At 49.9% G+C, this 143,037-nt stretch overlaps 1 protein-coding gene across 3 annotated transcripts; it reads right to left on the bottom strand.

Annotated features, from left to right (window-relative positions):
* Positions 1 to 53,686: 53,686 nt before the first annotated feature.
* On the bottom strand, positions 53,687 to 123,825 carry LRFN5 (leucine rich repeat and fibronectin type III domain containing 5). 3 transcript variants are annotated; one of them, XM_028728828.2, is made up of 4 exons: positions 123,355 to 123,825; positions 75,542 to 76,961; positions 59,338 to 60,353; positions 53,687 to 54,177 (listed from the first exon to the last, which is right to left on the bottom strand). In XM_028728828.2, the coding sequence occupies exons 2-3, from the start codon at positions 76,939 to 76,941 to the stop codon at positions 59,348 to 59,350; spliced, it is 2,406 nt and encodes an 801-aa protein (XP_028584661.2). In that variant the 5' UTR covers positions 76,942 to 76,961; positions 123,355 to 123,825; the 3' UTR covers positions 53,687 to 54,177; positions 59,338 to 59,347. The 3 variants fall into 3 exon arrangements, with proteins under 3 accessions (XP_028584661.2, XP_028585526.2, XP_028583963.2); XM_028729693.2 differs by having other exon boundaries at positions 59,578 to 60,353; XM_028728130.2 differs by lacking the exon at positions 53,687 to 54,177 and having other exon boundaries at positions 58,731 to 60,353.
* Positions 123,826 to 143,037: the final 19,212 nt, after the last annotated feature.

Genomic DNA, 143,037 nt, shown 5'->3' with positions numbered 1-143,037 from the left:
AAATTTGTGACAGTCAGAGCTACTCAAAAATGGAACAGTCTCCCTCAGGAGGTGGTGGACTCTCCTTCCTTGGAGGCTTTGAGCAGAGGTTGAATAGTCATCAGTCAGGGATGCTTGAGCTGAGATTCCTTCCTTGCTGGGGGTTGGACTAGATGACCATCGGGTTCCCTTCCAGTACTACAATTCTATGATTCTATAACAGCCCTTCTGCCAACCTAGCAGTTCGAAAGCAGGTCATAGTGCAAGTAGATAAATAGGAAGAAGAAGAAGAAGAAGAAGAAGAAGAAGAAGAAGAGGAGGAGGAGGAGGAGGAGGAGGAGGAGGAGGAGGAGGAGGAGGAGTTTGGATTTGATATCCCGCTTTATCACTACCCGAAGGAGTCTCCTGCTGCTGCTGCTGCTGCTGCTCTGCTGAGTGTTTGGTGGGCCGCTCCCTTTTCTGCCAACTCCATCTGGCCTAGGGGGCGGAGCCTGCACTCATCTCCGCAGCTTGAGGGCCTCCATCAAGGCCTCTGGGACACTGCTGCTGTTGCTGCCTGCGTGAGTGTTGGGTGGACCGCTCCCTCTCCTGCTAACTCCATCTGGCCTAGGGGGCGGGGCCTGCACTCACCACTACAGTTTAGAGGCCTGAGCAGCTACCTGCAGCAAGTGACAAAATGGTTTTAAATGCTTTAACTGCTTTTAATTTGCTGCACCTTAAATGGTGGTGGTTGTTTTTTATAATGTTTTATAATTTTATAATTTTATAATTTTATAATTTTATTTCTGTTTGCGGTTGGTTAAGTATTTAGTTAGGGTGGGGAACAGTTTAATTTTAGCACTATTGTTTTTTGCTGTGCTTCTATTTTTATTATTCTGTTAAGTTATTATATAGTTTGTATTTTGCCTTTTAAGGGGAAGGGTCAGGGCTGCCTGGGAGTGGGCCTCAGCCAATAGAATGGCTGGGGCAGGTTCCACAGGAGGGAATGTATTGGGACACCCGATCTCAGTGATCACGGGCCGGAGGAGGAGTTACGCTAAGACCAGACCATGTCATTACCGAGGAGGCAGGTTTAGTCGTTGGTTGAGGACTATCCCTGCCTCCAGGTCTGGTCCTGACCGGAAGGATACTGGAATCAGCAAGGGAAACCCACATGACCTGAAAGTGTTGCTGTGCAATGCCAGGTCAATGATGAATAAAACCACTGCCATCCACGACCTGATTGTGGATGGAGGATTTGACCTGGCATGTGTGACAGAGACCTGGTTGGATGAGGCAGATGGGCCTGTCCTTGCCGCTGCTTGCCCACCAGGTTTCTCTTACGCACAGCAACCCAGGTCATGTGGGCGGGGAGGGGGGGTTGCAGTGATTTTTAGGAAGTCATTAGTCTGCACCAGGCGTCCTATTGGGAAGACCCAATTTTCTGAGTGCATGTTCTGGAAGTTGGGCAATAGGGGCAGTACAGGATTCCTATTGGTGTACCGACCTCCCCGCTGCACCAAGGATTCCCTGCCCGAGCTGCTTCAGGTCATGGCGGATATGCTCCTGGAGACACCTAGCTTGGTTGTCCTGGGGGATTTTAACATCCATGCCGACACGACCTTACAAGGGGCTGCTCGGGACTTCGTGGAAAGCATGGCCTCCATGGGGCTGTCCCTGAATAAGTTTGGCCCAACTCATAGCCATGGACATGCCTTAGACTTGGTGTTTACCTCTACAGACGTTGGTGATCTGACATTATCTAAAAGCGAAACAAAAGAAGTGCCATGGTCAGATCACTTCCTGGTGCAACTGGACTTCTCCGCGACCCTTCCCCTCTGCAGGGAGGTGGGACCGATTCGGATGGTCCGCCCCCGCCACTTAATGGATCCAATTGGCTTCCAGAGAGTGGTAGGGGATGTTTTATCCCAAGTTGATGGCCTTTCAGCTGATTTCCTGGTGGCCCGCTGGAATGCGGAGTTAACCAGGGCTATTGACTGTCTGGCTCCGAAGCGCCCTCTCCGATTGCATGGAGCCCGGACAGCCCCGTGGTTTTCCCCGGAGCTGAGGGTGATGAAACAATCGTTGAGACGGCTAGAGCGCCGGTGGCGGAAAACTCATTCTGAATCAGACCGGACACGGGCTAGAGCTCAACGTCGAGCCTACCAAGTGGCAATGGCGACGGCGAAGAGGGCCTTCTTCACCGCCTCCATTGCATCTGCAGAAAACAGCAGCAGGAGACTTTTTCAGGTAGTTCGCAATCTATCGGAACCACCTGCACCACCGGGGCCTGGTAGGGACCCCAAGATCTCCTGCAATGCTTTTGCAAAGTTTTTTGCAGATAAAGTCGCTCAGATTCAGAAGGAGGTAGACTCCACCGTGGGAGCAGGGCCAGGGTGGGAGAGTGCTAGAGTTCTGTCTGGTCCTGTTACATGGGATCAATTCCAATCTGTTACCTCCGAGGATGTGGACAGGCTGCTTGGACAAGTGAAACCGACCACCTGTCTCCTGGATCCTTGCCCATCCTGGCTGATAAAAGCGAGCCGGGAAGGGCTGGGCGATGGGCTCTGTGGGTTGGTGAATGCTTCTCTCTGTGAGGGAGCCTTCCCAGACCCGCTGAAAGAGGCGGTCATTAAACCGCTTCTTAAAAAAACATCTTTAGACCCAGCCAATTTGGCCAACTATCGCCCAGTCTCAAATTTACCATTCTTGGGCAAGGTGATTGAGCGGGTGGTTGCCAGACAACTCCAAGCACGCCTGGAGGATGCGGACCATTTGGATCCCTTCCAATCGGGATTCAGGCCTCACCATGGGACTGAAACTGCCTTGGTCGCGCTGGTTGATGATCTCCGGCGGGCTAGGGACAAAGGTGAGAGCTGTTTCCTAGTTCTGCTGGATCTCTCAGCGGCCTTTGACACCATCGACCATAACATCCTTCTGGACCGTCTAGAGGGGCTGGGAGCTGGGGGCACTGTTATACGGTGGTTCCGCTCCTTTCTCCTGGGCCGTGTCCAGAAAGTGGTGGTGGGGGATGAGTGTTCAGACCCCTGGGCTCTCACTTGTGGGGTGCCTCAGGGTTCCGTCCTCTCCCCCATGCTTTTTAATATCTATATGAAGCCGCTGGGAGAGATCATCAGGGGGTTTGGGCTGGGTGTTCATCAGTATGCAGATGACACCCAGCTCTACCTCTCCTTTAAATCAGAACCAGTGAAGGCGGTGAAGGTCCTGTGTGAGTGCCTGGAGGCTGTTGGAGGATGGATGGCGGCTAACAGATTGAGGCTGAATCCTGACAAGACAGAAGTACTGTTTTTGGGGGACAGGGGGCGGGCGGGTGTGGGGGATTCCCTGGTCTTGAATGGGGTAACTGTGCCCCTGAAGGACCAGGTGCGCAGCCTGGGAGTCATTTTGGACTCACAGCTGTCCATGGAGGCACAGGTTAATTCTGTGTCCAGGGCAGCTGTCTACCAGCTCCACCTGGTACGCAGGCTAAGACCCTACCTGCCCGCAGACTGTCTTGCCAGAGTGGTGCATGCTCTAGTTATCTCCCGCTTGGACTACTGCAACGCGCTCTACGTGGGGCTACCTTTGAAGGTGACCCGGAAACTGCAATTAATCCAGAATGCGGCCGCTAGACTGGTGACTGGGAGTGGCCGCCGGGACCACATAACACCAGTTCTGAGAGATCTGCATTGGCTCCCAGTACGTTTCCGAGCACAATTCAAAGTGTTGGTGCTGACCTTTAAAGCCCTAAACGGCCTCGGTCCAGTATATCTGAAGGAGCGTCTCCACCCCCATCGTTCAGCCCGGACACTGAGATCCAGCGCCGAGGGCCTTCTGGCGGTTCCCTCATTGCGAGAAGTAAGGTTACAGGGAACCAGGCAGAGGGCCTTCTCGATAGTGGCTCCTGCCCTGTGGAACGCCCTCCCAGCAGATGTCAAAGCAATAAACAACTATTTTACTTTTAAAAGTCATCTGAAGGCAGCCCTCTTTAGGGAAGTTTTTAATGTTTGATGCTGTACTGTTTTTAATATTCAGTTGGAAGCCGCCCAGAGTGGCTGGGGAAACCCAGCCAGATGGGCGGGGTATAAATAATAAATTATTATTATTATTATCTCCAAGTGGTTAACAATCTCCTTTCCCTGTGAGGTGAGTGAGGCTGAGAGACTTCAGAGAAGTGTGACTGGCCCAAGGTCACCCAGTAGCTGCATGTGGAGGAGCAGGGAAGCGAACCCGGTTCACCAGATTACGAGTCCACCGCTCTTAACCACTGCACCACACTGGCTCTCTGCTGTACCGCTCCGGCAGGAAGGTAAATGGCATTTCCGCATGCTGCTCTGGTTTCGCCAGAAGCGGTTTAGTCCTGCTGGCCACATGACCCGGAAAAACTGTCTGCGGACAAACGCCGGCTCCCTCGGCCAGTAAAGTGAGATGAGCGCCGCAACCCCAGAGTCGTCCGCGACTGGACCTAACGGTCAGGGGTCCCTTTACCTTTTTTACAGCAGCCCCAAGAGGCAGATCTTGAGCATTTCCTCTTTGCAGAGGGGAAGCTGAGGCTGGGAGATCAGCTAGAACATTTGAAGCCCCAGCAAAGCCATTTACACCAGAATATGGACGGTTGCAGCTCTCTCTAAAAAGCAACACGTGGAACCAGCCCAGCAGATATGAAGATGTTTTGGATTTGGATGCAAGACGCCGCGAAGATGGAGGAAGCCAACTTCCTTTCACAATAAATTGATAAATAGGAGCAAGGTGAGGTATCGGTTAATAACCGGGAGAAAACAAATGTTAGGCAGATGAGAGGTGCTAAAGCTTCATTTGATGATGATGTGAGGCGCCTGACACACGCCAGCTTCCCAGAGAGGCATCAAGGAACAGATGGTCTTTGCAAGGGAGTCGGGCACGGCATTGATCTTCATTTAAGTGCTCAGGTTTAACAACCAGTTCTGCAAAGTCCATTAAAATACCATCTTTTCCAGAAGCCCCCCTCCCTCCCTCTCCACTTCACAGCACTATAATTAAACCTAATTCTCTATTAAGTCGGCAAAGAAATTGTTGATAAAGTATTTGAGGTACAGTTCTTGGTGAGATCTGCAGAGCTGTCTCCCAGTGGATGTTTGGGGCTGGGCATCCTGGTTCAAGGCCCGCCGGTTGCCTTACGTGGCCTTGGAAAATGCAGAAAGCACTCTTTGCATGCTCAAAAGAACATTTGGACTGTTTACACATGCGGAATGTGTGCAGAGGAGGTCAAGTTCAAGGCCCAGGAACCAAGCCTCATGAGCAAGAGTTGAGGGAGTTGGGGATGCTTAGCCTGGGAAGGAGGAGACTGAGATATGAGAGCCATCTTCAAATATCTCAAGGGCTGTCCTGTAGAAGAGGGAAGAAGGTTTGGTTTCTCCTGCTCTGGAGGTTAGGACTCGAGCCCATGGCTACCAGTAACAAGAAAGGAGATTCCAGCTAAACATCAGGAAGAACTTCGTGACAGTAAAAGCCACTCAAGAGTGGAACGGAATCCTTTGGAAGCTAAGAGACTCTCCTTCCTAGGAGGTTTTTCTGCAGACTTTGGATGGCTCTCTGTCAGGGATCCTGCAGCTGAGATCCCTCTTTTGCAGGGGGTTGGACTAGATGACCCTTGGGATCCATTCCATAACTACAGTTCTATGATTCTAAGTGGTTGAGCCAAGTCCAGTCCCTGGAAATGAATCGGAAGGCTCTGCACACATTCTCATTCCCCCTGCTTTCTACAAAACCTTTGTCTCCTTTGCCTGATTTTTAGGGTTTTTATTTCTGGCCCTGCAATCAAGACTCAAGGCCCTGGCTAAGCAGCTCAGAGACCTGGGAAAGTGGCCTGACATGGCAATTAGAACTTCCTTGCCTTGGAGGGCTGGGGCTGAGCTCAGTTTGGCAAGAGGCTCCGAGGGGAAGAGGCAGAGAGGAGCTTTCCAAGAACTCTGAAGGAGAGGGAAGCTGCCCAGAAGGCACTGGCTTCCTCCGGCAGAGACATCAGGACATCAGAAGAGCCTGCTGGATGAGGCCAGTGGTCCATCTGGTCCTGCCTCCTGTTCTCACCAGGGCCAGCCAGATGCCCCCATGGGGACCCAGCAAGCAGAAGAGGAGCACCAGAGCAACTCTCCCTTCCTGGGCCTTCCAGAGCCTTTTCCTCCTCCAAGAATTCCCTTTTCTCTAGTTCTCTTCTCAAGCCACCCAAGCTGGTGGCCCTCATGGCCTCCTGTGGCAGGGAGTTCCACAGCCTAACTCCACACCGCATGGAGGACTTTATCGGTCCTGCATCTTCCAACCTTCCGCCTCCTTGGATGTTCTCAGGTTCTAGTTTTGTGAGAGACAGAAGGGAACTTCTCTCTATCTCCTTTCTCTGCGCCAAGCATGATTTTACAGACTCCTGTCCTGCTCCCTCTGGCTTCCTTTCCTCTCACGAAGCAGCCCCAAATGCTGTCACCTTTCCTCATAGGGGATTCACTTCATCCCCTCAACCATTCTAGAGGCCCATTCTGAACCTTTTCCCACATACCTACAGGACCGCCTCTCCTGGTCTGCCCCACAGAGGACCTTAAGGGCCACAAATGACAACACTTTGGAGGTCGCAAGGTGGTTAGACTGGTCTCAACTAAGGCCAGGGCCTTTTCAGTACTGGCCCCGACTTGGTGGAACGCTCTGTCCCAAGAGACCAGGGCCCTGCGGGACTTGACATCTTTCCGCAGGGCCTGCAAGACAGAGCTGTTCCGCCTGGCCTTTGGTTTGGACTCGGTCTGACCCTTATGTTTCCCTCCCCTTACGGTTTTGATCTATGGGCTAGTTTTAAAATGAGGCTGCATTTTAAATTGCATTTTCACCTGTATTTTAAATTGGTTTCTTTTCCTATTATGTTTTTACTGTGATTTTACTGGTGTTAGCTGCCCTGAGCCCAGTTCTGGCCGGGGAGGGCGGAGTATAAATTTGTTGTTGTTGTTGTTGTTGTTGTTGTTCTGACTCTACAATATCCTTTTTGAGGTGAGTCGACCCAAACCGCACCCGGTATTCTAAACGTGGTCACGCCATCACTTTGTATAATGGCATTGCGATACCGGCAAACTTATTTTCACTTCATTTCCCATTGATCCCTGGCGTGGAGTTGGCCTTTTCCGCCCCACACGGCGGGGTGGGTCTGGTGGGCTGGAGACCCGCGTTGGAGGCTGAAGAGGCCGTGGAGTGACAAGGCCGAGCCCAAGACCGCAGGCCACCCTCTCAGCTTCACAGGTTGTCATTCCAAATAGTGTCTCTGGTGGAGAGATTTGACAGGGACCCTGGAGACGATCTGAATGGATGTCGCAAGTGCAGATTAATACATTTGCTCGGCCGAATCCACCTGGGGATCTGAAACAGCTGCTCCAAGAGGCTTCGGTGAGTTGGCACTTTCCTGGAACAACTGGGGATGTGGCGTCTCTCTCCGCAGAAATGAAAGAGCAAGTCTGCAGCTGTCACAATGATGGAGAAAACCCCCCAAAGGCTGAGCAGAAGCCGGGAGTTCAGCTGGAAGATGCGGAGAGGGGGGAGCACGGTGGAGAAGGGGAGGGAAGCTCACCCCCCCCTTCATCTTGGGGTCATCATTGGAAAGAGGATCCATTCTTAGCTGCATCTCAAAGTGGGGAGGCGTCAGGGGAAAGCTGTGGCCCCACATAGTCCATCAAGGAGGCTCCAGGACCCGACTAGCCAGCCTCTCTCCTGCATGCAAATGAAATTTGTTGGGAGGGAAGAGTCTGGGGGAATCTCTCTGGGCTGCAGTGAAGATTCCTCACCAAGGAAGAACCGGCATCTTCCTGGGGTGAATCTGGAGGAGAGAAGGGGCAGAAAGGGATGCGGATCTGGAGACTGGACCACACACTTTAGACCTCTCGGCTTATTGAGTGCTGTGTGGCTTGGACACCAGATTATAAACGGACATCAAGCACTCAGATGGTCACCAACTAGGGTGGCTTTTAAAAGGGAGTAGACATATAGGAGGATAAGGCCATTGCTGACACCCAGCCAGGATGGCTCTGCTCTGGTCTCCACAGATGGAGACAGAAGTTCTTCAGAGTCCCAGCTGCTGGAAACTGTAGGAGGGGAGAGTTGCTGCTGGGCTCAGATCCTGCCTGCAGGTTTGTCATCATGGGCATCTGGTTGGCCACTGTGAGAACAGGATGCTGAGCAAAATAGGCCATGGGCCGGATTCAGGAGGCTGTTCCTCTGTTCTACAGCCATGAATTCAGCCACACAAGCTCTCAAGGACCACCATCGCTTATGCCCTCTTCCCTTGCAATGCTCTTCCTGCTCTGGGCCTCCTCCTCCTCCCTGCCTCCCTCACCTGCAACTGCACAAAGTCCTTTCCCGTGAGCTCCAGCGCTTCATCTCTCTCTCTCTCTCTCTCTCTCTCTCTCTCTCTCTCTCTCTCTCATTTGAGGAGAAGTGGCATCATGATGGACCCCCTGCGGTGGCTGCTATTTGTGTTCTTCACGCTACACCTGTGGCTCATTTGTCAAGGTGTTTTGCAAATGAAATTTCCGAGGGCAAGAGCTGTTCGGCAGAGGAACAGGTAACCTCCGAAGGCGGTCGGCTCTCCTTCCTTGGAGGTTTTCAACGGGGATCAAACCTGTGACCATGGGCATAGCCAAGTTGGCACATGGAGGGGCAGCTGCCCCCCCTCATCAATAAAAATCAATACAAATACATAGCAAACTGAGATTCTGCCACCCCCCCAACAAAGATCCTGGCTATGCCTATGCCTGTGACCTTGGCATTATCAGCATCATACTCTAACCAACCAAGTTGTCTATGAGAGGAGAGACACTTTCTCTCTCTCTCTCTCTCTCTCTCTCTCTCTCTCTCTCTCTCTCTCCCTCACACACACACACACACACACACACACACACACACACCTCCATCAAGCCATTTCTCCAGTCCTCTTAGAAGGGGTACTCTTCCTTTCCACTTGCATACAGAAGCAACAATAGTGAGGTACTTTTTCCTCCTGGAAGCACAAACCACGAAAGCAAATATTAAGACTGTTCCCAGGCTCACTCCCTGACAAGGTGGCCAAGCAAGGAGCTCCGCTGATCATCTGACAGCCCTGCGACTTTCTTCTCAGCTGACACATCAACTGTCTCCAATACTTCCTCCTCCTCCTCTTCTTCCTCTTCTTCCTCACAGAGCAATAAGCTATCATTGACAGCGAGACGTGGATGCTTTGCATTTAAAAGTCTTGCCAGCCAGCTGTTTCAATTCTTCCAGCAATTAAACGGATTACAGTGGGAAATTAGATGTAATATTTGTTCGAGGCAAAATAAGCCAGAAATTGGCAGGCTGTGCATTTCTGTGAAGCTGAAGTTGGCAGCGCAGAAGGACAGGACGATGAAAGAAGGAAGAGTTCTTTCTGTGGAGAGGGAGAAAAGCGCCAGACTTGGCTTTTCCTTAAGCAGCCCACGAGCAGGACAGACCTTACTTAAGGCAAGTCCTCCTAGGCACATCAGAAGAGCATCTGCTGGATCCGGCCACTGGCCCACCTAGTCTAGCATCCTGTTCTCACAGTGGCCAGCCTGTGAGAAACCCACAACCGTGGGCTGGCGGATGACACTATTGGGAATTGGGGTGAGGGATTGCAGAGAAAGCAGCATGGCCTCCGTGCCTCTTGTGCTGGACTCTGGCAGGTTAAGGCTCTTTGTAAGCGATTGCGCCAGGCCATTTAAGCATCATAAATCCTGTTTATCTGGAGGTCGTCGTCCTGGTGTCGTTTTGGTGTCGAAGCAGCCGGCTCTGTTTCCGCGGGAGAGTGAGCTGCATACTGATGGGAAGAACATCAAACAGGGAGGCAGGCAGGCACGGAGCATCGCTCGTCTGCAGTGGATGTTTAATGGTTTGCTGACAAGAATTAAATATGGAAATTGTAATTAGTCACTTAGCCAAACAGAGCGGGGGCCAGGCTCTCCTCCCCAATATGCCAGGAGGGCAGGAGGGCAGGCCGACGGAAGCTGGTGGGGGATGGATTAGTCAGGAGAGAACCCAAAAAACCTCAGCATGGCTGCCTCCAACTGTGGTGCCAGGGCAGAGCCATCGTGCCTGGGAGCCATCAGTAGCTCTGTCCTCCTCCAGGAATTTGTGCTTCATGTTTAATGTGTCTCCAATTAAAGACGTACCGTCTCAAGTGTTCAGGTGAAGTGTGAGGTTATCAGAAAGGCTATACTGTATGTCTGCACTTTAGTTAGAAAGTATGGAGAGGGACTCAGCTGAAGAAGCGCTCCCCTCCTTAGAGAACATGTCTGCGCATGTGCCATCAAGCCACGAGGCTGTGCCAAGGCCAGGGGAACTTAGTGAAATGTGCCTGCTTCCACAGTGTTGTGTTTTCAAGAGAAACCTGACATTATAGTGAAAGATAGGCTGGCACCGGAATATACGTATAGCTACAAAAATGAATAATTACGTTTGGCATTTTAAGATGGAATATTTCAACGCTGCAATTGGGCTTACAGCTTGCTGCTCAAGGAAGAAACTAGCCCTAACTGTTTCTCTATAAAAAAATTTGCTGCACGCCACCGAAAGAGCTTCTTGGTGCCATTCTGACTACTTTTAATGGTGTATCTTAACGTTTTCCAAACCCTGCTGCTCCCCTTCCTGAGGTTTTGGGGCAGAAATTCAAATGAAACGCTCCTCCTGGCCTCCCTGAGTGCTGCTGGCGTGGACTTTCTAGGCCAGGGGTCAGCAAACTTTTTCAGCAGGGGGCCGGTCCACTGTCCCTCAGACCATGGGGGGGGGGGCTATATATTTTTTTGGGGGGGAAATATGAACGAATTCCTATGCCCCACAAATAACCCTGAGATGCATTTTAAATAAAAACACACATGTAAAAACACGCTGATTCCTGGACCGTCCGCAGGCCAGATTGAGAAGGCAATTGGGCCGGATCCTGCCCCTTAGCCTTAGTTTGCAAACCCATGTTCTAGGCTCAGGACAGGCGCCTTTTGCAAACCTCCCACCTTCTGGGAGCAGAGATGATGTTTCGTCTCCGCTTCTTCCAGCCCCTTGGAGGGGATTCTCCACACCATTTTGGCTTCTGCTGCTCCCTTTGTGGTAACTGCTCTGCTGTCACCTATAAACCATCATTGCTCTGGGTGTGCAATTCACCTCCCCCTTCACTTTCTCAGAGAGAGAGAGAGATGGAAAAGGGTTCAATTAGTTCCTCCTGGCAATCGCTCTCTCGCTGGCTCCTTCTTCCTTAAGTGCTCTGCTCCCACTTTGCTTCCGTAATGGCACTTCAGATTCTCCACCAGCCTTTAGTCTTTCTAATGTATTTTCAAAATAAATTCTTGTTATTGGCTCTCATTGCTTTAGCTTCTCACTCCTCGCATTCTCTCTCAGGCAGCTGCCTTATTGCATTTCACTCGCTGGAATTTATACTCTGGGATTGACTTTCTGCTATTTGGATCACCTTTCTAATTTTTCCTCTTTCGTTTTAATAGCTTTTCAAATCACTGCGCTTTAGTTTAGCACAATCCCTGGAAGATTCCTCTCCCTTCATCTTTCTCTGCTGGTGGGTTCACTAGAGAGTTCATTTGAATTTTCATAACATGCTTCTGCAAACCCCTTATACACCCCACCACACCCCAAAAACCTGTGGTGGTTTATCGCGTCATGGATATGGGGGGAAGAGAAGAGACCTGTCTGGTGCAGTATCTCAGCCCTTCTAACAAAGTGACAGGCAAGTGAGTTAGACCATTGTTTCCCAACCCTGGGTCTCCGGCAATTTTTGGACTACAAATCCCATCACCCCTGACCACTGGTCCTTCTAGCTAGGGATGATGGGAGTTGTAGTCCAACAACAGCTGGAGACCCAAGTCTGGGTAACACTGAGTTAGACAGCTGGGTGAGTTTGGCAGCAGGATGGAGAGGCCAGAGCAGGCAAAACCCTTCTCTTTGTGACCTATAGACAAGGATAACAAGTATCTAGGTAGAGAGTCAGTCAGGGTTGGAGGGTCTGTCCAGTGTACTGTTGGGAGTTGGGGGGGTCAGTCTGTATAACTTCCTAAGTCTCTTTCAATTACTGGATTCCTGTACTTGTGGGGGTAGAAGGTACTAGAGGAAGCCTGCTCAACCAGCCCCTTTCTTTCTCGTGGCAAAGGTTGGGGCTGGCTAGTCAAGCACCATGATTAGCAAGATGAAAGAAGTTGGGAGAGGCAGAGGCAGAGGGAGAAAGGAAGGAAGGAAGGAAGGAGCTGAGCTGGAAACAGGCTGGGAGTTGGAGCTGCAGAGACCTTGCTCTGTTCTGTATCCAAAGCTGTGTCTAATGGAGAAGCAAGATCTGTTGGGGGTGTTGATGCTGTGAGCCCCTCCATCTCTTGCTCAGGTTATACATATGTATAATAATAATAATAATAATAATAATAATAATAATAATAATAATAATAATAATAATATACCCCACCCTCCCTGCCCAGAGCCAGGCTCAGGGCAGCCAACTACAGTAAAATTACAGTAAAAACATAATAGGGGAGGGGAAAACCAATTTAAAATACATGTCAAAATGCAATTTAAAATGCAGCCTCATCAAAACCATAAGGGGAGGGAAACATAAGGGTCAGAATGAGTCCAAACCGAAGGCCAGGTGGAACAGCTCTGTCTTGCAGGCCCTGCAGAAAGATGTCAAGTCCCGCAGGGCCCTGGTCTCTTGGGACAGAGCGTCTCACCAAGTCGGGGCCAGTCCTGAAAAGGCCCTGGCCCTAGTTGAGACCAACCTAACCACCTTGTGACCTGGGACCTCCAAAATGTTGTCATTTGTGAACCTTAAGGTCCTCTGCGGGGCATACCAGGAGAGGAATGTTTTTTCCTGGCACATTTTTGAAGCTTTTCCAACTCTACTGATTGAAGCTTTTTTGAAGCTTTTCCAACTCTACTGATTGTCCTTTTTGAGGTGAAGCGACCAGCAGGGGTACAGTGCTGCTCATTGGTGCCGTGGGGGTGCGCAGCACATTTGCCCTCGCCAACATCGCTGGGCAGGCGCTCACACACCGGGCGGGGGCAGGGAGAGGAGGGTACTCTTCACCCTCTGCTCTCACCAAGGCCAGGCTGGGGGGGGGGGGCTGGAGGGACCTGGTTCAAACCCACCCACCCAAGATTCTGCACCCAGAGACACAGCTCCCTTGCCCCCCATGCTAAGCCGCTAGTCACCAGAACTGTACACCCTACTCCAAATGCTGCCACACCATAGATTTGTGCCATGGCATTATGATACCAGAAGTTTCATTTTCAATCGCTTTCTGGATGGCCCTTAGAATGCATTTTGCCTTTTCCGCAGCAGCCGAACGCTGGGCTGACATCTTCATTGAGCTATCCAAAACCCTGAGGTCTTGCTCCTGGTCAGTCACATCCAGTTCACCAGAATCAGGATGGAATCATACTTCCGGTGCTTAATTATTATCATTTTTTAAAGGGTGTGGGTAGAAGAGTTTTTTAATGCATTGCAAGGGGGAAGCTGAGAGGAGCTGCGTCTGCCTTGGGATCGGTGCCCCCTCCTCCAAAGGAGGAAAGAATCTGTCATGTTAGAAGTCACATTCAGTCTGAAACACTTTAAAGCTTCAACTTTCACAATGTTGCGTTTAATGACAGGGAAGAAAAAAAGAGGCGAAAGAGGTTGTCTGTCAATGGCTTAAAATTTGTGAAGAGCAATAAAAAGAAAATGAAGAGTTAGCCTTCTCTGGCCAGAACAAGCGAGGCTGAGAGAGAGAGAGAGAGAGAGAGAGATGGGGGGGAGGGGTTGTTTCTTGGGAATTTGAAAAACAGTAATAGTATTCTTTTCCTCTGCGGCTGCAGACATTTTGCTCAGTTAGGGTTATTTCTCCCATCATGCTGGTTATTTAAAAAAACAAACCCATGCATATAAATAAATCGGTGGAATGGACAGGACTTTCCACCGCATGAACATCTGGGCTTCATCTGAAGAGCTTCCGCATCAGAGGCATGTCATTAAAACTGTTTTCACATTTAAAAATCAGCATAATTTTTTGGGTACAATCCAGCCAATGCAAAACACTTTGAAAAGAGTTGAGGGATTTGGGTATGTTTAGCAAGGAGAAAAGAAGACTGAAAAGAGACATGGTAGCCACCTTCCAACATCGGAAGGGCTGCCACATGGAGGATGGAGCAAGCTTGGTTTCTCCTGCTCCAGAGGGCAGGATCCAAACCCGTGGAGTCAAGTTACAAGGAGATTCCAATTACTGTATTTTTTGCACCATAACACTCACTTTTTTCCTCCTAGAAAGTAAGGGGAAATGTCTGTGCGTGTTATGGAGTGAATGCCTACGGATGGCGGGGGGATCTGCTGCAGTCGTGAGCAGAGGATCCATGCCCCCCCCCCTTCCTTCCCTCCTCCGTGGCTTGCTTTGAAACAGCAAAGCGGGAGAAGAGCCGCTGAGTGGGGAGGAGAGAGGGACAGAGAGCCTGCTTGCTTTAAAGGAGCAAAGTGGGAGAGGAGAGGAGCCTTCTCCTCTTATACCCCTCTTCTGCATTATTAACAGCATCCTTCTCCACACACCCCACGCGTGTTCCTTGTCCTTTGAGTGCTTTTCCTTCCCTCCCCACTTAAAACATGGTTACAAAGCACGGATCCACATGGATCCTCAGGATTTTTGCACTGGGTCACCCCAAATTCACCATCAGATCACATAGCATGTCTTTTTTTTTTAAAAAAAAAATTTTATTAGTTTTACAAAATTTTAAGAACAAACAGACACTTAAAAAGACATACAAACACGTATAATTTCATAATGTTTTTCATAAACCTCTTTTCTGAGACTCCCCCATACCCCCCCCCTTTCTGCATCTCAATGTCCATAGTTTTATAGCAACTCCCAATTGTTACTTTCCAACCTAAACTTTCCAGCAAACTAATAACTCCCAATTGTTACTTTCCAACCTAAACTTTCCAGCAAACTAAATATGACATAATAGGCATCACTGAAACCTGGTGGGATAAGTCCCACGATTGGAATGTAATAATGGAGGGATACAATCTATTTCAGAGAAACAGACCAGACAAGAAAGGAGGAGGAGTGGCATTATATGTCAGGGATGTGTATACCTGTGAAGAGATCCAAGATTTAGAACCTCAAAGCCAAAGTGAGAGCATTTGGGGCAAAATTAAGGGAGAGAAGAATAACAGAGACCTCATTGTGGGAGTTTACTATAGATCCCCAAGCCAAACGGAGGACATAGATGATGCCTTCCTGGAACAGATGGCCAAGCATGCAAAAGGAAGGGAGATAGTAGTAATGGGGGACTTCAATTACCCGGATATTTGTTGGATGTCAAACTCAGCCAAGAGCATAAGGTCAAACAGATTCCTCACTGGACTTGCAGACAACTTCATTGTCCAGAAAGTGGGAGAAGCAACAAGAGGAACAGCCATTTTAGATCTGGTCCTAACCAATGTTGATGACCTGGTTAGTGGGGTAGAAGTGGAAGGATCATTAGGCGCGAGTGATCATTCTCTTCTGAAGTTTACTATACAGCGGAAAGGAGCAGCCAAGCATACTAGGACTCAATTTCTTGACTTTAAGAAAGCCGACTTCATAAAACTTAGGGAAGTGCTGGGTGAGATCCCATGGACAGTAATACTAAAAGGAAAGGGAGTTCATGATGGCTGGGAGTTTGTTAAGAGGGAGATAGTAAAAGCACAACTTCAGGCAATACCAATGAGACGGAAACATGGAAGGTGCCTAAAGAAGCCAGGGTGGCTATCTAAAGAACTTTTAACTGAGTTAAGATTTAAAAAGGATGTGTACAAAAAATGGAAAAGGGGGGAAACCACCAAAGAGGAATTCAAACAAATAGCCAGCACGTGTAGACACAAAGTCAGAAAAGCTAAAGCACAGAATGAACTCAGGCTTGCTAGAGAGGTTAAAAGCAACAAAAAAGGCTTTTATGGGTATGTTCGTAGCAAAAGGAAGAACAAAGAAACAGTGGGGTCACTCAGAGGAGAAGATGGTGAAATGCAAACAGGGGACACAGAAAGGGCTGAACTCCTCAATGCCTTCTTTGCCTCAGTCTTCTCCGATAAAGAAAACAATGCCCGACCTGAAGAATTTGGAGCAAATGATTCAGCAGAGGAAACACAGCCCAGAATAACTAAGGAGATAGTACAAGAATACTTGGCTAGTCTAGATATATTCAAGTCTCCAGGGCCAGATGAACTGCATCCAAGAGTATTAAAAGAACTGGCAGATGTGATCTCAGAACCACTGGCAGTCATCTTTGAGAATTCCTGGAGAACAGGCGAAGTCCCGGCAGACTGGAGGAGGGCAAATGTTGTACCTATTTTCAAAAAGGGGAAAAGAGAGGACCCAAATAATTACCGCCCAGTCAGTCTGACATCAATACCAGGGAAGATTCTGGAGCAGATCATTAAGCAAACAGTCTGTGAGCACCTAGAAAGGAATGCTGTGATCACCAATAGTCAGCATGGATTTCTGAAAAATAAGTCATGTCAGACTAACCTGATCTCGTTTTTTGACAGAATTACAAGCCTGGTAGATGAAGGGAACGCAGTGGATGTAGCCTACCTTGATTTCAGCAAGGCATTTGATAAGGTGCCCCATGATATTCTTGTAAAGAAGCTGGTAAAATGCGGACTTGACTATGCTACCACTCAGTGGATTTGTAACTGGCTGACTGACCGAACCCAAAGGGTGCTCATCAATGGTTCCTATTCATCCTGGAGAAGAGTGACTAGTGGGGTGCCACAGGGTTCTGTCTTGGGCCCGGTCTTATTCAACATCTTTATCAACGACTTGGATGATGGACTCAAGGGCATCCTGATCAAATTTGCAGATGACACCAAACTGGGAGGGGTGGCTAACACCCCAGAGGACAGGATCACACTTCAAAACGACCTTGACAGATTAGAGAACTGGGCCAAAACAAACAAGATGAATTTTAACAGGGAGAAATGTAAAGTATTGCACTTGGGCAAAAAAAATGAGAGGCACAAATACAAGATGGGTGACACCTGGCTTGAGAGCAGTACATGTGAAAAGGATCTAGGAGTCTTGGTTGACCACAAACTTGACATGAGCCAACAGTGTGACGCGGCAGCTAAAAAAGCCAATGCAATTCTGGGCTGCATCAATAGGAGTATAGCATCTAGATCAAGGGAAGTAATAGTGCCACTGTATTCTGCTCTGGTCAGACCTCACCTGGAGTACTGTGTCCAGTTCTGGGCACCACAGTTCAAGAAGGACACTGACAAACTGGAACGTGTCCAGAGGAGGGCAACCAAAATGGTCAAAGGCCTGGAAACGATGCCTTATGAGGAACGGCTAAGGGAGCTGGGCATGTTTAGACTGGAGAAGAGGAGGTTAAGGGGTGATATGATAGCCATGTTCAAATATATAAAAGGATGTCACATAGAGGAGGGAGAAAGGCTGTTTTCTGCTGCTCCAGAGAAGCGGACACGGAGCAATGGATCCAAACTACAAGAAAGAAGATTCCACCTAAACATTAGGAAGAACTTCCTGACAGTAAGAGCTGTTCGACAGTGGGATTTGCTGCCAAGGAGTGTGGTGGAGTCTCCTTCTTTGGAGGTCTTTAAGCAGAGGCTTGACAACCATATGTCAGGAGTGCTCTGATGGTGTTTCCTGCTTGGCAGGGGGTTGGACTCGATGGCCCTTGTGGTCTCTTCCAACTCTATGATTCTATGATTCTATGATTCTATGAACCTCTGTCCTTAGTTATCTCTGTAATCTGACCTTATATCACTGTATCCCTTTGTTCCTTAAAACCATAACATTCTAACATTCATCAAGTTTATAATAATCCTTAAGATAACTTTTAAATTTTCTCCATTCTTCTTCCACCGTCTCTTTTCCTTGGTCACGGATTCTGCCTGTCATCTCGGCCAGTGTCATATAGTCCATCACTTTCGTCTGCCATTCTTCCAGAGTGGGTAGATCTTGTGTCTTCCAATACTTTGCGATAAGTATTCTTGCTGCGGTTGTAGCATACATAAAAAAAGTTCTATCCCTCTTTGACACCAATTGGCCGACAATGCCCAAGAGAAAGGCCTCTGGTTTTTTAAGGAAAGTACTTTTAAGTACCTTTTTCATTTCATTATAGATCATTTCCCAGAAAGCCTTAATCTTCGGGCATGTCCACCAAAGGTGATAGAAGGTACCTTCAGTCTCTTTACATTTCCAACATTTGTTATCGGGCAAATGATAAATTTTTGCCAGCTTGACTGGGGTCATGTACCACCTATAAACCATTTTCATAATGTTTTCCTTTAAGGCATTACATGCCGTGAATTTTATACCGGTGTTCCATAACCATTCCCAGTCAGCTGACATAATGTTATGGCCCACATCCTGTGCCCACTTAATCATAGCTGATTTGACTGTTTCATCCTGAGTATTCCATTTTAGCAACAAGTTATACATTCTTGATAAATTCTTAGTATTGGATTCTAACAGTTCAGTCTCTAGTTTTGATTTTTCCACCTGGAAGCCAATTTTCCTGTCCTGTTTAAAAAACTCCATTATTTGATGATATTGAAGCCAATTTTGTACTTTATGTTTCAATTTCTCATAACTTTGTAATTTCCACTTATCTCCATCCTGTTCCAAGATTTCCCAATACTTCGGCCATCCGACCTCCATATTGAGTTTCTTCACTGTTTTAGCCTCCACTGGTGACACCCATCTAGGGGTTTTGCTTTCCAACAGATCTTTATATCTTATCCATACATTAAACAATGCTTTTCTAACAATGTGATTTTTAAAGGCACTATGCAGCTTGATTTTGTCATACCATAGATATGCATGCCAACCAAAAACATTGTTAAAACCTTCCAGATCCAAAATGTCTGTGTTCTCGAGGAGCATCCATTCTTTCAGCCAGCAAAAAGCTGCTGCCTCATAGTACAATTTTAAGTCCGGCAGGGCAAAACCCCCTCTTTCTTTAGCGTCTGTCAGTATTTTAAATTTAATTCTGGGCTTTTTGCCCTGCCAGACAAATTTCGAGATATCTTTCTGCCACCTCTTAAAACATTCCATCTTGTCAAGAATCTGCAAGGTCTGAAACAAAAATAACATTCTAGGCAATACATTCATTTTAATCACTGCAATTCGGCCTAACATTGACAATTTCAAATTTGACCATATTTCTAGATCTTTTTTAATCTCTGACCAACATTTTTCATAATTATCCTTATACAAATTCACATTTTTAGATGTCAAATAAACCCCTAGGTATTTCACCTTCTTAACCACTGTCAACCCTGTCTCCTCTTGGAATTTCTCCTTTTCCATATCTGTTAAATTTTTTCCTAAGACTTTGGTTTTTTGTTTATTCAACTTAAATCCAGCTACCTGGCCAAACTGTTGGATTATTTCTAGAACCTTTTTCGTACTAGTGTTTGGCTCTTGCAAAGTCAATACTAGGTCATCTGCAAATGCTCTTAACTTATAATGTTTAGCTCCGACCTGCACTCCTTTAACCTGCTGGTCATTCCTAATCATATTCAGCAACACCTCCAGAACTGAAATGAAAAGCAATGGGGAAATTGGGCACCCCTGTCGTGTCCCTTTTTCTATCTTAAGCTCCTCAGTTATCACATTATTTACAATCAATTTAGCTTTTTGTTCAGAATATATTGCAGCCATACCATTCTCAAAGCCTTGTCCTACCCCCATCCCATGAAGATTCTTTGTCATAAAGCTCCAAGAAATATTGTCAAAGGCTTTCTCCGCATCCACAAAAATCAGTACTGCTTTAGTATTTATATTCACCTCTAGCTTTTCCAAAATATCTATTATATTCCTTACATTGTCAGCTAGGTGTCTTTTTGGGAGAAAGCCTGCTTGATTCTTGTGAATCTTTTCCATCAACACTTTTTTAAATCTTTTTGCCAAAATGTCTGCAAAAATTTTGTAATCCACATTAAGTAGTGATATTGGGCGGTAGTTCTTCAGTTGAGTCTTTTCAGTCTCTGTCTTTGGTATGAGTGAGATGTATGCTTCTTTCCAAGATTCAGGTGCCTTTTTTCCCTCAAGAATCTCATCACAGACTTCTTTTAGTGGTTGAATCAACCATTCCTTCAAGGATTTGTAGTATCTAGAAGTCAATCCATCTGGTCCTGGAGATTTGCCCAATTGCATATTCTGAATGGCATCCTCTATCTCTTGTTCTGTTATTCTCTGGTTCAGATCCATCTTACTTTGATGAGAGATTTTTTGTAATCCGTACTTATCAAGGAATTTGTCTATATCTTCTTCATTTTGCGGACCTTGGGTATAAAGTTTTTTAAAATAACTCAAGAAGCAATTTCTAATTTCATTAGGTTTAGATATGTTCTTTCCATCCACTTCTAGACTGGTAACTGTATTTAATTTCTGCCTTTTCTTCAATTGCCATGCCAGAAGTTTGCCACATTTATTTGCTGATTCAAACGTCTTTTGTTTCATTTGCTTTATCTTCCATTCAATCTCTTGGTTCATCAATTCCATATATTGTGTTTGATATAACTTAATCTCTCTTAAAATCTCCTGGGACTTTGGCTTTACTCTTAATTTTTTCTCTCCTTCCTTTATCTTTTCCAAAATCTTTTCTTTTTTCTCATTTTGTTTTTTCCTCTTTATTGAGTTTTGTTGAATCAAGAAACCTCGCATCACCGCTTTGCTTGCGTCCCAGATCACTCTTTTCTCCACATCAGCCCTCAAATTTATTTCAAAGTAGTCTTTTAAGGTTTTTTGGGCCTTCATAAGAATCTCCTTATCTCGAAAGAGGGTGTCATTCATTCTCCATCTAAATTGACCAGTTATTGTAAATTTCATTTCCATCTTCACAGCGTTATGGTCGGAGCAAGTTTTTGGGCAGATTTCTACCTTCTTAATCTTTGGAGCCATGCCACTAGTAATCCAAATTTGATCAATTCTGGTCCAGGTCATCATTGCTTGGGAGAAAAAAGTTCCCTCTCTCTCCAGAGGGTTCCTTGTTCTCCATATATCTATCAAGTCCATGTTTTCCGTCATTTCAAAGAAGGTCTTAGGGAGTCTCCCTTCCTTGGTAACTGTTAGTCTTTGTGCCTTGTCCATGTTAGTGGAGACCACACCGTTCATATCTCCCATAATTATCATGTTGTAATCCAAATAGTCCGTTAGAGTTTCATGAAGTCTCTTGAAGAAGTCAGATTTACCTTCATTTGGTGCGTAGATTCCAACAACCAAAAATTTTTCTCCTTGTACTTGTATCTCCACTGCCAAATATCTCCCTTGTTCATCTTTAAACATCATTTTTGGGGCCCATTTCTCTTTTACATATATCACAACTCCTCTTTTTTTTACCTTGTCTGATGAAATAAATTCTTGTCCTAATCTTTTATTTGAAAGTAATCTCCTGTGGGCTCTAGTTATGTGGGTTTCTTGTAGGCATATCAAGTCCAATTGTTCTCTGTTCAAAATGTGAAAAACTTGTCTTCTCTTCGAAGGCCCATTGAGCCCATTACAATTCCAACTAAGGAATTGCAGAGCCATTTTGTTATTTCTCTGACACTCCTCCAACAGCTCCAAGTTGTTGCTCTTCCTCTGAAGGTGGTGGTTTGTGTCCACGCGAAAGATTCAGAATGTCTAATGCTCTCCTCTGTTCTGCGATTGGGTCCACAGTCCCCTTCTGCAGGTCCTCTTGATTTCTTCCCAAGAATTTGTCTTTGTCTTGAATAGTCTTTATTTTCACCTTCTTTCCCTTGTAATCAAAGGACAGTCCCTGTGGGAATTCCCACCTGAAGCGAATGGAATTTTTCTTTAACAAAAGAGCCAAATCCTTATAAAAGTTTCTCAAATCCAAGATATATTTTGGAATATCTTTAAAAATCTGTGCAGTTGAGTTTCCAATTTGCAAGGCCTTTTCAAAGTGTAGTCCTAATATTTTGTCTCTTTCTTCCTTAGATCTAAGTGTAATCAGGCAGTCTCTCGGGGTTTTTCTGTCCTGCTTTTTGCCCAGTCTAAAGGCCGTTGTAATTTTAAATTCGTCTTCCTCCAGATCGCAGCAATCAGCAAACTCCTGTGTTAAAAACTCCGCAAGGTTATCACTTTCGTTCTCCGGAATCAATCTCAATTTCAGATTTCTCTCTTTTCTCTGTAATTCCCACAGAGCCAGAGTTGCGTCGTGCTCATGGACCTTCTTGGCAATCGGTTCTAAATTCTCCTGTGTCTCTCCAGCGATAGCTCTCGCTTCTTCAGCAATTTTACGTGTAGTGGAATTTTCCTCAACCAGTTTGTTTATAGATTCTGTATTCTGGTCTAGTCTTGCTGATATTTCTGTTAGTTTTTGTGTATTTTCTGAAGTCTGTTTTGTCAGAGACTCCAGAGATTGATTTATCTTAAGCAGGGCTTCTGTCACGGCTTCCATAGAGACAGCTGTCACTTTTTCTTGTCCTGTTGTTCCTGCAAGTCCGGCAGTTACACCTGTAATTGAGCCTCTTTTCTTTGATTGTTGTTGTTGCTGCAGCTGGTACTGTTGTTGTTGTTTGGTCTTGGCTCTTGTGACTATCTCTTCTTGTGAGCCACTCATGTCAAGGTCGCTTCCCATGGGAGCTGTTCCCCACTGGAAAATTCCACTGTCTTAGGCAGTGCCAACCTTTACCTTACCCTCTAGGGGGAGCAAATCAAAATGGCCAAATATAAAATGTCCAAATACAAAGGCAAGGAGAATATCCAAGTACGTAGGAAAGGGAGAAAGAGAAAAAATAAAGCAAGTATAGCTGGAGGCTTGTAGCTGCAAATTGCCACAATTTCCCAGTAGATACTGTCTCAGCTTACTCTGATGTACTGTATCCAGGCAATGCAGAATTTTGTATCACAATGTAACTTTCACTGGAAAAGTCAATTCAGTGTCCTATTGCCTAAAAGGCAGACCGTTTCATGCTCTTAAACAGCTGAGGCAGCAGAGGATTTTTCTTTTAAATAAATTATGCAGTTGCCAGAGTCACTCTTGCCTCCCCTCTGCCCTGCTAGCTAGAGGGGAGATCTAAAGTCCAAATGTCGGGTTTGATTAAATACAAGCAAAGTCTTTAACGGATGCAGCTTTACAGTTCCGTTGCTTTCACTTTCATGCAGTCGGGGGGAGGCAGACTTCCTTAATTTTAACCTCCCCGCTTTCAACCAAATCTCCAAATTTTAGTTCCAAATAGAGGTTCCGTTTTACTCACGGGTTTTTTTGTCCGTAATTTACAGGAAGGAATCGGCGCTCTCCACTAATAGCGACGCGGCTTCACCCTGCGGGCTGGGTAGCGATTCTCAGCACCGCGCTCCCCCGATGTCGTTCCAAAGCCTTTAAAAAGGCTCTTTCTGCGGTAAAGGGGGGGCGCTTTTGGTGCCCACCGAATCTCCTCGTTCACAGGCTTCCGCGCCTGTGATTTTAGGGGTCCCCCGCTTGCCGTAGCGGGCCAGACCCGAACTCGCAGGGCAGTCCTTCTCCGGAGCTCGGAAAAAGGACCGCCATTAGCGCTGGCGCCGACCGGAAGTCCAGATCACATAGCATGTCCATGGCTACAGCCTGCACCAAAAAAATCACGCATCCACTGTGGCCTGGGGCCACAGTGGTGCAAAAACGTGGTTACAAAGCATGGATCCACATGGATCCTCAGGATTTTTGCATTGGGCTACCCCAAACTCACCGTCAGATCACATGGCTACAGCATGAACCACAAAAATCATACATCCACTGTTTTGTTTAGAATATTTTTTTCCTTGTTTTCCTCCTCTAAAAACTATGTGCATGTTATGGTCGGGTGCATGTTATAGAGCGAAAAATACTGTACTTTCTGGTGGTTTGACAGTGGAACGGTCTCTCTCAGAAGGTGGTGAACTCTCCTTCCTTGGAGGATTTTAAACAGAGCTCAGGGGACCATCTCTCAAGGCTTCTCCAGCTGTAGTTCCTGCATTGCAGGGGCTGGGTGGATTTTGGGGTCCCTCCTAATGCTAAAATTGTATGATTCATTGGAAGCTTTTAAAAAGAGGCTGGATGGCTAACTGTCAGATTCTTTAGCTGCAATTCCTGCATTCCAAAATACGGGACTAGATGACCCTCGATGGTCCCTTCTAGCTCTATAATTCTATCATTCTATGATCTCACAGAAGCTGAGTTTCTGAGCCTTCATGAAATGAAGGGAGTGCATGTGTGGGTGGCAGGGACGGGGGCTGCTTTCTCCCTCCCGGTAGAAAAGGGGCCAGCAAGCATTTGCTTCTTCATTGGCAATTCCAAGAGACGGGGATGCGGAATCACAGTTTGAGTTTCACTTACTAATGCAAGTTTTGTGTTTTTTGGATGTTTTTATTGTTCTGCACAGAGAGGCTGGTGGGTCTCCAGTGTGCTGTTTGAGCAATGTAAAATGTGAACATTTATTAAAGACGACAATAAAAGCAATCCATGCAAGGAGAAGAACAGGCTTAAACAACACGCCAAGAGGACTCGGCTGCAAGTCATGGCAGTCTGCTCAGACAGCTCTACCCTGGGGAGAACCCCCTCCCCCACAAAAAAAACCCCACACCCTGCCCCCCAGAGGAGAGACAAGCAGGACGGCCCTTCCCCCCACCCAGTCACCCAGTGACTGGCACACAGACATATCTTCAAGAGGCCGAGAGCCCTGCCACCAAAATCTTAGAAGCATAGAATGGAAGATTTGGAAGGGACCTTGAGGGTCATCCAGTCCAATCCCCCGCAATGCAGGAATCTCAACTGGAGCACCCATGACAGATGGCCACCCAACCTCTGCTAAAAACCTCCAAGGAAGGAGAGTCCACCATCTCCTGAGGGAACCTGTTCCACCATCGAACAGCTCTTACTGTCAGAAAGCTCTTCCTGGTGTTGAGTCAGAATCTCCTTTCTTGAATCCCAGATTTTCAGATGCTCCTTGGGTGTGAAAACACTGATTCTTATAGGTACAGTGGTACCTCTGGTTATGAACTTAATTCATTCTGGAGGTCCGTTCTTAACCTGAAACCATTCTTAACCTGAGGTACCACTTTAGCTAATGGGGCCTCCCACTGCCGCTGTGCTGCGCCACGATTTCTGTTCTCATCCTGAAGCAAAGTTCTTAACCCGAGGTGTTAACTACTTCCGGGTTAGTGGAGTCTGTAACCCAAAGTGTTTGTAACCCAAGGTACCACTGTACTGGGTAGAGAATACTCCATAGATTGTTGCAAGGGGTCAGCAGTGTGGAATATTTAAAAGGTAAAACGTAAAGGTAAAGGACCGCTGGATGGTTAGGTCCAGTCAAAGGTGACTATGGGGTTGCGGCGCTCATCTCACTTTCAGGCCAAGGGAGCCAGCATTTGTCTGTAGACAGCTTTCCAGGTCATGTGGCCAGCAGGACTAAACTGCTTCTGGTACAACGGGACACCGTGACAGAAACCAGAGCGCATGGAAATGCCATTTACCTTCCCGCCGGAGTGGTACCTATTTATCTACTTGCACTGGTGAGCTTTCAAACTGCTAGGCTGGCAGGAGCTGGGACAGAGCAACGGGAGCTCATTCTGTCGCAGGGATTCGAACTGCCAACCCTCTGACTGGCAAGCCCAAGAGGCTCAGTGGTTGAGACCAAAGCGCCACCCGCATGGAATATTTAAAGTACAGCCAAACCAACAATTCCTGCTTTGCTAGACAGGCACATGATAGGGGCTGAAGCTCACAGAGTTTTCATATAAACTTGCTAGAGAGATTTCTGTGAGAGACACTCCCACTGTGCCTTGACAAGGGGAGGGCAGAGCTATGTCCTCTTCTGCCTGCCTGGGCACATCATGTCTTTTTCGGCACTTTCCACCAAGCCAACAATGTGAGGACATTTGCATCTCTGAGCTCCAGTGCTCAGACACCATTTTAAGCTAGACTTAATATGTCTTTAGTATTGGCATTTTAAGCCTGGCTGAACAAAACTGCTGTATCTGTTACTCTTCAACAAGTATTCTGAGTGAGTAAATATTTCTGTTTTACCTTTTAGAAGACTGTGTGGTTGTTGTTTTAAGGGGGAGAAAAGGCTGACATGCCAGGAGAATCCAGTCTGCCTTAAAGCATCCTGGAGCCAGTGTGGTGTAGTGGTGAAGAGTGGTAGACTCGTAATCTGGTGAACCAGGTTCGCTTCCCCACTCCTCCACCTGCAGCTGCTGGGTGACCTTGGGCCAGTCACACTTCTCAGAAGTCTCTCAGCCCCACTCACCTCACAGAGTGTTTGTTGTGGGGGAGGAAGGGAAAGGAGACTGTGAGCCGCTTTGAGACTCCTTCGGGTTGTGATAAAGCGGGATATCAAATCCAAACTCTTCTTAAAGTCAGCCAACTTTTTCCACAGGGGGCCAGTCTATTGTCCCTCAGACCTTGTGGGGGGGCCAGACTATTTTTTGGGGGAAATCTCCCCCCGACTCTCCCCTCCCTTTACACAGCACCAGATGAGCCCTGGTGGCTGCTCACCTGAGCCTTGTGAGGGGCAGGGGCTGGCGGCGGAGGGGTGATGAGTGACGCGAAAAGGCTGGCTCTGGAGAGGGGCTACTTAAAATGGCGCTCAGCCAACCATGGCTCAACAAAGCCCAGCCCCCTTCCTCCTCTAGGCAGGGCATGGAGAAGCCGGGAGGAGGAGGCACTGCTGTGGTGTGTGAGGAAGGGGGGGAATGGTGCAGCCCAAATGATCAGAATCCCAATGCCGATCCACGTGGTGATTCCCGGATTGTCCACGGGCCGGATCCAGAAAGCAATTGGGTCTGATCTGGCCCCCAGGCCTTACTTTGCCTACCCATGCCTTAAACAAAATAGCTAAAACTAGCCATTCACATTCCACCAAGTACAGCACCCTCGTTCTGGTCCTGCCTGTTGAGTGGCCCTCTTCAGCACCCCTCCAGCATCAGTTCACCTTCGCTGTGGGTCCTTGCTCCTCTGAGACCTCCTTCTTGCTTAGGGCCCTGGGATGGAGAATGGGATGTAAGTACCAGGAGGGAATGAGCCGAGCACCCAGGCAGCGTCACACGGCCCACCAGAAGTCCAGGCGCGCAGGTGGTGACAGACATGACTGGGAGGATGCAAAGAGTGGGACCAGGCCAGAAGAGGAGTGGCCACCTGCGTCATCTCCAGAATCTGAAGCACTTAGGTGTTGTTGCCTTGATCTCAACGGATATCTGGCAATCAAATTCTGTACTTGCATCTCCAAATGGAATAGCTTGCTCTTTGCTGTAACCCTGAACGCTGCTGCAGCTCTGGGTATTTCTGCAGGGAATATCCCTGCTTGCTTGTAGGCCTGTTGCATCACACTCTTGCAAAGTTATTGCATGGCTTTATTCAAAAAGTCTCTTCTATGGACAACTGCCTCACATTTTTGTATCCTTGTTGTGTCTGCTATTACATTAATGTATGCTGGTTTTGGTTTTTTTTGTGAGTCGCATTGGGTTGCCCTGGGAGGGAAAGCATATAACAAACAATAATGGTGGTGGTGTCAAAATTCATGGGATTGTTTTGGGCAGCAAATTAATTGAGCTCTAGAGCTTGTGGACATTCAGTGAAGCTGAATGTTGGAAGATTCAGCCCAGATAAAAAGGAAGTCCGTGCAGCACAGGAGGCAGTGATGTCCACCAAGCAAGATGGCTTTGAAAGAGGGTTGGACAAATTGATGGAGGAGGAGAGGACTATTGATGGCTGCCCTGGGTTTCTCTGCTCTGCTCTGCTCTCCACCGCTGGAGGCAGCCATGCTTCTGAGCACCAGTTACTTGAGACCACAATGGGCTCCTGTTTGGCCCCTGTCAGAAGAAGATGCTGGATTAGCTGGGCCATGGTCCTGATCCAGCCTTGCCTTTGGTCCTCACACCTGCCTGCCCAAGGATGTCTCAACCCCCAAGTCCACAACACCACTTGCTGTCTGCTTGGATCCTGCCCTGACCCTTGCCTGCCAGCACACCCCCTTTTTCCTTTGGCTACTGAACCCTGCCCCCCAGAACTGCCACAGGGCACCGCAAGGAATATCTGTTTTCTGAGGGTGGGTAAAGAGATTGGAGGCGGCAGTGAGGTGGAGGCTACAAATGCATTCATGCAGATTATTCATTTCCCCTTTTACGGTCACTCAGATCTTTGCAGATGATGGACTGGGAACATAGAAGTGATATCATGAAATGCAAATGACTATTAACGGGAGTAAATCAGGCTGGAATTATGCACAGCGCTGGCTTGATAATTTAAACAAGAACCTGTGGTTCTCTTTGAGAAGACAAATGTTTTACATGCACCTCTTCCATGGTGCAATTTGAGGGGAATGGCAGGATCCGGAATGCAAAATATTTACACTTGAAACAAGAACCAAAAGGATGTTCGAAAGTGTTAACATGGCAAAGCCCTGCCTAAGGTGATTAACTTTGCAGTGCCCGCATAATTAACATGGGTCTCCGCTGATTCAAATTTAAATTTATTTCCACAATATATTGAAGTTGTTGGCTCATGTATTAAAATGGAGCTGTCTTTGAGTATCACAGTTTTTGCTATCAATGCTAAAAGAGGCTGGGATGTGTTTGTGTTCTGTGCTATGTGGTGTCACAAATGCTTCCCATGCTCCAAACAGCCGATTATGGATCTGCATGTGCCTCTGCCAAACCTCTCCCCACCCCAAAATAGCATGCCCAGAGAGGGGTGCTCATGTGTGTCATGAACCACCCAAGATGCCTGCAGGGTCACCAAGGCCATTCTGAGAAGACAGGTGTCCATCACAAAATCCCTAACAAAAACAAGTACTCACAGGAATTTGCTGAATGTCACAACTGTCATCTGACACTTCAAGAAGGAATTTATTCAAGAAGGAATAAATTCATTTGCTTGGAAATTGATTTGCACCTGAAAACACAGGTTGCTTCCTATTGGAGCCCAGCCATTTAGACTAGCCCAAACCAAGACCTTGGATTTTGGACATCTTGATCTTCCTAGATGTGCGCCATGCAGGGGTGAGGAACAGCTGTGCCTCCCATCAGATCTTGTGGGACTCAATTCCCAGCAGTCTCAGCAGATGGAGATCAGCCACGGATACTGATGGGGTTTAGAAGCAGCCCAGAAACATCTGAAGGGACACAGATGCTCCCCACCATTGGGGACACTTGGACACCATCTCTGTCCTTCTCTGCCCTTCCTCATTCTGCTCCCCAGGGCAACAGGGATGCCCTCCTGCTTCGCAGTTTGAGGACAAAAATGTAGGTAAGGATGGGAGTTCGTAAAGCAGGAATCACAGCTAAAGAATCCCAATAGACAGTGATCCAGCCTCTATTTAGAAGCCTCCAGTGAAGGAGAGTCCACAACCTCCCAAGGGAGACAATTCCGCTGTCAAATGGCTCTTACTGTCAGAAAGCTCTTCCTGGTGTTTAGTAGGAATCTCCTTTCCTGTCACTGGAAGCCATGAGTTTGGTGTGGGATTGTTGAGGGTGGCAGGAGAGGATATATTGATTATTAATATCCTTCCTAACTTGCACTAGCAAGTTTCTTCACTTAGCAGAGTGTATTCCCCTTCTTACGCAGCAGAAAACTGGTTGCAAACTGGTGTGAGCCTCTTAAAACAATAATCAATTCAATCTGGCTTGTCCAGATTGAGATATGTTCTGATATTCCTAGTAAGGCCCCTTTGATCCCTCCTAAAAGAATAAAGACACCACAGTCTTATTTATACGTAACAAAAAGTAGTTTTAGTCATGATCAGGCAGAGCGCAGTGTGATCCCTGAAGGCAGGCTTAAGGCTTAAAGTTACAAACAGGTTTACCCCATATAGGAGATAACCTGGGGGGCGGCTTGGCTGGCAACCAGCAGCACAGTCTACGTAAATCAGGGTGTTTGCAGGACGAAAAAGAAGATCAAAGAGAGGGAAGTGGCTGCGTGACTTGGCCTTTGACCAGGTCTGGAAAGGTCACACCCACCCACTAGTCACATGCAAGGAAGGATGCTCCAGGCCAGGAGGAACAGGAAGTTTTGACTGGCTGGACCAAACATACCCTCGCATGTCCACTCTAGCAAAACAAGGAATGTTGTACTTGACTGCTCCCAGTGGATTACATCCCACATTTGGGTCATACCCTCCAGAGCAGGAGAAAACAAGTATGTTCCCTCTTCCATGTGACAGCTCTTGAGATTTCTGAAGATGGCTCTCATATCTCCTCTCGCTCTCCTCTTTTCCAGGCTAAACATCTCCAACTCCCTCAACTGCTCCTCACAAGGCTTGCTTTCCAGACCCTTGATCATCTTGGCTGCCCTCCTTGGCACACCTTCCAGCTTCTCCATATCCTCCTCCAAGTGGGGTGCCCAGAACTGGACGTAGGAATCCAGGAGGGGGCTGAGCAAGGCAGCATACTGTGGGGTCTTTTCTCTCACTCTGTGACCTCACAAATCCTGTGCCAGAACTGCATTGCAGGAGGTTGGACTAAATGAAGCTTTGGGTCCCTTCCAACTCTGCAATTCTATGGATGCCTTCCTGGCTGGGGGCCACAGCAGACCCTCCTGTGAAGATGAAGCTGCGGCTTGTGGCAGGCAGGCCACACTCTCTAGCAAGTGTTCCTTCCATCTCCTGCCTTTCCAACTCCAAACCACTCAGAATGCCTGAACAGAATTGTGAGTGACTCTTTTTGAAATCTGAGGTCCCAGCTGAGCTTGGCTTAGAAAATTCAGTGGCCCCCAGCTGTGTGAGAGTGTGTGACAGAGAGGACAGAGAGACAGCTCCTGAAAAACAAAACCAGGAATCAGCACACCCTCAAGGGCTGGCTTACAGTTAATAAGGTGCGAGGATATTGTGAGAAAACAGAAAGGTTTTCATTTTGCAACTCCCAAGTCTGAAAAGTTAAGCGGGATCCGTGCCTCTTTTGGCAGGATATGAAGGGACAAAACTCTTCAAAGCCCCTTTGCCTCCAGGCTGTTTTTCCCTTTGAATAGTGACATTATTTGGCAAGCCAAGAGGATACACAAAGACAACCTTTTCTGGGATGCTTCAGAAACCCACGGCACATTTCCAGCTGCATGCAGTTTTGCGCTCCAAAGAGACTGCGGTGCTTATTAAGTCAAATGGGCCCAGAAACCTGCCTGCCTTGGCGGAAATATGAACTTGGTCTTACTCTAGGAAATGAGCAAGATCCTGATTGCAGAGGTTGCAGAGCCATCTCACTGTCCAAGGATGACGTCTAGCCCACAGGTGGAGTGGGCCTCTCGGTGTCCATTGCTGAGCCAAAGCAGGGCAGAACTTAGAATCATGGAATCATAGCAGAGTTGGAAGGGACCCAGGAGGTCCTCTAGCTGGAGCCCAAACTGTGGCCGGGGTCCCCTCTCCTTTCCCAGCTAGGAGTTTCTCTCCCTTGTCTGGGATGCTGAGGAGGCAGCAATGCTTCTGAATACCCGTTGCTGGAAATTGGAAGAGGGGAGAGGACTCTTGTGCGTGGATCCTGCTTGTGGGTTTCTCGCATGCATCTGGTTGGCCACTGTGAGGACAACATGCTAGACCAGATGGGGCCATTGGCCTGATCCAGCAGGCTCTTCTTGGGTCCACCACTCTTTCAACACACACCCAATCCTGTGTGAATTTGATGTTCTTTTGCCATGGAGCCAGGGCTGGATTTAGGTTTGATGAGGCCCTCAGCTACTGAAGGTAATGGGGCTCTTTATCTGTCCAGCTGTCCTTTGTTAACAACAAATGGTCACTGTTTTTTGTGTTGAATATATGCTATATGGTAATTGATGGACCTCATAGGTATCTCAAGCCATTTGCACATGTTGTCCTACAACCCGTCCATGCAGAATATAGGCACCCTATATATAGAAAGGAGCAAAGCAGTGATATTTTAGGGAGCAGGCTAGCAGGCGGGGGCCATTACTGACATCATAGGAGCCTACACAACACAAAACACTGTTGCTATATGTAGGTTTTATTTTATTCATTTTTATCTTATATTTTGGAAATGTACACTCAGGTGTTTTTTCTTTGAATTTCTTTGGGGGGCCCCAAGAGAGTGGGGTCCTATTTAGCTTATACGTAAATCTGGCACTGCATTGAGCAAAAAATGAGGGTCTTCAAAGAATAGCAAGGAAGTGCCCTCTCCCCTGCCCAGTGACCTCCACCCAACCTATTCCCACTAGGTCCCCAGGGTGCCTCTCACCCCTTCTTCACATCCAAAACTTCCCCAACTCCTCGGGCTGATCTTACTATATAATTTTTTCTTCGCCCACCCTTTCAGGAGCATCACACCTCCGTGCTAGACTTCTATCAGACACTTAAAGGGCAATCTTGTTATTTCAGGCTCTGTAAGGCAAGGAATGATTGCAGTGATGACAACCTCATTTAAAGGTATTTATTTCTTAATGCACCCGCGAAAGGAGTCACGGCCGGGCGGCAACAATGCAAAGGGCTGCAATCAGGGCTCTGGGTGAGGCTTGTGCTGTTTTGCAACCAAATTGTCTCCTGGAACTGGAAAGGTTTTGCACAGGAGGAAAATCTTCCCTGGTGGAAATAAATGCACCTGGGCTGCTCAGGATTCTTCCAGGCCAACACCACAATCCAGAGAGTGGTGCAACTCAGCTCTGCCTCTCCAGTGGCAATTTAGCAGTGAAAATAAAAACAGATGAATCAGGCCAAAGGAGGCCCACCCACTCCAGCCTCCTGCTCTCACCATGGCCGCACAGATGCTCCAAATAGGAGACCCAAAGCAGGACCTGAGAGCAAGAGTGGTTCTCCCCTCCTGTGGTTTCCAGCAACTGGGATACAAAACCACAACAACCTCACCTCAGACCCCTCAACCATCCTGATCTGAGTGGGACAGCCCAGAATTACAGAAGCCATCCTGGCTTCCAGCTGGATCCTGGAATGTCCCGGTTTTTGGACTGGCACTCTGGCGTGAGTTTTCTGGCTCACGCCAGAGCGCCGGACCAGAGCGCTCTTGCACAAGTCAGCTAGCTCCTGCGAGAGCTCAGGACCAAAAAGAAAGTGTCCTGATTTTGATCAGCAGGATGTTGGAGAACACACAGCCTCCAACAGTGGCAGTAGAACGCAGCCATTGTGGCCTGGAGCCTTCTCCTCCACGAATGTGTCTGAATCCCTTTTGAACCCCTCCAAGTTGGTGGTGAAGCGAGGGAGACGGGAAAAGGGAAATGGAGGGGAGGAGGAAGAGAGGGAAAATGTGTGTTGATGAAAGGGGGAGGAATGGAGAGGGAAAGAGGGGAGTGAGGGGAAGCATCACTTGCTTTCCCTCTCCTCCTTCTCCACTTCTTCTCTCTCCTCCGCATTTCATGGTGTCTTCCTTTCCCTTCCTTTCCACACCTCTATCAAACTCCTCGCCCACAGAGTCCTGCTCAAGTTCTGAGCTGTGAGTGCAGCTGGCTCCTGAAGGACAGGTGCCCAGCTTTGCAAGAGAGCAACTGCAGCCTCCAGGCAGTAAGCCCAGGTACTAATAACAATAATAGCAGTAATAGCAGTAATAGCAATAATAATTTATTATTTGTCCCCCCGCCCATCTGGCTGGGTTTCCCCAGCCACTCTGGGCGGCTGCCAACAAAGACCAAAATACACTAAAATATCACGCATTAACTTGTTACCTTCATAAGCCTCTTTCCTGACTTCCTCACATCTCCCTTTTCTGTGTTCTCTTTTACAAAATCATATTCAGCAATATCTTACCCTCTTTTGAATCTTATTATATATTATACATTTCAATTATTATGTCACCAGTTTTTCCCTTCGTATCATTTCATTTAGTTCTGACATAATATTATTCTTACTTTTTTCACCCTTATTTCTTATACAGTACTTTTATGTTTTTCCTTTCTTTTCTTATGTATTTCTATGTATTTTCTTTTGTATTTTCTATGTATGTGAAATCTGTTTAATTGTTTAAAAATTTCAATAAATATCTTTTAAAATAAATAAATAAATAAAATATCACGCATTAAAAACTTCCCTGAAAAGGGCTGCCTTCAGATGTCTTCTGAATGTTAGGTAGTTGGTTATCTCTTTGACATCTGGTGGGAGGGTGTTCCACAGGGAGGGTTCCCTGTAGCTTTGCTTCTTGCAATGAGGGAACCGCCAGAAGGCCCTCGGACCTCAGTGTCCGGGCTGAATGATGGGGGTGGAGACGCTCCTTCAGGTATACAAAGGCGAGAGAGGATGGGTTTGAATGACAAGAAAGGAGATTACAGCGAAACATTAAGAAGAACCTTCTGGGGCTAAGAGGTGTTGGACAATGGAACAGACTGTTTGGAAAGGTGGTGGGCTCTCTCGACTTTGGATGGCCATCTGTCAGGGATGCTTTAGCTGGGAATCCTGCACTGCAGGGGGTTGGACTAGATGACCCTCGGGGTCCCAACTCTACCATTCTATGAGTGCAGCTGAAGAGGAGAGGGAGACTGGAGGGAAAGTGGAGAGCGTTTTGGTGATGAGGCAGGCCCATTTCTCTCAATCTCTTGTCATAACTGAGTTTCCTCGTGTCCTAACAATGCAAAATTAGTTTAGAAGCCCACAAAAGAGATTCAGCCAGATGGAATAATTCCATCTCCTGCCCTTTGTGTGTTTCTGTCTTACCAGCTCACCAGGGGCTTGTTTGCTTCCCCAGATTTGAGCTCCAGCTCATTCATGCAAAAACAAAAATGACCTCGCAAAAACCTGGGCAGGGGGGGTTGTGTTGGGAGGAAGCCAGATCCGCTTCCGGTTGTTACAGTGAAACTGGGAGGCCGGGAGGAGGAATCTGCGGTTGTTGGCAGTGGGTTGCTTGGTCTCTCTTCGCTTGTTTTTCTCAATATCCAAAAGCGGCACTTTTACATAAAATAGCACAAGGCGGTACACAACCTGACAAGACAATACTGTAATAAGAACAATAAAACTGAGGTGATGGGGCTGTGGGGTGTGTGTGTGTGTGTGCCCATCCATCAACACTGGTTGCATATCCAAGGAGAGAGAGGTTTTCCTCCCCCCTCTCTCATGGCCCTGGGACTCCTTGACATCTCAGGAAGCTGAATGCTGGAAGGTTCAGGACAGACAAAGGACATCCTTCTTCAAACCATGGGGTGTGGGATTTGTGTCTGCACAGTTGGTATTCCTCAGGGAACATCTAGGAAGGAACTTGGAAAGCATACATTTGGGGGTCCCCCTCATCTTTCCAGGTAACAACAGGCACACCTGTGGTGTTGAAGGATGCTGAACCTGGACACTGAGGTCCACTTCTGAGGGTCTTCTGGTGGTTCCCTCAATGCAGGCAGCCAAGTTACAGGCAACCAGGCAGAGAGCCCTCTCGGTGGTGGCACCCTCCCTGCGGAACACCCTCCCACCAGATGTCAAGGAGATAAAGAATGTCACAACTTTTAGAAGACATCTGAAGGCAGCCCTGTTCAGGGAAGTCTTTAATATTTAACATTTTATTATTTTTATTTTGCTGGAAGCTTTGCAGAGTGGCTGGAGAAATTCAGATGGGTGGGGTATAAATAATAGTATTATTATTAGTATTATTATTCATCTGAAGTTGATTCCTGCATTGCAGGGGGTTGGAGTAGATGATCCCTGGGTTCCCTTCCAACTCTATGATTCTGTGATTGGTGCCTTCAGTCTCTGAGTGATGAGAGACACCAGGGGTTCCAGCACTTACCCAGGGCAGATAAAATAAAGCCCTTTTTTGCACAGTGCATACTATGGAACTCCCTGCCACAGGAGGCAGTGGTGACCACCAACCTAGACGGCTTTAAAACAGAATTAGACAAATCCCTGGAGGAGGAAAGGGCTATTGAAGGCCACTAGCCCCAAGAGCTATGCTTTGCCTCCATGGTGGTCAGAGGCAGCAGTGTTTCTGAATACTAGCTAGTGGAAACCCTGGGAGGAAAGAGGGCTCTTGTGCTCAAATCCTGATTGCTGTTTCCCATGAGGTGCATTTGGTTGGCCACTGTGGCAACAGGATCCTAGACTAGATGGGTCACTGAGCTTGATCCAGCAGGACTCTTCTTATGCTCTTATTCCCCTGTGCTCAGATCCTGCTCGTGGGCTTCTTCCCATTGGGGCGCCTGGTTGGCAACTGGGAGGAGGCAATAATGGACAGGCCATTGGCCCTGATCCAGCACAGTTCTTCTTATTTCCTGAAGGCAGCGGCCATGCTCAGCCTTGTTCCAGGCCAGGGGGCGCCGGGATACTGGATGGTTCCAGGCTGGAAGGGCGAATGGCCTGACTCAGGTGGGCGGGCACCCGCCTCACCTGCGCTTCTCCCGCTCCTGGAAGACGCCTTCCTTTCCCTCCTGCCGGGAGGAGGATCCACAACAGAGGCAGCCGCACCTGGGAACGTCTCCCAACACAATCACGCCTGACGCACGGAAGTTAAATATTTTCAAAACACTTATTTTTGGAAGCCACAAATGCTTCTGCTCTGCCTTGGAAAGGTTTTATCATAATTAATGAGGGAGGAACATTTGGAAGAATAGGCCAGGTGTACGATGAGCAAACAGGAAATCACGGAGCCCGGCTCATACTGACATTTCGCTCTCGTCTCCTTCTCCGCTTCAATCTGCTCCTAATTGTTGGGTAATTAACGACTCCTTGCGCCGCCGAGAACTTTTCTCTCTCTCCAAGCGAGGCCCTGGTATTCTTGGCAAAGAGCCCTCCGCGTTGGCACACGCCTTTGTGCTTCGCCTTGTTGTAAAGAGCAAGCCTTGCTCCACGCAAAATGGCTCCTTTTCCAAGGGCTCCACGCTCAGCGAGAGGCCTCCTCGGCCGGGAGGCGGCTCTGCGCCAGGCGCCCTTGGAGGAAGCGGGGTGGGTGCGCATGAGAAAGAGAGAGACCTCTTCCTCACTCTGGTTTTCTTACAAATCTACTGGTAGGGAAAGGGATGGAAGGGGGCACGATCCAGCAGAGCTTTCATGGAGAGATGGGGGTACGGGAAGGAAGGAAGGAAGGAAGGAAGGAAGGAAGGAAGGAAGGAAGGAAGGAAGGAAGGAAGGAAGGAAGGAAGGAAGGAAGGAAGGGGCTTTTCTCTATCTTTTGTCCCTGAATGGTTAGTTTTCTGTGTTCAAAGGTGTCATGGGTTTTGAAGACGCTCAAACTCAGAACACAAGGGAGAAACGCGCTAAGAGGAAGGCACGCCTGGAAAACCCTCGCCATGATCAACTCCCGCCCGGAAACCAATGTCCCCACTGTGGAAGGACGTGTGGATCCAGAATTGGCCTCCACAGTCACTTACGGACTCACTGTTAAAACCGTGTTTATGGAAGACAATCTTACTCGGCTATGAGGGATCGCCAAAGAAGAAGAGTTTTCTGTGTGCAAAGAGGAGGTCCCCTTTCTTGCCCTTAAGAACATTAGCTATGGTTTTCCAGTAGTGACGTATGGAAGTGAGAGCTGGACCATCAAGAAGGCTGATCGCCGAAAAATTAATGCTTTTGAATTATGGTGCCGGAGACTTTTGAGAGTCCCATGGACTGCAAGAAGATCCAACATATCCATTCTGAAGGAAATCAGCCTTGAGTGCTCACTGGAAGGACAGATCCTGAAGCTGAGGCTCCAATACTTTGGCCACCTCCTGAGAAGAGAAGACTCCCTGATTTGGGAAAGATGGAGGGCACAAGGAGAAGGGGACGACAGAGGACGAGATGGTGGGACAGTGTTCTCGAAGCTACCAGCATGAGTCTGACCAAACTGCGGGAGGCAGTGGAAGACAGGAGGGCCTGGCGTGCTCTGGTCCATGGGGTCGAGAAGAGTCGGACACGACTAAACGACAACAAAGACCATCACATCACAAGGAGAGCCTGTTGGATCACGGTTGCTAGGAAACACAGGAGGAGACGAGATGGGCCATTCATTGTCCTGGTCCAGGGGGCTCCTCGGATGTCCTTATGGAGACCACAGGAGCAGAGAGTCCTCTTGTCTTCATCTCCTGCTTGTCGGCTTCTCACGAGCCTGTCCACCGTCAGAACAGGATGCTGCGCTAGATGGGCCGCTGAGCCTGATCCATCAACTCTTCTGATGTTCTTATGACTGGCAGGCGCCTGAGGACCCTGAGCGAATCTTCCCGGCTTCTGAGTGTCAGCGAAGCAAAGCCTCTTCTTTTCCCCACCAGCCTCCCTGCAGGAGAGGAGTGCGGAGCTCCTTTTTCTGCATCAGCGCGGCCCCCCCCCCGCCCCTCCGCCTTTCTTCCCTTCCCCCCTCCTCAATTCAGTGTGTGTGGATTCGCTCTCCCTCCGGAACTGCCCCAGTTTAGCTGACAAGGCGAGCAGATGTTGGCCTCTGCATTGCAGCCCCTTCCCCGCCCACTCCCCCCCCCCCGACAGATCCCAGCCTCCAAAATGGCACAGGCAAGCGGGCACTTTGATGCGGGAATCCCCAGGAAAGCCCCCAACCCCCCTCCATGGCCTGCTGAGGGTTAATGTGCAGACGCAGCAGGTTAACCCTTGCAACCCCAGCAGGAAAGGAGCAGAGGCTCTTTCCTCTCTTCCTGGAACTCTAGGCTTCATTTACTGTGCCCCCCCCCGCCCCCGCCAGCATCCCCCAGCGACCCAGATGCTGCAGCCTCTGCTTCTGCTCCCTCTGGCAATCTTCGTCCTCTGCTGTGTGTGTAAAAAGGGGGGGGCAGAGAGGGAGGTGCTGGGAGGGGGAGGGGAACCGAAAGAGAAATCGGCACCGCTTGCTGATTTGCTAGAGGGTCCAGTTTAAGGAGTCACTATTAGTATGTGAAGCCCATAAACACTTGAGACCACTTCGCCTGAACCCACTGTGACCACTTTGATCAGCAGAATCAGCATCCTTTCCCTGTTGAGATCCAGCCAAAAGAAAAAAGTCCCACTCTCTTCTGCCTTGGTCAGACCCCACCTGGAGTCCTGTGTCCAGTTCTGGGCACCACAAATTAAGAAGGATGTGGACAAGCTGGAAGGTGTGCAGAGGAGGGTGACCAAGATGATCCAGGGTCTGGAAATGGTGAGGAATGGTCGAAGGAGCTATGTTTAGTCTGGAAAAGAGACTGAGAGGCAGGCCCCTCTTAAGCATATCTGGCGCCGCCGTGGTGCAAGGATCCCTCTGGTGCCCCCCACCTCCACGTTTCCCTCTGGGCAGGCAGTGGCTGGAGGGCAGCTCCTCTAGCGGCAAGGAGGCTCCGGGCGCAGCGTAGCATGGTGGAGACGGGCAAGGGAGGCGAGCTGATGCCAGGAGGCACCGCGTCCAGCCTCTGCCTCTTCCCTGGCGCCCTCCAGAACTTGGTGCCATGGCGCCTTGCACCACTTGCCTCTATGGGCAAGACGCCCCTGCTCAGAGGAACCACACATCTGGAAGTAGACAGTGCCCCATTTGTACCCTACACTCCAGAGGGGTGTTAGAGGCAGAGTAAGCATCCTACATTGGGGGGGCGGGACTCCACTTCCATAGGTACAACATCATCAGATATCTCAAGGACATGGAAGAGGGAACAAGCTTGATTTCTCTTGCTCTGGAGGGGAGGACCTAAACCAGGGGTCAGCAACCTTTTTCAGCAGGGGGTCAGTCCACTGTCTCTCAGACCTTGTGGGGGGGCAGACTATATTTTTCTGGGGGGGAATGAATGAATTCCCATGCCCCACAAATAACCCAGAGATGCATTTTAAAAGGATGCATTCTACTCATGTAAAAACACACTGATTCCTGGACCATCCGTGGGCCGCATTGAGAAGGCAATTGGGCCGCATCCGGCCCCCGGGCCTTAGGTTGCCTACCCCTGACCTAAACCAATGGCTTCAAGTTTCAAGAAAGGGGATTCCAACTGGATATCAGGAAGAACTTTCCATCTACAATTCCATCATTCTATAAGCAGTCCTTTCCCCTCCTGTGGTTTCCAGCAACTGGCATTTGGAAGCACTGCTGCATCCAGCCATGTCTATGAGCCACCGACAGGCCTCTCTTCCCCCATGAACTTGTCTAACCCTCTTTTAAAGCCATCCAGGTTGGTGGCCACCACAGGCTCCTGTAGCAGTGAGTTCCAAAGCTTAGCTATGCACGGAGAAGGACTTCCTTCCACATCCTCATTCTCATCCCTGACTATTGGCTATTCTGGCTGATGGGAGCTGGAGTCCAGCAACACCCAGAAGCAATTGTGTGTGTGTGTGTGTGTGTGTGTGTGTGTGTGTGTGTGTGTGTGTAGGCTGTCCTATGAACTATCAAATAACTTGAGCGCAGCTTGCATTTTCTCATGCAATGTGAATGCCATCTGGCCTCAGCGGCTCATTATTTTTTCATTTGTCAGCTAAGTTCTGAAATGTCATCCTTTTGTCACCTCCACTTGAGAGGCCCTCTCCAAAAATAACGTTCCAAGCGTGGGTCTCCTTTCAACGTCTTCTTCTTCCATGGCTGAAACCACAATTCGGCTTCCCTGCCGTTCCCCTCAATTATTCCTTCACTTCTCGGCTTTTGCCTTCCTTCTCTAATGGCCCCGCAGACCCTGTGGCTGGTTTCCTTCTCTGGCTGGTTTCAATTAACCTCTATTATTAGCTGTGGCATATCAAGCAACCCCTGGCCAGGGCTCCCATGAGGCTCTCAGAGGCAGCTGCCTCAAGCGACACTCTGGGTTGGGTGGCGGATTTGCATCTGGGTGCAGCACCCCCCCTCCCTGCCTCCTGTGAGCATGGAGACGAGTGTTGCCATATTTCAAAAACTAAAAACCAGGACACCCCAAAAGTTGTTAAGCATTTTAGGAAGTCCCCTATTTTTCCTCCCACCAAAATTGTTGGAATTGTTTTCTTTAGGAAACCACCAAATAAGTGCATTCCCCCCCCCCAACTGACTTGCCCAAGATCCAGGACAAAGTGCCTGGCTGGAAGCCAACAGAGCATCACACACACAGCCCAACAGGACAATGACAATAATCCACCAACAGCATACAAATCAATATGGCTAACCTGATCCAAAACACCCACCCACCTCACTCACACACGAAAACAAAGATCACCACAGCCAATCACAAGCAAACAATCACACCCTAGGCCAACCCCAACCTCTCTCACCACCAAAGGAACACAAGTGAACAACACAAACAACGCTGACACCAAACTCTACACACATTAAACATAATAGAAACACCACCACCCGACCCCACCCCCATCCATCTTCCCTCTCTCCACCCCCCCTTTTCTTCTCTCTTTCTTTTTTCTTCTCCCCCTAAGGCCTCAACAAATGAAATGGATTTGTAAAAATGTTAAAGGGAAAAAACAAACAAAAAACGAGGCACTACACTTCTGTAAAACAAGAAAATCCTTAATAAAATATTAAAAAAAAAAATCTGCTCCAATGACGGAGGGAGTCAAAAAGAGAGAGTGTGCTGAGTGCCTTGTCCTTTTGTTACCTGAACAGGTAAGGGCACGCCCACCTCTAGTCACATGCAAAGGAAGTATGTCCCAGCCAGAAGGAAACAAGAAGTTTTTGACTCGCTGGACCAAACATTCCCCCGCATGCCCACTCTAGGAAAACAAGGAATGTTGTACTTGACTGCTACTTATGTATCACATCCCACAAACACCACCCTCCGGAAATGGGTGTCTGGTGCCCGTGGAATGCGAGGAAGCAGACATCAAGGTGCAGGAAGACCCTGTGCAAAGTGAAAGTCCTTCACACTTTGCATAGTTAAACTATGGAACCCCCTCCCTCAATGGCTTGAAAAGAGAACTCAACGGCTACTGATTACGATGACTATGCTCTGCCTCCACAGGCCAATGCTTCTGAACCCCAGTTGCTGGAAGCTACAGGAGGGGAGAGCTGCTCTTGTGCTCAAATCCTGCCTGAAGATGTCCCACAGGCGTCTGGTGGGCCACTGTGAGAATGCTGGACTCGATGGGCCCGCATTGGCCAGATCCGGCAGGCTCTTCTCGTATTCTTCTTGCTTTTCATCCATTCACTGTGAGCAAGGGAGGGCACTTCAGCGAGGTCACCTGTCCATGTTTCTGCAAAGGGTGCAAAGATGTGCAAAAAGACCTTTTCAGCTCTGTTAGTGAAAACCGTCTCCAGTTTTAGTTCGCCTTTCAACAATCCAGTGTTGGGAGCTGAAAAAGCGAAGCGAAGTGTTCTTGTCCTGCCAAATCTCCTGGCCCCTCCCAGGGCCTCCTCCCCCCACCCAGGAGAAACCTGGTCCACACCTGTGACTGGAAGAAGGATCCCAGGGAGCCCACGCAGGCGCTCGGTCTCTGAGCTCCTCAGGGGTGGCAGAAACACATTTTAGAAGGTTCACAAGACCTTCAATAATGGTCCCCACAAGAGGCCATTAAGGACTCTTAATTCAGATGCTCTGTAATGAAGGGAGCCGAGCGAGTGGAAAGATTAAGCAGGAAGGAAACATTTAGCAGGGCAAGGATGCAATTATGTGCGGAGTTGAAGGACGGCAAGAGGGGCAGGAGGTGTTTGGGTTTTGCCATGGAAAGAGGCTATTAAGGGAAGGAGAATTTGCTAGGAAATGTTAACAAGCTCTGCGGGGGCCAGGCGGTGAAAGAGAGAGCCGGGTTTTCGGTAGGGAACCCAGTTGATTTCCCCCCTCTCACTCACCTCTTGGTTGCCCTGGCAAACCAAGAGGTTTCATTTAAAACTCTAGCGCTGCCAGTTATGACACACAGAAGAATCAATCCTGCGTGTGCATCTCACTCGAGGGAAGGGAGACAAGTCTTTGCTTCTCAACACTGGTGGCTGGAAACCGCAGGAGGGGACCCCTGCTTCCTGGTTCCCTGCAGAAACCTTCCTAAGTGTGAGCAGGAGACACCCTTTAATCCTGGGAGGAAGACATCCTCTGCAGATGAAAGGGTCGTCCAGGGAATCTCCAGCCCTGGGAATTGCCCCCCAAGGCAGTGGGGCATCAGAACACAGACACCCCACTGCTCAGCTGCAGGCAAAAGATGTGTGCTTTCATTTTCAAAAGCTGAATATGGAGGTCTCCTGAGTCCTCCCCCTCCTCCTGCGGCTCTCAGGCTCCTGACACCCCCTCAGGATGCCTGGATAAAGGAGAGGATGAACATAAGAACATCAGAAGCTGGATCAGGCCAGCGGCCCATCTAGTCCAGGATCCTGTTCTCACAGAGGCCAACCAGATGCCCATATGGGGAACCTGCAGGCAGGATCTGAGCCCAAGAGCCCTCTTCCTTCTTTGGGTTTTCAGCCACTGGGGTTTGGAAGCATTGCTGCCCCATCTATAGGCCTCTCCTCCATTAATTTGTCGATTGTCCAAAGCATCTGCAGCTCCCTAAGGAATTTCCCTCCACTGAGTGCCATGCAATCTCCAGGTCCTTCTGAAGGTCACCTGGAACAAGGGCCTCCTCTCCTCCCCGACAGGAAACCAACCTGCCCTTCCTGCCCACTCACATCCAACCGTCTGGATGAAGGCGGCAAGTTCTCCCTCTGCTCTCTCTGCCTTATCAGGAAGGAGAGAATCCGGAAGCACCTCTGCATAGTAAGCAGCAGCGACACACTCTCCCTCCCTCCTCAGACATGTCTCCAAACTGGATCTGGATGAGGGGATCGGGGCCAAGGGGGCAGCTCCCACTGAAGGGGGCAAGGCCCCATCCTGGGGTGGGCAGGATCCCTCTTCTCCCATGCCTTGAGCTGCACTCACAATGCCAGCCCTACTTCCTTGGATGCCAGGGAACTTGCACTGCGTTCTTCTAAAGCCAGTTCTGTCCTCACAGTGGCCAGCTAGATGCCCCAGTGGAAAACCAGCAGAACCAGTTGCTGGAAGCCACATGGGTGGAGAGGAGACTCCTACTCAGTGGCGTAGCATGGGGGGTGCAGGGGGGGCCTGGCCGCACCGGGCGCAACATCGGGGGGGGGGGCGCTTGCACTCGCAGCTCTCTGCCCCTACCTGGCTCACTCACTCTCTCTCACTGCAGTGCTGGCTGTGCGAATCCGATCCGAGCTGCCGGGTCGCCGCCCACTGTGGAGGGGGGGGGTGCCAGGCGTGCTAAAATCCACGGGTTAGGGGGCAAAAATTACTTGCCTTGCCCCGGGTGCTGACAACCCACGCTACGCCACTGCTCCCACTCGAATCCTGCTTGCAGGTTTCCCACAGTGAGACTGGCTGGCAACTGTGATCACTGATCAGTATTTGGGGAGCTCATTCTCCTAGGTTCACGGAGTCACACCCAGCAGCTGCCTCTGTGTGCATGTCTGGTCCTTTAGACATGCAAGGGCAACACACACAGACACACTTTACTCCCGTCTCTCATATCAAATGTGCTGTGTATGTGTGCAGAAGTGAGCAACAGAGAGCCCAGTATCCCTTCTGCCACCCGTTCTCCTGCTAACTGGCAAAATGTTCAAATACCACACGCGAGTGCTGTGAAAATAACGTTGGGGGTATTTATAGTTCCAGAGATAATGAAATGCAAATAGCAGTAGCTGCAAATTGGCAGGGACCGAGCCAGCTTTTCTGCACACACTCCGTGAGCAGGAATGACTTTGCAGTTGTGAATGGCTGGGGATATTCAGGGCTTCACGACAGCCTCCTTCTGGCTGTGTGGTTTGCCAGGCAGAGCTTCTGCTTGGCATGCAGGAGGTCCCAGCTTCAACCTCTTCATGGACCAACAGTGGTCTAACTGGGCACCAGGCACTTCCCTGGGTTCCTGAGCCCTCAAGCCTGGGAGAGTCTCCAGGCCTCTTGGAAAAGATGCTCTTAAGAACACAGGAAGCGCCTGCTGGATCAGGCCAATGGCCCACCCAGCCCAGCATCCTTTTCTCACAGAGGCCAACCAGATGTCCCAGTGGGAAGTCCAAAAGCAGGACCCAAACGCAAGAGCAGCCAGAGCAGAGCCATGGTGACCAGCAGCCACCGATAGCTCGCTCTAGATATCTGCCCATCATCTTATGATATTCAGAAAGTGTTATGAAAGAGGGAGGAAATCTTCCTGCTGCCCACTTTCTCCAGGCCACGCATAATTCTATAAATTTCAAAGATGGCACCTCTTAGCCTCCTTTTCTCTAATCTGAAAAGTCTCAAACACTGCAGCCGTTCTTCAGAGGGGAGTCTCTCCACCCCCTTGATCATTTTGGTGGCCCTTTCCTAAACCTTTTCCAACTCCACTTCTTGATGAGGTGAGGCGCCACCAGAAATGGACACAGTAGATTCCCAAAGCTCCTGGGTGGTTCTTGCCCTGGAGATGTTCTTTTCTATTTCTAGAGAGGTATTTGTGTTCTTCAGAGACACACGAGGAAAGAGGTCAACCTGGAATCCAGAAAACACTTCTGGCAGAAATGGAAGATGAGAAGCATTGCTCTCCCCACCCCACTGGGTATGTTGCTCTTAACCCCATGACCTCCCAGTTGACACCCCCACACATGCACACCCCACAGCTCTACAGATCACCAAGCACCATCTGAGGCCACCAGCTTCCTTCTGACGCTTACTGGTATGATTGGCAGCCTGCCTGCTCAGCTTCTCCCACCGAGGTGTGGAGAAGTTCCAACTGCCTTCACAACACGGATCTTGAATATTTACCAACAGCAGGTGACATCATCCTCTGCGGAGACACATCCCTCTCCTCCCCCTCCCCACCCCATTCCTTGCTAAACCTCTTCCAAGGGCAAAAAGCTGGTTGATAACACGTTTAATTAAACTTGTGAATTTGCCCGAAACCATCTTGTCTTGTTCTTGTGCTTCACTTGTCATTACCATCCTTTCAGAGCGTGGAGAGATCAGCCAGCACCACAGACAGCTCCAGGCCCAACTTCCAGGCTGCCCTCTCAGATCCACAGCACTGGAGTCCCCACTGCACAGAGGTGGGTTACTGGGGGCGGAGGGAGGATAGCTCCTGACTTTTATGTTCCCAGGACTGTTTCAAAGCAGAGGTAGAATCATAGAATTGTAGCGTTAGAAGGGAGCATGAGGGTCTTCTAGTCCAACTCCCCGCAATGCAGGAATCTTTTCCCCCTGCAACGTAGGGCTCAAACCCACAACCTTGAGATTAAGAGTCTCATGCTTTACCCACTGAGCTATCTCAGATTTTGCTACAGCACTGGGATGGCCTTCAAAGACATCCATGGGAAGAGGGTCCTGAGATGGAAAGGTCTTGCTGCAACCTAGGGTAGAATCATTAAATTGTTGAGTTGGAAGGGACCCCAAGTGCCATCTAGTCCAACTCCCAAAGTGCAGAAATCACAGCTAGAGAATCATGGAGAGATGGCCACCCAACCTCTGTTGAAAAACATCCCATGAAGAAGAGTCCATCACCTTCTGAGGAAGTCTATTCCACTGTCCAACACCTCACCATCAGAAAGTTCTTCCAAAGGTTGAGCTGGAAACTCATTTCTTGCCACTTGAATCCATTGGTTCGGGTCCTACCCTGCAGAGCACCAGACAACAAGCTTGTTCCCTGAGAGCCAGTGTGGTGCAGTGGTTAAGAGCAGTGGACTCGTAATCTGGGGAACCGGGTTCGCTTCCCTGCTCCTCCACCTGCAGCTGCTGGGTGACCTTGGGCCAGTCACACTTCTCTGGAGTCTCTCAGCCCCACTCACCTCACAGAGTGTTTGTTGTGGGGGAGGAAGGGAAAGGAGAATGTGAGCCGCTTTGAGACTCCTTAAAGGGAGTGAAAGGCGGGATATAAAATCCAAACTCTTCTCTCTTCCATGTGACAGCCCTGTTGATATTTGAAGATGGCTATCATGCCCCCTCTCAGTCATTGCACAGTGTTGGACTAGATGACCATTGGGTTCCCTTTCACCTCTACAGTTCTATGATTCTCTTTTCCAGGCTAAACATACCTAACTCCTGCAACCATTCCTCATGGCTTGGTTTCCAGACCCTTGATCATCTCAGTCACCCTCCTCTGCCCACCTTCCTGCTTGTCCATACCCTTGAATTGAGGTGCCCAGAAGTGGATACAGGACTCCAAGGCTGAAGAGAGCCTGGCCCTCTGAAGGCTTCAGGTCCCCACTTGGCCACAAAGCTCACCAGTTGACCTTGGGGGCCAGTCACCACCTCTTCTCAGCCCAACCCTACCTCACAGGGTTGTTGTGAAGATGAAACCGGAAAAGGGGAGAACCACGGGTGCCACTCTGAGCTTCTGGGAGAAAAAGGTGGGATATAAATACCCAGCACCCAACAGGGCCGCCCCTCCCCTGCCCCAGTCAAGGTGCCCACAGGGGATCCCTCAAGGCCAGCCAAGTTATTTGGGCATCTGAGCTGGAAAACCCCCAAAGTGCCTCCCCCCCCCCACCCCCAGCAATACAGAAAAGGCTTATTCCATTCATTGTTGCTGTTGCTGTTTTCCAATGCTGTGCGTCTTGTGCATTGTTCTCGTTTGCATTCTTTGCATTTAAATATATTCCTTATTGTAGTGCGGTTTTAGAATTATTTTAAGCCTCCCTAATGCATAGGCACCAGGAGGCGGGAGAGGGGGGGATGCGGGTGGGGGGGGAATGAACCAACATTAATAAACTGAAATCCCGTTTGCTGCCCTTTCTGGAAACAGATGGCTGAGGTGGCTGCCTCCCTCTGCCCCATGGCGGGGCCGGCTCTGGCTCAGGGCAAGCCCCCCCCCCCACAAGCCCACATCAGGAAGCAGAGGGGCAGAGCAGCTTCTCTGCAAAAGAAAAGCCCCTGGTGCTTGCAAACCAGGTCCTGTCCCTGCAGGAACCTCTTTCTTTGAAACACCTCTCTCTCTCTCTCTCTCTCTCTCTCTCTCTCTCTCTCCTCCCCAAGGAGTCACAGAATAGGGCTGCCATACGTCCGGATTTTCCTGGATATCACTAGGATTTCAAAGGTGGATTGCATAGTTCTTGGGGAAGTGTTTTTGTAAATAAAAGTTCAACAACTTTTTTTGGGGGGTCCTATTAAAAAGCTCAAGAATTCTGGGGTGTCCTGGCTTTTCCTTTTTGAAACATGGCAGCCCTACCATAGAAACATAGAATGATAGAGCTGCAATGTTCAGTTGGAATCTCCTTCTTTGGAATTTGGATCCATTGAATCATCATACAATCACAGAGTTATCAGGGGCCCAAAGGGTCATCATCTCCACCCGCTGCAATGTAGGAATCCTTGATCTGGGTCCTCACCTTTGGAGCAGCGAAAACCAAGCTTGCTCCATCTTTCAGGTGACAGTCCTTCAGATATTTGGAGATGTTTATCCTTTCTCTTCTCCGTCTCCTCTTCTGCAGGCTGAGATTGAGAAAAAGGCACCAGATTTCACAGAATTATAGAACCGCCTCCCTCTGCCTCGCAGTAGGGCTAGCTCTGGCTCAGGGCAAGCCTGCCCCACCATCGAAGCATCGGGGTAGAGCAGCTTCTCTGCAAAAATAACATGAAATAAATGGAAGCCCTGCTGCTTGCACATCTTCCTGGGGAGCTTTCTGGCTTGAAATGTCTCTGTGCAATCTCTCCAAGGCTGCCTGGGTGCAACTGGGAGCATATGGCCTGATCTAGGCTCTGGGGACACCCGGTTTGGCAAGGAGACGTCTGCAGGGCAGAGAGAGCTCTGTCTGGCTGCCAAGGTGTTCAGGAGAAGCAGCTGGGCAGGAGAGGAGCATCTCCAGAGGCAAGGCTGGCTTTTGGCTGGCTCCCGTGAGGGGAAAGGCTCTTTCATTTTCACTCATGGTTTGAGGTCTGACCAAATCACCCTTATGGGGCAGGAGGGGCACACCCATCATTGGGGTTGAGGGAAGTCTCGGGAGAGAGTCTGCACACACCTAGTGCTGTCCTGACAGGCCAGCAGGAACCCAGGAAATGCCCCCCCCCCAATTGCAAGCTGTCCCTCTCCCAGGCCATGGTGGGAAGGGGGGCTGGGATGGAGAGGCAGTCAGGAAAATGGGATTGAGTGTCCTTCCTCACAGGGCTATTGGGTTAGGCAGCCAAGGTGATGCAGGAAGATTCAGAAGAGTTGAGGGAGTTGGGTATGTTTAGCTTGGAAAAGAGGAGACTGAGAGGAGAAATGAGAGCCATCTTCAAATATCTCAAGGGCTGTCAGATGCAAGATGGAGCAAGCAAGTTCTCCCCTGTAGCTCCTAGAAGCTGTCAACAGGCAACAGATCAAGAGGAGTATTTGGTTCCACTCTCTTCTGCCTTGGTCAGACCACACTTGGAATACTGTGTCCAATTCCAGGCACCACAATTTAAGAAGGATGTTGACAAGCTGGAACATTTGGAGAAGGGTGACCAAGATGATCCAGGGTCTGGAAACTAAGCCTTATGAAGAATGGTTGAAGGAGCTGGCTACGTTTAACATGGAAAAGAGGAGATATGAGAGCCATCTTCAAATATCTCAAGGGCTGTCCCATGGAAGATGGAGCAAGCTTGTTTTCTCCTGCTCTGGAGGGGAGGATTCCAACCAATAGCTTCAAGTTTCAAGAGGTTCCAACTAAACATTGGGAATAATTTTCTGATGGCAAGAGCTGTCTGACAGCAGAACAGACTCCCTCTGAAGCTGGTGGACTCTCCTTCATCGGAGGGTTTTTAAGCAGAGGTTGGATTCTTTCGCTTTGGTTCTTACATTGCAGGGAGTTGGACTAGATGACCCTTAGGATCCCTCACAACCCTTTGATTCTAATTATAGGTGAAGAACATTTTCTTTGAAAATTAAAAGAGCTCTCAAATGTAGCAGGAGCTTGTATCACTTTTAATTAAGGTTGGGAGGGATAATGCTGCCTTGGCTCACTAATGGAGAAGAGCAAATGAACTGAAGCTCAGTCCAGATAAGATGGAGGCACAGCTAGAGGGTGGTTCCCTAGAGCAGATGGCTGGGAGGTGGCCTGTTCTAGGTGGAGCTACACTCCCTCTGTAGGAGCAGGTACATAGCTTGGGGGTCTTCCTGGATCCTTTGCTGTCATTTGAGGCTCAGGTGGCCTCAGTGGTGGTGAGGATCTTCCATCAGTTTTAACAGGGACAGCCAAACCTCTGTCGTCTATGCTCTGATAACATCCAGGTTAGATTATCGCAACACATTATACAGGGGGCTGCCTCTGAAGACAGTTCAGAAACTTCAGCTGTTGCAGAATATGGCGGCCAAGTTCCTCTCCTGGACAAGATGATTTGGCCGATTAAACAGCCTATGGTCTTCAAAACTGAGCAAGAAGATTTGCCCACTCTGGAAGAATGGCAGATGCAAGTGATAGACTACATGGAATTGGCAGAAATGACTGGCAGAATCCGAGACCTGGGAGAAGAGTCAGTGGAAGAGGACTGGAAGAAGTTTAAAAACTACTTGCAAAAACATTGTAAAATGTTTGAATGTTAAAATGGTTGCAGGATAGAAGGACAATATGGCATTAGTGACATAGTTGAAAGGAATATGTAAAAATGTTTTAAAAGAATAAGGGTGAAAAAGCTAGAATAACATTATGTCAGATTTAAAGAAAACGACATAAAGGGAAAAATTGGAGACATAATAGGTTGAAATGTACAATATAGAACAAGATTTGAAAGAGGGTAAGGCACTGCTGAATATGATTGTGTAAAAGGGAACACAGAAAAGGGAGATGTGAGGAAGTCAGGAAAGAGTGTTATAAAAACAATATGAAAAAAAATGGATTTTTATGCCTTTTTAGGTTTTTTCTTTTTTTCTTCTACCTTTTTATGTTTTTTACTCTATTTTTCTGTTTTGATTTGATTGTGATAATGCTTTTTTCTTTTCTGGTATGATTGTGAAGTTTGTTTTACTGTTTAAAATCTCAATAAATATCTTTTTAAAAAAACAAAACAAAACTGAGCAAGAAGGCTCATTGTTGTGTTTGTTATGATGTTACATTATTGTGCTTTCATGTTGTAAACTGCCCTATGATCTTTGGAGAAAAGTGGTATATAACTTAAATTTTTATCATAACTAATATTAACTGTTCTCTCGCTCAAGGGCAAAAGGGAAAGCTGCTCTTCTTGGGACCTTCTTCAGAGGATGCTACGAAGGCTACTCTGGAAAGGCCAGCCCTGTGGGGAACCAGCAAGCAGATCCAAGCACAAGAGCAGCTCTCCCCTCTGGTGGGTTCCAGCCACTGGGATTCAGAAGAAGCTTTGCTGCCTCCCATTGAGAAGGTGGTGATACAAGGATGAGTGCAATCGACACAAGGCAATATCCCCAAGGCAACTATCTGTAAACAAACAATAAATGTCCATAAAAATGGCAAAAGTAGTTTCTTTCCCAAATAGGTTTTATCTTAAACCATTGCAAACGCAGTAAATAAAGAGATCACTTGTAATATGTCAGTGGTTCAGTGCTCATTGCTTCTCTTTCCAAAATAGATTTTATCTTGAACAATTGCAAACACAATAATAAAGAGCCCGCTTGTGATATTCCAGCGGTTCAGTGCTCGGACATCATTCCAGTTATCTGACGTTTCGTCGCCAAAGATCTTAGTCAACAAGCTGTCAAAATCAACTGTAATAGAATTGCGCTGAATTAACAAGTAGAATAGAATAAGGAAAATTAAAATTAAAAAGACATTGAGAATGCATAATTAAGACATGCCTTTAATTTTCCTTATTCTACTTGTTTCCCATTGAGAAAGGCAGACCATAGCTATCTTGGCCAGCAGCCATGAATGACCTCTGCTCCTGGAATTTGCCTAATCTTCCTTTATAGCCATTCAAGCTAGTTCTCCCCAGCGAGAGTGAGCTCCAGAGTTGGACTATGCAGTGTGTGAAGCACTTTCTTTTCTCTGTCCTGGATCTTCCACTGTTCAGCTTCACTGGCTGCCCATGAGTGTTCCAGTGTTAGGAGAGAGGGAGAAGAACATCTCTCTATCCTCTTGCCCCGGCCTTGTGCTTCCTTCCCTGGTAGCCATGGCTGCTGAGAGGTCCACAAGGTGCCCCAAAGGACTCAGAGAGAGGCCTGCCTGCCTTTAGCCGGATCCTCAAAGGCACCTCCTATTTGGGCAGGATGGAGCAGGTGGCCCCAGCAGCCAATCCATTGGGGAGGGTGCAAGGCACACCCTCTTCCTCTTTACCAAGCCCAAACACACCTTTTGTGCCCCTGCACATCCTTGGCGGAAACCCAGAAGATTGGTCTCCAGCGCCGTCCTCTCTTTGTGACCCGGCATCTAGGAAGGCAGCCCCCCCCCAATGCTGGCAACATCCCAACAGGAGGCCACCCCCGGGCATTGCCAAAGAAGGGCCCCATCCAATTCACGAGGCAGATTGCTGGACTGCACATGCCGAAACAAAAGGCTCCTTGGTCACGCTCTAGTGTGGAGTCTGGCATCCTGATGTCCTTCTTGCCCACTGGGCTGCCTGCCTGCAACTCTCTCTGTTCTGGGTGGAGGCCAGATGCCATTCCAGAGAGCCAGTGTGGGACAGCGGATGTGCTGGACTGTTGTTGTAACTCGGTAAGAGACTGGATCAGAGCCAACAAACTGAGGCTCAATCTGGACAAAACAGAAGCACTCTTAGTGGCCGGTTCCCTTAGACTGGAGTGATGGGGGGGTTGCCTGCTCTACATGGGGTTACACTTCCTCTGAAGGAGCAGGAGCGTAACTCGGGGTTCCTTCTGAATACCTTGCTGTCACTTGAGGCTCAGGTGGCCTCGATGGCACGGAGGACATTCCATCACCTTCGGCTGGTGGCCCAGCTGTGTCCCTATCTGGACAGGGGCAGCCTAATGTCTGTTGTCTATGCTCTGGTAATTTCTGGGTTAGATTGCTACAATGCATTATATGTGGGGCTGCCTCTGAAGACGGTTCGGAAGCTTCAGCTGGTGCAGAATTTGGCGGTCAGGCAAGACGGGCAAGATAGTTTGAGCATCTTACACTGATCCTGGCCCAACTGCACTGGCTGCCTATTCGTTTCCAGGCCCACTTCAAAGTGCTCATTTTGACCTTAAACACCTCAGGACCGCAATACCCCAAGGACTGCCTCTTTCCATATGAACCTACCCAGACCCTGAGATCATCTTCTGAGGTCCTTCTTCGTGTGCCTCCTCCTCGAGAGGTCCGGAGGGTGGCAACACGAGAGCAGGGCCTTCTCCCCATTTGTGGGATGCTCTCCCCAAGGAAGCTCACCTGGCACCTTCATAGTACACCTTTAGGCACCAGGTGAACAAGGCCTTTGGCTGATGGACATCCTTTGTCCTTTTAAGTGTGTTTGTAGAAGGGCGAGGGCTATTGTTCGGTTTCTGTTTCGGTTCTTGTTTTATTATGTATGTTGTCTTTTTACCTTGTATTTTTTATGGTGTGAACCACCCTGAGATCAACAGGTGAAGGGTATACAAATTGAATTAATAATAATAATAATAATAATAATAATAATAATAATAATAATAATAATAATAATTTTTAGCATTGGACTAGAACCTGGGAAAACAGGGTTGAATCTCCCTACTCAGCCATGGAGCTCACTGGCTGCAACTTTGGGGGGGCAATTGGTGCCTCTTAGTCTAACCTACAAGGTTGTCGTGAGGATGAAATGGGGAGGAGGAAGAGTCATGACCCCCCCCCTTGAGCTCCTTTGAGGAAAAGGTGGGATGCGCATGATGGTCACCAGACTTTCCAGACCACTGTGCTCCCTCCCAAAATCTGCCCCACTGACTCAACACGATCTTCCTGGATAGGGTCTCGTGACCTCCTGGCCCTCCAGGCTGCCGGACTCTTTTACTGAACAAGGAAAGAGCTTCCTTTACGGCTGGGAAGGAGCTGGATTCATAAGACGAGACACTTAATTCTGTTCCAGCCTCGGTGAGCAGGGAGCGAGCTGGACCTTCTCCCAGCCCCCCTGGAAGCTGCTCCAAGATGTTGCAGGATGTGTCTCAAAGATGCCCCCCGCCCGCCCGCCAGCCCTCCCCACTCCTGTCAATGAACCAGTGGGGAAACGCTCATATTAAAACATTTATTTCCAGGGGTGGTGTGACATAATGGAGAATCAGTCGTACGGTCTGTGAATTCAACCACCACCAACCAGCAACCACAAAGAGGAAGAGCGGAGGCCACGCTGGGCCCAGATCCCTCTCCCTGTCAATTCTTTGCTGTACAAAAGAAAAATAAAGTCCTGAAGGCCAGAAGAAGACACTTGCAATGCCTGGGCAGGGTTTCCTGGGGGTGGGGTGAAAGGGGGGGGTGGAGGAGGGGAGACAGGGGAGACCATCCATCCCTCCAGCATCTCCAGTCTCCGTGGGTTCCCAGCGCAGGCCTGAGGCACCGGGGGTGTGACGTCCCTGCTGGTGGCGCAGAATTTGGCCCTATTCTCAGTCTCCGGTGAGTTGAAACCGAATGGATTTTTGTCGGGTGCAAACGTGGGCGGCCACGTTTTCAGGAGGAGGAAGAGGAGGAGGAGGGTGGCAAGCACTCTTCAGGCTGCTGCCAGCTTCTGTGTGGTGGAAAGAGAAACAGAAAAAGAGAGAGAGAGAGAGATCTATAATGCCCGGCTTGGCTCAGCTCCTCAACAAAAGCAGAACCAACCTGGAAGGGGAGAACTTCCACCAGCTCCCTCCCTCCTGCCGCCCACCTGCCCATCTAAGCATCTTCCCCTCAGGAAAGACGGAGCCAGGCCTCCACAACGCCCCACCCCCAGGAGGACTCCAGACCCAGGAAAGAAAAGGCTTTGACACACAGTGCCTGGCTGAACTGGGGGACTCACTGCCACCAGAGGCAGAGATGGCCAGAAGCCTATATGGCCTTGCAAGAGGATGAGACAAATTGCTGGGAGAGGAGAGGGCTTTCCATGGGTGCGAGGTGTCTGGCTCTGCTCTGTCTTCACAGCTGGAGGCCAGTTGCTTGAATCTTCCATGAATGTGCCTCAGCGTCTTTTCAAGCCACCTCTGCCTCCTGTGGATCAGGCCAGTGGTCCATCTGGTCCTGCCTCCTGTTCTCACCAGGGCCAGCCAGATGCCCCCATGGGGACCCAGCAAGCAGAAGAGGAGCACCAGAGCAACTCTCCCTTCCTGGGCCTTCCAGAGCCTTTTCCTCCTCCAAAAATTCCCTTTTCTCTAGTTCTCTTCTCAAGCCATCCAAGCGGGTGGCCCTCACGGCCTCCTGTGGCAGGGAGTTCCACAGTCTAACTCCACACCACATGGAGGACTTTATCTGTCCTGCATTTTCCAACCTTCAGCCTCCTTGGATGTCTTCAAGTTCTAGTGTTGTGTGAGAGAGAAGGGAACTTCTCTCTATCTCCTTTCTCTGCACCAAGCATGAGTTTACAAACTCCTGTCCTGCTCCCTCTGGCGTCCTTTCCTCTCACGAAGCAGCCCCAAATGCTGTCACCTTTCCTCATAGAGGATTCACTCATGGGGGGTTTCCCATTGGCACTTGGTTGGCTGCTACAAGAAGATTTCAGTGATGGAGACCGATAAGAACATTCAAAGAGTCCTGCTGGATCAGGCCAATGCTCCATCCGGTCCAGCCTCTGGTTCTCACATAGGCCAGCCAGATGCCTCCATGGGAAACTGGCAAGCAGGATTCAAGTCCCGCCACAACTCTTCCCTCCTTCCTTTCTTGGGGTTCAGAAGGGCCACTGCTCCCAACTGTGGAGGAAAGGCATCAGCCCCTGGGCGAGGAGCCATCGACACAGCCTGATGCTCTTCCATGAATGTGCCTCATCCTCTTTCCAAGCCATCTCTGCCTCCTGTGGCAGGGAGTTCCGCAGTTCATCCTTGCACTGCATGAAGAACTAGATGTCTTTCCAGCTGTGGTGAACTGGAAGCTAAGGCGTTCTATAATTAGCCTTTTAGCTATAGCTGCTAAAAAAAAAACCAGGTCCTGTTATATGTGGTTTTCTATTGATTCTTAAATGTCTTCTCCTTCCCAGGCTGTTTGCACCTAGTTCTGCACCGGCCCATTTCATTCTTGGAAGCTGCCTTGAAGGCAGGCTGGCGAAGAACAGGAAAAGTCAAGCATTAGGACACAAGAAAGGAAGGCTGCTGCTGCTGCTGCTCAACAGAGAGGGCTCCTTTTTGAAGATTTCTTTTATCTATACTATTTTAAATTGAAATTGAGATTAATGTTGTATTTTTAGCTTTAGATTGTATGATTTATGTGGAAATTGTTTTCCATTTGGTTGTGTACCTTTTGATGTGTTTTATTGATTGTTTATGACTTTTGTTATGTTATGTAATTATGTGCCGTATTTTCCGCTCTATAAGACGCACCTAGTTTTTAGAGGAGGAAAATAAGGGAAAAAATTATTCTGAATCAAATGTTGTTGAAGAGGCTTTTTGCGGCTATCGCTGAAGCCAGAACAGCAAGAGGGATCTCTGCGCAGCGAAAGGAGCAATCCCTCTTGCTGTTCTGGCTTCTGGAATAGCTGTGCAGCCTGCATTCGCTCCATAAGACGCACGCACATTTCCCCTTACTTTTTAGGAAGGAAAAAGTGCGTCTTATAAAGCAAAAAATACGGTGAATCTTGTCGTGATGTAAGCCGCCTTGAGCATTGTTTAGGCGGCATAAAAAAATAAAATGATGATGATGATGAATAACCCAGTTTGGTGGTAATGCCAAACCATTGCTTAGCAGAATGAGAGCCAGGCAGCACTGAGTCGGTCCCTGCCTGTCCCTTGTCTCCCAAATGAGTTTGGAAGCATCTGCCTCATGCTTTGAACTAACCACAGTTTATTGTGATGCATGAAAATGACAAGCCACGGTTTGCTGGGAAAGTTCAGCACCAAACCATTGTTTCTGATTCCAACCCGCCAGCCCCAAGCAGGATGGCCCAGAAGGCGGGAGACAAAGGGAAGCTCTCATCTCTGTGGAGAAACTTCCGGCACCTGAGGGGGGGGGATGGAGAGAGCCCACCACGAAATATATGGCCCACGATGTGCTCAGGGCAAACGGTGACCTAAAGAACGTACGTGCATTTTGCAAAGTTGATGCATTTTTAAAAATCTGCCTATTTAGCTTAGAATGTGTGCTTTCAACTGTGAATTTTATTCCTTCTGCTTTTCTCCAAACTTAAGAATTGTGGAGTTGGAAGGGACAGTGGCGGAGGAACCCTCTCCGGCACCCGGGGAGGCGCAGCCCATATGGACTGCGCATGTGTGGCACCACACATGCACACTCTGTACGGAATGTCGCACATGTGCTGTCCGTATGGGCTGCCGCTCGCACGTGGTGGCTGTATGGGCGCTGTGAGCAGCACCCCTATGGACGCCCATATGGACGTTGCAAGAGAGCGGCAGCCCGTACGGACAGCATGTGAGCAGTGCCCATATGGACTGCGTGCGCCCTCTGCCGCTCTACAGCTGGGGGCAGGCAGGGGCCATCTTGTCACCCCTCCCAGAGTGACACCCTGGACAGCCCGCCCTCTCCGCTGCCCCATTCCTACGCCCCTGGGAAGGAACATCTAGTCCAACCCCCAATTGCTTTTAATGTTGCTTTTTTATTCTAAGGTATCTTTTGCATTCTTCTAAAGCATATTTTATGTGCTTTGCAAACTGCTAGAACTTTTGTTTTCAGGGAAGCTGCAAGCACATTTTGTTAAAAATAACAATGGCGCACATTCACACACGTCGTTCTTTGTGCACAGAGTAAGGCAGCCTTTAGTCTAGCAAAACGGGATCAACGTCTCCTCGGGAGAGTTACTTACTATTAGAATTACTTTTCAACTATTGTCTTTGTGACATTTTTAGCTTTCTGCATTCCCTCTGTGTCGTTTAAATTTGCATGTGGGAATAATAATAATAATAATGTTGCAAGCTGCTTTGGATGGACTTGGCCAGAGACGTGACTTTTAAAAATGTCATTCACAGAGCCTTGAGTCCCTATCAGGGGGAATAATAAATATAATGGGGATAAATAAATAAAATATAAAATCAATAGATAAATAAAAGAGAGTTGGGGGGGAGGGGAGGCTTTACAAGCAAAGAGGAGCTGACTCTGGAGGGAGAAAATGCAACAGAGGCTCATCTTCGTTCCCCACCAGATTCACCCTAAGCAAGGGGAGCAGCTCACTGGGGCCCCAAAGTAACCCCAAAGGAAGGACCCAGAAACCAGGCAAGGCCAAGGGAAGCACCCATGGGTGGGGTGTGATTAGTTGGGGGGCATTCATCTCTGAATTGGCACAGGCACACTTTGAGTTTCAGTTGTACTTTTTCTTCTCCCCACACAAGTTCTCAAAACGGACAAGCCAACCAAGCCCATTTTTTCATATGCATTAATTCTATCATGGAAGAAACGAAGAAGGGATCTTAACGCAATTGTGAAATCATGCCCAGATCCCTCTTTGCACCGCGACTGAGCGAATGCAATTCCTTCCCTGGGATCCATCAGCAACCTGGGGCGAAAAGCGTGAGCAGCTTCTAGGATTCGTCCAGGAGAACAAGGGATCGATCCAGCACCGGGGCAACTCCAGAAACAAGATTAAGCCATTTGGAAGCCCAAGAAGGAATTTGCAGGAGCCTTGAGAGATCTCCTGGGCGACCATCGCAGAGGTCTTAGGGCTGCTCTGTTTCGGGGTGTCATAACTGCTTTTTATCGGTTATATGGCATTGCAACAGGCCATCTTTTCTGCCTGGAAAGCTGACTCATAGCCTTGCACAAATAGAAGGAACAAAAGAGTGAAATTGGCACAAATATAAATGCTGCTGACTCAGCCTGGAGAAATCTCCCTGCCGCCAACAAGACCCACGGAAAGCAAGGCTGGCCAGCCTGCAGCCCCGCTGACCCACTTTCTCTGGTGCTAGAGACTCCAGGCTCCTGCTCACAGCTACCAAGAGAGAGATGGACAGGCTCTCTGACCAGAGACACTTCCAGCCCGGCTCTGTCCTGCCTCCTACAGCAGATGACCTCCGCCCATTGGACAGCCTGGCCAGGGGGCAGGGGCAGAGACCTCCTCCTTCCCCCTCTCCCCATCGGCCACCCGGATAGGGCGCCCCCAGCACCCCTGAACCAAGGAGGGTCATTCCAAGGGCATCGCCCGGCCACACCGGCTGAAGGTATTGAAGGAATATTTTATTTTACACAACGTAGCAACACAGAGTTGATGGGTTTTGTACAGCGTTGGCCCAGAAAGGAAGGCAGGCCCAAAGTCACAGGGGGAAAGAGGGCAGAGAAGACACTCGATTTAGAAATGCTCCCTCTCCCTTTTTTGTCTACTGATCCATCAGAAAAGCAGCCTTCCGTTGGCACAGAGGAAAGAGCAACGAGGCCCTTCTACATGCGGCTCTTTCTTCCCCCCAGGCCAAGGCTCCTTCTCTCTCTCCTGGGTCCTCGATCGGCTAGGGTGGGACCCGGGTGCCGATCCTAGCAGAGGCGGAGACCCCGCTCGGCTTTTGTGCTTTCCCCATAAATCTTTGTTTCCTCGCCAATATTTCCCTCCGGTTGTTAGATTAAACGGAAACCCCAAGAGAGAAAAGGTGGTGCGAAGGGGCGCTCCATGGTGGTCCGCGCCCCGCTCTGGGCCGAGAGGCGAGAGGGGCAGGAAAAAGCCAGCCACTGCCCCCACCTGGAGATGAGTTCTCGGACAGTGTTTGGAGGGCGGGGGAACCCTCCGTCCTTTTTCAGGACTGGCAAAATAAAAAAAAGAAAAGCCACACACCCCCAGCGGCTCACACCGTGCTTTCCAATATCCACTCCGAACTGGAGAAAGTTGCTTGACCACTATCCGCCTCGGAGGAGTCTGTCTGCAAGAGCATCCCGTTCATGGACAGGCTCCGCTTAGACCAAAATCCGCCCGGGTTTGGGGAGTTAAGGTAACAGTGGTATTCCATGATCTCTCCGTTCAGGGAGTACCTGCGCTTGGCGCGGGACGGGTCGGCGGGCAAGGTGAGGAACTTACTTGGCTTGCCTGGCGCTCTCTTGTAGGCAGGGGCCACCCCCGGGGAAGAGTCCGCCGGCCGGGCGGCCAGCTGCAGCGCCGTGGAGTTGTTGCGGTTCGTGTTCTGCGACTCAAGGCCGCCGGACGCGGAGGAGCAGGAGGCGCCTTCGCCGGGGACGGCGTCGTGGCTGCCGGACTTTGGCATGGGCTTGCGCTTCAGCTTTTGGGAAGCGGGGGGCCCCGGAGTCCACGTGGGCGGCAGAGCGGAGGTAGCGCCGGCCCCGCCGGAAGCGGAGCAGGAGTCCTGGCCAGGATAGGCATCCGCCGGCCGCGCTGAGCCCTCACCGCCCACCTTGCAGCACTGCAGGCTCTCCTCGCGCCCCATGGCCTGCTTGGAGCCCGACGGCGGCAGGGCAGCGCCGGCGCCGCCGAACCCTGGCTGCTGGGCCTGCTGGGCCCCGTTGGTCTGGGAGTAAACGTTGCTGACCTTGGCGGCCTTGGGGTGCCCGCCGTTGTTGCACACCTTGTAGCGGATCATGAGAATGATGATGAAGACCAGCACGGAGGCCACGATGATGCCCCCGATGATGATGATCATGGTGCCCCCCAGGAACTGGGACTGCATGAAGTGGCAGCGCACGTAGTCCTGCTCCGTCGTGAACTGGATGCAGCCCACCACGCGGGTGGCCGTCAGGGAGGTGATGCCGTCGTCGTAGATGGCCAGGACGCACAGGTCGTAGACTGTCCCCGCCGCCAGGTTGTTGACCAGGAAGGTCTTGCTCGTGGGGGGAATCATTCTGCGAAGGGACAGAAAGAAAAAAGGCATCACTGGGCTGGACTGGGAGGACCAAGCTCACAATCTGAGAAGAGCTATATAAAGGTCAAGGGACCCCTGACCATTAGGTCCATTCGCGGACAACTCTGGGGTTGCACGCTCATCTCGCTCTATAGGTCAAGGGAGCTGGTGTTTGTCCGCAGACAGCTCCTGGGTCATGTGGCCAGCATGACAAAGCCGCTTCTGGCGAACCAGAGCAGTGCACGGAAACGCCATTTACCTTCCCGCCGGAGTGGTACCTATTTATCTACTTGCACTTGATGTGCTTTTGAACTGCTAGGTAGGTAGGAGCTGGGACAGAGCAACAGGAGCGCACCCCGTCGCGGGGATTCGAACCACTGACCTTCTGACTGGCAAGCCCTAGGCTCTGTGGTTTAAACCAGAGCGCCAACCGTGTCCCAGAATAGCTATATAGGGAGGGGTGTGTGTATAGTCCAGTAGCACCTTAGAGACCAACTAAGTTTGTTCTTGGTATAAGCTTTCATGTACATGCACACTTCTTCAGATACATTCAGATGCACATGGAAGCTTATACCAAGAAGAAACTTAGTTGGTCTCTAAGGTGCTACTGGACAATTATTATTATATCTATCTATCTATCTATCTATCTATCTATCTATCTATCTATCTCAAATGTGTCAGACCAACACGGCTAGCTACCTGAATGTATATAGCTGGTATTTAACACCAATTAAACTTGCCAAAATGTATAAGATAAAAAATAAGGAATGATGGAAATATAAAGAAAAGGAAGGAAATTTCTATCATATATGGTGGACTTGCAGTAAAGTCAAAGTCTTCTGGGAAATTATATATAATGAGTTTAAGAAAATGTACAAAAGTACATTTGCTAAAAAACCAGAGGCATCTTTACTGGGCATAGTAGGGAAAGAAATTACAAAGAGACCAAGAATAGTTTATGCATGTAACAACGCCAGCAAGGACACTATTAGCCGCAAAATGGAAACAACTGGAATGAACAACAATTGAAGCCTGGCAGGTGAAGATGATGGAATATGCACAACTGGCGAAGCTGAAAATCCGAAACCGGCGTGATGAAGCTTTCCCAAAAGACTGGAGTAAATTTATACAATATTTGAAGGACGATGATTTATACCTTTTTATATTTATTTAAAATGTAAAAACGGAAATGGATGAAATGCAGGGAGGAAGAGGTACAAATGTGATGAAATAGGTAGGAATTATGGTAACCACAAATCAGGCCATTGGCCCATCTTGCCCAGAACCCTGTTCTCACAGCCAGGTGCCTGTTGTGGGCAGCCCAAAGGCAGGATTCAAACACAAGACCCCTCTCCCCTCCTGAGGTTTACAGTAACTGGGATTCAGAAGCATGGCTGCCTCTGGCTGTGGAGGCAGAGCTGAGCAGGGTAGAGAACAATCAGGATTTTTAAAAAAAAATATGGATATTTTTTAATTTAAATAGTTTTGTAAAAAAATTAAATTGGATTTTTTTTAAAAAATGCTTTTGGAGAGAAAATCTTTCTAAATATTTTCTATTGAAGTTACACTGGAGTCCAAAGGCTATTCATCAGGAAATAAGGATTTGTTTAAGTTTCATGTGTGCTAAAAGGTTTCTTAATAAAAAAAATTGTTGAACCACATCAGTTAACAAACATGGATACATATGCTATAATGTTATTGTTTTATTTAAATAGATGGTTTAAATTGTTATGAAGGAAATGGTTATTTTTCTCCTTCCAATAAAGTACAGCAGAAAAGTTCTCCAAATATCAACAGTTCACTTATTCAACCTCACAGTAATTTCATAATTAACGGTCTTTGTATTTCTGATAGTAGAACCAAATTCATAATTTTTGATAGAACTGTAGAAACTACTCTGAAAATTTATTAGTCCAAAAACGAAACCTTCATCTGGTTGTAAATATTAAGATGATACCAGCAAGAATGAGTCTTTCTGTTAAAAAAATGATTTAAATCAAGTCTCACTGACTAGTCATTTAAATCGTGATTTAAATCAGTTTTGGTCTGAAGTTAAAGAAGAGAAGGCTGAGCTTAAGGCAGAAGCAAAGCCTTCTCTCATCTGTACTGGGCAAGGGCAAGGAAATGGGCGCAATGAAGGCCTGATATTGCAGCCGAGACCCTGAAGGATATTGCCCTATTGGGAAAACTAAGGAAAAGGGACATGAGAAGCTAAGAAGAACCTGCTGGATCAGACCATCTAGTCCGGCCTCCTCTTCTGACGGTGGCCGGAAGATGCCTCTTCTGGGAAGCCAGCAAGCAGATTTCAAGCACAAGAGCAACTCTCCCTCCCTGTGATTTCTGGAAAGTGGAAATCGGAAGAGTTGCTGCCTTTGACCGTGGAGGAAGAGCACTGTCTAGCCATCCTGGCTGGGAGTCATTGATAGCCTTTTATCCCTCACGAATTTGCCCAATCCTCATTAAAAGCCATCTAGGCTGGTGGCCAGGGCCGTCTTTACCTGGGGGTGCAAGGGGTGCGGGGCACCTGGGCACCAAATTCTGGGGGGCGCCAAATGTATACCCAGCGTCAAATATTCCCGACAATTCAAGAAACAAAAGCAGTTATTTCCGCTGCCTTCTTGTTACAGGCAAGTGATTTTCCTCCCCCAAAAAAGCTCAATAACTTTGAGTTCGCCCCCCCTAAAAAAATTGGGGGTGGCTTAACTTGGGGGCGCTGGGCGGATCTTTGCACCCCGGCAAAGCATATGCTAAAGATGGCCCTGTTGGTGGCCATTGCTCCTTCCCTCTTGTGGCAGTGAGTTCCGTAGTTTAACTATGAACTGCATGAAGGAGGATCAAATCTCCCCACATTCATTCATTCATTGGATGTCCACGAGGTCTAGTGTCTCCTCACAATTAAAAAGTCCCAAACACAATCACCTTTCTTCATAGAGAAGCTGCTCCAGCCCCTCAATCATTTCGGGAGCCCTGTTCTCATCCCTTTCATTTTTATCCAAGTAGGACTAATTCAGTCAGCTAGCCCTCGTGATTATCTAATGCTTATTAGATGGATTTCCCCTAAATTGATTTCTGAACTTTGAATTTTATTGTTATTCATGTTTTTATATTTTATTTGGGCCCATCACCTCCTGGCAAATAGAAGGGGAAGAAATGGAGGCAGTGAGAGATTTTACTTTCTTCGGCTCCATGATCACTGCAGATGGTGACAGCAGCCACGAAATCAAGAGATGCCTGCTTCTTGGGAGAAGGGCAATGACAAACCTAGACAGCATCTTAAAAAGCAGAGACATCACCTTGCCAACAAAGGTCCGTCTAGTTAAAGCTGTGGTTTTCCCAGTAGTGATGTATGGAAGTGGGAGCTGGACCATAAAGAAGACTGATCGCCGAAGAATGGATGCTTTTCAATTCTGGTGCTGGAGGAGACTCTTGAGAGTCCCATGGACTGCAAGAAGATCAAACGTATCCATTCTTAAGGAAATCAGCCCTGAGTGCTCACTGGAAGTACAGATCCTGAAGTTGAGGCTCCAAGACTTTGGCCACCTCATGAGAAGAGAAGACTCCCTGGAAAAGACCCTGATGTTGGGAAAGATGGAGGGCACAAGGAGAAGGGGACGACAGAGGACGAGATGATTGGACAGTGTTCTCCAAGCTACCAGCATGAGTTTGACCAAACTGCGGGAGGCAGTGGAAGACACGAGTGCCTGGCATGCTCTGGTCCAGGGGGTCACGAAGAGGCGGACACGACTAAACGACTCAACAACAGCAAAATTTGCAAGAAAGTCACCTTCTCCTCTGGCTTCTGCAATACTGAGAAAGAGGCGGCTGGGTGCCCTAAATGACCTCGGCCCAGTATACCCCCCCCCCATCGCTCAGCCCGGACACCAGGGTCCCTCTCCTGAGGGCCTTTTGGGGGTTCAACTAAACAACAACAACAATATTTTATTTTATGCTGCTTTTACCATTAAGTGTTTTAAATTTGTTGCTAGCCGCCCTGAGCCCGGTTTTTGAACCGGGAAGTGCGGGGTATAAATAAAAATGTATTATTATTATTATTATTATTATTATTATTATTATTATTATTATCATCTTCATTATTATCCTTATTATCCTTATTATTATTATCCAGGTGCAGTTGTGCCATAGATCTGGGCAGAGGCATTAGGATACTGGCAGTTTTGCTTCCCATTTCTTTCTTAATTATCCCTAGCATGGAATTTGCCTTTTCCATGGCTGCTGCACACACGGGGTCAGCAATTTCATTACCTGTTTGGCTTGATTTTATTTCATTTGCAAGCAAGAAGGAGCATGACCTGGAAGCCCCCTCAGTCCAGGAGCGAATAAGGCCAGTACAGTGACTCAGGGCCTGCAAATACTCTCCATTCCTTTCCCTGGCCATCACAGGGCCCACGTTTTGCAACCCTGTCTGGTCTAACCTCAATATCTATGCCAGAAATAGTTCCAGTTGCTACATTTGACGCATCCATGCACCTGTGGTTTATTTCCTTTGGTTTTGTTTCTCGTCTGACCTTGCTCAACAGCGATCCATCATTCTATTTATTTAGTTATTAAAAATATGTATATACCCCTGCATGGTAAAAATCGTAGCAGAGCAGTTTACAGCAATATAAAACCGTGCAGCCAGCGGTTGCACGGGGACTATGCGAATTGTCAGCCGATCCTGTCTGATCAGGCCACGTTTTGCCGTATTTGGTATAACCTTTGCAGAAACAATTCAACAGACGTTATTTAAGAAGAAGCCAAAGGAAAGAAACAAACGCTTCTCGCTGTGCCAAGGAGAGTCAAACAACAGATAAGGAAGACTGGGAAGCAGCACCAGGGACACGGAAAGGGGCGTCCCCAAACTCAGAGCACCGAAATCAGGAAGACGGCAGGAGCTGTGAGCAAAGAGAGATGGCCTGTCCTGCTCCCTGCATAACATGGGATTTGTTCTCTTTTTGAATGTAAGCCGGGAACCTCCAGCATATGCTCCAACACTCCTCAAATGAAAATAGGGACATTTCTCACTTCCCTCCAACCGACCCTCTTCAATCCCCCTTTTTTGCCTGTATCCCCTGTTAGGTTTCTGTTCTGCCACGGTGCAGGGCTTGGAGTCACAAGACTCTGTTTACATTCCAGAGATTCCAGACTGTTGGAGACGGGAGACGGATGTTGATTTCACTGGTTTCCTGTTTCTTTGTACCAGTTGCCTCTCTGCTTTGAAAGAGAGAGGATATATATTTCTTTTCTGTCTGCGTAGTTAGGAATAAAATTCTTAGCAATGTAGCTCATATTTCTCGTCTTCTGCTGTTGCTGTATACTCTGCGTAATCACCGTCGGAGGACTCAACCAGAGGAGTAGCTCGGTCGAACGGAAGTTCCGACATCCCCCACCATCACAGAACATTTCCACCATCACTCCACCAATGGGACGCAGCACTCTTGCCCTCCCTACTCCTGAGAAAAGCCCTGAATCCCAATTTTATTTTATTGCATTCTTTGGTAGATTTACAAAAAGGAAAACGCACACCAATATATACACTTTAGAGAGGGGCGAGATTAGATGCAGGCGCACAATGCATATATATTTTTTAAAAAACCAAGACTCCTCCAACTCCGTTCTGCTCCCCCGTTCTTCCTGCCCAGGGTGGCCCTGCCCTCTGCCTGCCCCCCAGAGCCGGGGGTCACGTGGGGCTGGGCCTGGCCAGCCGCAGCCTCTCCTCGCCCGCTCTCCAGCCGCCGCCAAGAGATGCCCAAGGGATGCTCCTTCTCAGCTGCTGCTCAGGACAAACGCCGGCTCAGCCTCCCCCCTGAGATCAGGGGCAGCAGCACCAGCTGGTGGTGGCCAAAATGACATTTCAGGATCCAATCCAAAGCCAGGAGGGCTTTCATAATTCCTGGAAAATTGGGAGACTTGGAGGGTTTGCTACAGGCAGAGGCTCATAAGACAAGGCCAACGTTCTCAATGCTTCAAGTTACACTGTAAACCAGAGGTTCCCAAATGTTTGGGGGCCATCGCCCTCCCCCCCCCCCATTCCATAAATTCATCCCCAGTTCCCCCTTCCTTATAAAAACCATTATCCAGAAGAGCAGTTTGCAGGACTCACTAAGGAAGATGGTAAAGGTAAAGGTAAAGGGACCCCGGACCATTAGGTCCAGTCGTGACCGACTCTGGGGTTGCGGTGCTCATCTCGCTTTACTGGCCGAGGGAGCCAGCGTACCAGGTCATGTGGCCGGCATGACTAAGCCGCTTCTGGTGAACCAGAGCAGCGCACGGAAACGCCATTTACCTTCCCGCCAGAGCGGTACCTATTTATCTACTTGCACTTTGACGTGCTTTCAAACTGCTAGGTGGGCAGGAGCAGGGACCGAGCAACGGGAGCTCACCCCGTCACAGGGATTCGAACTGCTGACCTTCTGATCAGCAAGTGCTAGGCTCTGTGGTTTAACCCACAGCGCCACCCACATCCCAAGGAAGATGGTACAGCAATGCAATTCAAATCAGCTACCAAATAACTGCACATTTGTTCAAACCCCAATTAAAACTACTCACTTCAATGAAGTCTACAAAGCAGGATGAGAACAGAAATCGTGCTCTGGCGTCGCAGCGGCAGCAGCAGGAGGCCCCATTGGCTAAAGTGGTGCTTCAGGTTAAGAACAGTTTCAGGTTAAGAACGGACCTCCGGAACAAATTAAGTACTTAACCCGAGGTACCACTGTAGTGGTTTATTTCCTTGACATCTGATGGAAGGGTGTTCCACAGGGCGGGCGCCACTACCGAGAAGGCCCTCTGCCTGGTTCCCTGTAACTTCACTTCTCGCAGGGAAGGAACCCCCAAAAGGCCCTCAGGAGAGGGACCCTGGTGTCCGGGCTGAGCGATGGGGGGGGTATACTGGGCCGAGGTCATTTAGGGCACCCAGCCACCTCTTTCTCAGTATTGCAGAAGCCAGAGGAGAAGGTGGCTTTGTTGCAAATACCCCATGGCAAAAAGACAGGCTCCCCAACACACAGGGGGGGGGGTAAAGGAATCAGACCCCCATGTCCTCTTCTGGTGGGGGCTGCTCCTTAGTCTCAAGTCTTCTTCTTTATTTATTGCCTGCATTTATATCCCAGCTTTTTCTCCCCAAGGACCTCAAGGACCCTTACATGGTTCTCACCCCCCCCCCCTCATTTAATCCCCACAACAGTCCTGAGAGAAGGCAGCGACCGGCCCAAGGTCCTCTTTTCACAGATGAGAATGGAGAAGAGACCAAAATTTGGCTTTTCCAGAACAGCATGTGAACTGAAACACACGGCCACCCTTCAGAAACCCGCACTTCTACAGATTTTGCAATGCGGTTCTGCAAAGTGGCTCTTGCAAGGGCAAATGCTCACACCAAGGCAAGAATGGAGGAAAATGGCAAAGAAAGAGGCATCTTCATATGGAATGTTCTTTCACAAAAATATGTCTTTATCAAGCAAAATTGCAAACAGGTGTGTCCATTTGGAGGAAATCACACTAAAATGTTGTGGGGTAACAGCAACAATAATGGTGGCAAACTGCTGTGAAAATGGGGAACCGTGAGCTTAGGACAACTGTGGGGTTGTGGCTCAGTGGTTAGAGCAGGCATCCCCAAACTCGGCCCTCCAGATGTTTTGGGACTACAATTCCCATCATCCCTGACCACTGGTCCTGTTAGCTAGGGATGATGGGAGCTGTAGTCCCAAAACATCTGGAGGGCCAAGTTTGGGGATGCCTGGCTTAGAGCATCTCCCTGCCTGAACCCCTGGAAAGTGTGTCCCAGTCTCTGCAGGTGATACAGATCTAGCTAGACCAGCAGGTCTGACTTCGTATCGAGGCCCACGCTGGCTGCCTAAGGCTGGAGGAAGAAGCAAATAATTTTATTTATGACACTCCCTTCATCTGAAGGTCCCAGGGAAGACGGCAGCAGGAAAGCAACGTCATAAACCACAGTCACGAAAATAGGGTGCGTTGTAAATATAGGGGAAAAGAGAAAGCAAAGGGGAGAGGCAAGCCAGCCAGCTGCCCATCGCAAGTTGGCCTCAATTGGCCTGGACTTGGGGGCAAGGAGTCCAAGGGGCCCAGACACCACCACCACCATCATCATCATCATCATTTATTATTTATACCCCGCCCATCTGGCTGAGTTTCCCCAGCCACTCTGGGCGGCTCCCAATCAAATGCTAAAAACAGTACAGCATTAAATATTAAAAACTTCCCCAAACAGGGCTGCCTTCAGATGTCTTTTAAAGATAGGATAGCTGCTTATTTCCTTCACATCTGAAGGGAGGGTGTCCACAGGGTGGGCACCACCACTGAGAAGGCCCTCTGCCTGGCTCCCTGTAACTTGGCTTCTCACAGCGAGGGAACCGCCAGAAGGCCCTCGGAGCTGGACCTCAGTGTCTGGGCTGAATGATGGGGGTGGAGACACTCCTTCAGGTCTACTGGGCTGAAGCCGTTTAGGGCTTTAAAGGTCAGCACCAACACGTTGAATTGTGCTCGGAAACGTACTGGGAGCCAATGCAGATCTCTCAGGACCGGTGTTATGTGGTCCCGGCGACCACTCCCAGTCACCAGTCTAGCTGCCGCATTCTGGATTAATTGCACTTTCTGGGTCACCTTCAAAGGTAGCCCCACATAGAGCGCATTGCAGGAGCCCAAGAGGGAGATAACTAGAGCATGCACCACTCTGGCAAGACAGTCCACAAGCAGGGAGGGTCTCAGCCTGTGTATCAGATGGAGCTGGTAGACAGCCGCCCTGGGCACAGAATTAACCTGCACCTCCATGGACAGCTGTGAGTCCAAAATGACTCCCAGGCTGCGCACCTGGTCCTTCAGGGGCACAGTGAGCCCATTCAGGACACAACCTGAGATGCCTCCGAAGACCCAGGACTGCCCTGGCTGAGCATCCTCTCTCGGGACAGGCTCCGTCCTTCCGCATCCTCTTCTCCTCAGGTTTCTAGTCCCTGTGAGCAGCCCCACAAGCATAGACACACACAGCCCTCCCCACAGCCCCCAAGGGGAGTCCCCGGCAAACGCTCTCTCGCCCGATGCAGTAACCGCAAGGAAACCTGCCGGCGTCCTGGGAGAGTCTGGGGGCTTCTGGGTGGCTTTGATCTGCAGGATCCTGCTCCCTCCCCAAGGAGGTGGCTTTGAAAAGTGGGGGAGAAAAAGGGAATAATTTATGACAAATCGGTTTGGAAAGGTGTGACTGCTCCATTAGGAGGCTTCAGAGCAAATCCACTTAGCAAATCCAACACCTTGTCCACACGCTCTTCCGTCATTCATCCATGGATATATATAAATAAAAAATAATTTATGGATATCCTTTCCCCCTGTCGTTCCCTCCCCCAAACAGAGGGTGTTAGTGTCTCCTGAGTAGGGCTAACTTTCCAATCCTTGCGCTAATCAGATTACCTCGAAGGATTAAAGGTCAGCCGGGATGAGCCAAAAATAAAGCGCAAATCAAACCTGATGGCTGCAAAAGGCCTTTGCTTGCCTCCTGTCTGGAGGCTGGTTGGTGCTGGTGGAGAAGCAAAGAGCTGCAGAGTTGGAAGGGAACCCCAAAGGTCCTCTAGTCCAGCCCTCTGCAATGCAGGAATCACAGCTCAAGGGTCCCTGACTGGCGGCTGCCCAACCTGTGTTTGAAAACCTCCAAGGAAACAGAGTCCACACCTCCCAAGGGAATCCGTCCCGCCATCGAACAGCTCTCACCAGTGCCAGATTTATGTACAGTGGTACCTCAGGTTAAGTACTTAATTCATTCTGGAGGTCCGTACTTAACCTGAAACTGTTCTTAACCTGAAGCGCCACTTTAGCTAATGGGGCCTCCCGCTGCTGCCGCGCCGCTGGAGCACGATTTCTGTTCTCATCCTAAAGCAAAGTTCTTAACCTGAAGAGCTATTTCTGGGTTAGCAGAGTCGGTAACCTGAAGTGTCTGTAACCTGAAGCGTATGTAACCCGAGGTACCACTATATAAGCTAAACAAGGTCTAGCTTAGGGCCCCAAAAAACTTAAGGAAAAAAACCTGGATGTACATTTCCAAAATACAGTGGTACCTCAGGTTAAGAACTTAATTCGGTCTGGAGGTCCGTTCTTAATATGAAACTGTTCTTAACCTGAGACACCACTTTAGCTAATCCTGAAGCAAAATTCTTAACCCAAGGTATTATTTCTGGGTTAGCAGAGTCTGTAACCTGAAGCATCTGTAACCCAAGGTACCACTGTATAAGGATAAAAAAACAAATAAAATAAAACTGACCTACAGCAACAGTGTTTTGTGTCGTGTCCGACTCTGGGGTTGTGCGCTCATCTCACTCTATAGGCCGGGAGCCAGCGCTGTCCGGAGACACTTCCGGGTCACGTGGCCAGCGTGACAAGCTGCATCTGGCGAGGCAGCGCAACACACGGAACGCCGTTTACCTTCTCGCTGGTAAGCGGCCCCTATTTATCTACTTGCACCCGGAGGTGCTTTCGAACTGCTAGGTTGGCAGGCGCTGGGACCGAGCAACGGGAGCGCACCCCACCGCGGGGATTCGAACCGCCGACCTTTCGATCGGCAAGTCCTAGGCGCTGAGGTTTTACCCACAGCGCCACCCGCGTCCCTACTGCACAATTAATTCAAAGCAAATCTAGAAGTTTATCTGACTCCCTCAACCCTCACCTCTCTGTTTTTGTACATTATTTATTCAGACTCCGCCTTTCCCCCTGATGAGACTCAAGGCAACGTACAAAGAGCCATTCCCCTCTTTGAGGCCACACTTTGGCTGCAACACATTTCAAGCAGGTCTGGGGAAATCTGGCCTGCCAGATGTTGGTGGGTTTTGTTTCTTTTTAAAAAAAGGTTATTTGACTTTGTTGATCAATTCAGTCCTTTTACATCTTTTGTGTATTGTGGCATTTTATGCATTCTGACTCACTGTTATTTTTATTGATTGATTATTTACTGCAATTGTTGAGGGTGAATTTCTATTTCATTACAATGGTACCTCTGGTTATGTACTTAATTCGTTCTGGAGGTCCGTTCTTAACCTGAAATTGTTCTTAACCTGAAGCACCACTTTAGCTAATGGGACCTCCCACTGCCGCCGTGCCGCCGGAGCACGATTTCTGTTCTCATCCTGAAGCAAAGTTCTTAACCCGAGGTACTATTTCTGGGTTAGCGGAGTCTGTACCCTGAAGTGTATGTAACCTGAGGTACAACTGTATTAGGTGCTATTACATTCTAAATGCATTATTAGCTATTTCTTTATTTGATATAAGTTGTTTATGTGAAGGTCAAATTATTATCTGCATTGGATCAGATTGCTTTGAGATGCCTGATCTTTGCTGCTTATGTTTATTTCTTTGCTGCTTGCAAACGTCTCGTGTGCAGAGATACAGTATGCAAATAAAAATTGAAATGAACTACGTTTCCCACCAACAGACATCTTATTTATGAAGAATATTTGTACTGCTGTGTCATACAAAATATCAAAGTGGTTTCCACCAATAAAACCATAAAACCATCCCATAAAAACCACAACAAAATAAAAGAAAAAGTCAGACATCAACAAAATATTGTGGAAGGTTGCAGTTTTAATGGCTTGCAGAGGCCTAGAGGAATAGAATAAGAAGGTTTGCAGCAGGCTTTTAGAAGTTGGCACAGAAAGTCCCTGCTGAGTCTCCAGTGGCAGAGAGTCCCAGAGGACCGGGCTGAGAACACTGAACATATTCCAGGTGTGCATATTTGGCTACTTTTTCACCTCACTTTCCTAAACTCCCCGCAAAACTCCCTGAAATGCAACCAGACTTGCACCAGCAGTGGAGACTTCCAGGAGGCTGATACCCAGAGAGAACTTTCTGCAAGACGGACCCAAAAGAGAAAATAACAGAACACCACTAGTAATCACAGCTCCCAAGTTAAAACAGTTCAGCGCATCCTCAGAGATTTACAACCTCTCCTAGACAACGACAGTTCTCTTTCTCAAGCTCTGGGAGGAAGACCTTTCATTGCCTACAGACAGCCACCCAATCTTAAACAACTCCTCACCCACAATAATACAGCAACCAGACTTAACACGGAAACTGGTACCAGAGCCTGCAATAAACCCAGATGCCAACTTTGCTGCCACAGACACCCAGACAACACCATCACTGGCCCCAACAACATCCAATATACCATCTCAGGCCGGTTTAATTGCTCATCTTCTAACATTCTGTATGCCATCAAATGCCAACGGTGCCCCTCAGTTCTCTATATTGCACAAACAGGACAAAGGCCTACGCCAAAGGATAAATGGCCATAAATCTGACATCAGGAATCACAAGACAGAGAAACCAGTAGGAGAACACTTCAGCCTCCCAGGACATTCAATACAGGATCTCCAAGAACCTGTCTTATTACAAAGGGATTTCAGAAATAGACTGGAAAGAGAAGTTGCTGAATTACAACTTATCACTAAACTGAAAACTATGGAGAGACCTGGTCTTAATAGAGATATTGGATTCCTGTCTCATTATATATGCTAATCATCTGCATAGTATCCCTTGCTTTTTCCTGTAGGACTAATTGCAGTCGTTAACAGGCGCCAACAGGTTTACCATATCCGTTGTGCCAATCACCCATCTCCTACTTCCCTTCTGAGAAAAACCCCACCCCACCCTCCCACTATATAGAAGGGCCTGGTGACTTCTGTTTCAGTGTATCTGAAGAAGTGTGCATGCACACGAAAGCTTATACCCAGAACAGACTTAGTTGGTCTCTAGGGTGCTACTGGACAATTTATTATTATTATTTTATATATTAGGAGGCTGGGAGAGAGACTTGCCTTCCTTGCCCTTCCGGACATTTGCCCTTTGCTGCTGCCAGCCTCCTCGGGAGTAAGGCTATGGGAGCCAGCTGCAGACCAGCTACCTCTCTCTTGCCTTGAAGCCAGGCTCATTGGAGGGCAGCAAAACCAGGGCCAGAAATGTTACTGTTGCTTAACTCATGCCTTGCTGTGTCTCCATGTAGCTAAGCCCAGACTGCTTTTTCGGAATGGTAATATTGACTTTATTCTCCATTTGCCCAAATTGCGGATTTCTGTCATTTTTTGATTGACTTCTGTCAGAGCCGCCCTAGGTCCCAGCTCACAAAGGACCAACGCCAGTTCGTTGTTATATAAAACAGTCTTTATTGAAGCTCAGTTCCACTTTCACAGCCGCGGCGCGCAGCTCTACGTCTCAAACTCTAGACCGCCGAAGCTCCGTCTGAGTCTCCTCCCCCCAGACACCAGTTTAAGACTCTAGCCTTGCTCCACCTCTTCCTCTGCTCTCTTCTCCTCTGGGCCCGCCTGTCCGCTGGGGTCTCGCCTCTCCTAGACTCTTCTGACACTGAGTCCCCTGAGTCCTCCCCCTCCCTCCGGCGGGCTTTAGGACCTGGTTCCCAATCCAGGTTTCCTGCTGTGCCGCGCGCCTGTACATTCGAACTTGGCGCACGCGCCCAGCCGGCCACCTTCCTCCTGACCGTTACACTGCTCCTGTCACTGCTTCCCCCTTCAGGGAGGCTAGCTGGACCTGACCTCCCCTCCGTTCCCCCACTCTCCGATAGAGGCGTGGTCAGCCCTGACTCATCTTCTCTCCCTGCTGGAGGAGACGCTGGCCCTGACACATGGGACTCTTCCCCCTCACTACGCTCTGGTGGGGAAGCTGGTCCTGATCTCCCGCTGCTGCTTTGGGAGTCCCCGCTGGCCCCTTGTTTCTGGTGCCTCCCCCCTGGGACCCCCCTTGCCCTGGCCATCGGCGCCCCCTTCTGGGAATCTTCTGATTCGCTGGAGAGACTCATGGAATCTCTCGGGCCACTTTCATACTCCCCTACGCTGCCCTCAGATTCTTCCCCTTCGCTCTCCATTTCCTCTCTCCCCTGTGTCTCTGCTCCTGAGCCCCTGAGAACTTCCATAAACTGCGTTTTGTATACTTGCACTTCCAGGGCTCTGCATTTCGATGTTTTCAGGTGTCATCCAGATAAAAATAAAGACTTCTAAAAGCATGAGGTGGAAAGCAATCCTTAAAAAACAATTAAACACTGCTAGCGTTAAAGCTAAGCGCATAGATAACACCGATGGAAGCCATACCAGTAATTACAATTAAACTGGCACAGCGCCAGCCTTTTTGTTAAAAGCAGTCTGTTCCCAAATGCCTGTGGGGAGAAGTCTTGCAAGACTGGGGCGGACTTGGGCAGAGGTGTAGCTGGGGGGGGGGGGGGAGATGCTCTGGGCCACACATCTCTCCTGTGGGTGACGAAGGGCTCGGGTGCCTGCAGGCTCCATGCTGCCCCAAATGGCACTGTGGGGCTTGTGTCTGCCCCCCACCTCCCCCTCAGCCGCCCTATAGCTGAGGGGGAGGTGGGGGGCAGACTCCAGGGAGGCTCCGTGCAGCACACCCCGTCCTGGCTCACCCCACCCCAGGCACAGGGCCCCCGAACAGCTAGCTATGCCGCTGGACTTTGGTAATCTTTCATAATATGGCTCTCTGTGCGAGGCCAAAATTTGCCCCCTCCACCAATGGATCATCTCAGTTATGGATCTTCTGGATTTTGTGCCCCCTTGGCTCAGCGCCCTGTTCAGGGAAGCCACCTGCTGCCAGGCGTCAAGGAATCTGATCCCTCACGGCAGGCTGTCAGGGAAAGATAAGACAAGGAAGCTCTTACCAATGTCTTTTATTCAGTATTCAGAGGGAGGCTTAGAAATGATACCTCTTGGAGCAATGGCATTGCTCTGAGCAATCTCCACCCCCCTTCTCTCCTCAGTCACCAACAGCACCACCCACCTTACAGTTGCCGCTTAAGGCCATGTGGTTACAAGCCTTTGCTCTCCTACTCTCAATGCCCGCCGGGTTCTGGGAGAAGGGGGGCCTGGAATGCTGTCTAGTGATAATGTGTCATCCAGCTGCTCCAGCTCTGTCCCCCCACCACACACTTCCTCTCCCATTATTTCCTAACTTCCTCTTCTCTGGAAGACTCAGGAGGGCGAGGCCGTCTCCATCATTCCTCCTTTGTCCAGTCCCACACTGTCCTGAATTCGGCGCTGGCAAGACCTGAATGAAGAGGGTTTCTCCCCATCTCCTGCTGAGCCCACCTGACCCCCCCCCCCAAGAGCCGAGAAGAGGCAAAGGGAAGAGGTTACCCCCAGCGAAGGGAGCAGCTGATGGGCCAAACTGGTCAGGACCCCTTACCTGTAAACAAGCGAGTCGTCATACGTCCCGTTGTACTGGATTTGGAACATGCGTATTCCGGGGATATTCCTTTGGAAGTTGAACTTGAGCAGGGCGGTGGAGGACGTGGCCTCGGCCACCACCACCTTCTTGTCGGGGCTGACCTTGGGCTCCCCGTTGCTGCTGCTGCTGCTGCTGCTGGCGTTGGAGCCAGACTTGGTGGAGGTGGAGATGTCCGAGGACCCGGGGTCCGGCTCGTGGATGTGGTTGGTGCTGTTGACGATGTGGGGCAGCTTGATGATGTGCAGGTCCACCGACTGCGTGGCCTCCCCGGCCGGGTTGGAGGCGATGCAGGTGAAGGAGCCCGTGTCCTTCATGGTGGTGATGTGGATGTCGAGGGTCCCGTTGTCGTAGACCAGCGAGCGCGTGGCGTTGGAGATCAGCTTGCCCTCAGGCGAGATCCAGTGGATGGCCGGCTCGGGGTCCCCACGGGCCTTGCACCTCAGGATGGCCCTCTGCCCCTCCAGCACCCTCAGCTCGTGGGTGTGCCTCGTGATGAGCGGCGGCTCGCACAGAAACTCCTCCTCGGGGACCGACCAGAAATAGCGGCCCGAGAGGAGCGGCGGGGAGGCGCACGTCTCCAGGTCGTCCTCCCTGGAGAGGCGCCGCAGCCACAGCAGCTCGCAGTTGCAGTGCAAGGGGTTCCCGCCAAAGCTGAGGGCGAAGGTGGAGGGGCTGATGATCCCTGAGGTGGCCAAGACCTGGGCCCTCTGGAAGAGGGGGTCAGGGGGCAGCTTGTGCAGCTTGTTGGAGGTGACGTCCAGGCGGGTCATCTTGTGGAGGTGGGAGAAGGTCCCCTTGGGGATGCTGTCGATCATGTTGTGGTCCAGGCTGAGGGTGTGCAAGCTCACCATCTTCTCCACGGCGTCCCAGGGGATGGTCTCCAGGTTGTTGTAGGAGAGGTCCAGCTCCTCGAGCGCCAGGACGTCGTCGAAGGCCGTGGCGGAGATCAGCGTCAGCTGGTTGTTGTTGAGGATCAGGTGGTGCAGGTTGAGGAGCCCGCTCAGCATGTCGTGGGTGATCTTGGTCAGCCGGTTGCTGTTCAGGTGCAGCGCCCTCAGGTTGCGCAGGTCAGCGAAGGCGTGCGGGGTGACGAAGCTGATGGTGTTCCGCGAGAGGGTCAGGTCCACCAGGCTGGTCATGTTGGCAAAATCCTTGCGCTTGATGCTGGTGACAAAGTTGTCGGCCAGCCGCAGCTCCACGGTCCTCCGGTCGATGTTGGGGGGCACAAAGAGGAGGCCCTTCTTGGCGCAAAGGGTGGCGAGGTTGGGGGACAAGATCTGGCAGACGCAGCGCTTGGGACAGATCTGAGCCTTCGCCGCTATGCCAATGAAGAGCAGATACAGAAGCAGTTTTTCCATTGTAGAGCGGGGTCAGGATGCTGAGAGAGAGAGAGAGGAGAGGGGTTACATGGGGAGCACTGGGTTCGAGTCCCACACACAGTGCCACCGGCACAATTCATTTCATAGAAGTGTAGAATTGTTAGAAGGGAACCCCCAGGGCCATCCATCTGGACCTCCCCCCTGAACACAGCTAAAGAATCCATATCAGGTGGTCGTCCGACCGCTGCATAAAAGCCTCTGGCAAAGGAATCCAATGGGTCTCTTCCCCATTGGACAGCTATTTGTGTATTTATTATTTCATAAAAATTATACACCATTTGATGGGGGGGGCCCCAACAACCTCAAACTGGTTTACAAATTGAATAAGACAATAACATTATCCGTTTTTTAAAAAAACCTCTTTAAAACTTTCAAGAAATAAGATCAGAACTTGGGTTGCCACATTTTGAAGAGCAAAAAAGAGGACGCTATGACGCAGGTGGCGCTGTGGGTAAAACCTCAGCGACTAGGACTTGCCGATCGCATGGTCGGCGGTTCGAATCCCCGCGGCGGGGTGCGCTCCTGTTGCTCGGTCCCAGCACCTGCCAACCTAGCAATTCGAAAGCACCCCTGGGTGCTAGTAGATAAATAGGGACCGCTTACTAGAGGGAAGGTAAACGGCGTTCCGTGTGCTGCGCTGGCTCGCCAGAGCAGCTTCGTCACACTGGCCACATGACCCGGAAGTGTCTACGGACAACGCTGGCCCCCGGCCTCTAGAGTGAGATGAGCGCACAACCCTAGAGTCTGTCAAGACTGGCCGTACCAGCAGGGGTACCTTTACCTTTACCTTATGACAACTCTCTTTTTAAATATCCCTACTATATGTAGGCTATAGAAGCTGTGAAATATTGCTGAGGGGGCAGGAGAAGGGAAGAGGAAAGCAAGTCTTCAGCCACCAGTTGTGTCTATGTCTCCTCCAGAAAGTATAGCCAGAGACATTTTGGTAAATTTTAAAAATCCACCCAGGCAGAGATTTTACCCCTGAAAAGGGGGACATGTCATGGAAAAAGAGGACACATGGCAACCCCCTGCTAGAATCTCCTTTCTTGCCACTGAAATCCATTGTGTCCTCCCTGGGGGAGCAGCAGAAAACAAGCTGGCTCCCCCTTCCCTGCGCAAAAGGTCCTGGCTTCACACCCCCCCCCAACAGCATCTCCAGCCCAGACTCCCACCTGAACCCCTGGAGAGGCCCTGCCAGTCACCGCAGAGACAAGGCTGAGCAAAGGTTTCCGGGTGACCTCCTGCATTATTGCAGCCCCACTTCACCCCAAGGTTGGAGGGGCATTTGTCAGGGATGCTTTAGCTGAGATTCCAGCATTGCAGGGGTTGGACTAGAGGACCTTCAAGGTCCCTTCTAACTCTACAATGCTATGATTCTTTGATGTTTTACTGTATTTTTACTATTTTGTTGGGAGCCACCCAGAGTGGCTGAGGAGGCCCAGCCGGATGGGCCGAGTATAAATAAATTATCATCATCATTATCTTTATATAACTCTGCCCATTCCATTGTCTGTGTCCCATCCACAAATCCCACCTTCCCCTGCAGCAAAGGTTAGTTATATTATGATACCAGCCAGGCTACCATACTGTCCTCCCCCCCCCCATAGAATCATAGAATTCAACGCTTTTATGTTCTGGCTGTGATTGCTGTTCTAAACCACTGCTTAAATCCATGCACAAAGGCACGACAGGAATGCAGGCATTAGGGCATCTGCAGAACCGAAGAAGGTAAGCACAGCTCTGCAGGATCAGGCCAAAGGGGCCCATCCAGCCCAGCAGCCTGTTGTCACAGAGGTCTACCAGATGTCCATTATGGGAAACCAGCAAGCAGGATTCAAACACAAGAGCCCTCTCCCCTCCAGAGGTCTCCAGCAATGGGAAATTGGGGGTGGCTCCATCACAAAGAATCCCTGTGTTTTGCAAAGGTGCTCTTGTGCTGTGTAGCACATTAAAAGCAGGACGACCAACAACACCAAAAGAACTGGAGCATTTGCAGCAGGAAAGTTGCAGGAGTTTAGCAGGAAACTAGGAGGCAGTGAAGAAGTGGCAGCTGAAGAAATATTGTGGCAGGGGCCCAAAGGGCGTTTCTAATAGAAAAGTTATGGTAACCTGTTGCTTTATGAAACTGGTGATTTTGCAAGTTGCCACCCCCCCCCCCCGTTGGGGCAGGAATACAGCTAATTCAGGGGTCAGCAACCTTTTTCAGCAGGGGGCTGGTCCACTGTCCCTCAAACTTTGTGGGGGGCTGGGCTATATTTTGAAGAATAAAAAAAAGAACGAATTCCTATGCCCCACAAATAACCCAGAGGTGCATTTGAAATAAAAGGACACATTCTACTCATGTAAAAACATGCTGATTCCCAGACCGTCCATGGGCTGGATTTAGAAGGTGATTGGGCCAGATCCGGCCCCCAGGCCTTAGTTTGCCTACCCATGTAATATGTGAATCAAAAAGATACAGCTCAAAGCTAGAACATAAGTTGCTACACTGTGCAAATGTCTGCACGTAACACGGGTTCCCAACATGCACACTAACACAATGTAACAGAACATGGGGGGAATCAACACTGAATCAGCAAAATTTCCAGTGTTTACTGTGCATGTGTATTAAACATGAAATGAGGTAATGATGTACATGATTGGTGAAAATTGAAATACTTTGTCTGAAACTTTATAAATACCACTGCCTGAACCATCGGGCGGCCTTGCAGTTTTGCAGAATGATCCGACTGTAACCTATTGCTTTGCAATAAACCACGATGGCCTCCTAACTCCTCTTGTTTCTGGGTTTTATTGGCATTTTAAACTCAAGAGATAAGCTATTTTTTGGCTTACAACAATATGACCACCCATAACCCTTTGAGGTGCACAGGCTGGGAAAAGCGCCATCAAAGGCCCTATACAGCCATCCCAGTGGCATCACCAATCACAAAGAAGGCACAGTGGAAAGGATGCCAGGGAGTGCTAAGAAATACCAAATGCTGCAACATTTCTTCATGAGGAAGTGACTGCCCTCAAGGTCACCCCTTGAAGAAGTGGGGATTTAAACCCAAGTCTCCCATGCCCTAGGCTGACACTCTAACCAGTGCACCACACTGCCCCACAATGCAAGGTGTCATAGGACAGCATTAGGATGTCAGCAGTTTTATTTTTGACCCCTTTCCCAACGATTCCTCGCATGAACTTTTGCCTTAGGGGGGCTGCTGTCTCCATGGCCTCCGACAGGGAACTGTGATCATAAACTCAAAGTCTCCTTCTGGTCCGTCACCACCAGCTCAGACCACACCAGAGTAGATATGTGGAAATTCAGATTATTTGCCCCAATGGGGCACTGCTTGGCCCAGGCTGGCACTGAACTTCCATAGGGCTTCCATACATTTAGGATTTGTCCATTGGAAATAACGTCAGGGTGAAATTTCAAAAAATCGGTAAAGATGTCCTTGTAGACCCAGACGTGTGGCAACCCATGTCAGAAGTGTTGGATTTTTTTTTTTTACAAATTTCCTTAAAAATAGCTCAACAACTTTGCCTCCCACCCAAAAAGTTCAACAACTTCTGTGTCCGGGTTTGTGTTCAGCAACCCTTCCATCTTTGCTGGTTTATTGCCCATTCCTCAATTTTGGAGAGGCCCCTCTGGAGTTCAGTCCCTTTTTTCTTTTCATAGAATCATAGAATTGAAGATTTAGAAGGGCCCCTCAGGGCCACTGAGTTTACCCCCTGCAATGTTTTTGCCATCATCCCAAACTCATGTCTCCCGGCAGCTCCTGGCTCCCTCTCAACCATCCACAGAGGTGCAACAGCTTTGACTCCCGCCTTGCAGGGGGTTGGACTAGATGACCCTTGGGGTCCCTCCCAACTCTGCAATCCTAGGAGCACATGTCTGAAGCCACAGGCAAGATGAAGATCCAGGCTGTGCAATCGCCCTTCCCCCCAGATAAATTTCCTTGGCTCCAACTTCGCTTTCCTTCCAAGTTAAAACTGTTTTATTGGAAGGAGATTGTGCTTTTTTCTTTATGATGGCTGAAGATTACTTTGCTGCTGATTTTCTTCTGCCTCCGTTTAATTATTTCCATCCCGCATGGTTCTGTGCACTTAACATTAGCCGCCTTGCAAACTGTTTTGTTGAAAAGGCAGGATATAAAACATATTAAAATGCTCTCTGTGGTTTAGGAAATGTCAGTGTGCAACCTCTGCCAACTCCCTTCATGTCCAGAGGGCTCGGCCTCCCAGCCCCAGACAAGGACCCCCATGGCCTGCCCTGATGGGGGACAGTCTGCCCCTGCCCCACATCCAGAGGGTGTCAGGAGCCCAGGGGCCGAGCAACGCCACTGATGGGTCTTTTGCAGCCTCCATCGCAGACGCCCAGGAGACTCTTGTGTCCACTGGACAAAGGGAAAAAGCTTACAGAAACAAATTCATTTTTATAGGCAGCTGAGAGGGTAATCTCTTCTCTGCAGAATCCAATATTGCTTCAATTTATACGTTGCGTTGGAAAGAAAGTGGCTGGGCTCCTTCGCGGAGAGCCAGGCAGTCCAGGACTATAAATGTACCAATTAAACTTGTTCCCTTTCCCCAGCAGCCTGAACATGAGGGAGGCAGGTCGTTCTGGGAAGGAACCATAAATTTTTGGAATAAAACCATTTACGCCTTTCCACGGAGAATATTCTTTTGCATTAATTCAGACTTCCAAGGGTGATGCTGAAGCGCATCCTTGAGGAAAAGGCCCCCAATTTCTCTGACCCTGGGGAAGGCGGACCATTTGCAGCTAAGCTCCAGACACAGAAACAGGAGGCTGGACTAGATGGGCTGCTGGCCGGATCCAGCAAACTCTTCTTACATTCATAAATTCTTTTGTCCTCAGGAAGAGTATTGTGTGCATTTGGGAAGAGTGACCTTATTTTTTTTTAGGGGGGGGGAGATGTTCGGATTTTACCCCAGATTTCTATAAGCTGCATTTTATTGCTTCCGTTTTATTTATCTTCTGCTCCTTGAGAGCTGCCTTGGGAGTCCTTTCTGGCCAGAAGGCGGCATGGAAATAAAGTCCAGCTAACTAACCTTTTCCCGTTCCCTACACAACTCCTTACAAGCAGATTCTGGACAGGAGCACTTGCTCTTCCTCCCGCCAGCAGATGGGAGAGCCCCCCCCCCCCCCCGTGGCCCCTGAGGAACAGGAGCCACATGCCAGGGACAGGAGGCCAGGCTGGCTCAGGGAACGCGAGTGCAGGACCATCGCGTCCGGCAACTGGCACCAGGAAATGCACAGGAAAGAATCTCGCTTGTGCATGACGCCGCCTCTGAATGCCGAGAGGCTAAAGCAGTGGCCCATCTAGTCCGCCATGCTGCTCTCGCAGCAGCAGAGTAGATCCCCCAGAGGGAAATCTGCAAGCAGGATCCCAGCCCAAGGATCTGGTCTCTCCTGGATTCAGAAGCACTGCTGACTCCAACTGTGGAGGCAAAGCTTAGCCCTCTCCTCCAGGGATGGTGACCAGGGATAATATTATTATTAATAATAATACAGTGGTACCTTGGTTCCCAAATACCCAAAACCTGGAAGTATTCTGGTTCTCAAACGTTTTTTGGAAGCCAAACGTCTGATGTGGCCATCGGCTGTTGTTTCCGGGGCACCTGCACCAATGAAAAGCTGCCCCTTGGTTTTCGAACATTTCAGAAGTCAAATGGACTTCTAGAATGGATTAAGTTCAAGAACAAAGGTACCTCTGTATTTGGCGCTTTTGGTTTTTCTATTTATTTTGCGTTTTTGTTTTTGAGGCTTTTTCGGTTAATTTGTTTTTGTGACGCTGTGGAACCCAGTTCAGCTGATTGATACGATTGTGTGACTGCGGAAATGGATAAAAGTCCCCCCTCCAAACAATGACTATCATCAGAGCAAGGAAGAAAATAATAATAATTTAATTTTCATCATCTACAATACTGTCTTATTTATTTTATAGTACAGTACATTGATTATTGCTTTTATTTATGGATCAATGGTCTTGTTAGGTAGTAAAATTCATGTTAAATTGCTGTTTTAGAGGTTGTTTCTAAAAGTCTGGAATGGATTAATCCATTTTGCATTACTTTATATGGGAAAGCGGGCCTCAGCTTTGGAACGCTTTGGTTTTGGAACAGACTTGTGGAACCGGTTAAGAGAACCAAGGCACCACTGTAACCAAGAAAATCCTGTTGCCTGTTTCCCCCCTTTGATGAGGTTACTGCTTCATGCTAGCAGCTCAACTCCTTTGCAAGATTGTTTGCATTTCTAATTGAAACCTAAAGGTTTAGTTGCTTGATTCGTTTATTTGCACAACTCATTAATTGCTTCGTATTAGAAAGGTCAAAGCGGTGTACAAAAGGGAGGAGGGGAATACTTAAAATAACAATTAGAACATGTTAGTTAGGGGAATTTGAGACATCTGAGGACAGCAGAGCGGACAGGCGTCCTCCTGTCAGCCAGCCAGAAGACGAGGAGGAAACTCTCCTGAAACAGATGACTGAACTTTTGCAGATAAGAACTGTAGTGATGGGGGCTTTCAGCTATCCTGGCATCTGCTGGAAATCTAACTCTGTCGGGAGCAGATCACCCCATAAATCCACGCCTTGCTGACAACCTCATCTCTCAAGCCGAGGAGGAAAGAAGGAACATCTGGAACTCTGCTATCCTGCACTTGCATCCAAGGAGGAAGCGGCGGATGAAGGGTCAGGCGCAGAATCATAGACCATAGAGTTGGAAGGGACACTAAGGGTCATTCAGTCCAACCCCTTGCAAGGCAGTGAAAGCATCCCTGACAGGTGACCATCCAGCCTCTGCTTAGAAACCTCCAAGGAAGAAGTCCACAACCTCCCGAGGGAAATCGTTCCACTATGGAACAGCTCCTGCTGTCAGAAAGTTCTTCCTGATGTTTAGTCAGAATCTCCTTTCTTGGAACTTAAATCCATTGCCTCGAGTCCTCCCCTCCAGAGCAGGAGAAAACAAGAATGCTCCCTCTTCCATGGGAAAGCCTTTAAGATATTTGAAGATGGCTCTCCTATCTCTTCTCAGTCTCCACTTTTCCAGGCTAAACATACCCAGCTCCTTCAAACGTTCCTCATCAGGCTTGGTTTCCCAACCCTTGATCATCTTGGTTGCCCTCCTTTGCACACCTTCCAGCTTGTCAACATCCTTCTTAAATTGCGGTGCCCAGAACTGGACACAGTATTCCAGGTGTGGCCTGCCCAGGGCAGAATAGAGCGGTACTATTGCTTCTGTTGGTCGGGACACTAGAATCATAGAATTGTATTGTTTGAAGGAAGCCTGAGGGTTATCTATTCCAACCTCCTGCTGATGCAGCCTAGAGTAGCAGACTACAATGTCCAGAATGAGGCTCTCACAGAGACCTACCAGAAGCCCCCACGGAGAACCCAAAAGCAAGGAGGGCCCGAGTGCGAGAGCAGCAGCAGCAGCAGCCCTGTCTTCCCAGAAGGAGCTGAGATTGGCAAGGGCCGTAGAAAACAAGAGAAATGGGTTTCCCCAGCTCTGCGTGGAGTAAGGAGGAGGATGTCAATGGAAGGTGAAGTTTGACGCTTAGGGGGAAACGGCAAAATGTTAACAGATGACAGGGAAAAGTCAGAAACGCTTACAGATTTGACAGAGATGGAAAATGATGTTGACAGGCTGGAAGGCTGGGCCAGCACCAGGGAGATGACATCCTCCCTTTAAAATAAACCCTGGACCTCGGTCCCAAGAGCAAAAGGCCCAACGCTGGAAGCAGAAGCTGTGAGCTCAGCAAGCAGGAGGCGCCAGGAGGGTCTTTGACCTGAGCAGGTCACCAGGAGGTGGCTGAAAGGACAAAGGCAACCCAAGGCTGCTTGGGTGGGAACAGAGTCTCCAGCAGACAAACACACAGCGTCTTCTACACTGACCAGGCTGGTCTGGAGTCCGAGACACATGAGAATCCACATTATAAGGAGGAGGCAGACCAGGACGGAGGCTGGAATGGCAAGGGGCCTGGAAGGGAAGTCCTGGGAAGAAGAGTTGGAGGAGCTGGGGAGGTCCAGAGTGGAGAAGATTCTTGGCTGCCAGTCCTGCAAGACCTGCTCCCTGCCTTGCGAGCCTCTTGAGACAATCGGCAAGGGAGGGCTCTGGGGCCCTGACAGATGATGGCTGGACTGACAGGCGGACTGATTCCAGCTACAGGAGCTGAGGCTTCCACAGAGGCCTGTGAGCCCTGAAAGACCTTCTTCTCAGGATGACTGCAGACTCTTGGGGTGGGGTGTTGTTTAGGCTGTTTTCTTGGGGTCAAGATTGAACTCTGGAGATGCTAATTTCACTGCTATTGGTATTATTATTTTTTGCATCTGTATTTTTCAATCCTTTTACGACTTACGTGGGGAGTGTTTTAATTTTGCTGTGTTTGTTTGGATTCATTTGTTTTGAATCTCTCCATTTTGAAAGGATTTAGCTATGGAAAGGCAGCACACAAATAAACAATGGTGATGATTCAGGTGAAGGTGAAAAGGGGACCTGGCAGCTGCCCTGGAAGAGCTGAAGAGGGAGCAGGATCCTGCTCTCCATTGCTCCAAAGGTCAGGCCTGACCCCAAACCGGTGGGTCTTGCAACAAGGAAGCAAATGCCAACTCCTCCCGATATGAGATGCTCAGCTATGGAAGAGCCTGTCCTAAGAACCAGAGTCTGGCCTATCTCTTGCCAGGGATAAAAAGTGCCTGCAGGATCAGGCCTATGGCTCACTTAGTCCAGCATCCTGTTCTTACAGTGGCCAGCCAGTTGCCTCAAGCAGGACTTGAACACAAGAGCAACTCTCCCCTCCTGTGGCTTCCAGCAATTGGTAGTTAGAGCATTGCTGCCTCCAGTTGTGGAGCCAAAGCAGAACATCCTGGCTGGTGGCCATCCATAGCCCTCTCCTCCTCCATGAATTTGTCCAGTGTTCTTTTCAAGCCACCCAGGTTGGTGGCCACCCCTGGCTCCTGTGGGAGGGAGTTCCACACTTGAACTCTGTGAAGAAGGACTTCCCTTTCTCTCTCCTGAATCTTCCAGCATTCAGCTTCATTGGGCTCTCTCCCTCCTCCGCACCCTCACAGCTAAGACACGGGAATGGAACTGTACAACTCCTCAATGCTACTTGTTCCTTTCAGCTTTTTCATTTTATTTTCACCTTGTAAGCTTAATTAAAATGTTGAGCAGCCAGTTGCTCTCGTTGCTGCAGCTAAGACAGCTCGAAAGGATGGCAGGAGCCCATTTGCTTGGAGGCCCCAATCCTGGCCTGCCCTTCCAGAGTCACAAGTCGGGGAGCAAAGGAGAAGGCAGACGAGGCTGGCCGGCTGAGCCGCCTGCGACCACAGAATAGCCTGTCTTCGGGGGGGGGGGGCTTCATTAAAATGGAAAGGGATTTTGAGAATAATCCTAAGAGCAGAAGAAGAGCCTGCTGGATCAGGCCAAAGGGGGCCTATCCAGTCCAGAGTCCTGGGCTCACAGTAGCCACCCAGATGCCCCAAGGGAAACCTGCAAGCGGAATCCGAGCAGTGGTCCCTTGGTTCTCAAATGCCTTGGTACTCAAAAGAACTTGGAACCCCAAAACTACAAACCCAGAAGTAAGTGTTCCAATTCGCGAACTTTTTTCGGAAGCCGAGTGTGCTCCATTTTGAGTGTTACACTGAGGTCTGTCTGTTTTTGCTATTTATTTTGCATTTTTGTTTTTGTGGCTCTTTTTTGTTTTGTTCTTGTGACTGTGTGGAACCCCATTCAGCTACTGATTGATTGATTGATTGTGTGACTGCAGTACATTGTTTATTGTTTTCATTTTATGAATCAATGGTCTCGTTAGATAGCAAAATTCATGATAAATGGCTATTTTAGGGGTTGTTTTTAAAAGTCTGGAACGGATTAATTCATTTTGCATTACTTTCTATGGAAAAGCGCACCTTTTGGAATGCTTTGGTTTTGGAACGCTTTGGTTTCGGAATGGACTTCCGGAACAGATTAAGTTTGAGAAACAAGGTACCACTGCATCCAGAACCATTGACTTGTCTCCAACTGCAGAGCAGAGCCATTCTGGATAGTAACCACTGTTAACCACCTCCTCCATGACTCTGTCCACACCTGGGAGCATATTCCAGGGTTTAACCCTGCACCGTGGGAACCACAGCACTGTAGAGTTGGAAGGTACCCCACGAGTCTCTAGTCCAACCCCCTCCCTCAATCACAACTCAAGCATCCCTGAGAGAGGACTCTGGCCTGCCCTGAGTCTTCCAGCACTGGGATCTGGAGTGAGGAGAGAGCCTTGGTGTTTCTTTTAGCAGCCTCTGCATCTCAGTGAAGCCAGACTCCTTTACTCTGCGGAGACCTGGAGGAGAATTGCTGCTCAGAGTCTCTTCTTGGAGGGGTTTGTAAGTGAGGGAGGAGAAAGAGCAGAGCATTCCTTCCCCGTCTCCGGAAAAGACATCTTTGTTTCAGAAGAGGGGTGGGCGGCTCTCTCCCTGGACCTCCACGTATATTTATCCTGCTGCTTGTGTATTGTTTTAATTATCCAGTGTTAATATTTTATGGGCATTTATCATGAGCTGCCTTGAGAATCCTTTAGTAGCAAGACCAAAGATGGAAGAGATCAATAGGCACACAAGTTCCATGCAAGCTTGGAAGCAAAGTGGCTCAGAGATGCCACCCCCACCTTTCCTGGAAAGCTCTGAGAAAAGTTGAAAGCCATCCATCAACTCCTGAACTGCTCCATGTTGGATTAACCCCTGCACTGCCGTCACTTCTTACGCCGCACCATCAATGCACATGGCCTCTCCTTCTAAGGCTCACCCCAGGCTTCACTGAGAAGATAGGTCTGTGTTTGTTTGCCCCTCTAAGAAAGGTCTCTGCCCAGCCCAGCCTCCAGTCTCCCAGGGGAGAAGCCCAGAGCTCAATGGCAGAAGGCATGGTTTGCTTGCAGATCCAAAGGGGCACAGCTGATGGAAAGAATTCTGTAGCTGTGATTGCTGCATTGCAGGTGCTTGGAAGAGATGAGCGTTGGGGTCCCTTCCAACTCCTTCTCCACCCCCCCCCCCTCAAGAGCCTGTGTCAGGGAGCTGGACACAGAGCCTGGTCTGGTCTGATAAGGCAGATTCCCACAGGCCTAATCTAAATCATATTGGGAGGGGGAGATCCAGGAAACAGAGACCAAGGCAAGTCTCACAGGGGTTGAAGGTGGACTCCCTCTCTTTGCAAGGCATTGGGGGGGGGGTGAGAGAGAGAGAAGAGAGGGGAAGAAGAAACTTTTCCAGAAAGCTCTGAAGGGCAGCTTGGTAGGAGCCGAGTCTCCAGCAGGACACCACCCACAAGGAGTGGGGGAAGGGAAGTGTCCTCCCTCTCTCCAAACACGGAGAACTCCTGGGCATCCCATGAAGCTGAAGGTTGGAAGAGTCGGGGGAAATCAAAGGAGGGACTTCTTCATGCAGCACAGAATTAAACTGTGGCACCTGCTCCTGCAGGGGATACCAGTTGGAATGGCTTAAAAGAGGACTGGACAAATTCACAGAGGAGGAGGAGAGGGCTCTGCAAGGCTACCAGGCTCCACCTCCAGCCTTCTGGTCAGCCACTGCAAGAACAGGATGCTGGACAAGCTGGGCCATTGGCCTGATCCAGCAGGCTCTTCAATCTTCTTCTGCGGGTGCAAAAGTCAGCCACGTCGCCCGAGAGCACGCTTCCTCCTGCATCAATGCCTCCTGAAGCTCTGCCTTTTTATCGGGCTCTCCAAGCTCCAAGCCCATCTGCTTCCAGCAAAGCCTCCCAAGGCTGGGGTGCAAATGAAGAGGAAACCCCCGTGGCAACATGTGGAGGCTGGAAGGGAGGAGAGCAGAAGCCGCAGCCTTTCATTTTGCCAGAGAGAGAGAGAAGCGCCAGGTCAGCTGCTTCGCAGGAGCCGCTGCAGCACCTCCAGGATGCGGCTCTCGGGTTCCTGACATCTCTCATCTCTCCTCTAATGGATGCAGCCGGAGAGTCTTGGTGGAGCCACAGCAGCAGCAGCAGCCTGTGAATTATTGATGGCGGAGCAATAATGCGCAGGGAGCAGGCGGGGGGAGAGGACCCCACCCACCCCTCTCCTCTCACCCCAGGCCTCCCCAGCCAGTGCAAGAAGGAAGAGGCCAGGCCTGCACCTCCCCTTGCAGGGCAGGGGGCGAATTCCGCCTTCCCCACCATGAGCCCACCTCTCCCACTTCCAGGTCATCTCCTTGCTTTGCTGGGTAGGGGTACTGCCCTTGGCTCCCGCCTGCCTCAGAGATGCTGCTCCTCTTTGGTGACACCCTCAAGCAGGCAGAGAGGGGGCGAAGACTCTTCCTCCTGACTCAGCCTCCATCCTCAGAGCAGAGAAGGGTTGTCCACCTTCCGTGGAGAGCAGGGCTGGTGGCCTGGACCGGCTCTCTGCTGTGCCAGGGAAGCCTGTTGCGCCTTGCGTGGCCAGCAGAGGACACTGGTGGTGCCTGCTCTGCCACCAGCCAATCCCGGATGGGCCAGTGGGTGTGGGCTGGGGAGCGAAGCAGAGGGGAGCCTTCCCAGTCCCTTCTTCCAGTGCGGTCCCCTCTTGGGGCATTTAAGGAGGCTGTGGCAGAACCTGACAGCTCAGTTGGAGTTGGATCTTGCCTGAAGGAGCCCTGCTCTCCTCCAAGGATGTGGGGTGCCTCATTAAAGGGGTCTGGGGAGAGGGGCCCAGTCAGAGTTCAGTGGGTCACAGCACACCTTCAGAGGGTGATCCTGTGGGGTCGCCCTTATTCATAGGGAGATCCTTAACCCAGTTGGGCTGGAAGATTCAGGATCCAGTCCACTCAAACCTACTGACATCTGTGATCAGTGAAATTGTGGCCTGTTGACTCCCAAGCCCCGTGTCCTGTGTTGGAGGCCTCTCTCCACAGCCCCCACCAGCAGACAGCTCGCTGGCCCCCAAGTACAATCCTTTCAACTGACTGCTGGTCCTTGAGAAATAGTAATCCTAATTCAGGGCGGCAGGGGAGGAGGAAGAGATGCTTCCTTCCCTTCCAAATTGAGAACTCCAAGCACAACAGCAAAACCTGAAGTGCAGGAGGACACCTGTGCAAATCCCTTTTGTGCTTTTTAGCCAGGGCAGGTCTGGACGCCCCGCCAGAACTGCTCTCCAGGCCTCAGATGCCCTTTCTAAATCAGTACAAGAACCGAAATGCAGCCTCCCCTTTGGAATTTGCGCCTCTCTGGATTTCTCCAACCAAGCAAGGGGTACAAAAGTGCATGTCTGGAGTATTAGGCGGGGGTGCATGCATTCGTGGAAAAAATGCTTTGCATTGGGGGAAATTGCTTGCAGAAATGTGTGTTTACCAGGAGAACTCTTTACTGAAATGCTGATGAATTTTCATGAGGACTTAAAAAAACACCAAACTGACAGGTCCACCCACCCCAAGATGATGTCCTCCTCCATCAGGATTGTGCAGTGTGTGCGGCCCCCCCCCCCCGCTGCTGCCTTTGGACAGAGTCCAGCTCAGGGCTGAGCTCCTTCTTCTACTCCCACATTTCAGGTGCCCCAAACAGGCAGCAGATTGTGCTGGCCCATTTTCATCGTTCTTTTAGTAAACCAGACTGGGAAGGTGACCGGTGGGAAGAATAGAATTGCAAAATTCCCTAAACCTAGAAAACATGCAAGGAAGGGTTTTGGGGTGCTGGAGCAGAGAGCCCCACCCCCTTGACTGATTGACGGACGTCAGCTGCCAGTGCTGAGGCTTCCAGGGAGACCAGAGACCAGCTTCTTTTCATATCTTTATTTTGAGAACTTATTATGACTTATGTGGGGATTGTTTAATTTTGTTGTGTACATTTTGATATGAGACCCCTTATTGCTTATGACTGCTTTTGTTCTATTTTTGTAAATATGCAAATGGTTTCATGTTGCGAGCCACCTTGAGGCTTTTAACGATGGAAAGGCAGCATGAAAATAAACGAAGATGATGTGCAACATCTCCTTAGGTTTCTGTCTCTTGCAACTAATTGGCCGTGTCTGAAAACATTTACAAGAACTCGCATATTAATTTCCAAGGAAAGGGATAAATCTACTGAAAATTACTCGGAAACCAGATTAAGGCTGTGATCCTATAGACACTTCCATGAGAATAAGTCCCATAATATCCAACAAGATGCACATATGATTTGACTGTTAAGTGCATTGGAGAGATGCTTTCTCCTTAATCAAATATTTCAGTTCTAGTTAACGGCTATTTTTGGGAGGAGGGGCATTTTGAGCAGGTCAAATGGGGGTGGTGCACTTGTTCAGTCAACTAAACTGAAAAAATCAAACATTTGTTTAGGTCAGCACAAGCATTTCAGAAAACTGCATCGCTGCTCATGACAGTAACCTAGAAATTCCTAGCAGATTGTTGACATGGATTTATTTTCCATTTTATTAATTGCATCATGACCAGATTCCGTATCACCCATCCAACAAGCAGAGGTTTCCAACCCCGAGATTCAGAAAGATTCCTGCCTCCAACTGTGGAGGCAGAGATGAGCCATTGAGACTAGTCATCATCAAAAGCCTTCTCCTTGGTGAATTTAGCTCTTTTGAAGCCATCTAGTTTGGTGGTCACCCCTGCCTCCTGTGGGAGGGAGTTCCACAGTTTAACTCTGTGCTGCACAAAGAAGAGTGAGGATTAGGGCTAGGGAATATTTCAATATATCGCCCAAAACTGCCTTGAGATGCATATCATGATACAGGGTTTATAATTTTTGACCTGGCAAAATATCGCAAATCATGATGCTTGTTTGTGTGTGCTATGCAAAAATCAATGTGGGGGGAAACACAGAGGGAGCCAATCCTTCTCTCGAGTCTGCTAACTCTGTTGGCTGAGATCTCCACTGCCTCCTGCAGGGAGCAGTGACTCCCCAGAGCAGAAGCTGGCAAAAATCACGATGGAGGAAAAACCGTGACGCCAGCTGATACCTCTACATAGCTCCACCCTTATTTCAGACATTGTGATATATCGACATATTGCGATGTTTAACTGGTGATATATCATGGACCACTTATAAACGCCATCTCCAACTCCTTGAAAGATTCCATCAATGGTGTTCAAAAAATTCTACACTTCCAATCACTTGGGAAGACAGGCAAACTAAGATCAGTGTACTGGAAGAAGCAAAGATCACCAGTGTGGAAGCAATGATTCTTCAACATCAACTTCGTTGGACTGGTCATGTTGTGCGGATGTCTGATGATCGTCTTCCAAAGCAGCTACTCTATTCTGAACTTAAGAATGGAAAGCATAATGCTGGTGGTCAACAATAATAATAATAATAATAATAAATTTTATTTATATCCCGCCCTCCCCAGCCGAAGCCGGGCTCAGGGCGGCTAACAACAATAAAACAGTACAAAAGTACAACATAAACAACATTCTAGAATCATTCATTATAAAAATTAATTAATTCAAGCCACTAGCAACCATTGGGCCAGAGCTCTGCGAAGATTGCCGAGGGAGGGAGTCAGGCTGTGCCCTGGCCAAAGGCCTGGTGGAACAGCTCTGTCTTGCAGGCCCTGCGGAAGGATGTCAAGTCCCGCAGGGCCCTGGTCTCTTGTGACAGAGTGTTCCACCAGATCGGAGCCAAACAAAAGAGGTTTAAAGACTCTCTCAAGGCAAATCTTTAAAAAATGTGGTATAAGCAATGATAACTGGGAAACACTGGCCTGTGAGTACTCCAGTTGCAGAACAGCCTTTACCAAAGGTGTCATGTGATTTGAAGACCCTCAAACTCAGAACAAAAGGGAGAAATGTGCTAAGAGGAAGGCGCGCTTAGCAAATCCACACTGTGATCAACTCCTGCCCAGAAACCAATGTCCCCACTGTGGAAGGACGTGTGGATCCAGAATTGGCCTCCACAGGCACTTATGGACACATTGTTAAGAAGACTGTGTTCATGGAAGACACTCGGCTACGAGGAATTGCCAAAGAAGAAGAAGATGTTGAAAAGCAGACATTGCCCAGCCCTAGCAAGGATGCATTTCTGAGGACACAAACATGGGATAAGAGTATCCTGCTGAATGAGGCCAACGAGTCTCTTGCTGCTCCCCTCCTGCGCTACCTGCAAAACGCTCTGGAACCCGGGAGGTGAGAGAAGCTCCCGCCTGCTCCACGGGATGAGTGTGTCTCCCAGCCAGCCTCCCCTTCAAAGATTGCCGCCTGCTCTTCCTCGAGGCGAGACAGTTGGCCCCTGAGTGGCCTAATTCTGCCTAAGCCGCGGTCCGATGACACGTAAGACCCGGCAAAGCCCCAGGGTCCGCAGGGACAAAGCTGGAGTGTGCAGAGCATCCGCGGGGTGTAATCCAGTTATGCTAAGTCACTCAGAGCATCCTGCACATTACACCATGAGACCCACGTGGGGCTATTCGTGGCCAGCAGGCTCAGAAATAGCACAAGGCAGCATGGCACAGACCGGGGGGGCAGGGGGAGAGGCTTCTTTTCCAGCCCAGGAGGCTGAAGGGCTGAAGGGCAACATCTCAGCCTCTCTGTCAAGGGATGAGGCGATCAAACCCTCCTCAAGATGAGAGGCAAGAGGTCCAGATAACAGGCTGCTCCTTCTCACCTGGGCCACCTTTCGCTTCTGAAGCTGCAACCCTCGAGCCAAGAGCAGCATAGAATCACAGGACTGAAGGGACCCCAAGGGTCCTCTAGTCTGACCCCCTGCAATTCAGGAATCTCAGCTAGAGTTTCCATGACAGATAACCCCCCCAAAATCTGCTTAAAGGCTTCCAAGGAAGGAGAGTCCACTCCCTTATGATTTCTCCAATTGGAGAACAGCCTTAACCAAAGGTGTCGTGGGCTTTGAAGACACTCGAACTCAGGACGCAAGGGAGAGACGTGCTAAGAGGAAGGCACGCTTGGCAAACCCTCACCAGGATCAACTCCTGCCCAGAAACCAATGTCCCCACTGTGGAAGGACGTGTGGATCCAGAATTAGCCTTCAGTCACTTACGGGCTCACTGTTAAGACCGTGTTCATGGAAGACAATCTTACTCGGCTACGAGGGATCGCCAAAGGAGAAGAAGGATATCATAAGATCATTGAATTGTGAAGTTTGGCTGGAACCATGATCATCTAGCCTGACCCCCTGCAATGCAGGAATCTCAGCTCAAGCATCCTTGACAGATGGCGCCCAATCTCTGCTTAAAGGCCTCCACAGAAGGAGGCTGCACTGTTGATTAGCTCTTACTGACGGGTCAGAATAAATGGAGGGGGGGGTTAGTCCATCTTCCTGTTCCCACAATGGCCAGCTAGGCGCCCACAACTAGGTGCCCTGCTCCCCCTCCTTGTGAATGAGTCTACATCCTACCTCGCAAGGCTGTCGCAAGTAGAATCCAGTGAGCATTTGGGTTCATAATGGAAGCTTCTTGCAGGACTTGAATTCACACACCCAAACACGAAATCCAATGCAGGGGGCAGGGAACTGAAGTGCCCAAAGCTCTCCTTCCTCTCCCCCCCCCCCATGCAGCAGCATTTCCCCTGGCTCTCCTTCCTTGCCCCCCCCCAACTGCAGAGGCAGAGAGCGGGGCAGTGAGCCCACCTGACTGTAGTTAAATTGTCAGGTTTCAGCCAATCTGATTTAAAATGCTATTAATGCCTCTCCGCTTTCAAGTTGTCCAATTTGAATTCAGATTAGTGATTAGCATAATAGTGTTAATTCCAGATACCAGCACACACCACTGATTTGATATTAATTTGCTGTGGCCTATGAATTTTTTATGCATTCTCAGTTTTATTTTTCATTTTTAATTGCGGCGGTGCGGAACGGCGTCGCGCGCCTGCAATACAGAGCATCGTGGAGCCCCCAGAGGAGGGAGCTGAGCTCTGGAGACTCTTCTCCAGGCAGCCGAAGAGCGGCAGGTGAGGAGGGGCAGATCCATGGGTCCTCCTCGCCAGAAGGATCAGCCCCAGAGGAACCTTTCTGGATTTTTCAGAAGAGATCCATGAGCCACTGAGAGAAGTCACTTCCGAGCCACAGTTTCTCCTGGGGATTGGGGGGGGGGCATTTATATCACCACTGTACTTGCTTTCTACTTATAATAGTTTTATCTATGCTGTAACCCCCATTTGGAAGACTCTCCAGTCCTGGTTGCCTTACATCAAGAATTTTGTAGCTTTGGAAAAGTTTGGAAATGGGAAACCAAAACAACGGAGGGGGTGGTATGTTTGGGGCTTTTCAGTTTAGAGAAGATGCAACATGATATAAGTTTATAAAATTACGCATGTCAAGGAGAAAGAGAAGTTTTTTCTTCCTCTCCCGTGAACATTCAATGATGGGGTTATGGTTTTGGTTTTGGTTTTAACTATTTATTTTGTGCTATTTGCCCTGAAATCTTTGGATGAAGGGCAGTATATAAATTTAATATCATCCTCACCATCACCATCTAAATGTTGGGAGATTCAGGATAGATAAAAGTAAGTCCTTCATACAGCACATAGTTACCCTGTGGAACTCCCTGCCACAGTAAGTCATGGTGGCCATCAACCAAGATGGCTTTAAGAGGGCATTAATGGAGAAGGCTCTTGGGAAGAGTTGCTCTCGCACTCGGGTCCTGCTTGTAGATGGGCATCTGGTTGGCCACCATGAGACCAGGAGGCTGGATGAGACCGGGACCCATTGGCCTGATCCAAGAGCCTCTTCTCACGTTCTTGCGCTCAGCACGTGGATGGGGGCAGTGAAGGACTAACATGGCAGAAGGCAGTTGCGCAAGGGCTCCACAAGATGCTCAAGTCACCCAGCAAATCCCACTGCCAAAGTGCGGTTTCCAAGCCAATGCCATGGCAACCCCACCCCAGCAACAGCTGCCTCCTTCTCCAACCTGCTCAGGAGGAGCTGCCTCGCTGCCAACACACCTCCTCCCACCTCCATCATCTCCCACTCAGTCAAAGGAGGACCACCCCAAAAATGAGGACGCAGAACTCGTGTCTCTTCTGTTCACCACATACAGTCACTGGAGCACAGTGAGGAACCCAAAAGAGATTTCTGCCCTAATAAAGGGAGGATGGTTCAGGGGGGTGGAGAAAAGGCCAAGAATGGACCTTTCTGATAGTTATAGAATCACAGAAGTGTCGAGTTGGAAGAGACCTCAAGAGCCATCTAGTCCAATGTGGGAATCTCAACTAAAGCATCCCTTACAGATGGCCTCCAACAAAGGTGAGCTGTGGTTTTTGTTTTTATTTGTAGACTCACAGAATTGTAGGGACCCAAAGAGTCATCTAGTTCAACCCCCTGCAATGCAGGAATCTCAACTAAAATAAAAAAGGGAAAGGACCCCTGGAGGGTTAAGAAGAAGAGAAGAGAAGAAGAGTTTGGATTTGATATCCCGCCTTTCACTCCCCTTCAGGAGTCTCAAAGCGGCTCACATTCTCCTTTCCCTTCCTCCCCCATAACAAACACTCTGTGAGGTGAGTGAGGCTGAGAGACTTCAGAGAAGTGTGACTGGCCCAAGGTCACCCAGCAGCTGCAGGTGGCGGAGCGGAGACGCAAACCCGGTTCCCCAGATTACAAGACTACCACTCTTAACCACTACACCACACTGGCTCTCTTAAGTCCAGTCAAAGGCGACTCTGGGGTTGTGGCGCTCATCTCGCTTTCAGGTCGAGGGAGCCGGTGTTTGTCTACAGACAGCTTTCCGGGTCATGTGGCCAGCAGGACTAAACCGCCTCTGGCGCAACAGGACACTGTGACAGAAGCCAGAGTGCACGGAAACACCTCCATCACAGGTGACCATCCAACTTCTGCTAAAAACCTCCAAAGAAGGAGAGTCCACCACCTTCCGAGGGAGACCGTTCCACTTTAGAACAGCTCTTACCTTCAGAAAGTTCTTTCTCGTGTTGAGTCGGAATCTCCTTTCCTGTAATTTGAACCCACCAGTAAACTGGCAGCTGCCACTGGGAAATCTAACTGGCTGCTCTGGAAAAGGACACAGGATGCTGTTCTCAACAGGATCCTACCCCTGATCCAAGAGGGCTCATGTCTTTACCCAAGACAAGAGATATGGAAGACCCAATGGTCAAGCAGGCTTGCTCTGCACCAATCAGCATCCACGTCATTCAAAATCCTCTCTAAACCTGAGACCTTCCATCCACTCACTAGGAGACCCAAGAGGGGACCTCCTAAAACTAGCCAAAAGGGACTTCCCAAAAGCCTCCTTACATGGAGTGCAACTTTACACACATCCCACTCCAGGTGGGGAAACATCTCAGGATATCCTAAATGAACCGCAAACACAGTTCTGAAGTGAGATGGTCAAATTTGTTTGGAATGATTATGGCGAGTGGTGGAATTGTGAGGAGCTCCAGACTATGACCAGGATATTTGGACCAGAGCAGACAGCTGAATGGAAACATTGAGCCAGTGGGGAAAACTGGGGCTTTCCATGTTGGGAATCCTTAGGAAAGGGACTCAGGATAACCCTGTCAGCATCCTAACACACCATTCTACAAATGTGTACATTTGCAGCCCTCTCACCTCAAAAAGGATCCTGTAGGTATTGGTGGCTGCAGAAAAGGGAAAATACAATATTTGAGGCTTTTTAGCACAGAGGAAAAGGAGAGGAGAAGCAGCGCAGTGGAAGTGTGTAAGATTTAAAAAGGCGTGGAGAAAACGGAAGGGGAGAACTTCTCCCTCTCGCCTAACCCTGGATCTTGGAAGCATCTATGGACACTGAAGGTTGGAATATTCAGGAAAGTCAATTTAAACTATGGAACTCTCTCCCACAGGAGGCAGGGAGGAGCACCCATTTGGATGGGTTCAAAAGACGAATTCATGGAGGGTAACACAGGGACATGCTGGATCAGGCCAATGGCCCATCTAGTCCAGCATCCAGTTCTCAGCCAGACAGCACCGGATCCTTGACATGCCCACGATTGACCCCAGGGCCATCGACATGAAAAGCATCTTCTAGCCTCCATTGTAACATAGCAGGTGTGAAATTTCATACAACCTTCCAGTTTGCTGTTTGAGAATCTGAATCAAGCTCTCAGCATCCCCATGTTCAATAAATAATCAATGGAATAATTTGCTGTCCCCCCATCCCCTCCCGACAGTCAGCAGAAGGAAAAGCTTTCTGAATAACTCTCTTGCCCAGAAGGGAGCAAAGAAAAACCAGGTTCCAGCTTCTTCTCCTTAATGCCTGAGATTTTATAGAGATGCTCAAGCAGGGAGTCAAGCCCGCCCTGTGGAAGGCCCTCCCATCAGAGGTCAAGGAAATCAACAACTATCTGACTTTTAGAAGACATCTGAAGGCAGCCCTGTTTAGGGAAGTTTTTAATGACTGATGCTTTATTGTGCTTTTAATATTCTGTTGGGAGCCGCCCAGAGTGGCTGGGGAAACTCAGCCAGGTGGGAAGGGTATAAATAATAATAATAATAATAATAATAATAATAGTTGTTGTTGTTGTTGTTGTTGTTGTTGTTGTTGTTGTTGTTGTTGTTATTATCTAGCACTTCCAGGGACACAAATGGGGTGCTGCAGGGTTCTGTCCTGGGCTGTTGTTGTTCAACATCTTTATAAATGACTTGGATGAAGGAATTGAGGGATGCTCATCAGATTTGCAGATGACACCAAACCGGGATGGGTAGCTAATGTCACAGAAGACAGAATCAGAATTCAAAATGACCGTAACAGGTTGGAGAACTGGGCGCAAGCTAACAAAATGAATTTCAATAGGGACAAATGTCAGGTTCTGAACTTGGGCAGGAAGAACCAGCTGCACAAATATAGGATGGGGGGCACCCGGCTTACTAGCAGTACATGTGCAAAGGATCTGGGGGTCTTGGTGGATCACAAGCTGAACATGAGTCAACAATATGATGCAGCAGCAAAAAAAGTGAATGCTATTCTAGGTTGCAACAACAGAAGTCCAGTGTTCAGATCAAGGGAAGTTGAATTCCCACTTTATTCTGCCTTGGTCAGACCATGCTTGGAATACTGTGTCCAGTTCTGGGCACCACACTTTAAGAAGGCTGTTGACAAGCTGAAAGGTGGGCAGAGGAGGGCGACCAAGGGGCTGGAAACCAAGCCATATGAGGAATGGTTGAGGGAGTTGGGTACGCTTAACCTGGAGAAGAGGAACTTGAGAGGTGATATGATGGCCATCTTCAAATATCTGAAGAGTTGCTTCATGGAAGATGGAGCAACTAAAGAGTCTTAAATGTTTAAACATTTTCTCATCGAAGAATTTATTCCCCTTGGCACTGGCACCAAATCAAGGGTGCAATATTTTGCTCCCTGCATGGATAGAGTTTTCATATCATTTATTCACTAGGTGGTGCTGTACTTAATTGTATCTGGGTGGAGTTAGGCCTGTCCTGCTTAAGAGACAAAGTTCATGACTAGTTTGTTGTCTAAGTCTTCTGTGGCACAGTCCTACTCGGGAGTAAGCACCCTTGAGCCCAGTAGGACTGAACTTTGGAGGAAACCTGCGGAGTGTCAGCCCAGCTGATTCAGCCCACTTGACCAGGAGGCTGCATGGGGAATCAAGACAAGATTTTCTGCTAATTAGCTGATGGCACAAAGATTACAATAAACAAGTTTGAATCATCCCTTTTCACTTTTAGTCACCGAGCTTCACTCAGTTTTAATTCACATGCTTAAGCCATGTAGAGAGTAGATGACTGAGCAGAGCAGAACTCAAGGAGGCCTCCATCTCGGCTGACCAAATATTCTTCCTCATTCTCGGCCTCGAAGCTGATTCACACCGCCATCTGGACGCCAAATGGCAATGCGAAATCGCAACGCAGCTTGGACCTCTGCCCATCATGAGCCGGTGAAGGGCAGGCGGCGCTGCCACCATCTCACATGTGACTCTCCTCTCAGCGAAATGATGCACGCACCCCAATGTGCAAAGAGTTGGCGCCTGCGCAGGACGGGCGGAGAAAGGAAGCGCACTCAGGGGGCTCAAGCCACGCACAGAGAAGTTTCTCAAAGGATACATGGCAAGGAGAGAGTGGGAAAAGAAACGCCCTTTTCCCTCTCTCCTAACACCAAAACTTGTGGACGTCCCGTGAAGCTGGAAGACTCAAGGTGGATTAAAGTAAAGGTAAAGGACCCCTGGAGAGTTAAGTCCAATCAAAGGGGACTCTGGGCTTGTGGTGCTCATCTCGCTTTCATGCCAAGGGAGCCAGCGTTTGTCCACAGACAGCTTTCTGGGTCATGGGGCCAGCAGGACTAAACCGCTTCTGGCGCAATGGAACACCGTGATGGAAACCAGAGCGCATGGAAACGCCATTTCCTGCCACGGCGATCCCTATTTATCTACATGCTTTTGAAATGCTAGGCTGGCAGGAGCTGGGAGAGAGCAATGGGAGCTCACCCCATCACGGGGATTCAAGCCGCCGACCTTCTGATCAGCAAGTCCAAGAGGCTCAGTGGTTTAGACCACCTGCGTCCCTTGCAGAGCATAGTTAAACTGTGGAACTCCCTCCCACAAGAGGCAGGGATGGCCGCCAACCTGGATGGCTTATAAAAGGCAGGTTTATGGAGTAGAATAAGGCTCCTGATGGCTCTGCTGGGTCTCCACAGGCAGCAGTGCACCTGGAGGCAGTTGCTGGACAGCACAGCAGGGAAGGGGAGGCTCCTGCGCTCAGCTCCGGCTTCTGGGATTCCCAGAAGAGGCGTCTAGATGGCCACGGTGGGAACAGGATGCTGGCCTGATCCAGCAGGCTATAACCATGGGCTTAAATATTTTGATGACTTGTTTAGTGGCTTTTTCATGATTTGATATCTTGATACAGTGGTCCCTTGGTTCTCAAATGCCTTGGTACTCAAACAACTTGGAACCCAAAAACTGCAAATCTGGAAGCAAGTGTTCCAGTTTGCGAACTTTTTTTGGAAGCTGAACATGCTCTGTTTTGAGTGCCACACTTCCATTTTGAGTGTTATGCTGAGGTCTGCCTGTTTTCACTATTTATTGTGTGTTTTTGTGGCTCTTTTTTGTGACTGTGTGGAACCCAGTACAGCTACTGATTGATTGTGTGACTGAAGTACATTGTTTATTGCTTAGATTTTATGGGTCAATGGTCTCGTTAGATAGTAAAATTCATGTTAAATTGCTGTTTTAGGGGTTGTTTTTAAAAGTCTGGAACGGATTTATCCATTTTGCATTACTTTCTATGGGAAAGCGTGCCTTGGTTTAGGAATGCTTTGGTTTTGGAACGTACTTCCGAAACGAAGGTACCACTGTATTTATGTTATAACCTTAATGAGGTTTACCAAGTTGTTCTATATATTAAGATACTGTAAATTCTTCTTGCTGTTTTTTTTTTATAAAAAAAATAGCATTGTATTCTTCTATTTTGATTTTAGGTGTTTTGAGTGTTATTCATGGAAAAGTGAAACCTAAACAGGGACTTGGAGCCCTTCTGAAGTCCCACCCCATCCTCCCCATTGCGTCGGCCTGAGGTGAGACGGTCCCTGTTCTTCTCCAGAGGGGAGCCAAGGAGTTCTTGGTGGGAAAAGACCTGCCCTCCCCCCAGGGCAGACCCCTCCTGCATCTCCCCATCTCTCGTCTCCACTACAGAAACCTCTTCCTGGCAGGGAAAGGGCTTTCGCCCCACCAGGTCCCCCTTTCTGGAGCTTTTCCAGCTCTGCCAGGTCCTGTTTGGAGCAGACCAACCAGAACTGCCCAGAGTAGGAGGCAGAGTCTCTTCATGGGAGCTTTTTAAGCAGAAGTTGGGTGTCCACCTGTCAGGGATCCCTTAGCTGTATTTCCTGGATTACGGGGGTGGGACTAGATGACCCCCCGGGTCCCTGCCAACTCTACAGCGTTATGATTCTTTGAGTATTTAAAGGGTGGCTCTGCTGTGGATTTCAAGAGAGGCCTCATGATCATGCCACATTCCCAGCTTCCTGGCTTTCTTAGGTTTTTAATTACTATTTACATTAATATTTTGTCGATTTTTAATTCTGTCAACTGGTGCGAATTGTATATTTTAAGAAAATCAGGACAGATATATTTTTGACACCTTTGCTGTATTTTAAAAATCATAGGACGACAGGGCGTTTCGAAAAATAAAAATAAAAAATACCGTTCCTAATGGTCTCTAACAAGGAAATCTTCTTTCCTTTTTTATGATTCTATAAAAGGAGATTCCGACTAAGAAAGAAGAGCTGTTTTTACTGACAATGTCATTGTCTTCTTCCCTTTGTAAACCACTTTGAGGGTGTTGTTGCTTCACAGTCGGGGGGTGAATAAATGTTTGTGAAATAAATAAATGCAGAGATGCAGGCAGAGCTGTTGGGCAGCGAAGAGGATGAGACTCTCCTTCCTGGGAGGCCAGAGGGCCATCGGCCGGGGATCCTTTAGCCAGGATTCCTGCCTTGCAGGGGGTGGGGGCAGGTGGCCCTTGGGGTCCCTCTATTGAGCTTGTATCCCACTTTTCCTCAAATGTTGGTGGCACCTACGGTTTTCACCTTCCTGTTTTACCCTCACAACACCCCTGAGAGGTAGGCTGGGCTGAAAGGCAGCGACTGGCCTCCGAGGTAACGCAGCCGAGGCGGGAATTTGAACCCTGGTCTCTGCCTGCTCCGAGTCCTGCCCTCTAACCACTAGGCCACCCTTCCGTGATGCGCATTGTTCCAGAAACAGGCACCAGACTTCAAAGGCTGCCGCAAGGACAGAAGAGAAAATTGATGGCTCCGTGCAGAGCAGACACAATCTGGGTCTTATTGTGCGAGAACAAGAGCGTCTCTTTCAGCCCTTTAAGAAGCAAGATTTATTTGCAGCCTTTCCCACTAACGGATGCTCTATCCGTATGAAAGTGAGATAAAGCTAATCCAACATGTTCCAGGACACTGCAGAGAGGCAGAGGCTTCCTCCGACCATCTTCAACGGGGGGAAAAGAATGTGATTTGGATCTCTCGGAGACACGGCGTCCTTATCATCTCAAGGAATATTCACGCTGCAGAAGATGGGGATAATCATAATGCCTTCTAAAAAAGGACAAGCCCTGCGACGGAAACAAATTTTCTCCAGGAGCCAAGAATGGTAAATGATTTATGTGCACTTATTTTAATTTATTTTTTGGGCTATGTACAATTCATCCTGCGGACATGAAAAATTCATCAAGCAAAGAGAGAAGAGTTTTAATAAACTCATCCGGAGGTGCATCAAACTCAACGCCAGCAGGAGCAGAACTCCAGCTCATCCCAGGATGGCCGGCGTCTGCTGTGGGGGGTAGTTAAGCCCTGGCACCACCTTCTCTGGGTCTCCTAGAATCATAAAACTATAAAGTTGGAAGGTACCCCAAGAGTCATCCAGCTCAACCCCCGTGCAATGCTAAAGAATCCCTGGCAGGTGGCCTTCCAACCACTCCATGGAACAAGAGTCCACCACCTTCCAAGGTCATCCGCTGTTGAACAGCTCAGGGAGTTCTTCCTGATCTTCAGTCTCCTCAGCTACCACCACAACCAGCTTCTACGCAGAGAAGAGACTGCTCAGCTAGATCCCACTAGGCTAGCCAGGCCCCTCACACCACCACGAAGTCCCACCAGAGCTGCTCCCAGCAGCAAGAGCCAGCCAGCCAGAGGCCTCTACAAAGGCCACAAAAAGGGCATGGAAACAGGAGAAGCCACACAGATATACTGCTACTCTACAAGGAAGCTCTATTTAGCAGTCTTGGACACTGTCTGTTATAGAATCCTAGAATTGTAAAGTTAGAAGGGAGGAGAAGAGTCATCTAGTCCAACCCCCTATAATGCAGGAATCTCAGCTGAAGCATCCATGAAAGATGGCCATCCAACCTCTGCTTAAAACCTCCAAGGAAGGAGAGTCCACCACCTCCCAAGGGAATCCGTGCCACTATGGAACAGCTCCTGCTGTCAGAAAGTTCTTCCTGATGTTTGCTCGAAATCTCCTTCTTGTAACTTGAAGCCATGGGTTCGAGTCCTACCATCCAGAGCAGGAGAAAACAAGCTTGTTCCTTCTTCCATGCGACAGCCCTTGAGATATCTCTGAAGATGGCTCTCATATCTCCTCCCAGTCTTCTCTTTTCCAGGCTAAACATACCCAGCTCCTTCAAGCACACCTCATAAGGCTTGCTCTCTAAGACCCTTGATCATCTTGGTTGCCCTCCTTGGCACACCTTCCAGCTTTTCCATATCCTCCTCCAACTGGGGTGCTGAGAACTGGACACAGGACTCCAGGTGGGACTTGACCAAGGCGGAATATTAAATGGATCCAAATGAGAAGAAAGGAGATCCCAGCTAAACATTAGGAAGAACTTTCTGCTGGCAAGAGCTATTTAACAGTAGAATGGACTCCCTTGGATGGTGGTGGACTGAGGTTTTCCAGCAGAGGTTGGACAGCCATCTGTCAGGGATTCTTGAGATGTGATTCCTGCATTGCAGGGAGTTGGACGAGATGACCCTCAGGTCCCTTCCAATGATTCTATGGAACAGGCACCTCACCATGAAGAGGCTTGAAGTCCAAAACCAGCACTCGGAAAAATTGCAAATAAGGGAGAAGGCTTCAAACTTCCTCTGGGGAATGTTTGATTGCATGTCTGGAGCAGACAAACACTCAGAAACATGGTCTCTCAACAGTTAATCATAGAAATGTAGCCTTGGAAGGGACCCTGAGGGTCGTTGAATCCATTTCCCTGCAGTACACAAAATCTCATTTCTCGTCATTTGAACCCACTGGTTTAGGTTCTCCCCTCCAGAGAAGGAGAAAACAAGCTTGCTCCCTCTTCCATATGACAGCCTACAAGATATTTGAAGGTGGCTCTCATGTCCCCTCTCTGTTTCCTCTTCTCCAGGCTAAAGACACCCAACTCCCTCCACCTCACAAGACTTGCTTCCTAGACCCTTCATCTTCTTGGTCGCCCATCATCTTGGATGAAGCAGCAACTGGTTCCCATCCCCTTGCCTGCTTGTTTAAAGGGGTCTCCCCAGGTTGAATGGCTTGTGAATTTGATTAAACATTAGGAAGAACTTTCTGATGGAAACTGGTGGACTCTCCTTCCTTGGAATTTTTTAAGCAAAGGTTGGATGGCCATCTGTCAGGGATTCTTGAGATGTGATTCCTTCATTGCGGGGGCTGGGAGAATCCCTTCCAACTCTACAAGTCTGGGATTCTATGAACAAGGTGCAGAGATGGGGATTCTAATCATCACACAACACATCATGGAGACAGGAGGGCTTCCATGTTCCTGGCAGGGTTCCCTTACTCACCCCCAGGGGAGCCACTGGCAGCATTAACCCCCCCCCAATAAGTTGGGCTCAGAAACTTAAGGGGTGTCCTGCCCTCTCCCCACCCAGAACAGCCCCCATCAGACCTCAGATAAGATGGCAGCCCAGCCCAGACCCCGTCTGGAGATTACAGAACAGAACAAGGATCATCATTGCGGAACTTTAATCTCAGATCCAATTACATTTTTTTAAAAAAACTAGTTTGATTCGACCTAATTATTATTAGGCCCATTTTAATCAATCCCAGGACCCTGAAGGAATCTATCTCCCCCTGTCCTTTTTTCAAAGAGGCAGATCAAACATCTGAGCTGCCAGACCACAAAGGGCTTTGAAAAATAAGCAGCCTTTTCTGGAAAAGGCAGAAAACAGAGAAGGGGCTGGGCGGGGGACGCGAAAACCTTCCACTGATGTGGAAAGGCCCTTTCCCAGGAAAAGTATTAGTTGCTCCAAAGGGGCTTGTTGGTTGATTGATTGATGATGCTTCCATGCTGTTTTCCCAAAGTGGCTTACAAACAATAACTAACCATAAGAGAACAGCATAAAGAGTACAGCATAAATCATATAATATAATTAACAAATCATCAGTAAAACAACTGCAATCTACAAAATGCTATTAAACAAACCAGCAACTAAAAAACAGGACAGACATCACAACTGCAGCATAATCTCATATTCTATTATTAACAAGCCATGTTTTTAACCTCCCAAACAAGACTGTTGGCTCCCACTAATACTCTCACTGCATGAAAGAAGCAAGCTAAGATTTGTATCTCTAGGCAGATCAAGGTCCTCCTTGCAGGAGGCGGCCTCTGTTTGTGTGTTCGTGTTTCTCTCGCCTGGCCTTTATGGGCCTCCTGGTTCTAATGTTCTTAACTCAGCACTCTCTTCATCTGAGCCTTCGAGATAGGAGACACACTCGCAGCTCTGGCACAGAGACAAAATCTGATGTTCAGGCAAAGGCTTGCTAAGGGATGACTTTGTGGTGGGACCCTTGGCGGGGGCTCCAGGTAAATGAGTTTCCCTCCCTCCCAAAGGCCAGGGGTCCACACAACACTGGCTGAAGCAGCTCCCAGTTCAACAGGGATCCATGGAAGACCACTTCCAGTTGCAGTGATCGAGCCTGCCCAGTGGTCAGAAGGCATCTCAAGGCTGAAGGGGCGGCCTAAGAATGTAATAAAAGCCCTGCTGAATGAGGCCAATGGCCCATCTAGTCCAGCATCCAGTTCCCACAGGGGCCAACCAGATGCCTCAGTGGGAAACCCAAAACAGGATTCGAACACAAGAGCAGCTCTCCCCTCCTGCAGTTCCAGCAACTGACATTCAGAAGCATGGCAGCCTCTGACTGTGGAGGCAGAGCAGAACCACCCTAGCTAGGAGCCATCAATTTTGTTGTTGTTTAGTCGTTTGGTCGTGTCCGACTCTTCGTGACCCCATGGACCAGAGCACGCCAGGCACCTCTGTCCTCCACTACCTCCCACAGTTTGGTCAAACTCATGCTGGTAACCTCGAAAACACTATCCAACCATCTCGTCCTCTGTCGCCCCCTTCTCCTTGTGCCCTCCATCTTTCCCAGCATCAGTGTCTTCTCCAGGGAGTCTTCTCTTCTCATGAGGTGGCCAAAGTACTGGAGCCTCAGCTTCACAATCTGTCCTTCCAGTGAGCACTCAGGGCTGATTTCCTTAAGAATGGATGTATTTGATCTTCTTGCAGTCCATGGGACTCTCAAGAGTCTTCTCCAGCACCATAATTCAAAGGCATCAATTCTTTGGTGATCAGCCTTCTTTATGGTCCAGCTCTCACTTCCATACATCACTACTGGGAAAACCATGGCTTTAACTATACGGACCTTTGTTGCCAAGGTGACGTCTCTACTTCTCAAGATGCTGTCTAGGCCTGTCATTGCCCTTCTCCCAAGAAGCAGGCGTCTTTTAATTTCGTGGCTGCTGTCACCATCAATGACTGTCCACAATGGCCATCCATAAATTTGTTTAATCCAATTTTAAATCCATCTAGGTTGGCAGCCATCACTGCCTCCTGCGGAGTGAATTCCTCAACTTAACCAGGCGCTGCATGAAGAAGGACTTTTTCTTTCACAAGCTCTGGGGGTTTTGCTAGCCCTCCTCTAAGTATCTGACCACAAATGGGCAGCTTCTGCCGGTGCTCAGACAAGATTCTGAATTGCTTCCCCAAACATAGACATACACACTAATAATAACAACAATAATAGTAATAGTAATACCTCACCCATCTGACTGGGATGCCCCAACCACTCTGGGCAACTAACTGATACCCAGGTATGCCAGAGATATTAAAGATTGCTGGAATGGGATGGCCAGTTGTGCTGTGTGCACAGACACACTATTTAGAGCCCAAGGCAAAAATGAAGTGCACATTCAGTGCCAAGACAGGTTTCCTTTGACCAGCCTCACCCCAGGCTCTTGATTTGGTGAACCTTCCGACTGATGAAGGTATTTTGTGGCATTAGATGTGCCTTAGGACAGCCTCAAATCCGTTCTGGAGAGTTCATCGTCTCATAGAACGGTGGGGTTGGGAGGCTTGCAGGAATCTCCAGCATCCACAACAGAGGACCTTCCAGCCTCCAAGGAAGGAGACTCCACCACCTTCTGAAGGTGTTCGCTCTGTGGGGAACCCAAGGACAGATTTGGGATGGAGCCACAGGGGGAATCCTTCCTCTGACAGGATGTTCCAGTGGCAGGACAAAATAAAAGGGTCGGGAGATTTTCCAAAACGAGAGTGGCCATCAAACCCCGAACCATGCGGGCGAAGGGAACCTTTTTCTCTGTTTCACTTATTTGGAGGGTTTTTCTCTGGGACAAAAAAGCTTTTTTTCTTTTTGGCACAAGGGAGGGCTGGCAAGCGTCACCCTGGGAGACAAGGCCTTTGTCTCCTGCTGGGGCAGTGCCTGGTCCCTGGACCACTAGCTCTCAACTCCAGAGCCACTTGAAGAAAGAGGAGAGGAGGAGGAGAATTCAGGAAGCTGCGGCTCTCAATTCTGGCTTCCGGCCTGCCTTGGCCAGATGGCCGGACAGGGCAGGGTGTGGGCGAGTGGCCCAGTTCCCTTATTTATCTAGGAAACTTACACAACCCTCAGCTTTGCCTGGAGATAAATTCAGGCACTAAGGCACTGCCTGCAGCACAAACACAAAGGGCACAGCTAGGCTACACATCCGCCAGCCCAGCCCCCCAGAGGTGGTTTGCTGAGACGCCACCCCCTCCTGGCTTCGCCTTCATGATTCCGCTACAATTCTTGGCTCAAGGCCAGAGGAAGATCTGCTCAAAGCCACCTGCCAAACCAGGAGCGTCACGGGTCCAAGATGCCTTGTCCTGCATCCACCCAGAGGCCTGCTCATCACAACCAGGTGTCAAAAGTGTGACCCACATGGGACCCACTCTGGACTCGGGAAAACGTCTGGTGGGCAACTCTAAACTTATTGCAGTTAAGGTATCCAAAGCCCATTTTATCCTGATTTCTTGGAAGGGTGTTCATAGGTGTCTGGGTGGTTTGAGAGGAGTCAGCCCTCCCATACTTCGCAGGACGGCGTGTGCCAAGGCCTGCAAGGGAGGGGAAATCACGAATCGTTGGTGCTTGCCACATGGAACGCCAACACGGCAGCTTCTCAACATCGCTTGTGACAATTCCCACCAAGCCACCCAAATTCCCCAGTTGTTGTTTTTTTTAAAAAAACCACACAACCCTTTTTTACTTGCTTGCCTTGGGTCTCCTTGCTTTCTCATTCTGCCTAGGAACACAGAACTCTCAAGGTGCTACACACCTCGAGTCAGATTTCCAAACAGGCGTTGAAACCAAGATGTGATTAAGGGGCAGACATGCCAGCACCACTTGGCACCAAGCCCTTTCCTTCGGCACAGAGGCTGCTCGCTCTTGGGCCCGATCCTTTCCCCCTCCTGCTGGGTGATCACTTTGTGGGAGGAAGGGAGGGAGCAGACTCCAGCCAGCTTTCCATTTTCCAAAAGGTGGGCTGGGTGGGGGATATGCTGGAGAAGGGCTCTTGTGCTCAGCTCCTGCCTGTGGGCTTCTCCCTGGGGCACCCGATGGCCATGGCAAGAACGGGATGCCTTACGAGGTGGCGCCCATTGGCCTGATCCAGCAGGCTTTTCCGATGCTCTGATGGAGAGCAGCCTGCATCTCCCCAGCCTGCTGCCAGAATAGCTCTCTCCATCTGTCATTTACTAGGACCTGCTCTTGCCGTTGCTTCCAAGAAGGCCGCTTGCTCGAGCGCGTTGAGGAGCATGACAGCATTTCCCTTGCATAACAGCACCAGAAGAGCCTGCTCTTCTGTGTTTCCATGAGAATCATAGAACCGTAGAATGTTAGAGTTGGAAGGGACCCCAAGTCATCTAGTTCAGCCCCTGCGATGCAGGAGCCTCCAGGACAGATGACCATCCAACCTCTGCTCTCCAAGGAGTGAGCATCAGAAGAGCCTGCTGAAACAGGCCAGTAGTTCACCTGGGTCCTCATCCTGCTCTCACAATGGCTGAACAGTTGCCTGTGGGAAACCAGCAAGCAGGATCCGGGCGCAAGAGCCCTCTTCCCTAGCGAGGAGCCCTTGATAGCCCTCTCCCTTGCCCCTGCCCCTCCCTGCAGGCCAAGAGACAACCAGGAGAAGTTGGCACCATTGAAGAAGCTTTCTCCCTTGCTTGGGGGGCATGAAATTGTGCCATGTGCCCCTTTCCAGGTGGGAGTGCCCAGCACATCGCTCTCATGGATGACCAGGGATCCCACCAGGCCAGTGTGATGTGGTGGTTAGAATGTCAGACTAGGAGTGAACTGGGTTCAAATCCCACCCAGCCTGAAGCTCATTAGGTTAGCCTGGCCCAGTCACTGCCTCTCCACCTAACCCTACCTCGCAGGGTTGCTATGAGGATCAAATGAGGAGGAGGAGAGCCATGTACACCACTTTGAGCTCCTTGGAGAAAACAGTGGAATATAAATGCATTCAATCAATCAATATATTGATATATCTGCAATTAGCTTTTAAGGTGCCATAAGACTAACTCTGGTAGGCAATTTACACATGCATGTTCTCTGCTGCGAAATTCAAAAGCCTTCTAACATCTGCCAGCCAGAAATCTCTTTTAAATTCTGTTTTGGAACCCCTTGTAAAGTCAGAAGTTGAATTCAGGCTCATGGATTACCTTAAAGGGGTAGAGGACAGTTAGGAAACAGCCAGTATCCAGCTGCACCTAAAATACCAGGACTCAGATCCATTGCCCAAATACAATTATTTCCCCAAGCTCTCTGTGGCCTCACCTCTGATCCAAGGTCCACAATTCCTCCACCAACTGTCACTGTGAAGCTGAACTTAGTGGATTAAAGGGTTTCAAGCCATTTCTACATCCAGCAAAAAAACCAAGTGCCTCCCCTCAAGGTTCTCTTGCAATCCTAGTCTTGAAAGTTGCCCAGTCCAGGCAGGAAGTCCAGTATGACAACCTGGCTTCTCCAGGAGAGGCCACCCAGTTCCCAGACAGCCTGAGGCACAGCAATGCAGCTGGCACCAGGAAGAAGTTCTCCCTCAGGTTTCATCTAAATCCTCTTTCTTGCTATTTGAGCCCAGCGGACTTCGGGTCCAACCCTCTGGAAGATCTCAGGGCAGTCGTGAAACTTGCTCTCATTCTCCATCCCGCAAGAAGACAGGTGGATGCCGTGCAGAAAGGAGGTTATGGCGTTCGCTTCCCATTCCCCCAAAGAGAAGCCAGGAAGAGTGACTCAGACCTGTGGGGAGGGACCCACGGCAGCCACAGCCCACCTGCCAGGTTGATGTCATCTGCAGAGTCTTGCATTGCTAAGGAGAAGCTCATGACTGTTCCAGGAAAGGCAACCAAACAGGCACTGATGGACAAAATGTCTCCTGAGAGCCAGAGTGAGGCCCCACCTCACGGAGGCCAGCGCCTGACACAGCAGGGAAGGCAGGAGACAAGGGCAGCTTGTGGGTCCTGGGTGGGCTCCCTGCCACCTCTTCTGCAGAACCACCCCTAGAGGCCCTTTGATGGAGAAACAAGCGTACAGAAATCACCCGTCTGAGACCTCGTTGCCCACAGAGCACCCCCACTGGGAAACCACAATCCATTGCTTCGGCATTTATTTTTACCTCTTGCACTTTTAGCCCACCAATATCCTCCAAGGAGCTGAAAGTGGCATGCTCCTCCCCATTTCACCTACACAACAGCCCTGTCAGGTAGGTCAAATTGTGTTGCCCAGAACTGGACACAATATTCCAGGTGTGGTCTGATCAAGGCAGAAGAGAGGGTACCATGACTTTCCTTGGTCTGGACATTGGACTTCTCTTGATGCAGCCTAGAATAGCATTCACTTTCTTCTGCTGCTGCATCACACTGTGGGCTCAGGTGAGGCTTGTGGTCCACCAAGACCCCCAGACCTTTTCCACATGTGCTGCTGGTAAGCCATGTTAAGGAAAATTCTGGGTTGAGAGGATACTCAACAGCCCAACTCATTGGGCAGAGCCTGCGGGTCTATAGGGTCAGAAAGGAAGGAAGTTCCAGCCAAAATAGGAGCAAAACAGTGGTCAGTAGACCACGATCTTTATTGTTGTGCAACAGCTCCCCCCAGGAGTAAGAACCCTGAGCATGAGGTGACACCCTCTTTTAAACCTTCCCTCTTTCCCCCAGAATACACTTCAAGCAGCATCATTGACACATCACCTCTACATCACTAGCATGTCACAAATGGGGAGGGGTCTACAAGGGTTACACAAGTTCAACATTAGGTCACTTTCTCAGACTCCCAACACCTCTTAAGTATCTCCGAAAGAACAATAAAACTCTTTACCTCTCCTTGCCCTCAGGACTTATCTGGAGGTGGGCTTTCAGAACACCTGACTTGCTAAACTGCCTCTGCAGATGTCCACTGCTACCCCCTTGGTCACTCCCTGGGTGGGGTGCTCCCTGGTGTGTATGTGCTCTCACACTTGGAGAATTGTGGTGGGATGCCTTGTTCCTGCTGCCTACGTGACTTCCTGCTTCTTGGTTCACGGAGGGAGGTAGAGCCCAAATTCACCTTTCTTTAAGGGTTAAAATGCCACTGGAATGAGGAGAGTTGGTTAAAGAATGGATTTTCTACGAATTTATAAAGCTAGGTATCTTCCCTGAGCTGTCAAGTCAAAAGGATACATTCAGGCATAATATTTGTAACATTGTAACAACTTTAAAGATGGGGGGGCATGTCATTTCCATAAGAGCCAAGCATCTTCTATGTGCGCAACTGGTTCTTCCTGCTTGAGTGTAAAAACTTGCGTCTGTCCCTACTGAAATCCGCTTTGTTAGTTTTGGCCCAGTTCTCCATGCCATGCAGCTTTTTATAAACATCTATCATGCCGTCTCTCACTTGCCCTTTCTCTAAAACTAGAGAGTCCCCAATGCTAGGAGAGGGTGTTACGAGCCACCTGCCCCTGGTGGCTATTGGAGCCATGAGACAAGCAGGTTGCAGGACGGCAGCAGCCAAACACCCACCGAGGCCACGACTCCGGGGCTCAAGCTTAGAGACTTCGCCACCAGCTTCCAAGAGCAAGCCCACATCCCCAGGGCCACCCACCTGGGAGGAGCATCTCAGGATGGCCAGAGGAAGCTGCAACACCCATTCATCTCCTGCTGGAAGCCCCAGTGGGAAGTGGCCTTTCGTGGGGGGCCCCAATGCCATCTCCCTGCAACCAGATTTTTATCAGAGCAAAATCCCGATGTTCTTCTTCCTCACCGGCACAAAACCAGTGATCAGGAAAGAGATCGGAGAGGCAGGAAGTTGCATACACAGAAGGCAGCAGACTCTCCTTCATTGGAGGTTGCTGAGCAAAGGTTGGCTGGACTAGATGACCCTTGGAGTACCTTCCAAATTCACAGATTCTCTGTGGAACAGCATCTGAACTTACAAATTCATATTCAAGGTAAGCAGTGAAGGAAGGAAGCCGAGGCTGAGCAGGCAGCCGAGTGTGGAGGATGCAGCAGTGGGTCTTGATCTGCTGGGATAAAAAATGAAAATCCCATTCTCGGGCCTAACTCAAGGGTTACAAAATAGTCTATAAATATGGGGAATAAATCCCATTTAAACGGACCTAAGAAGAAGGCAATGGCTCACCTACTCCAACATCCTGATCTCCCACGGACCAAACAGATGGCATTATGGAAACCCACCAGGAGGATTCAAGCCCAAGAGCCACCTTCCCTCTTGCAGCTTCCAGCAGTGGGTATTCAGAAGCATTTACTGCCCCGACCGTGAAACAGAGCGGAGCCATCAATATCCCTCTCCTCCTTCATGAATTGGTCTGATCCTCTTTTAAAGGCATCTCTGTTGGTGACCATCACTGCCTCCTTGGGGAGTAAGCTCCATAGTTTAACTCTGCTACATGAATAAGTCATTTCTTGATATATTTGACCAGAATCTTCCAGCTTCCTGGGATGTCCATGAGTTCCAGCGTTATGTGAGAGGAAGTCCATGCTGTGCACAATTTTACAAGCCTCTATCCTCTTACTTTCCTTTTCTCTATTTAAGATTAAATCCCAAACTCTGCAGCCTTTCTCTGCCCCCATGATCATTCTGGCGGCCCTTCTCTGGACCTTTTCCAAATCTACAATCTCCTCTTTGAGGTGAGGCAACCAGAACTGGACACAGCATCCCAGATCCGGTTGCACCATAGATTTGCAGAACAGCATTCTGATATCAACAGATTTATTTCCATTTCCTTTCCTAGTGATCCCTAGCATGGAATTTGCCTTTTTCGCAGCTGGGTTGACATGCTGAATTTCTTGTCACTCTGACAAACCTTGGTTGCTCCTCCTGGCCTGCCCAGACTCGGGAGAGCGAGACCACGAGATTTGGGTTCAGGTGACCTTTCTCAGGTGAGAGGGGCAGGAGGAGAATTGGGGGGTGAGCAAAGCAGCCAAGTCCTCCTCTCTGGAGGTTTGCATAGTGTGGGGGCTGTTAAGGTGTAACCCAGACCCTCTCCAACATCTTTTTATAACCACAGCTGGCATGAAGAATTAGGAGTCAGAGGAACACTGAGCCAACCATCCAGCAAGACAGTTCAAAGCACAATTTAACTACGGTTCAGGGGTTCCCAAAACCTTTGGGGGCCCCCACCCCCTTGGTTCCACAAACTCATCCTCTACTGTACCCTACAAAAAGCATTCTTCAGAATAGAAGTTTGCACAACCCATTAAGGAAGGCAATAATACAACAAAACTCAAAACAGTAACCAATTAATGCAACAAATGGATGAACTTGATCTGTCAGCTTTTCAAAGTCTGGTGGCCATTTACACCCCAAGCTTCCCCCTGCTGCCCCCTTGCCTCTCAATACCCCCCCCCCACTCATGTCCCATCACCCACTTTGGGAGCCACAGCTCTAGAACAAGCCATGCGCCTCAAGAGGTCAGTGGGAGGACTGCCGCATGCGCGCCATGGATGAGCATGTTTGCTGACAAATCCTGCTGAATCCAGCATGACCACAAATCCACAGACAGACACATCCCTGCTTGACTGCAGAACCAGGGCGAGGGCCCCCCAGAAATCACAGGAGAATCATAGATAACACTGACAATTGTGCCTGCCTAGATATTATTCTGGTGGATAAGAGGAGCCACCCAAGATGGATAATCCCTTCCTTCGCTCTCACAGCACAAAAGTATCAAAAAATGGAATTACGATGTGTTTAATAATAATAATAATAATGCACCCAAACAAAAAGAAATAAGCAGAAATATCTTTTTCTATTTCCCCTTTCAGCTATTAAGAGTGTATTGCTAAAATACACCCTGGAAAGTAATTCAGCAATGCACAATGACTACTGCAACAGTAGTGGGGGGTGGGGGGTGGGGGGTGGGGGGTGCAATTCTGCAGATTTGCCATTTCACACAATATTTGCAGGTAAGAGATGAGATTCTCCCCATTTCACGGGCTTTAGATTTACTAAGGAAACAGATGATATTGTAAACAATCCATTTTCCCGAGGAGGATAAACTCAGAAAAGAGGCTTCGGAGAATGCAGGCACCAGAGATATTTCCATTCTCTTCTTGATCTGTGGAGCCCCCGCGGTGCTGCCCTTACAGCATCAAGGAACAATTCTTTTCAGCCAACAGGGCTCCTCTGGGCCCCCATCTCCCCACTGCTGCCCCCCCCCAGATGCCCTGCAAAACATAGGCCAAGGGAGGAAAGTGTCAGCAGCGGAGGAATGTGCATGCACCGGATGAAGAAACCGCTTGTGGCCCTCCCCTCTGCTCTTCTCTGTACTGCCAGTCATTGGGGATGCCAGTGGGGGGCTGGGGTCCAGCAACATCAGCCCCCCACTGGCCACTCTGCTGGGGGGCTGACAAGGAGACCAGAAACCCATGCAGTGCCCTGGGGTCCCCACCTCTTGAGCTAGACCAGGGGTCAGCAAACGTTTTCAGCAGGGGGCCGATCCACTGTCCCTCAGACCGCAGGGGCAGACATACGGTTTACCCACAGATCTGCCCTGCAATAAGGCAGATGGCAGCACGTTGAATCTAGCGAGGGTGAACGGCCGTCTATATTTAGATATTTGTAATTTTGACACATATACTGCTGGGGTGAAACCATCTTTGACTGCTGGGTGCTTATTCATCTCACTCACATGACACTGAAATTCTAGGTCCCAAATTCGTTGGCAAATTGAGCAACTGGTATTTGGCAGCATAGTTGCCTCCTTGATCGCTTTGGTGGCCCCTTCCTGAAACTTCTCCAACTCTGCAGTGTCCTTTTTGAGGGGAGGCAACCAGAACAGCACAGTATTCCAAAGCCAGTCACACCACCGATTTGTATAATGGCCCTATATTGGATTTTGCCCCTGGTTATTAGATTCCACATGGTTGATTTTTGTGGTTTTTACAGTTTACGTTGTATTGGCATATTTATGGATTGCAACCTGCCCAGAGATCATTTGATACAGGGCAGCTTAGAAATGCAGTAGCGGCAGCTGACGTTATTAATAAATATAAGATGCATTTTTTGCGCTCAGGTACCTCAAGGTGATTTCTTTCAGAGCAAACGCAACAGAGACGCTGAAATCAGATAGAAACAGCAAAGAACAAAAACTAAAATCCTCTTGCAGCAACACATTTAAAGGGGGCAAGTCTTCCCTGCCCCCAGGTGAAGAATGAGCCCCATGAAACCACAGAGAAGGATGAGGAGGATTAAACAAAGTGGCGTAGTGTGGGTTGTCAGCACCCGGGGCAAGGCAAGTAATTTGCGCCCCCTGACCCGTGGATTTGCGCCCCCTAACCCGTGGATTTGCGCCCCCAACCCGTGGATTTGCGCCCCCTAACCTGTGGATTTGCCCTAACCCCAGATGTTGCGCCCGGTGCGGCCAGCCCCCCCTGCACCCCCCCCCACGCTACGCCACTGGTGGAGACCCCCTTGCATGAGCAGCAAGGGAAGGAGCAGCACAGGGCAGAGGTGAATTGGGGAGAGGGCCAAGGACATGGATAGGGGAGCCCTCACAGGGGCAGGGTGCACAACTGTGGCATGCAGTCCTGTTGGGAAGACTGGCACCCCCAGGTTAGAGGGCAAAGAGGCTCAGGCCAGGAAGGCAGCTTTGCTGAAAAAGATGGAGCTCTCTTCTGCAGTAGACAGCGAGCATCACCAACCGGAATGGCTTTTTAAAAGAATTGTGCAAATTCATGGAGGACAAAGCTCTCGATGGCTCCTGGCCACAAGGACTCTGCTCTGCCTCCCCAGTGAGAGGCAGAGATGCTTCCAGTTGCTGGAAACCCCAGGAGGGGAGAGGGATGCTCTTGTGCTCGGATCCTGCTTGTTGGTTTCCCATTTAGGGCATCTGGTTGGCCACTGGGAGAAGAGGAGGCTGGACTAGATGGGCCTGATCCAGAAAGCTCTTCTGATGTTCTTCAGTCCGGTACCTGCTTTCCAAAAGGAGATTGTTGGCTGCTTTGAGACTCCTTACGGGGAGTGAAAGGCACGGGATCAAGTCCAAACTCTTCTTCTTCTTCTCTTCTCTTCTCCAAATGAGTCACTAGGGAGCACTGGTGGAGGAACAGGGGTGCGGGGGGAGCGCACTGTCCCCGGCGGCACGATCCCAGTGGGGTGCCATCACGGCTCCCCGCCTCTTGTGCTGGGGGCCACGCCACTGCAAGCTGCATGCCACGTCCCCAGGATGCACATCACGCCCCTGTAGGTGGCCTGCCCCGCCCCCGAGATGCGTGCCAGCCCCGCCCCCGCCTGCTCTCCGCCACCACTACCCCGCCAGAGCTTGAAGCTCTGCCACTGCTAGGGAGGTGGAGGGGAGCTACTCGATTTAGACAGATGATCTCTGTGAAGTCTATTGGCATAGGAAGAACATAATAAAGGTGGAGAGAAGGAAGGGGCCATGGTGCGCTCAAGCTGATTGTTCTGTTCCATTACAAAATATCAATTGGCTGGAAGGATCCCCACCCCTGGCGTCAATTCTGGCTCCTTCTCCCTCAGCCCAGCCCTCCAAACCAAAGAAGACCTCGGAAGCTACAGGGACTTCTGGTTGGTCAACAGGGGGGAAGGGGTGATAGGCCTGATCCGGCTGCTTCTGGGCTCCTCACCAAGATGTGTCTTTCTCCTCAAGCCAGAGGAATGCAGAGAGGGAAGGGGCTCAAGGCCCAGAGGCAGGAGTGGGGTAGGAGGCCAAGGAGAGAGGGAGGCTGGAGCCAAAGAGGGAAGCACGGGCAGAACGCAAGGGGTGGGACCTGTTCTCCTGCAACACTGAGTGGCAGGGGAGGGTCTGGGGGACCCACCAGGGGGCATCTGCCTTGCCACACCGACCCTGCCTGGGACCCTGATCAGAGATTCTTTAGCTGAGATCCCTGCACTGGACGAGGTTGGAATAGATGACCCTTGGGATCCCTTCCAATTCTATGGCTGTTTTGAATGTGCATCATTTGGATTTGCATTATTCTGTATTTGTATTATTGTGTTTGTATGTATTTGCTCTAACGCCTGATGAATTTACTGTATGGTTTTGTGTTTTTATATTGTTGCAAACTGCTGTGATATATTTTCATGAAAGAGTGGTATATAAATAGTGTGTGTGTGTGTGTGTGAAGAATGTATCTGCTTGTTCCTGGGAGTTGCCCTGGGAGTCTTTTGGCGGAAAGGCAGCATGTAAATAAACAGTAACGTAGCCTAACAAGCCATAGCTTCGCATGGACCCACAAAGCCATGGGCTCTGGAGAGGAGATGGCAACGGTCTCCTTCCTCCTCAGGTTCTGTGGCACCAACTGGGAGCTAAGCCATGGTTTGCTTTCGGGTCACCTGCTTTTGGTTTGTCTGGAGTCTGTCAACCCACAAGCCCAGATTCAGAGGACAAGTTCTGCCAAACCATGACTTAGCTCTCAGCTGCAAAGTGGGCACATTCTCCTCTCTGAGAGACCACACCTGCATGCCCACATGAAGCCATGGTTGGGCTTAGCATGACAAACTGGGCTGGCATCTCTTGACTGGTGCTGGAAGCTGAGGCAGGAGCCTCAACTTCTAATGCTCATGCTTTGGGGAGCACCAGAGGATCTGTAGCAGCCCTAATTCTTCAGCAAAAGGGTCCTTTTGATCCGAGAACAAATACCTTGTACTGCTGTAGTCCAGAGACATCCATCAACAACCAGGATAACAAATTGAAACGAGCACCTGCTCTCATGTAGCTTCTCCCTTATTTATGCTTCAAGATCTGCTCCTCTCCCATAAATGGAAAAGAAAACCAGTGAGGAGGAGGAGGCCAGGGATTTTGCCAGGCTGAACTGAGCTCTCTGGGTTGTCTGGGAGGCTCAGCAGGACAACCCTATGACCCAGGACTGCTCTGTCCGCTCCTCTCTGGCTGGAAGGTTTGCTGAGATTCCTGTAGTGCATAGACTAGATGAAGCAACTCTACAATTCTATGAACCTCTTATCTCCTCCAGCTCTCCCATGCCAACTCCCACAGGTATGATCCTTGTAGGTGTGTTTCCAAGCCCCTGGGTGGTGAGAGGACATCAGCACCCCGGACTTTGGTTTATCCATGCCTTGGGAACTCTGCACTGTCCAGGACAGACCACCACCTCCCGTCTGTGAAACATTTCAGGCAGCGGGCAAGACCAGAGAAGTGGGGGCATCGGGACATCCTCACAGCCCAAGGATGCTCTCTAACTAATTTGATCCTTCCAGTTCTCCACAGAGCCTTTGCTCAAATCCTCATCAGCCAAACAGAAACCCAAAATGGCAGCTTCCATAGCGCCCCCTGGGAACTCAGGCTTGTAGGGCCACCAAAATGCCCAAGAGCCTTGGGCCCCTCTTCCCCTCCAAGCCGCAAACTAGGACTCCACCAGTTGAGAAAGGAAATGCTCCAGCATTTGAAGGGGGCTTCTTTCGAGCTCTGGTCTTCAGCTGGTGGGCCAAGAATCACTAGCAGGTCTTGGACTGATTTGAGCAGCAGCTGGAACAGGAGCCCGGCCACCATGGAAATAGATGGGAAAGGTTAAGAAATGGGTCCCCCAATGCATGTTTGGGGGCACTGGGTTTTTTGAAGCCGAGGCTGGACAGACATCTGTCACGGATGCTTTAGTTGTGATTCCTGAATTGCAAGGGGTTGGACTAGATGACTCTGATTCTATGCAAAGTGCATCCTGGGTCTGAAAAGGCTGAAGGCTTTAGAGGCTGCTTCCAAGCGTGATGTTGGAACCGGCTAGTCCACAAAACTGGCAAGATCCACGCTGGCAGGAACCAAGGTCTGATGTCTCTCCCTCGCTCTGGCCAATTGTGTGTCAAAACCTCGCACACGTGACCCATAAAGGGGAGAGGCTCAGAAGCATTTCACGTCTCCCTTGAAATCGGCCTCAGGTGCCCAAAGAACAGCCCCCTTTCCACTCATTCTCTCCCTCTCTCACACACAGGCGCACCTCTGGGGCCAAATCCTGCCCCTCACCTCCCCCTTCCACCCACTCCATGTGGTGCTTCTACAACTGCTGCACCTTTTGAACAGACACACACGGAGCTGCAAGGCCGGCACAATCCTGCAAGGCTTGTTGTTTTGTTCTGGAGTAGCATCTATTTCAGGCTCAAGGGCACGGGAGACACCGAGAGGAGAAAGCAGCCGCCACTACGAAGGCAGCTTTTGGTCCTGCCGGGCTGAATCGCTCCTCTGACAACGGCCTGCCTGCCTCCTCCCCTCAGCCTCCAGCAGAGATGGTCACATCTGGGTATTCACATGTGGGCCTGAGCACACACACCCCCCACCCACAAGTGCCCTGAGCCATTTGGCATTTGGCCCTCCAAAGGAGGCCAAACACTCTCCAGGCAAATTCCCCGGGAAAGGACTGAACCATGTCCATATTTCAATTTCTTCAGGTGAGGTGGGGGCAGGGAAGACTTCCTTGCCAAGCCTTGTCCCCCTGCCCTATCTGGATCAGCACAAGCTGCTCACACCTGCTCCAAATGACAAGCGCCGGCAACCGCCATGGCTGCTCCACAAGGGGCCAGCTCTCCTTGCCAGCAGACCTCGCCTACTTAGCTGGGTCTCGGCTCAGCCTGCTAAAGACAAAGCTAGTCTAACGATTTTCCCAAGCAGAATGCTTGCTCTGATAGCATCCCCAAAGATTTTCCTATAAAACCAGCCCTGTTATCAAGCCCTCGAGCAGAAGGAGTATCGATCCCCTGGGGGAGAGGGAGGGCAAGCAATTGCAGCCCGGGAGACTTGCCCAGAAGGAGAAGAAAGGCTGGACTCCCCCTTGAAGGTCTCCTTGGTCAGGAGGAAGGATGGGGCTTTGAGGGTCTCCTCCTCCACAACCGCCTTGGGGCTCCTTGGGCAAGTGGGGGTTGGTGGGGGTTGGAATGTGGGTGCCAGCCTTGCAGTCAATGTCCTCCCTCCGCTGCCAGAGGCAGGAAACTCTGGAGGCTGCCTTCTCCTGAGTCTACCTTGGTCTTGTCTACCTCGGCTGCCAGTGATGGCTCTCCAAGGGTTCAGGCCAGGGACATTCCCACTCCCAGCTGGAAACACTTCGGCTTTCAAGGCAGATGCTCCACCACAAGGACCCTCAGGAGGCCCCCAAATGGGACCACATCCTGGGGAGCACCAGTGGAGAGAGTGCGCTGCTGCTGCTGCTGAGGTGGCTCTCAGGTCCTGCTTGCAGGTGGGGAGACCAGGATGCCCGACTAGTCAGGCCTCCACTTTGGTCTGATCCAGCAGCCAGGCTCTTCCACTACACTGCTACAATGGCAAGTAGCAAAGCCTTTATGCCTTAGGCCCTAAAATGAAGCAGCTATCCTCATGCATTATCAGAGCAATCCCTGCAACAGACCTGTAAGGGGCCACCTTTCCTATCCATGTCGCAGCCGAGGGCCAAGGAAATACGGGCTTCCTAAGGCCACCTCATACAGCCAAGGTGACATTTGGACAGAGGACTGGCCTGTCTTCCACCTTCCAACCAGTCGCTACTCAGGGAGTTGCTTATGTGGGATCCAGGAGGCCATGGAGCTCTGTAGCATCTACACTGCCTGGCAACAGACTCTCCAAGGGTCCAGGGTCTCCCTCAGCCCCTACTTGCAACCTTTTTCGGGAAAAGTAGGCGCTCATCCCTTGGGCTCTGGCCTTTCCCTTGAGAACGCCCCCCTCCACCAATCTGTGCACCTGTCCTCTGGTGCAAATAAAAGCGCCAAAGAGAAAGTCGAACTGGGTCTGAGTGTGGGCAGGATGAGCTCCATGGCTCAGAGAAGAGTCTCAACTGGGACAGGCCTGGGGTTTGGGGCCAGGAGCCGCCTCTGGCCAAGCACAAATCCCCAGGCCAAGAAGAAACCGGCTGGACATGAGGCTAAAACAATGTCCAGAGATACTGAGTACTAAGTACCCTTCCCCCACTTGGGGGGCCTCCTTGCCCTCCAGCCCCCCAACTTGCTCCAGAGCTCTGCAAAGACCTCAGACCTGCTCTCAGGGCCTGGAGGGAGAAGGGAGCTCCCACCAGCTCACCATTAAGGGTGCCCCCTGCCCCACTCCCCTGAAAGCCCCACACCAGCAGCCAGGAGGAAGAGACCCCGGCCCTACAAGCACAATTCACAAGGGCCTTACAGAAAGACGCCCCTCTCCACCCCCACCTCCAAAAGGGGGACGAGTTGCAGCAGCAGTTTAGGTCCCCAACGCCAAAGAAAGAGGAGGGCAACTTAACAGTTGGAAACCTCTTTCCTCAGAGACGCGCCCCCTCCTCCAGGGAGCCTGCCATTTCCATGCCCATCGACCTGGGGGGGAGGGATAAAGACCCCACCATTGCCTGGGCTCTGTCCACATCCACATCCTCCCACCCCCAACCCCCCAAAAACCTGCCATTCTCCCCGCCCCCCTCCCGCTTCGGAGCTCAAGCACGCCTTTCCAGGAGGCGCCCCACACCTTCGCAGAGCACCAGCAGGAGGGGGGCAGGAGCGGGGAGATCCAAATCGCTGCGGGAGGGGCAGCCCAAAGACCCTCTCGCCTAGAACCCGGCAGGGACACCCCCCCGCGCGCGCGCTGCTGCGGAGAAAAAAATCTGCGCAGGCAAGAAGCGGAGCGAGGCCCCCGAGGGGTCCAGGTTTTTTGGGGGGAGCCTAGAATCGGCGGCACGAACGGTGCTCCCCCCACCCCGGAGAAATCCCACCCACTCGGCGCCAGGCCCTTGGTTCTACGTGCGGGGAATCGGGGGCTGTCGGCTGACTCCTTCCCCCCGGTGCGGGGGGGGGGGCCGCTCCCGCATCCAGACCCTCCAAAACCGACCCTGGAGCTCCCCCAACCTGCCAGAGCCGCAGCGGCAGGCAAGCGGAGAAGCGAGTTCCGGAGCCCCGAAAACGGGGGAGGATTTGGCAGGTGGGGGGAGGGAGTGCTTTGCAGGAAGCTCCATTCTCTCCCTGAACAGGACGGGGAGGGCGGGGGCGTCCTTCTGTTATAGAACCGGGAAGAAATAAGGAGGGGCAACGCTCACCCCCTCGTCGCGCAGGAAAACCCGGAGAAGGGCGCAGCAGCCACACCTGGCCGTGCCCAGCGGGACCCTCCCCTCCCTTCCCCCTCCCTCCGACGGGGAGGGCGAGAGGAAACAGGCCCCCCATTGGGAAGAGGTGGCTCGCCCCCTCCCCTCCCCACGTCTCCCAGCCCCCTTCCCCCCCTCCCCGCGCGGGGGCTGCAATGCAGAGAGCGCGAGCCGAGGCGCTTACCTGCTGCCTCCCGGGGAATCCGACCGGCCGCCCGGGGCGCTCCGTCTCCGGCGGCCGCCTTCCTCCTGCTGCTGCTGCTGCTGCTGGCCGCCTTCCTCGTCGTCGTCCGCCCGCTCCCTGCTCCGGTGCGCCGCTCACCAGGCGCCGCGGCAGGCGCCGCATCCTAGAGGCGAGAGGCGGCGGCGGCCCCGGGCGGCGGCGGCGGCACAAGAGCGGCTGCGCTCGGGGCCGGAGCGCCCGGCTCGGCGGGCGCGCTCAAGCCGCCGAGCTCGCCCCATGGGAAGCGCGCGGGCGGCGGGAAGCGACTCCACCGGCCCGGGGGTGACCTTGCCCGGCCCCGACGCCCTGCGCGCCGCCTCGCCCGCCGCTCCCGCGATGCGCAAAGATCCCTCCGGGCGCGCCGCGCCCTCGCTGGCCCCGGGCCCCTCCGCCCCAGCGCCGCCGCCGCCGCCCCGGCCGCCGATCACATCCCCGCCGCCGTCGTAGCCGCCGCCGCCGCCGCCAGGCACGAAGGACAGAGCGCGAGCGAGAGGAGCAGGCGCGCCGGAGCCTCGGCCGGGCGCCGTTCAGTGGCGGCGCCGCGGGGACAGTGGCAGCCGAGCGCCGCCCGCCTGGGCTCCTCCGAGCGCGCCGAACCGAGCCTCTCCTTCGCCGCCGCCGCCGCCCGCCGCGGCCAGCTCCATCCCCGGCGCCGCACCACCAGAAGCCCCGGAACGAGGCGGCTGCCGCCCGGCCGAACCCCGCTCGCCTCGCTGCCGCATGAAGCCTTGTGGCGGCGGCGGCGGCGGCGGCGTCTCCTCCGCAGTCCGAAGCGCGCCCGAGTGGCGGAGACGGGAAGCGTCCGGCGGCGCGGAGGGGCGGGCAAGCGGGCGGGCGGGGAGGGGGCGGCGCCGGCGCAGGAGCTGCGAGGCGGCGCCCGCCTAGCCCGGCCTCCAATAAAGGCGCCCGCCGCCCAGACGCCCCTCCACTCGGCGGCGGCCGGGGCTGAGCCGGGACGCACCGCCGAGGCCGTCGGGGAGGGGGCTGCCCTGCCTGCGCCCCTCGCCCCCGGTCTCTTCCTCCGGGCGGTGCCCGCCTGTTCTGCCGCGACCACCGCTTCTTTTCTCCTCCCCGCCTCCACCAACAAAGAGACGGGGCGCGGGGTCTCGGCTCCGTCGGGTGCCGCTCCCTCTCGGATGGCAAGTTCGGCGACGCCGGAGCTGCCGGGGCGCGGGAGAAGGTCCGCGGCGCCGCGCTTCCGAGCGACGAATGGAACGCCGGCCGGACGCCCCGTCGGAAGAGGATGGAGTTTGTGGGGTGCCCGGCGTGGGGCGGGGGCTCAGGGCAACAGCACGAGGGCCAGCGGTTCTGCGACGTGCTGCTGCCCTCCGGAGCGGGCCCGAGGGCAGCTAGCTGAGCCGAGAAGGGACGCGCTCCTCCCGACGGGGCTCGCGCTCGGCCGGCCTCTCTCCAGCTCCGCTCCAGGGCGCGGCGCGGGCGCTTCTTCCGACGGCGGGAAGGCTAGACGGGAGCTCCGCTCCGTGGCGGAGGTGGCGAAGGGGTGTTGCTTCGCTTTCACCGGGCAACGGGGCCGAGGCGATCTGCCTGCGTGGAGGGAAAGCGGGCAGCAGGCCGGACTCTTAGCTGACAGCGGCGACGTCCATTTAAATGTGTTTGTGGGAGTGGGGGGGGTATTGATTTGTTCTTGCTTTTATGATGTGTGTTTTGTTCTCATTTTGTATTTCTAAGTCCCAAACCACCCTGTGATCTTCAGAGGAAGGGTGGCATGCAGGTTTAATAAATAATTCCAGTTGCAGATGGGTAGCCCTGTTGGTCTGCCATAGTCAAAACAAACAAAAATTCCTTCCAGTAGCACCTTAAAGACCAACTAAGTTAGTTCTTGGTATGAGCTTTCGTGTGCATGCACACTTGCATGTGTATCTGAAGAAGTGTGCATGCACACGAAAGCTCATACCAAGAACTAACTTAGTTGGTCTTTAAGGTGCTACTGGAAGGAATTTTTTTTGTTTTAATAAATAATGTTAATGATAATAAAGTTCATGGGCCTGCCTTTCAGGGGGTTGTAGGAGTACTGAGGGGGCTTGGAAGTTCTTTCAGAGCACAATCCTTTGGAAGTCACTGGTGGGGATGATGGCCCTGCATTGAAGGGGGTTGGACTAGAGGACCTTTTGGGTGTCCCTTCCACCCCTGCAATTCTGTGATGATGATTCTGTCTCTCAGGCTGAGCTCCAGAGCCTCTGCGCAGCCCTCATCCCTGCCTGCTTGGCTGGCCTGAAGCAACCGCCTGTTCTCTCTCCAAGGAACATGCTGGCTGAAACCGCTAGGCCATCCACTCTCCCTGCAGTGTTGTCTCTCATTTGACAGCTCAAGGCAGGGCTTGCATTGAAGGCCAGGACACCCAGGTCAAGGGGGACCCCCAAACAGGGCAGCAAATGGTGGCTTGAGGTCCAGGAAGATCCTTCCACTTCCCCACATCCCCCTGAGATATGGATGGTCTGCTGGTGATGGTCACTGGTGATGGTACTATGGAGCAGCCTGGAGAGGAGAAGGCAGCTCCCTGCACACAGGCAAGTCCTCCTTGGCAGGGTAAGGCAGAAAGTCCTGAGGTGTGAAGGAACTCATCCTGGGGTTCTGCTGTGGCCTCTACAGGGCCGAAGAGAGCCGGCTTCCAAGTGGGTGGGGGGGTGAATACCTCTTGAGGCAGGAAATGGCTGGCTTGAAACTTGCCTCTGCCAAGAGGTCTCAAGTCTCTTAGACCTGGCCTCCTCTGACCCACCTTACAAGGTTGTTCCAATTGATATGAAGCACTATGAACACTCAAAAGCACCCGAGGGACACTGTGGAGCTACATGCACCTTGTAAGCAGGTGACTCACCTGGGTGACTCACCCTCTGCTCCCTGAGTAAGTGGGAGATCCTGGAATAAGAGCCATAAGTGGGTGACCTCCTTCTCCAAGAAATGGAGGGGACCTATTGGCAACAGCAGATCCTAATGCAGTAGGCCAGGCAGGACTCCCTGTGGACCAGTGGGGGAGCCAGTGTGGTGTAGTGGTTAGAGCAGGCATGGCCAAACTTGGCCCTCCAGATGCTTTGGGACTACAGTTCCCATCATCCCTGACCACTGGTCCTGTTAGCAGGGGATGATGGGAGTTGTAGTCCCAAAACATCTGGAGGGCCAAGTTTGGCCATGCCTGGGTTAGAGTGTTCGTCTAGGACCTGAGATGCCATCGTTTGAATCTCCACCCACCGAGTCAGCCATGAAGCTCAGCCTAAGCTACCTCGTAGGCTGTTGGGGGGATCAAACGAGGAGGGGAAGAACCATGTGTGCCACTTGGAGCTCCCTGATCTCCCAGGTCCTAATCCAACACTCTCTCCACTGAATCTCCAAACTCCCTGTTCGATCAGTTACAATATAAGCCCTCCTCTTCCATGCAGAGAGATGCCGGCTTCTTAATTAGTTGGGAATAGTGAGTTTTTAATTATTTGGCTTGGAATCGGCCTCTGTCCAACTCTTAATGCTTGTCTGTATTCTGAGCTGAAGGGAAGCCATACACCCTGTGCCAAGACTCAAATTTATTCTTCAACTCAAGATGTAAAAGGAGGTTCTGCAGTCCACACGGAGCCCACCAGGCTCCTGAGCCGCTTAGTGAAATTTAGCTGTGGTGAAGTCATAGAATTGTATAGTTTAAAGGCACCCCAAGGGCCATCTAGTCCAACCTTAAGTAATGAGGGAATCATAGCAAAATGGCCCCTGACAGATGACCATCCAACCTCTGCTGAGAAACCTCCAAGGAAGGAGAGTCCACCATCTTCTGAGGGAGACGGTTCCACTGTCAAACAGCTCTGAGCATCAAAAAGTTCTTCCTGACGTTTAGCTGGAATCTCCTTCCTTGTCATTCAAATTCGTTGCTTCAGACCCTCCCCTCAGGAGCAGGAGTAAGCAATCTTACTCCATCTTCCATGTGACAGCCCTGGAGATATTTGAAGATGAAATGATAGCCCAGAACATCCAGATGGACCCCAAATGTATGAAAAATCATAAAAGTGTCAACAAATAAATACCAAAACGGCCTGAGCCGTAGAACTGCCGCATTTCCATTCACTGCATCCCTTGTGCTTAGAGGCACCATTAGATGAAGAGCAACTGATAGACAGATTCTCCTGGCCGGACCTTTTGTGAAAGGATGACCTCGACTTCACATACACGCTGATATAGAGAAAAGAGCCAGCAGTGACTAATGGGGAAATGGATTTGGGAGTCACAGTGGGCAGCTCAATGAAAGCATTCTCCCATGTGGGGTGTGGCAGCTGCAGAAAGGCCTGTTCTGTGTTGGGGGTTGTCAGGGGAGGGGGCTGCGAGGAAAACCTGTCGGTGCCGTAACGCCCAGATGCGCATCAATGGTGTGAATGCACTTGGAGTGGCGTGTGCTCTCTGGCTCCCTGGCCTGAGGAAGGGACGGTGGAAGTGAAAAAAGTGAGGGGCCTCAGGGTCAGAATGCAGGGGGGGGGCCCTTCCCCCATCAGAGCATGAGACCAACAGGCAACTGGGTCAGCCCTAAGGAGCCCACCTAGTCCAGCACCCTGTCCTTGCAACGGCCAAAGGTGAGGAAGATGGAAATGTTTGGGCCTTTTCAATTTGGAGGAAGCGACATGCAAGTTACGGGGGAAACAAAAGAGAGGGATGTGAAGTAATACACAGCGGGGCTTTCCACATCATGGGTTGAGTCAAAGCTCCAGGACTGAGCTGCTCTTTTTATTGGCCCCAATTGCCCAGCTTCCTCTTTCTTCCTTTGGGTAAACGCATAATCAAAAGATCCTGCTGGATCAGGCCAAGGACCCATGTTGTCCTGCATCCTGCTCTCACAGTGGCCAACCAGGTGCCCCCAGGGGGAGCCCCCAAGCAGGACTCGAGCACAAGAGCGCCCTCTCCCCACCTGCAGTTTCCGTAAAGACACCAGAAGAGCCTTCTGGCTCAGGCCAAAGGGGGCACATCTAGTCCAGTGCCCTGTTCTCCTCCCAGAGCACCTGGGACCTTCTGCCAAGGAGTGAGTTTGGACCTGGGCCAGGGCTGATTCCAAGGGACCACATAATCCACGTCAGCCCAGGATGCCTGACGTTGCATTGCAGAGCAGGAGGACCAGACAGGCTCCACTCCACAGACCAGGGTGAATTTTGCCAGGAATCTATGGGCTCTCCATTCCTCACTCTGCCTGTAACTTGCAGCACAGGAGTCACTGTGAGCCTCAAGGAGACAGTCTATGGAGGCTGCTTTGCTGTTTGGGCGATACAGTCCCACCCCCATAGAACACCTGCTCTGCATGCAGAAGGTCCCTGGTAAGATAGGAAACACCCCCTGCCTGAAACCCTGGAAAGCTCTTGCTGCCAGCCAGTGTTGGCAATACTGAGCCAGATGCACCAAGGCAGTTTCCTGTGTTCCTACTGCCTGCTGTGGCAGCCGTCTGCCTCTCCATGGCGAGCGGCTCCTGCTGTGTGCAGCATGACTCAACTCGTTGAGCAGGGATGCTTCTCCACATTGTTGCGCAGATAGTGAGTTGGAGAGGAAGAGTGTGGTTCACAAAGAAGACCACCCGCTCTGTGTGGTGGTGAGCTGGTGATGCATGCCCACAACTCCGTGTGATGAGAGGGAGCATCCTGCAGGCTGGGATTGCATAGAATCGGAGAACTGCTGGAAGGGACCCTGAGGGTCATCTACTCCAACCTTCAGCATTGCAGTAAGAACAACCTAAGAATCCCTTGCAGGCGGCCATCCAACTCCTCCTGAAACACCTCCAATGAAGGAGAGTCCAACGCCATCTGAGGTGGCCCAATCAGCTGTCTAACAGCTCTTGCCCTCAGAATGTTCTTCCTAATGTTTAGCGGGAATCTCCTTTCTTGCAAGCTGAATCCATTGGTTCAGGTCCTGCCCTGTGAAAACACTCTCACTTCATCTTCCATGAAGCAGCCCATCAGATATTTGAAGATGGCCATCACATCACCCCTCAGGTTCCTCTTCTCCAGGCTAAACGTACCCAACTCCCTCAACCGTTCTTCATACGGTTTGGTTTCTGGGCCCTTGATCATCCTGGTCGCCCTCCTCTGCACACCTTCCAGCTTCTGCTTCCTAAATTTATCCTTCTTAAATTGTGGCGCCCAGAACTGGACACAGTATTCCAGGCGGGGTCTGACTAAGGTAGAAGAGAGTGGGACTATTACTTCCCTTGGCTGGACACTAGACTTCTGTTGATGCAATCTAGAATAGCATTAGCTTTTTTTGTTGCTGCATCACACTGTGGGCTCATGTTCAGCTTGCGGTCCACCAAGACCCCCAAATCCTTTTCACATGTAGTGCTAGTAAGCCAAATGTCCCCCATCCTATATTTGTGCATCTGGTTCTTCCTGCCTAAGTGCAGAGCCTGACATTTGTCCCTATTGGAATTCATTTTGTTGGCTTGCGCCCAGTTCTCCAATCTGTTAAGGTCATTTTGAACCCAAGTTCTGTCTTCTTCAGCATTAGCTATCCCTCCCAGGCTTCTGCAAATACTGTATTACAATCTTGCATTCCTATATTTTCAACAAAAGCATAGTTTTTCTCTCTGGGATGCAATAATACTCGCGGCCTGCCCTGAATTTTAGAGACATATATAGATAGATTTGTAACCATCTCAAAGTCCTATGAACTTTGAACCCAGTGCCACACTGTACCTGAAGTGGAACTGATCCCTGGCCACCATTTCAATGGGGTGCGAAAGGAGGGCGCCATTTGGGGTGCTTCTGTTGATGAAATTCAGAAAGCCACGTGTTTCTGCTCTTCTTCCCACCTGAACCAGAAGCTGCTGCCTTTGCAATATTATCCTGAAAGGAAATCCCTTCCAAATTCTGCTTCTCAGGGACTTGGCACCTTGTAGGTGTTTCAAACTCTTGGAAGAGCCTCCAGCTTTGCTAGAAATCGGAAGCCAGGTGCGCTCTCTCTCTCTCTCTCTCTCTCTCTCTCTCTCTCTCTCTCTCTCTCTCTCTCTCTCTCTCCAGGAACTGTCAGAATCCTTCCAGGGCGCACTTCCTCCTGCACAGCCCTCACCCATCTTGGATACCCCCCCTCGAGGAGCCCCCCCCATTTGCTCTTCCTCACAAGGCCCTCCCCCCCCCCGCCAGTGCCCTTATCTCTCACACACCCAAGTTCTCCAAAGCTGCGATTTTGGAGACTTCCCACCCCCCGCCATCTCTCTTCCAAAAGAGAAAATGTGACACACACACACACACACACACACACACACACACACACACACGCCTCCTCCTGACGGACGTGCTGCCCCTTCTTGCTAGGAATAGTGAGACTGGCCGGGGGCGAAGACTCTGCCCAGTTCGGGTTCCTTCTCCCCCGACGTTATCTTGAAGTTCCTCGGTCTGTAGGCTGGGGCCGCTGCTGCCTCGGAGAAAACCCTGCCCAACAGACGTGAAGCCGCAAACCAGCCCGGCTCCCGAGGAGACTCCCGCCGGGGAGGGAGCCCTCCCTGGCATCCCTTCTGGCAGTCCCCTCCCTGCCCTGCTGCCCCACAGATCCTGCTCTGCTCAGGGACCCCCTTTTTGTGTCCGCCCCGCCCCGCCGCATCTAACCCAGACCCGGTCACTGGGGGTGGAATATTCTCACGGAGAGGGGCCTGAAGACCTGGGCTGGGGGACGCGGGGTTGCCCACATATGTATAGATGTAGCTTTATTTATTTATTTAAACTAAAACATGTTCACTTAGGGACTAGACGACCCTTTGAACTCTACAATTCTATGATTCTGCGAAAACTAAGATGAAGCCTACACAAATGCACAGGGACGCAGGTGGTGCTGTGGGTTTAACTACAGAGCCTAGGACTTGCAGATCAGAAGGTCGGTGGTTCGAATCCCCGTGACAAGGTGAGGTCCCGTTGTTTGATCCCTGCTCCTGCCAACCTAGCAGTTCAAAAGCACATCAAAGTGCAAGTAGATAAATAGGTACCACTCCGGTGGGAAGGTAAACGGCGTTTCCGTGCGCTGCTCTGGTTCGCCAGAAGTGGCTTAGTCATGCCGGCCACGTGACCCGGAAGCTGGATGCCGGCTGCCTCAGCCAGTAAAGCGAGATGAGCACCGCAACCCCAGAGTCGGCCACGACTGGACCTAATGGTCAGGGGTCCCTTGACCTTTACACAAATGCACACAGAGGGTACGAATTTGCGCTGCTTCACTCACACTCCCTGAAAAGTGGATTAACTTATTTATTAAAGTTGGTGTGGAGAGAGACATTGTTAAAATATTGATTCATCTGGAAATATCAGGGTAATTGCCCTTGAGGTCTGATGTTCTCACGTAAAGCTGAAAAATCACTCCGAGATGCAAACGGAAGGATATGCCACAGGAAGCTGTTGAACATAGTTATTATTCCCCATATGCAAAATAATATTTTGCCACGTGGTTGAAAATACTCCCCCCCCCCCCCCCGTTTGTCCTCTAGCATGCCTTGAATTTTGAGTTAATTTTTCTGCAATAGCTACGGACTAGATTTGATTACATCGTAAATCCTTATTCCTCTAAATTTCTCCATTATTATTATTTTTGCAATAGCCATTCTTGTGACTCACAATACAAACACAGAATCCATTCTTCATCCAAACATCTTTGCTTGACCCTTCCCATTGTGGTCGAGTTTATAAATTGATTTCTAGGAACATCCCCTCCCAAAAGCTGCCCTGAGTGACACTCCCACTGTGAGTGGAAATACTACAGTGCTCTTTGATGCTTTCCCACCCAGCACCGGCATTTTGGGGACAAACCAGGGTTAATGTGCGATACAATGACTGGTGTGCAGTGCCACCTAAAGATGATTTGGAGAGTAGATTCTTGAATCTTTGCTGCAGCTGATTTCCTAGGCACCCTGCTCCACATTCTTCCCCATTTCATGGGGTTATTATCCTAACCCAAGTCCCTTTCATAAAACCATAGAATTGTGGACCCTTTGAGTCCCTTCCATCGCTAGGGTTCCATGATTTAATGCATTTGGATTCTAAACTGTACTTGTTTTACCTGGGATGAGGTAGAAATCACAGAGAAGGAGGCACATTTCCTGCTCTCCAGCCTTGGCTAGCTGATATTTTCAAGAATTGCAAGCTTGGGTGTCTTTCTTCTTCCTCTTCCTCCTCTAAGGAAGGCCTGCCTGTGCCTCCTCCCCCCCCCCCCCCAAGAGATTAACGTGGAATTGGATTTATTTTAAAAATAGAGATCTCTCTTACCAGATTAAGTTGTGATGTTCTGGGAGCAACAGTCATTAATTAGGGGAAATTGAGATATTCAGCAATTAATGGGAATTGTGGCACATCTTTCTGAGATAATTCCATGTAAATGACTCACATAATTATCTGTATTTTGAATAATTAAGGAGGGGTGAGTGTAACTGTTTAACCTCTTGCTGTCTGTTGCTGCAAGGGAGTCTCTGACACTGTCCTCACATTCACACCTCCTCGCTGGAGAGATAATTGGGACAAAATCCACTCATATCCCCCTCTGACCAGAAGCAGCAGCAGCAGCAGGAACTGTTCAGACAAGCCGGCCAACATCACAGCCTCCCGGCCATTTCCCTCAGCTTTCCCTCACAGAGACAGAGTGTTGCACAGCGAGGGGACATCAATGAAAAAGAGAGTGCAATACTTGTGAATAAATGTTTCTTGCACAAAGAAGAGAGAGGCCAGGAGCACCATGGAAGGTTTGGGCTGCCTTCCCTACCCTGCTCATCTTTTCCCTCTTAGTAGCCCAGTGTCTGCCTCCCTCTAACCATTGGTCTCCCCTATCCTCAACAAACTTTTTTGAAATAAATTTAAAAAATTGTTCAGTAGCACCTTAGAGACCAACTAAGTTTGTTCTGGGTACACAAAATAAAAGGTAAAGGGACCCCTGACCATTAGGTCCAGTCGCGGATGACTCTGGGGTTGCGGTGCTCATCTCGCTTTATTGGCCGAGGGAGCCGGCGTACAGCTTCCGGGTCATGTGGCCAGCATGACTAAGCCGCTTCTGGAGAACCAGAGCAGCACACGGAAACGCCGTTTACCCTCCCACCAGAGTGGTACCTATTTATCTACTTGCACTTGACGTGCTTTCGAACTGCTAGGCTGGCAGGAGCAGGGACCGAGCAACGGGAGCTCACCCCGTCGCGGGGATTCGAACCATGACCTTCTGATCGGCAAGTCCTAGGCTCTGTGGTTTAACCCACAGCGCCACCCGCATACACAAAATACAAAAGCTTATACCCAGAACAAACTTAGTTGGTCTCTAAGGTGCTACCAACATGGCTACCTACCTGAAATCTTTTTGACAATGCAAGAGCAGGGACAGAAAAAGTGGTGCTGGCCCAGGGCCTGCTTTGAAAATGGAAGGTCCCAGGTTCACTCCCCAGATAATAGGAAGTCTTTCTTCAAGCAGCACAGAGCTAACCTGTGGAACTCCCTCCCACAGGAGGCAGGAAGGGCCACCAAACTGGATGGCTTTCAAAGAGGACGGGACAAACCTATGGAGGAGAGGAGGCTCTCAATGGCCACCAGCCAGGATGGCTGTGCTCTGCCTTCATGGTTGGGGCAGCAATGCTTCAAAATACCAGTTGATGGAAACTATAGCGGTCCCTTGGTTTTCAAACAGCTCAGTTCCAAACAGCTTTTTTGTTTTTGAGGATTTTGTGGCTAATTTGTTTTTGTGACTGTGTGGAACCCAGTTCAGCTACTGATTGAATTATGTGATTGCGGAAATGGATAAATGTGACTGCGGAAATTCTTTCCCCGTCTGCATTTGTATTGGAGTACTTGAGGGTTAAAAGAATAATAATTCCTGGTGGTCTATTACTTGTTGTTTGCTGCCCTGGGCTCCTTTGGGAGGAAGGGTGGGATATAAGTTGAATACACAAACAAACAAACAAACAAACAAACAAACAAACAAACATTACTGCATTCCATTTTGCACTTCCTGCTCCATGGGATCACCAGCTGTTGGGGAACACAAGCATATTTCTCGCCAAGTGGCGTTCTTGCTCCAGTGAGTTCCTCATCTCCAGGACCAGGAAGAGGCCAGAGTGAGGCTAAGAGTAAAAATACAATTGGCAAGATGTATCTAAATCACAGAGGATAAACAATGAAAACTCAGCAAACTCTGAAATATAAAGGAAAGAGGCATGCAAATGGGAACGTGCCGTTTGAGGTGCAATCAATCATTAACTGGAAAAAGAAAATGCAAAAATGTAGAATAAGCTGTAAATATAGAAACAATAGAAAATTAATCTGTGGTGTGAGATAGAGAGATATATGGGGACATTAAAGAGAGCAGCAATTTGACTAATGAACTAAAAGGAATGGCCAACATTAACCAGGCAGCTACCAATAAAACATGTCTATTGCTAAGTCTTCCGGCCCATCCTAAGAACTTCCTCCTGCCCAGACCAGACTTATCTCCACTCAGAAGCAAGTCCCATTCAATCCAATGGAAGCCTCTCCAAGGGAAGGTGAGAGCTGGCTGAGAGGTGACCTAAGAGACATCTTCAGGAGCTGGGCATGTTTAGCCTGGAGAAGAGGAGGTTAAGGGGTGATATGATAGCCATGTTCAAATATATAAAAGGATGTCATATGGAGGAGGGAGAAAGGTTGTTTTCTGCTGCTCCAGAGAAGCGGACACGGAGCAATGGATCCAAACTACAAGAAAGAAGATTCCACCTAAACATTAGGAAGAACTTCCTGACAGTAAGAGCTGTTCGACAGTGGAATTTGCTGCCAAGGAGTGTGGTGGAGTCTCCTTCTTTGGAGGTCTTCAAGCAGAGGCTTGCCAACCATATGTCAGGAGTGCTCTGATGGTGTTTCCTCCTTGGCAGGGGGTTGGACGCGATGGCCCTTGTGGTCTCTTCCAACTCTATGATTCTATGATTCAAATACCTGAAGGGCTGCCACATCCAAAATGTGACTGTATTGGATTTTCTTGGCAGTTGGCTATTTACATGTGAGTCTAGTTTAATACTTCTGTTGAGTTAAGAGCTCCCAGTTCACTCAACAGCTCTGCCATGTGACACGTTCAGCACCTCAGCTCAGGAATCCTGTTGCTGCAAGACCATGTGGAGAAGGTGCCCAGGAGTGCCTGGCAGGGTTCTGTAGCTTTGGTCCTCAGGGCTAAAGAATCGCTGGCCTATGTCCACCCAGCCTCTGCTTAGGCTCCGTCCTTTGTGTGTTTTCTGGGTCTTTGACAGATCTGAAAGACAAGGCTTCTCTCTCTGCCACTCTCTCAGCCTTCCAAAGAGAAGTGAGTCACTGTTTGCAAGTCCAGCTGGAGGGACCCATGAATGAAACAGGAGAGACGTTGTCGTGAGTAATCCCCTCCCATGCCTGACTCACTCTGTGAGTCGCTCAGGATGGCCAAAGGGGGTGGCAGCTGCTGCTCCCACTTACCTGCTTGAGGTTTCTCCACTTGCCTTTGCAAGCCAGGTGGGTGAGCTGCTGCTCCTGTTGCGATTTTGACATCGGTGAAACCAGCGTCTGTGTGCGAAAGGCAGCCAGGCCTTTATTGCTTCCAAAAATAGATACTGTTGTGCTGTAAAAATGTGGATTATGGAAATTCCAGAGTTTGGATTGAGCTGAGCTTTAACTGCAGGTGCAGGGAGTGCTCTAAGCAGTGGGTGGAAGGGCGTCCGAATAATTTTACACATCACTCAGAAAGACAGGTGAACTAATGCCAGTGTACTGGAAGAAGCAAAGATCCCCAGTGTCAAAGCAATGACTCTTCAGCATCAACTTCGTTGGACTGGTCATGTTGTGCAGATGCCTGATGATCATCTTCCAAAGCAACTACTCTATTCCAAACTTAAAAATGGAAAGCGTAATGCTGGTGGTCAACAAAAGAGGTTTAAAGACTCTCTCAAGGCAAATCTAAAAAAATGTAGTATAAACACTGAGAACTGGGAAACACTGGGCTGTGAGCACTCCAGTTGGAGAACAGCCTTGACCAAAGGTGTCCTGGGCTTTGAAGACACTCAAACTCAGGATGCAAGGGAGAAACATGCTAAGAGGAAGGCCCGCTTGGCAAATCCACACCGGGATCAACTCCCACCCAGAAACCAATGTCTGCACTGTGGAAGGACGCGTGGATCCAGAATTGGCCTCCACAGTCACCTACAGACTCATTGTTAAAACCGTGTTTATGGGAGACAATCTTACTCGGCTATGAGTGATCGCCAAAGAAGAAAAAGAAGAAGATGTGTCCCATAGTCATTGCCTTGCCCTATAGAACTCTGGAACTCCCTGCCACAGGAGGCAGTGACGGCTTTAAAAGAGGATTAGATGAGTTCATGGAGGAGGAGAGGGCTACCAAGATCTCCTAGCCGCAATGGCCCTGCCCTGCCTCCACAGCTGGGAGGGGAGAGGACTCCTGGGCTCAGCTCCTGCTTGCTGGTTTCCCATGGGACATCTGACTGGCTGTTGTGAGAAGAGGAGGCTGGACTAGATGGGCTCCCTCTGGCCTGATCCAGTGACAGGGCTCATCTTATGTTCTTAACAGTACCTGCTGCCAGTGGCGGAGGAAGGGGGTTGTGTAGGGGTGGGCTGCCCCAGGTGTCCCTATTGAGGGGAGTGACAAACTGGGAAAAAATAAGTATTTTTAAAATAAGCTTATTAAAGCTCCTCTCTGAGAGGTGGGTGGCGCTTCCTGAGTCCCAGACGCCACCGTCCTTGCCTTGCGACCTTCACCCTGCCCCCAACCCAGCTGGCCAGTCGGCTGCAGGCTGGGGGCAGGGCAAAGGCAAGGAAAGGACTGATGCTGCCGAGGCCGACTTCCTTAGCCCCCCTCCAGCAGCGGTTGGGGTTTTGGGGGCACTACGGTGGCCTGCCAAGGAAGCAGTGCCCCATGGAGGTCTGCGGAGGCCAAGGCAATCGCCAATAGTGGTTGTGTTCTGGGGCATGAACTTCTTTTCATAAGTTCAATATGGCAGGGGGGGGGTGACAAGAAATTTTATGCACTGGGTATCACCTGACCTTGCTATGCCTCTGTCCGCTGCAGCCACCAAGAAGACACCAACACAGCTGGTCACTAAAGCATCATTCCAGGCGAGGTTTCTTCTGGGCAACTACATGAATAACCCCCAGGGTAGCCTCATTTGTGTTGGTGGCTCCATGTGCTAGTTTTTTAAAAAATAAAGCGAAAGAAGAAATATCGACTAAAAGTTCCAGGAATAATGGCACTTAAGTCTCAGACCAGCTCCCTGCAAATTCTATGCCAGGCTTCACTAGGGAAAGAATTGGAAATAAAACTGTCAATATCCTAATTCTGTGGTGTGGCTGCATTTGGAGCACTGTGCGCAATTCTGGTGACCTCACCTCAAAAAGGATATTGTAGAGTTGAAGACGGCTCAGAAAAGGGTCACCTCAGCTATGGAAGTTTGCAGCGTTCGTGATTTTTTAGTTTGCTACTATTGCTAGAACTTGTGGACACCCAATGAAGGGGAATGTTGGAAGATTCCAGGCAGATCAAAGGAAGTCCTTCTTCATGCAGCACAGTTTAAACTGTGGAACTCCCTCCCACAGGAGGCAGGGATGGTCCTTGAACTGCTCATCATGACGGCTGTGTTCCACCCTGCCTAGTCAGGGAGAGTGATGTTTCTGAATGGCTGTAACTGGCAGGAGGAGAGAGGTCTTTGGTGCTCCCCTCCTGCCCGCTGGTTTCCCCTTGGGGCCTCTGGGTGGCCTCTGTGAGAACAGGATGCTGAGCTAGATGGGCCTTTGGCCGGATCCAGCCGGCTCTCCTTGCTTCCCCATGAACTGTCTGCCGCAACAGCCCAGCTGGTTCCAGAGATGCGCAAACTCAATATGATCACCTTTCTGTTCGGTTTAATCCCGTGTGCGCAAAGGGGCCGGGCGCCCGTCTGAGCTGTCAGCTGGAATCTGTTGTTCTTGCTCTGCAGCTGCATATATTAAGTGGCTGGCAGGATGGCGCTGGGGCTGTCACGTCGCCCTGCTCACTCGTGCCAAGGTGCGCCCAGAGAGCTCTTCACCCACGCAAGGAGGCGCAAGGCAGCAGGCACCTGGGGGGGGGCGAGGGGCGAGGGACAGGGAAGAGCTCCCTGCTCAGGCCTGTTGCTTCCAGTCCAGGGCTTTTCCTGGGTCTCCTGGGCTCTGCCTCCTCCTGCCGCTGCTCGCCTGTCAAGTCCTCACCCAGAGAGGCTCTTTCTCTTCTGCTTCTCTGGCCACGACAACTGCACTGCGGATGAACTTGCCTCGGAGGGGCGAATCCAGATCCCACCCTTTCCTTTCCTTCAGAAGCGGTTTTTCCGAAGCCACTCCGTCTCCCCTTTTCTTGACCTGGGATGGTGACCCCAGTGCCGGATTTATGCATAAGCTAAACAAGCTCTAGCTTAGGGCCCCACTCTCCTGTGGGCCCCCCCCAAAAAAAGATTAAAGGAGAAAAAACTGGATGTACATTTCCAAAATATGAAATTAAAAACAAATAAAATAAAACCTACATCCAGCAACAGTGTTTTGTGTTGTGTAGGCTCCTATGATCTAAGTAATGGCCCTTGTCTGCTAGCCTGCTCCCTCTAATATCACTGGTTTGCTCATTTCTATATACCGGTATATGTGGGGCTCCCTTTGAAGGTGACTCGGAAACTACAACTAATCCAGAATGCGGCAGCTAGACTGGTGACTGGGAGCGGCCGCTGAAACCACATAACACTGGTCTTGAAAGACCTACATTGGCTCCCAGTACATTTCCAAGCACAATTCAAAGTGTTGGTGTTGACCTTGAAAGCCCTAAATGGCTTCAGCCCAGTAGACCTGAAGGAGCGTCTCCACCCCCACTGTTCAGCCTGGATGCTGAGGTCCAGCGCCGAGGGCCTTCTGGCCCTTCCCTCACTACAAGAAGCAAAGTTACAGGGAAGCAGGCAGAGGGCCTTCTCGGTGGTGGCACCCGCCTATGGAACGCCCTCCCACCAGATGTCAAAGAGAGCAACAACTACCAAACTTTTAGAAGACATCTGAAGGCAGCCCTGTTTAGGGAAGCTTTTAATGTTTACCAGACCACTGTATTTTAATGCTTTGTTGGAAGCCGCCCTGAGTGGCTGGGGAAACCCAGCCAGCTGGGCTGGGTATAAAAAATATTATTATTATTATTATTATTATTATTATTATTATTATTATTATTATTTAGGGTGCCTACATTCTGCATGTGCAAATGGCTTTAGTTACTTATTAGGTCCATAAATTACCACATAGCATATATTCAACACAAAAAACAGCAACAATTTGTTGTGGACAAAGGACAGCTGGACATAGAAAGGACCCTATTGCCATCAGTAGCTGAGGGCCGCATCAAACCTCAATCCGGCCCTGGGTGACCCTGCACCCCCTCAAAATACTCTGTGCCTGGGTGCCCTGTGGGGGGTTCTCCAAAGAGACAACATGGTGCAATGGTTAGCATGTCAGACTAGGACCAGGGTTCAAATTCCCCCTTGGCTGTGATGCTAAGGGGGCCGGGCACTGCCACTCAGCCTGACCTCCCTCACAGGGTTGTTGTGGGGATTAAATGAGGAGGGGGAGAACCAGGTACTGTACCTTGAGCTCCTCGGAGGAATTGCACTGAAATAAAATTAAAAAATAACCAAGAGCACACCTCAGTAGGTAGCAGATTTTTTGTCAGAGGGGCAGGGAAGCAGCTATCTCAGTTCTTGCCGTAAACACAAGAAGGAGGGGAAACTGGAGCCATCTCTGGGTCTGCAGGGCAAAATCTCAGGGTGGAAGGACTTTGGGGAGTGTTTGCCGTGAGTGTTTCCTCAGGGAAGCTCACCTGAGTGAAAAGCCATACAGGTAAACCTCCCTTCAGGCCATGGGGGAGTCTGGGCAGGACCAGCCATCGCCCAGGCAGCAGCGTTTGACCAGAGGGCCCTCTTCCTACTTATGCAAACGAAACCTGAAAATGTCACTGGAAATATTAATTTTTCTTCTTCGCCTTTGATGCGCCTTGTTGTTTTCATTAATGAAATGTCATCCAAATGTGAGCCATAATCAGGCTTTGCATCCCGTCAACTTGTAGCAAAGTCGAATTTGCGCTGTTCTGGCAGAGACAGCAGCTCTGCTCAAAGAGCGAGGCAGGAGGGGGCGGCCCTCGTCTCCAGGAGCCCCAGAGCAGAGCAGAAGCTGAACGGCAGAGAAAAGAAAGTCTCGCTTCATGCAGAACAAGGCGGTGGGGGCACCATGGTGGGTGCTTTCAAAAGGCAGTAGTGCTTCTTCATAATATATTTTTATTAAATTTTCAAATTTTACAAATACTTTAAAAATACAATCAGAACAGATCTCTTATATCCGTTGTCTCCCCATAATGTACTTTTATTCCTTTACAAACTGCTGTGTTACTTATATTTCATCCATTGTATACATTAATTCTAAATTATTAAATTCAGAATTATTAAACAAACTTAATTATTAAATTATTCGTCTGTTGCTTAGACACATCCTGCATATGTTTTAACATAACCGTGGTATTGTCTCAAATATTCCACAAAATCTTTCCATTCTTCAAGCATCTTTTTCTCATTTTTCTCCCCTTCATAATATTTTTCATTAATTTTTCAAATTCTTTTAAAATGCAGTCAGGGCAGTGATGCTTCTCAATGGCCCCTGAAGACCCAGGTTCACTGTTTCGCATGCTCAGGTCTGCGCAGTGGCCAGGAGCTCTAGGGTTCCCCTCTGAAGCCCTGGCAGGCGGCCCAAGGGGGTGACTCAGTGTGTGGCTGCTTCCTACACCCCTAATTTCCCCACAGATGGTATTCATCAGGCCAAGCAAGCCTACAAAGGAACCTTCCCTAGGAGGAAGGGAGCTACTATGTCTGCAGGATGCCACCCAAGCCAACACTTGGTCCTCAGGACAGGTGGGGGGGGGAACATCCCTCTCTGAAAAAAAAATGCACTGGGGGCCAATAATAACCACATCCCTTTTAGATATATATATTTTTTTAATTGGTTTTTACACATGTTTTCCAAACATAACATCCCATTTTAAACAACGTAACTGTCAGGGAACTGCCATCGGAGCCAGAGGGAGAGGGAGGGCTCCAGAGGAATTCCGGAGAGCGTCCCGGGAGGGAGAGAAGCAGCACATCTTCTGGGGAAGGAAATCAGCGTAGCACCAGTGGAAAAGGGGGGCAGATGGGGGAATCAGCGAGGTGGCTCCATGACTCCTTGCCTGGGACCAGCGGGGAGAGCATGGGTCCTCCGCTGCCCACACCCTCCCTGCGCAGAAGGCTTCCACGCAGGGAGACTAGGCGGTGACTAGGCGTCAAAGAGCTTCTTTGCTGGAAGAAGTTCAAGAAATGCCCACTGACGGATTCTGCCAGCGATTGAGACAGTCACGGGCGAGTGAGACAGAAGTTCAAGAAATGCCTACTGACGGATTCTGCCAGCGATTGAGACAGTCACGGGCGAGTGAGACAGAAGTTCAAGAAATGCCCACTGACGGATTCTGCCAGCGATTGAGACAGTCACGGGCGAGTGAAACAGAAGTTCAAGAAATGCCTACTGACGGATTCTGCCAGCGATTGAGACAGTCACGGGCGAGTGGCTGTCCAGACAGAAAGGGTTCACCCAGGCAACCCACCCAGGTGTGGCGCCGATTTACGCACGAGCAACCCCTAGAACCATTACAGCAACAAACCTTTGGCTATCACAGCCGAGGACGTCCATCAACCTCAACTGATGGTTTTCTAACTTCCTTTCTAATTTTGCATTTTATTATTATAGTTATTGCTATTAAATCCAAATCCTAAATAAACTCCTTCTTAGTCCTCTTTCTCAATAATTCATATAGTTCTGCTTACAAAACTTCTTGTATTTAATATAAGGTTACCAGTTGTCCCCATTTCCTGGGGACAGTCCCCGGATTTACAAATCAGTCCCCAGACAAAATCCTATCATTCCTACTGAAGTTGACAAGTGTCCCTGGATTCATTAAAAAAAATCTGGGAACCTTAATTTAATAGCCACATCCCTAGCCCCCGTTGCAACACTGCCAGCGCCCTTCGGTGCTGGGTCCTAGAGCTGCTTACCTGGAACCAGCCTTCAACAAAATAGACAGAAAATGAAACAAATATTTGTGTTTTTTAATGGAAGGAATCCAAGCAGTCAGGCTCCGAATTGAAATGCCTTCATGTCAGAGGCTCACTGGGCCTCTTGCTCAGTCAAAGGCCATTTTGTGACCATATTTAAACATTTAAATAAATCACAGATGGCCGGGCTAGGGGAATGGAGCCTTTTAGAAATTGCCTACCAAATACAGGCCCGGCATCCTGGAGGGGGCAGTGCCATGCGCAGCGGAAGCCAGCCTGGTGCAAACACACCAGTGGAAGCACCGGATTGGTGCCACTGGTGCACTGGCACGGCGCTGACTGCAAACGGCAGCGACTCAGGTGTCCGGAGGTCAGGTAAGAGCTGCCACTCCTCCCATCCACCCCTCACCTGCGGCTGCAAGAGCATGTCTGGGTCTCCCGCCGAAAGCAAGGGGGACGAACAGAAAGCCACACCAGTTGAGGGAGCTCTGAATCACTCACGAAAATGAATGACTCAGTAATGAAATGAAGCGGAAGGAGACTTGCAGGCCACCGGATGTCAGGGAGAGGCAAACGGGAAAAGATGAAAGGACAGAAACCAGCAGTTCTAGAGA

The sequence above is a fragment of the Podarcis muralis genome, chromosome 1, assembly GCF_964188315.1.
Source record: "Podarcis muralis chromosome 1, rPodMur119.hap1.1, whole genome shotgun sequence".
NCBI classification, from domain to species: Eukaryota; Metazoa; Chordata; class Lepidosauria; order Squamata; family Lacertidae; genus Podarcis; species Podarcis muralis.
Note: the sequence above shows the minus strand (reverse complement) of the source record. Positions and strands in the feature narration are given on the sequence as shown.

Excerpts from the sequence above, each read along its gene's own strand:
- LRFN5 (XM_028728828.2), bottom strand. The coding sequence starts at position 76,941 with ATGGAAAAACTGCTTCTGTATCTGCTCTTCATTGGCATAGCGGCGAAG. Across the intron at positions 60,354-75,541 it reads GACGACTCGCTTGTTTACAG|AATGATTCCCCCCACGAGCA; the intron begins GTAAGGGGTCCT and ends GTCCCTTCGCAG.